Here is a 144,179-nt window from a genome sequence, read left to right as displayed (position 1 = left end):
ATATTAAGTTATTGTGTCAATTTTCAAGATGAAGATTCTGAGTCTCAGAAAAGGATCCACAGCTAATGAGTAGCAACACCTAGATATGGAAACAAAAGTTTGACTGTCACTCGCTGCCTCTCTACAGAAAATGGATGAAAAACATTTGGGGGGCTGGGCACAGTGGCTCACGCCTGTAATCCCAGCACTTTGGGAGGCCAAGGCAGGCAGATCACTGCAGGTCAGGAGTTCAAGACCAGCCTGGCCAACATGGTGAAACTTCGTCTCTGCTAAAAATACAAAAATTAGCCGGACATGGTGGTGCGTGCCTGTAATCCCAGCTACTCAGGAGCCTGAGACAGAAGAATCGCTTGAACCCAGGAGGCAGAGGTTGCAGTGAGCCAAGATCGTGCATCACTGCACTGCAGCCTGGGTGACAGAGAAAGACTCCGTCTCCGTCTAAAAAAGAAAGTTTGGAATGAGACTTTGTAAAAGTCAGCGTGGGAGGTGTTGGAATGCAAAACTGATGAGTTAGAGCTGTATTCAGAGATCAGGTAATTATTAAAAGAGCTTGAGCAAGATATTAAGACATGAAAAGCAGTACCTGAAGGCAATTAACCTGACCACAGGGTAGGCATATCTTTGAGACATTGCAGACCACCATGAAAAAGTAGTTATCTTAATAAAGGAAGTCACACAAAGTTTTTGATATCCCAGTGCATGTAAAAGTTATGTTTACACTATACTGTAGTCTTTCAGTGCACAATAACATAATATTTAAAACAATGTACATACCTTAATTTTAAAACGCTTTATTGCTAAAAAATGTTAACAAGTATCTGAGCTCTCAGTGAGTCATAATCTTTTTGCTGGCAGAGGGTCTGGCCTGGATGTTGGCGGCTGCTGACTAATCAGGTGGTGATTACAGAAAGTTGAGGCAGCTGTGGCAAGTTCTTAATATTAGACAACAATGAAATTTGCCATAAGGATTGCTCTGGAGCATGCAATGTGTTTTGATAGCATTTTATCCACAGTAGAACTTCTTTCATAGTTGCAGTTGATCCCCTCAAACCTTGCCACTGCTTTATCATCTAAATCCTTTGTTCTTTGTTTTTTGAGACAGAGTCTCTGTTGCCTAGTCTGGAGTGCAGTGGCGTGATCTTGGCTCACTGCAACCTCTGCCTGCCAGGTTCAAGTGATTATCCTGCCTCAGCCTCTCAAATAGCTGGGATTACAGGCATGTGCCACCATACCTGGCTAATTTGTGTTTTAGTAGAGATGGGGTTTCACCATGTTGGCCTGGCTGTTCTCCAACTCTTGACCTGTTAACCTCAACTGATCCGCCTGCATTGGCCTCCCGAAATGCTGGAATTACAGGCGTGAGCCACCACGCCCAGCCTAAATCATTTGTCCTAATTTCAACAACATTCACAGCATCTTCACCAAGAGTAGATTCCATTTTAAGAAGTCACTTTCGTTGCTCATCCCTAAGAAGCAACTCCTCATCCATTCAAGTTTCAGCATGAGATTGTAGCAATTCAGGCACATCTTCAGGCTAATTCTAATTCTAGTTCTCTAACTATTTTCACCACATTTCAGTTACTCCCTCCACTCAAGTGTTGAGACCCTCAGAGTCACCCATGAGGGTTGGAATCAACTTCTTCCAAACTCTTGACAATGTTCATATTTTGACCTCCTCCCACGAATCATAGATGTTCTTAATGGCATCTAGAATGGTGAATCCTTTCCAGAAGGTTTTCATTTTGCTTTGCCCGGATCCATCAGCGGAATCAGTACCTATGGCAACTATAGCCTTATGAAATGTATTTTTTAAATAGTAAGACTTGAAATTTGAAATTACTCCTTGATCCATGGGCTGAGGAATGCATGTTGTGTTAGCAGGCATAAAAACATTAATTTCTTTGTACAACTCCATTAGAGCTCCTGGGTGATCAGGTGCATTTTGTCAAAGAGCAGTAATATTTTGAAAGGAATGTGTGTGTGTGTGTGTGTGTGTGTGTGTGTGTGTGTGTGTGTATTTTAGCAGTAGGCCTCAACAGTGGGCTTAAAATACTCAGGAAACCATGCTGTAAATGGATATGCTGCTATCTAGGCTTTGTTGTTCCATGTAGAGAGCACAGACAGAGTAGATTCAGAATAATTCTTAAAGACTCTACGACTTTTGGAATGGTCAATGAACAGTAGCTTCAACTTAAACTCACCCACTATACTAGCCCCTAACAAGACAGTCAGCCTGTCCTTTGAAGCTCTGAAGCCAGGCACTGACTTCTCCTTTCAAGCTATGGAAGTTCCAGATGGCATCTTTTTCCAATATAAGGCTGTTTTGTCTACATTGAAAACCTGTTGTTTAGTGTAGCTGTCTTCACTAATTATCTTAGCTAGATCTTCAGGATAACTTGCTGTAGCTTCTACATCGGTACTTGCTGTTTCATCTTGTACTTTGATGTTATAAAGATGGCCTCTTTCCTTAAACCTCATAAACCAGTCTCTGTTGACTTCACACTTTTCTTCTGCATCTTCTTCACCTCTCTCAACCTTCACGGAAAGGAAGAGAGTTAGGGCCTTGTCTGGATTAGGCTTTGGTTTAACGGAATATTGTGGCTGGTTTGTCCTTTCTCCATGCCAACTAGAAGACTGTTTCACTTTGTTATCGTTTGTGCGTTCTCTGGAATAGCACTTTGAATTTTCTTCAAGAACATTTCCTTCGCATTCACAACTTGGCTAACTGGTAGAAGTGGCCTAGCTTTTGACCTATCTCCACTTTCAACATATCTTTCTCACTAAGTGTAATCATTTCCAACTTTTGATTTAAAGTGAGACATGAGACTCTTCCTTTCACTTGAACACTTAGAGGACATTTTAAGTTATTAAGTGGCCTAATTTCAATATTGTAGTGTCTCGGGGAATACTAAGGCCCAAGGAGAGAGAGATGGGGCAAAAACAGGTTGTCAGGAGCAGTCAGAACACACACAACATTTATCAATAAAGTTTCGGGTATGGTTCTTGGTGCCTCAAAACAATTATAGTAGAAACATCAAAGATCACTGATCACAGATCACCATAACAGATATATATTAGTAATTTTTAACATTTGAAATATTTCGAAAATTACCAAAATAGAAACACAAACTGAGCACTTGCTTATTGGAAAAATGGTACAGACTTGCTTGACACAGGATTGCCACAAACCTTCAATTTGCAAAACATTTAATATCTGCAAAGTGTGATAAAGTACAATAAAACGAAGTATGCCTGTACTGCATAAAAAATGGATTGGAAAAGGGAGGGAGTGGTGGCAAGGAAGTCCTAAGACTTGACTGAGACATTCCAAACACAAGGTAGGAAGGGCCCACCAGCTTTCATCCAGGAGCTACCAAGGAGCAACTGAATAAAAAACCGTTATTCAGCTTTTTTAAAATGTAGATCCCTGAGTCACACACAAGACCTCTGTTGAACCAGAATCTCTGGGTGTGGGGACCAAGTATTTATATTTTCATCATTCTCTCCAGGTAATTCTTAACTCATTAACTAATTTAAATAATTACAAACAGAAGAAAATAGGAGATCAACGAAGTCAGGGGTCAGCAAATTTTTTCTGTAAAGGGCCAGACAGTAAATATATTAGGTTTTATAGGTCTAAAGAATTTTAGGCTTTGCAGTCTCTGTCACCAGGACCAGTTATATAATTTGTAAGGCCCAATGCAAAATAAAAATGCAGAGTCCCCTTTTTAAAAATGATTAATATCTGCAAGATAGTTGCGGCTGAGCATTAAACCAAGCAGGAGATCATTCTAGAGGCTGGGGCTTTCTATGACCACACAGATCTCCCGCCTGTGAAGCCAGCCTGGTCTATTACAACTGTTTGCCCCTGGCATTGCAGTGCAGAAGAATCCATAGACAAGCAAATGAATGGGCAGGGGGCATCAGGATTTGGCTCAGGGCTGTTGTCTGCCAACCCCGGAAGTAGACCATCTTTTAGCATGTCAGCATGCTCATAATATTCACAAAGTTTATGAAATGCTAACATAAAAAACAGAAAATAGGCCAGGCACGGTGTCTCATATCTGTAATCCCAGGAATTTGGGAGGCTGAGGCAGGTAGATCACTCGAGGTCAGGAGTTTAAGACCAGCCCGGCCAACATGACGAAACCCCAGAGACCACCCTGGCCAACATGACGAAACCCATCACTACTAAAAAATACAAAAATTGGCCGGGGCGCAGTGGTATGCACCTGTAATCCCAGCTACTTGGGAGGCTGAAGCAGGAGAATTGCTTGAACCCAGGAGGTGAAGGTTGCAGTGGGCCAAGATTGTGCCACTGCACTCTAGCCTAGGCAATAGAGCTAGACTTCATAAAAAAGAAAGAAAGGAAGGAAGGAAGGAAGGAAGGAAGGAAGGAAGGAAGGAAGAAAGAAAGAAGAAAGAAAGAAAGAAAGAAAGAAAGAGAGAAAAGAAAAAAAAGGAAAGAAAGAAAATAAAAAATAATAAAAATAAAATTGTTTATTATTTACTGAATAAATAAAAAGTCATACAGGAGTTAATTTAGCTATGTAAATCTTCAAATGAATTTTATTTATATTGATATTTTTACTTAATGCAAAGAATGAAAAAGTTGCATTGCATGGAGAAAGAAACAGGAATGCTTAGATACCAAAAGGACATCGTGGTTCAGGATTTCTCTGATGCAAGCCTTGTTCTGGGTTTATCTCCCTCAGTTCAAATTCTTCAAAGAAATATATAATCTGTTCTTTCTACAAGATTATTCAAAAAGTAAAGACAGTTTTTGTGTTTCACTCAGAAATCAGATTATGGCAATAAGGAATTTTCTATCAGAGTAATCTAAGAATGATTTAGAATTCAATTGAAATTGGAAAAAAAAATAGCAACTTCCAACCAGCAATATCTAATCAGCTTTTTCCCTGATATAACATTCCAGCTATAACACTGTATGTTCTACTGTGTCTGACATGGTATTACTGTCTCCTACCAAAAGGCCTTAGCTGCTCTCTCCACTAATAAAATTAAACCATTAAAAAAAAAAAACCCCAAGATAGTATATTTAAATGTAATAACATTTATGAAAAGCAACTAGCTCAGACACATAGCAGGTGTGCAAAAAATATTTGCTTTACTCTCTTTAATGATAAAACCATACAAAACAAGAATTAAAAGAAAGACATTATCAGTTTATCAGAGGAAGAAAAAAATGCTTCCTGGCATTTTTTCCAGTCTTAATTGTTCTGGTGCCCATGGCCATGACTGTTTTAGAAAAACATATGCTGCACAGCTGCATATGCAAACCTGATTACCTCTAAATTAACAACATGTAGGCGGCAACACTTGTAGCTGTGGAGAGAACCCCAGTGCAGCACAATCTCCCTAACATTTGTAACTGTTTATTGTAAATGACTTTAAATAATCAAAAATCCCTAAAAAGAGATGAAACACAAAAAAAGCAATAAAACTCACCATTGCCACTTCTTTGTTCTTGACCAGCCACTTGGGGTCATTATCATCTGAGGCCAAGTTGTTTTTCTTTGTTGATCCTCTGGCACTGAAGACATGGTATCTATCAGCAGCTGCAAGAATCACAAGGGAGAGACTGCAGAGTCTCTCCTTCAGCAGCCAGGGAGCTGGCATTTCCAGCCTATCCACCTCACGTCAAACACAGAAAGCCGGAGAAGAGAAATCACAGCTGGGTATTTCTGCTTAAGTTTCCTTTTTTGAGAGCCAACTAACACGCCATGTAATGAGAGGTCAGAAATCAGTCTGGGGGTGTGGGGGGTCATTTCCTCCAGAAATAGCATTTCTTTCGACATGCACCAAAAGGAAGAAAAAGAAAGAAGGCTGTAGGTGACTTAGGGTCTGAACCGTTTTTGGTTTGGCCTGAATGAAGACTAACACCTGAGTTGTGAAGAACAATTAGTAAATTCATCAATCAGAATTTTGCTGAGCTCAGCTGGGCACGGTGGTTCACACCTGTAATCCCAGCACTTTGGGAGGCCAAGGCAGGTGGATCACAAGGTCAAGAATTCAAGACCAGCCTGGCCAATATGGTGAAACCCCGTCTCTACTAAAAATACAAAAATTAGCTGGGCGTGGTGGCGGGCACCTGTAGTCCCAGCTACTCAGGAGGTTGAGGCAGGAGAATTGCTTGAACTTGGGAGGCAGAGGTTGCAGAGAGCCAAGATCGTGCCACTGCACTCCAGCCTGGGTGACAGAGCAGGACTCCGTCTCAAAAAAAACAAAAAAGGAATTTTGCTGAGCTCATGTTCAGTGAATCTCATGTATCAATGGTGTCCTCCATACCATGTAAGAATCTTCAAGAGACCCAAAAAACTACAGACATACACAGAATAACAGACATTTTGGTTAATGACAGAAAGATGATAATACCATGTTTTTATTATACCTTTTTGTTTGTTTGTTTAGAGACACCAGTACATACCATTGTGTTCCAATTGCCTGTACTATTCAGTGCAGTCACATGCGGTACAGGTTTGCAGCCTGGGAGCAATAGGCTATACCATCTAGCCTAAGTGTATAGTAGGCCATGCCATCTAGGTTTGTGTAAGTACATTCTGTGATGATTGCATGATGAAATCTCCCAATGGAGCATTTCTGAGAACATATCTCCATCGTTAAGTGATGCATAACTCTCTATATAAAGGCTCTATGCTTGACCTAGAAGCTTTAACTCTATTGTTGTTGAGGAGGTAGGACATATTCTTACGAAACCATGGAGGACTGAGTACTAACTGATTTGGTAAAGATTCTAAGTGCTATGGAATTGGAAGATAGAGGAGAGTAGCGGGCAAGTTATGACTGTAAGTAAATTCCTTAACCTCTCTGAGTTCAGATTCCTCATCCATAAGATGAGTATTATGATGCGCACCTCATAGATTGTTGTGAGGATTACGTGGGATTATGGAAGTGACTGGCACATAGTAGGCCTGCAAATTTTAGCTGACTCTGAATCTGAAGCAAATGTCTGGAGAATCCAGCAGGGGAAAACATGAGTCTGTGAACATGGCATTTTTATTTGGCAGCAAGGAGACTGGGCCAATAGGAGCAAAGGATTTGTGTTGGCCTGTACCATGAGGTCCAAGGGCAGCAGCAGTTGTACAGCCAGGTATAGTGATAGACTGTTGATCATGAAGGCAGGAGAACTTACTGCTGCTGTGTGACTTAATAAGGCAGAGGCTGCCAGCTTTTCTCCAAACTTCATGGTCTCGTCGTGTACCTGGGCATGGGTGGATCATGTGCTGAGACTTCCTTGCAGTTAAGCATGGTCATGTGATTGTGAACCAGGCAACAAACATGGGTAGAAATAATGTGCTCCAGCCAGGCACAGTGGCTCACGCCTGTAATCCCAGCAATTTGGGAGTCCAAGGTGGGCAGATCACCTGAGGTCAGGAGTTTGAGACCAGCCTGGCCAACATGGTGAGACCCCCCGTCTCTACTAAAAATACAAAATTAGCTGGTGTTGCTGGTGCATGCTGGTAATCCCAGCTACTCAGGAAGCTGAGGCAGGAGAATTGCTTGAACCCAGGAGACAGAGGTTGCAGTGAGCCAAGATCACGCCATTGTACTCCAGCCTGGGCAAAAAGAGTGAGCCTTCATCTCAAAAGAAAAAAAAAAAAAAGAGAAAGAAAGAAAAGAAAAGAAATAATGTGTTCTGCTTCAGGACTAAGCCCATAATAGCCTCTTCTACAGGTTCTCCCTCCCTCTTTTCCTCTTCCAGCTGACATAGACAGAACTTCCAGCAGGACCTCGAATGTTAACATGTTACAGATGCCAGAACCTCTGTCTACCTAAGACCCTCAGTGACTTTGTGAATCAGAGTCTCACCTCCAACCTGGAAGCATCCTGAACTGTTACATGAACAGGAAATAAACTTCGTTGTGCTGCTACTTGTAGTAGTCTTATTATTACTGCGATGTAACATAACAATTCTAGCTGATGGAGCCAGGGATCTGCATGACGGAAACAGTGCTTTAACAAAATGGCATACCTGGGATTAAAGAAGGAATAATAAAATCACTGGCATTTATCGAGTGCCTATTGAATGTTTTAAATAATAATAACTTACGTAATTCTTACTATGTGCCAGCAACTGTTGCATGCACTTTATGAATATTAACTTATGTTCTCTGAACTCTATTAGGTGGGTACTATCGTTGTTCACATTTCACAGATGGATAAAGAGAGGTATAAAGTGTTGAAATAACTTGCCCAAGATCACATAGCTATATATAAAACCTCGTTTGGTTCTTCCAATAACTAATCCTATGAAGTAGAAGTTACCATCCCTATTCTGAAGATGAGAAAACCAAGACTAAGAAGCCTTGAGTACACTTAAGGACATACCGCAAAGAAGTTGCAGCCACTGTCCTTGGGTCCCAGGAACTCCAGAGCCTGTGTCCTCTCACCCTGCCACGCTCCCTCAGGGTCTGCAGGTCAGGAGCTCAACCTGGAGGCTTCTTGGGAACTAAAGAGGCAGAGGGAAAATGTTATTTACCCTTTATTGGCAGAGCTAATTATTCAGCGGGTTAATCTACCTCCCCATCTTTCATCAGATTTATTGCCGCTTTCCAGCAGAATAAATAACAGGTTTGAATTTCACCAATCTGTGAGAACATCTTACGTTTCCTGGGGGGATTCAAGGCTTTTTTTCAGCGTTCTCCTATGAGAGTGGCTCAAACCAAGACAGGGGGCCTCCGAAGGCATCGAATTAATAGAGTGATGGGTTCATTAACAAATCTTTTAGAAGCTACTTTATAATAAATTGCCTTTTCTTCTATTTTAAAGAAAATCAGCAGCAATAACACAAAAAGACACTGCAGGCAGGCCCCCAACAGCTGTCCTTTGTTGAGGGTAGAAGAGCGGTTACTGGGTGCAGCTGGCGGGCTTGTCTTCTGTTCTGGCCTCGTCTCCACACCTGTGCCTCCTCCCCGGCAGCTGTCACTCTCCACCTGGTCCCCGTCTCTGGTCCCATCCAAATCAGGATGGATTTAAATAAGTAATTTTCAGCCACACTGTTTGATTATACAGTAACATGAATGCATTTTAATCCATTACTTCAACAGTATTTGTATTTTAAGGCTTTTATCTATGTCTGATTTGGGGGCAAAATCCATAATTCCCTATAACTGAGATTTATGTAGTCCCCTGACAGGTAGAGAGCTAACTATCTGAAAAGCCTCTACTAGACCCGTCAAATCACATTGATTGATTGATTGATTTGCTGGTAATTTTATTCAGAGCAGAGATTGTATCTTACTCAAGTTTTATCATAGACTTTATCAAAGTTCCTGGCAAGGAAATATGCAGTAAATGTTTATCAAAGGAAATTAATAAAGGAGTGAGTGATGATGAACTAGAACGACACAACAATGGTTTTCTGCCCCTCAAATACGCTCACACACACATGCACACACACACAAGTACGTGCACATACAGGCATTACACACACATACATATCACACACAACACACACACGAACACACAAGTGCATACTACACACAGATACCATACACATCACACCATTGACATACAAGTGCATGCATATACAGCCACCACACATACACACATACACATCACAAATACACAAGTCCATATATACAGCCACCACACATACACACATACACATCACAAATACACAAGTCCATATATACAGGCACCACACATACACATTACAAACACACATGTGCATACATGCAGGCACCACACACACAAACACACCTGCACACACATGTGAACACACATACAAGTACATGCATACACAAAGACATTTACATACACATCACACAGACATCACACACATACCATAAATGTATACTACACACAGACGCCATATACATCACATACACATATACAGAACACACACATCACCAAGACACACATATGCCCACACACAAGTGCATGCATACAGAGACATCACACACACATGCATATCACTCACACATATACACACATGCACACACCACACACACATGGTTTTCTAAGGACTGGCTCAGGAACAGCTGCAAGGGACCCCTGCTTGGAATAGGAGGTAACAAACAATGCTAGCCCTTGTCACAAAATTCCTTCAGAATAGGAATCCTCCACTCTCTTCCCCTTCACGGGCAGGAGTACCGCAGGGCTCCTTCCTACATCTCCCCGAACAACAGGTCAGTCCAACCCTCCTGTTGCTCAAGACACTCAGGTATGTATTTGGTGCTTCTACAGCATGTAAATTCCTTCCAGTCAGTACGGAGTGTTTTGCTAGCCCTTACTCTGTCATTCTCAGTTAAATACTGTTACCACTTCTCTTATCTTCACCTCTAGTAATGGAGTCTCTAACAAGATGTTGTGAAAAATCACTGTGTAATTAACAGAGGCATTATGATATCCTTGACCATAAATCTAGCGATGTACCAGGTAAATAAAAGTAGAATAGCAGCAGCTGATATATTTTAAGCCTTTACTATGCCAGTACGCTACCCTCACTTCCTTGTTTAATCCTCCCAACAATTCATTAAGGTATGTGTTATTATTGTTGTTCTTCTTTATAGATGAGTCTTGGAGGCATTAAATTGCCCACACTCACACAATGGGCAAGCTGGAACTAAAATTCATAAAACCTGACAACAAAGTAAATGTTCTTACTACCAGTATACCAGCAATTCGGAATATACCAGTTATTATCTAGTACAGCGGAGACAATATTGGCTTGGAGTCCAAAGATCATGGTTTAAATCCTGATTTTGCCACAGGCTATTTTGGGCAAGTTCCTTAACCTCTTTATTTCCTCATCTATAGAGTTCAGATAACAATAATTAATTTATAGGTTTATTGTAGGAATTGCAAGAGGTAACACATGAGCTGGGTGTAGTGGCGTGCACCTATAGTCAGCTTCTTGGGAGGCTGAGGGGGGAAGATCACTTGACCCCAGGAGTTCAAGTCAAGCCTGGGTAACCCAGCAACACCCTGTCTCTTAAAACAAAACAAAACAAAAAAAGATTCAAGCACTTTGGGAGGCTGAGGTGGACGGATCACTTGAGGTTAGGAGTCCGAGTCCAGCCTGGTCAACATGGCAAAACCCTGTCTCTACCAAAAATACAAAAAATTAGCCAGGCATTGTGGCATATTACTATAATCCCAGCTGCTTGGGAGGCTGAGGCACAAGAATCACTTGAATCCGGGAGGCGGAGATTGCAGTGAGCCAAAATTGTGCCATTGCATTCTAGCCTGGGTAACAGAGTGAGGCTCTGTCTCAAAAAAACAAAAAACAAAAAACAAAAAAACAAAAAAACAAGAGGTAACATACACAAAGCATCTTATTACCATAGTGTCTGACAGCTGGAAGGGGGTAGTTACAGTTAAAGTCTCCTTCATTTTTCCCACCCCACTGTTTGTAGCTCTCATCCATTGACCAGATGTCAGAGAAAAATGTATTCAGTTCTCCGTGTCCCCAAAATACTAGATCACCTCAACCTGTTGACCAGGTTGAACCATTTTAAAACAAAAGCAATATTTCTATCTCACAGGAAACACAGGGCAGATAGTCTTCACCAGACACTGCAGGAAAGCAGGGATAGAGAGGTGGTATTTGTCCTGCACAGACCTACCCCTCCTTACTGGTTGGTGACACCTCATCTAGAGAATTTCATGCAGCCAGTCACTTTTCTTCTTCTCAATTAGATTTGAGGCACTCTTCATGAGAATCATCAAAGCTACTAATTCCTCCAGTTATTGGCACAAGATGTATTGAAAGCTAATGATTCTTGACTTCTTACAGATACAGTCGAGAACAGCAAATGTTTCCTTTCTGCTTATTAAGAGCAGAGAAATTTTGGATAAATGTAAAGCAGCATAAGAAAGTTGCATCTATACAGAAACAGAGTCAAGAATGATTGTATCATATGGTAAAATAATTAAAACAGTTGATACCTATACATGGGTTTCAATTACCTGAGTGTTTACTTAAAAGCAGGTTTTTCATCTAGCTGATAGAGCTAACTGTCCCAATTCTTAATATTCATTTAGAATTTAGACACAGTCAGGATTAACACCTGCTGAAATATGATATTGTATCTTGGCTCAAGAATAGATAGCTTGTGAAATATAATGACTGGATTTCAGGTAAGCAAATGCAAACAGAAATGTTGGTCTATTCAAACTTCCTTTCCCTGGCTTGAGATTTGTTAATTTAACTGATGTAAAGCAATACTCTGTTGTATTAAAAATCATGTTTTTACAAAAAACAAAATAGTTTTATAATAGAAGTAGAGACCATAAAATGTGTTTATGCACAGTATTTAAACCAATACCCAACATACGGTAAGCAGTCACTAGCCAGAAGCTATTTACAATACTTGCAGAAGTGCTAGAAATGATAATAGTTGTATCTATCACTTACGTGCCAGGCACTAAATATATTTATTTATACACATTTATAATTTCAAAACAAGACCTATCCACAGATCAAGATTATCATTACCATTTTACAAATGAGAAAACAGGTTCAATAAAATATTAAGTCCACTAAGCAGTAGAGCTGAGACGTGGAGTCTAGGACTAATTCCACAGCTCGCCTAGGCCTTGCTCTGCAACACCAGGCTGTGCTGAACAGGATTAACTGGTCAATGAGCAAGGTTGTCTCAGGACCTTACCCACTGGAAACCCACCCTGTTTGGACATCAAAGGAGACCCAGTACCCTGGCCATCTTGGCCTCTCCATCCCCTTTCCTCACGTCCCTGCCACCTCCCTTCTTTTCCACCCTGGGAATATCGGGCTGAGAGATGGAGAACACTGGGGCTGAGGAGAGGGGGCTTGGGAGGCTGGAGGTGGGTTCGGACATGGCTCTGGGTAAAAGCACATGTGTGTTTCTTGGTTAAAGTTAGAATGCTCTGGCAGAAGGGGTGCTGTGAGTTGCCAAAAGCCAGGAGGGCATTTTCCTCTTTGCTGAGTGGCTGATGCTTGTAGACAGATCGCTACTCTTTGAAGCTGGTCTGCTTTGTTTACAATTATGCCCTAGTCATTAGCCAACGGGGACTTTGGGAATAGCTTGTTCTGGGAATACTTCCTGTCAGGTTTTTCCCAGCCTGTCTTTGGAATGCCTCTTCAATCCACTTCATGACTCCAGGGTGGTCCAATGTGCCCAAAGGGACTCTGCCTTTGTGCTTAAAAGGATTCCCAGCACTCAACTTCAAAAATAGCTTGGGGCTTACTAAAACCTCATTGAAAGAGTCCCTGCTTTTGCTTAAAAACACAAGTCTGGCCTGGTCTCTACAAGTGACTCATAAAGAATTATTTTGCTACTTGCTTTTTAAATTATATGTCACTGTCGGGTACTAATCTGTATGCTTATTTTGGAAACCCTGAGAAATGGCTACTAGGGTTCCTCTGTCTGTGTGAGGAACCCTCAAGCTTCCAAGGAGAAACAGCAACGGGACTATGGTCTTGACAGTCAGACACCCAGGAGACTGGGCTTAGCACTCCTGAGCTAAGAGGAGACTCAAGGCTGCCCTGCTTTCCTGAAAGAGTAGAGGAGGAGGAAAGAAAGAAGACACATTGGTTATCAGGAACCACCCTGAGGGAAAGGCAGCCAAGGACAGGGCCTGTAGGGGGATCCAAACTGATGGACACTTGTGACTAAATATCACACATGATGGAGCCTCAAATGGCACCTGGCCCAGGCCCAGGGAAGCCTTTCTATATTCCTCAGGGGATGACACTGTAAACTGGAAAAGCCAGACTCACCTACGATGGAGGCCACAGCAGCAGCCACGGTTGATAGTAGCTTGTTACATTAAGGGTTAACACCAGGTATTCAATGAGCTTCCTAGACCCTGTGGGGAAGGAGATGAGGAGACAACACTGAGAGGGTGGGGAGATCAAACGAAATACTATTGTCACTGTTGCCCAAGCCACGGTGATTTCCATGGTCAGGGGCTGGGATCTGGGACATTCCAATTTCTTACTATGCTATCAGTGAGGACTAGGTCAGCTCCTTTCCCCTTCCTGCCACCTGTGCTTACCCCTACTGAGCTCTCCATGAGGCCTCCATCTTTTCTCAGCCGTGAGTCTGACTCTCCACTGAACTTCATTTTCATCTCCAAGTTCATTCCTTTGCCGGTGATGTGACATCACATGCTCCAACTGTATTTGCCACCAGGGAGACTGGAGCTGCCCCATTCCTGGAGTCCTAGTGCTCTTAAGCCCCAGGCATTCCATGAGAGAAGCCTCCTTCTGCGAAGTCCCATGAGCACCTCATGCTGGGTGGTCAGATGTGCACCAAGAGCTGATTGTGTGAAGTGGTGTGGGCGGGGGAGGCACAGACCCTGGGCAGGAATAAAAAATAAAGGTTCTATCCACATAACAGGCAGATTGTCCAGATGTCCCATGCAAGGGCCTCGAAGAGATGAGGTTGCAGGCAGACCAAGGAGAAGGTGGAGGAGGGGAGGGGAGGAAGTACTGAAACAGAGCTCTTAGAAAGATGCTCACTGCTAGGCAACAACCATCACCTCCTCTAGAAGGCATGGACAGAACCAAGTAAAAGTGTGAGAGCTTTGCCATTACCCTTCCTGGCGGTTTGCTTTTAGTGTCTTTGTAACACTTGGAGTTCACATCTTACTCAAAATCTCTCCCATGTCTGCTTCCCTGGCAAAGTCTGTCTTGCTTTTTGCATCTTTGCCCCCTCTGTAACTCCTACATCCCTTAGGAACCTGGTCTTCCTGGGAAAATGTCTTTCACACATACCCCCACCTCCACCTGCCATCTCACCCACTGCACACACTCAAAAATTCCCCAGCCCCCCAAACAGGGAGTAAGAGGAATCCCTTAGGACAAAAAGGTGCCTCACCTACCTGAAGAGCAACCTGGATTCTGCAGACTGACGGAGGCAGCTCTGCTTCAGGGCTCTGCAGTCCCTGAAGTAAGATGAGATGCAAAGCTGGGAGGAGAAGGGTCAGGGTCAGCTGCCCCTTCCACACTCCCACGCTGAGCCTCAGCATCTCTCCTGCCTGAGTGGTAGCCCTATCTGAATGCCTAGGGTCTGGGTCCTCGAGGATTAGGCCCAAACCCAATAATCACCAAGGAGCTGCAGAAAGCCGACTTGGTGAGTCTCCTGATGATATCATTGCAGCCAGAGAGCACACACAGGGTGCAAGCAGTCAGATGAGAGAGCCAGGACAGGAAGGGCTGCAGCACTTCTACAACACCACAAAGACCCTCACATGCTCATTTTGGCAGGGTGCAGAGGCTCACACATGTAATCCCAACACTTTGGGTGGCTGAGGTGGAGGATCACTTGAGCCCAGGAGTTTGAGACCAGCCTGGGCAACATAGTGAGACCCCATCTTTACAAAATATAAAGTTAAAAACATTCGCTGGGCATGGTGGCATGCTCCTGTAGTTCCAGCTACTTGAGAGGCTAAGATGGGAGAATCGTTTGAGCCCAGGAGTTTGAGGCTGCAGTGAGCTATGATCGCGCCACTGCACCACTCCAGTGAGCAACTGAGTGAGATCTTGTCTAATAACAAAGCAAAACAAAAAGCTCATTTTTTAATTGTTTTGCTTTCTGTTTTAAATAGAGATGAGTTGCCCATGCTGGCCTTGAACTCTTGAGTGTGAGTAATCCTCCTGCCTTGGCCTCTCAAAGTGCTCTCACATTACAGATGTGAGCCACCACACCCAGCCAGAAAGTTCTTTTTAGAAGGGGAGAAACAACAGCTCCAGAAGGGGCTTTGATCAATTATTTTATTTTAAAAAAACCAAATTAAAGCAAGGAACGTCAAGAGCTGGGTGAAAGCGAGCTGGATGAAGAGCTTGCGTGTCCATCCCCCTGCTGAGATGTGGTAAGCCTGCCCTCATCCCATCAGCTGGACAACTCTCCACTGAGCCTACCCGTTCTCCATGATTCTTGCTTTTCCTCAGCTAAGGCCCTGGGTGCAGGCCTAGCACTGTGGGGGGCCTCTGGGATGATGACATGTTCTCATTAATTCCTCAGGAAGCAGTGTTTGCAGTTGGGAGACATGACTTCCATCCCGCTCCTTATAAAGTCATATGTTTTACTTGAATACATGCTAAATCAAACTAGTCTTTCTGTTTTTTCCCCTCAATTCATAACTCCATCATTCCACAAATAAAATGATGCCTTCAAAGCCTACAGACTGTTTTGCAGGGTGGTCTGGGGGAGATGCTGCCTGAGCTGGCCTGTGGCTCCAAAGTCATCGCTGGAAAATCACAGCTGCCCTCTCCCCGGCCACTCTCTTCTCATGAGGAAAGGTAAGCCCCGCTGCCCTTCGTCTCCCCAAGGCCTGCTTACATTAAAGGGTTGGGAGTCAGCCTCCTGCTGTGAAAGGAATAGGGGTTCTGGAGTATCTCAGATCCGTATCAAATCACAGCTTTGCCGCATAATTGCCCTCTGCTCTTGGGAACTTTCTCAACTTCTGTAAGCTTCTGTTTTCTTATCAGTAAAAAGGAGATAACAATACCTATCTCGAGGCACTGTTATGATAAAAGACCTGTCATAAAATAAATGCTTAGAAAATGGGAACTATTATTGTTCAAGTTTTATTATATTTCCTCAATCGTTATTCTCTCCATTTACATAATTGTTTACATAGTTGAAGTAAAACACCGCTCATTACAGTGTGCAGGTAATAGAGGATTTGGCTTAAATAAATTTTCTGCCTAAATTAAGTCTTTTAGAACCACCCATTTTCACTTTCAGGTCATGCTGTAGAAAATAATTCTAGATCAAGTTAGAATACGTTCCGACATTAGCAAGCAACCATGTACTTTCATTATTTAGCATCCTTCATTATTCTAAGTAGTTCTTATTATGTAAGTGGGTTGAAGGCACACTGTGTGTCAAAAGAACCAAAACCAAAACAAAATCCTATAAAACAGCAGGTCTTACAGTTTCCTTCTTTTTCCTAAAGGAAGGGGAAAATCATAGAGTAAAACCAGATGTTTTTGTAAATTGAAGATGTTTGCTGCATGTGGCTCCAAGAGATTGAAATTAAAAGGGCAGGCTGGGTGCAGTGGCTCACGCCTGTAATCCCAGCACTTTGGGTGGCCGAGGCAGGTGGATCACAAGGTCAGTAGTTCAAGACCAGCCTGGCCAATATGGTAAAACCCCATCTCTACTAAAAATATTTTTTAAAAAAATTAGCCGGGTATGGTGGCAAGCGCCTGTAATCCCAGTTACTTGGGAGGCTGAAGCAGAGAATTGCTTGAACCCGGGAGGCAGAGGTTGCAGTGAGCTGAGATTGCGCCATTGCACTCCAGCCTGGGTGACAGAACGAGACTCCGTCTCAAAACAAAACAAAACAAAACAAACAAAACAAAAACAAAAACAAAAAACAAAACAAAAAAAAAGAAAAAGAAATTAAAAGGTCAGGGTGAGGTGTCTTATGTCTGTAATCCCAGCTTTGGATAGCCGAAGCAAGATGATTACTTGAGTCCAAGAGTTTTGAGACCAGCCTAGGCAACATAGACCTCATCTCTACAAAACATTTAAACAATTAGCTGGGCATGTTAGTACATGCCTGTTATCCCAGCTACTAGGGAGGCTGAGGCAGGAGAATCACTTGAGCCCAGGAAGTTAAGGTTGCAGTGCGCCATGTTCGTGCCACTGTACCCCAGTAAGAACCTGAAGAAAGAAGAAAGAGAGAGAGAGAGAGAGAGAAAGAAAGAAAAAGAAAGAAAGAAAGAAGGAAGGAAGGAAGGAAGGAAGGAAGGAAGGAAGGAAGGAAGGAAGAAAGAAAGAAAGAAAGAAAGAAAGAAAGAAAGAAAGAAAGAAAGAAAGAAAGAAAAGAAAGGGAAAAGGAAGGAAGGAAGGAAGGAAGAAAGAAAAGAAAGGGAAAAGGAAGGAAGGAAGGAAGGAAGAAAGGAAGGAAGGGTGGGTCATGAAATGCAGATGCTCTTTAGAGACAGTGGAGACAAGCATTTTCTAGATGTTTTGCCTGAATGGAGACAAGCAAAAGCTTCCCAGAAGGGAAAGAGGTCTTTAGTGCTGTCTCTAAACTCACTAGATGAACTGAAGAGACTGTTTTTTGATTTATGGGTAAAAGTTACTATTGTAAACCCATTCCTTTCTCATCTCTCCCAATGCAGAGTGAGATTACAAAAACAAAACAAACCAACAAAAAAACAAAACAAAACAAAAATCTCTTATTTGGGTATAAAGTAGATACTAAGCATTAAATACTAAGAACATGCTAGAATGGGTTAATAGCATATTTATTGATCACCTATACTATACAAAGTGCTGTCACATCTCATTATTTATTTTAATCCTCACACTAGCTCTATGAGACAGGATTTATTATTCCTGTTTTACAGGTAAGAAAACTAAGATTCAAAAATGTTAGGTGACTTGTGCAAAGTTACACAGCTTATGAGAGTAAGCACTAAGATTCACATCCAGGTCCTTCAAATTCAAAGTCATAGTCTTTCCAAAGAAAGGCAAATGAGTGCACAAATAACTAATTGTAAACTATTACAGTTGAAATGGGGCAAGTGAAGAATATCTTTACTCTAAAGACAAAGAAACTAAAGTCCAGAGACGCAAAATAATGTGCTTAGGGTCACACAACTTGTTAATGGCAAAGCCAAGTCTAGAATCTAGGATTCTTTCTACTACTCTTTGTTGACCCTTGCGGAATCTCCGGGGACAGTGTAAAAGCATGCTCGTCTTGTTGAGCATGAATGAAAACACTGGGTTTCTTCTCCTGTTTTCTTGACTTTAATCTTGTGATAGAGTCTGTGACTGGTGCTGGACATGAGGTCTCTAAGGGAGCTAGCTTCTCTAAAACCAGCAAGCACCACTGATGGTATATTTGGCTGTATTGCTCCAGTTTCCGCTAAGAACCTTCGATCTTTCTTATATCTTTTTTTTTTTTTTTTTTTTTTTTGAGACGGAGTCTCGCTCTGCCGCCAAGGCTGGAGTGCAGTGGCCGAATCTCAGCTCACTGCAAACTCCGCCTCCCGAGTTTTACGACATTCTCCTGCCTCAGCCTCCCAAGTAGTTGGGACTACAGGCACCCGCCACATCGCCCGGCTAGTTTTTTGTATTTTTTTTATTAGAGACGGGGTTTCACTGTGTTAGCCAGGATGGTCTCGATCTCCTGACCTCGTGATCCGCCCGCCTCGGCCTCCCAAAGTGCTGGGATTACAGGCTTGAGCCACCGCGCCCGGCTCTTATATCTTTACCATGTCAATATGACTCTGACAGGAAGGCACTGAAAACAACTACGTATTTCTGTTTTGAAATTTAGTTTTGTTCTATTTAAATTGTTCAGATGTAACAAAGGACCAACTGAAAATCATTACAACAGTACCATATTAGAAAGGAACGTGTAAACCTTAGTTAAGAATTATAAGAATACCTAAAACAGCCGGGCGTGGTAGCTCATGCCTGTAATCCCAGCACTTTGGGAGGCCGAGGTGAGCGGATCACGAGGTCAGGAGATGGAGACCATCCTGGCTAACATGGTGAAACCCCGTCTATACTAAAAATCCAAAAAAAAAAAAAAAAACCAGGCATGGTGGCGGGCACCTGGAGTCCCAGCTACTCGGGAGGCTGAGGCAGGAGAATGGCGTGAACCCGGGAGGCGGAGCTTGCAGTGAGCGGAGATCGCGCCACTGCCACTGCACTCCATCCTCGGCAACTGAGGAAGACTCCGTCTCAAAAAAATAAAATAAAATAAAAAAGAATGCCTAAACTAGTCTAAATTAATGTCTTTAAGAGCATTCCCATCTCTGAGAGAGGTCTGCATAGTATTTTAGTGCTAGCACACAGCCACAGTTTGCATAGCTTTTAAGCAGAAGAGCAGTGGAGTTAAATGCCCAGATAACAATTCTCATCCTGCCGTTTATTTGGCAAGTTTCTTCAGTTCTGCAATCCTCAATTTCTTATCTATTAAGTAGAGGCTAATAAGAACTATAATAGAGGCTGCTAGTTTCCTTTCCAATAACCATTCTCCCCTCCTTCTTTGCTAAGAGAACCCTAATTTTATTTGGGATGGCAATTTGTCCAGTACATTTCTAACCCTCCCTTGCAACTCTGGATAGCAAATGAGGTGTTAAGTGGAAGTCGCCATATTGGGATTCCAAAATTTTTCTAGGCTGGATGTGGTGGCTCAAACCTGTGAAAAAACCTCCCAGCACTATGGGAGGCCAAGTTGAGAGAATCACTTAAGTCTATGAGTTCAAGACAAGTCTGGGCAACATAGGGAGACCCTGTCTCTACAAATAATTTAAAAATTAGTTGAGTGTGGTGGTGAGTGCCTGTGATCCCAACTACTCAGGAGGCTGAGGAAGGGGGATCACCTGAGCCCAGGAGGTTGAGGCTGCCGTGAGCTGCTGTTTCCCTAATTTTCTTTCTTCCTGTCTAGAACTGGAATATGGTAGCTGAAACTCCAGTGGCCTTCTTGAATCATGAGGCTAGAAGTCCTGTACCGAGGGTGGTAGAAGAGAAAAGAAAGAAGGTCGGATCTGTGACAAACTGAAGTCACCGTACCTGCCCTGGGCCACCCACATCTAGATTTCTTTTACATAAAAGAGAAGTAAATCTTTATCTTAATACACTTATTTTGATTCATCTGTAACAACAGGTTTTTTTGGTTTGTTTTTGTTTGTTTGTTTGTTTGTTTGTTTGTTTTTGAGACAGAGTTTCACTCTAGTTGCCCAGGCTAGAGTGCAATGGCGTGATCTCGGCTCACTGCAATCTCCGCCTCCTGGGTTCAAGCAATTCTCCTGCCTCAGCCGCCCTAGTAGCTGGGATTACAGGCACCCGCCACCACGCCTGGCTAATTTTTTGTATTTTTAGTAGAGAAGGAGTTTCACCATGTTGGTCAGGCTGGTCTTGAACTCCTCACTTCAGGTGATCCGCCCGCCTTGGCCTCCCAAAATGCTGGGATTACAGGCATGAGCCACTGCTCCTGGCCCTCCCTGTGGTCCTATTTCACACAGTCATTTGGTTCAACTGAATATCAATTTTTAAAGCCACATTGAAATCAAAGTGTTTTCCCAGGCTCTTAGAGTGCCCGGGTCAAGAATGCTGACAATCTGCTGTCAGAGAGAGAGGCTGTCCGCGTTACCCCCTATCAGCCCTCCCAGTCATCACTTGCATAAGAACCAGCAGGCACTCCGCTGCCTTGTGACAAGCACTGTGACTCCGGGAGGGAGCCAAGTGCTATGAATGAAACCCCGTAAAAGGTCACTTTATATAAGAGGAAATGTTGGCGTCACCCAGAGCCATACACAATTTTGAATTAAAAGCCGGATTGCTGGATGCAGAAGTACATCTACTTATTAGAGATCCCACTCTTTTTTCTCCCCATCCTTTCATTAAAAGTTATTACAAGTTCTGAAATCTTCTCCAAGTTAAATCCTTAAGTAAAAGAAGCACAAAAGAAAACATTGTGTGGTTTGAAGTTCTTAATACCTTAGATAGGTCAAAAACTGTTATTTATGGTTTAATCTGGAGCTCTGTGAATTGCATTCACCTAGTTCCCCAGAAGGGCAGCAGCAAATTTTATCACCCCATGTATTAGGATCTCACCGGTGCCTGTAGATCCACTACCCTCAACAAACCTTTTTCAGAAAATATTTCTCCCAGCACCTACACAGGCTACAAAAGCTAGGCAGCTACCTCCTCAAGTAACTGTATAAACATTCAGATCACTTCAACATTTTTCAACTCCACAGATAATTTCAGTACCTGAGGGTGACTAGCAACAGGAAACATTCCATGAATATTTTAGGAGTCATAAGATAAAATCAATTCCAAATGGCTTTTTTAAAAGAATATATTCTAATAATCACATTTTAAAATAAGTCCATTTCAAAATATACTTCTGGAGGAGAAGGAGGAAGAAGAGGAAAAAGAAAAGAAAAAAGAAAATGTGTGTGTCTATATATATGTACACACACACACACACATACTCTGGTTTCTGTTGTGAATGTGCCTATTTCCTGAAGTTTTTTTAATCCATGTGGATTCTATTTGAAAAGGCTAAAAGGCCGGGCGCGGTGGCTCAAGCCTGTAATCCCAGCACTTTGGGAGGCCGAGACGGGTGGATCACGAGGTCAGGAGATCGAGACCATCCTGGCTAACACGGTGAAACCCCGTCTCTATTAAAAAAAAAAAATACAAAAAACTAGCCGGGCGAGGTGGCGGGCGCCTGTGGTCCCAGCTACTCGGGAGGCTGAGGCAGGAGAATGGCGTAAACCCGGGAGGCGGAGCTTGCAGTGAGCTGAGATCCGGCCACTGCACTCCAGCCTGGGCGACTAAGCGAGACTCTGTCTCAAAAAAAAAAAAAAAAAAAAAAAAAAAAAAAAAAAAGAAAAGGCTAAAACATGATTAACTTTTTTTTTTTTTTTTCTGAGACAAGGTCTCACTCTGTTTTCTAGGCTGGAGTGTAGTGGTGCAATCAGAGCTCACTGTGTCCTCAAACTCCTGGACTCAAGCGATCCTCCTGCTCCCAGCCTCCTAGGTATGTGCCATCACATCAGACTACGTTTTTTATATTTTGTAGAGACGGGTTCTCACTTTGTTGCCCAGGCTGGTCTTGAACTCCTGACCTCAAGTGATCCTCCTACCTCTGTCTCCCAAAGGGCTGATATTACAGGCATGAGCCATTGAGCCTGGCCATGATTCCTTTTTTAAAACTATAGAATTAAACAGTTTACTTTCAATCTCATTTATACTAATTTTCAATCTCATTTCAATCTAATTTTTCTGGGGAAAAGATGTGATGAATCTTTTCATCTAAATGCTGAAAAGACTATAAATGATGTCCGAATGCTTCGAGGGATTATTTGCAAGAATAACAACACCTTGGATTTATGTAAACTGTCTTTCAGGCTTTACAAAGCAGTGGTACAGTATTGAAAGAGCATTAATTAAGAATCATGGAAACTGGAATTGGGTTCTAATCATGTCTTTAACTGCCTGTGTGACCTTGGGTGGCTAACTGACACCTCCTCACTTCATTTTTTTTCACTGTAAAATGGGGAAGAATGGATGCTACATCATCTAAACTTCCAAAATGCCATGATCAACTCTGATTTCAAACTCAGCATTTCTGCAGGTAGGAGAGAGATGATTGCCTAACATTTTTTAGAACACAAACTCAAACCAGGGTCCACCAGCTGTTAAGACAGCCATGAAGCTCAGGTCTTCCAGCAGCTACCTGGCACTACTTACAGGCATCAAGGATTTCGTTTGACCCTCTGGCAATAATTACAATTATTCCGTAGTGAGCCAGCACATCGTGGCAAGGATTACATGCTTTCTCACGCCTGCAAATGCAACCCATATACAAATGCAATCCACCTGAGGAGTCTCCTTTTCTGTCAGAAACTTAAAAAGTAAGTCACTGAATTGTTCTCCCACTGAGACCAGAGTCATCCCCTCCAGCGGTGGTGTTGAAATTAGCAACAGGAAATTACAAAGGGACCTGGCACTATCACAGACCACTGCTTTGTCATAGGTGTTCAGGCAGGACAGGCCTCACCCTCAAAGCAGGGCGCTCAAAGCTCTAAGGAAGCCACTCTGCCCAGGGCTGCTTCAAACTCTTAGAGATCAGGTTCCGCACCAAAAAACTGAAAAGCCCGCCTTCACATGCCATGAAAAGTTACCAGCAAGAAGAGTAAAAACAGTAATTATAATACACACACATACACACACACACACAGTGTATATATTTGGGGGTTCCTTGGAAGGATCATTAAAGGCAGGTGTTTACCAACTACAGCCAACCAACTGCAGCCAAGCTTTGTAGAAATGAACATTTCTTTAACAGCTAAAAACCAAAAAAAAAAAAAAAAAAAAAGAGAATATGCCTAAAACTGCTACAAGTTTGGCTTCTTTGGCTGTGATTAGTCACAAAGCTGGTCTGCAGTTTTGAGGTCATGAGTCAGCCCTGACGGGGTAAGCCACACTACTGGTTAGAATTTGCTACGGCAAAGTTCAAAATACTTGCAAAATAAGTCAACTGTATGAACTATCAGCTTCTGGAGAAAGCCAGTTGAGGATAGTAACATAATTAAAACTTTGAAACTCCCCAAGGGTCATTTCCTGTTTCTTTCTCTCTCATACTTGAATACTCATTTATCAGTCGCTTTGGAAGCACAGGATGTCTGGTCTTAAAAGACTGCAGTATGTGTTTGCTCACTCCATTATAAACGACTTTGGCAGGCCTTAGAGTATACAACATAACCGCATTGACTATTTTTTCAAGTTTTCATTTCCGGAGCCTAACTAAATATCAAATACTTCAGGTGAATGCTCTGGCAAAAAGCAAGCCATTCTCACATCGACTGTATCTCCGAAGCAGCTAATGCTGACTCTGTGTCTAGGAGTAACAAAGTGGACCTCTTTATCCTCAGATCCTTCAAGATAAAATCAGAATCTGAACAATCCTCAAACCACTTAGATTTGCCCACAGCAACAGTCTATCCCATATCATCTAAATTTCCAGTGTTCTGGCCCCCACTGCTGCCATCTTTGATAAACAGACTTACTTTGGTAGGCAAGTAAGGCTAGAGCTCTGGAACACTCGCATCATGACATCTGATTATGGCCTTTCTATGTAGCTGGTGAGGGCTTCCCACTAGGTCTTTGAGAGAAAAGCAAGTAAGAATATTTTGCTGAATAGATTCATATGGTCAGTGAGTTCATTATTCACGTTTTCCTCTGTCAATAAGTTGACATGATTCCTTCCACTTTACCATAAATATAAATTTGGGTCAAATTCTATAAAAAACTAGGAATTACTTGATACTATTTTTTTAGTTACAGTAACATCCTGTTTCCTTTTCTTTTTAAAATTTTTATTTCTCTTTTTTTTAATGGTTTGCATTTTTTAATAACCCTTTGTCAGAATCTTAAAAAAGAAAATTAGAGATGGGGTTCTTGCTATGCTGCCCAGGCTGGTCTTGAACTCCTGGCCTCAAATGATCCTCTTGCCTTGGCCTCCCAAAGTGCTGGGATTACAGTCATGAGCCACCATGCCCAGCCCATCCTATTTCTTAAAACCAGATTATTTGGATTGAATATACATATGTATATGAATATATAATATCTAATTCCTCTTAAAATGGAATCCAGATAATAATGTTTGCATTTTTCATGATGCTTTACTGTAAGTAAAGTGGCTAAGTGGTGCCTCTGGGACTTGAACTCATGCAGATTTTACTGCCACTTCATAGTATCTTCATAATAGCTTCTCTCAGGCAGGGCTATTATTCCCACTTACAAATGAGCAGACTAAGGCTCATAAGAGATTTAATGAGCTGCTAATGTCAGAAGACTAAGAGTCAGAACTAGAATCCCAGTTCATGCTTTTTATTCAATATAATGTATGCATGATGATGTTTATTGCAGCTGTATTGTTAACAGCATAACAACAGAAAATCACCAGATGGCAATAGGCAAATAAGTGAAATAATACACCAACTAAATGGCATATTATGCTGTCATTAACATTATGACTTTAAACAATAATAATAAGGATGATAGCTACCACTTACTGAATGCTTACTTTGCGACAGGAACGGCCACAGTCCTTTATGTGAACTAACTAATTTTGGTTTCACAACTCCATGAGACAGGTACTATCATTTTCTGCATTACACACGCTGAAAACGGAGGCTACAATAAATTAAATTACTTGCCCAAAGCAACTCAGCTAATAAGAATGAGACTATCTGATTCCAAAGCAGGGTTTCTCAACCTTGGTATGGTTGACATTTTGGGCGGGGTAATTCTTTGTTGTAGGTGGGACTCTCCTGTGCATAGTAGGATATTTAGCAGCATCCTTGGCCTCTGCTCACCGCTTGTGATAACCAAAAATCACTCCAAACGTTGCTAAATGTCTTCTGGGGGACAAAATTGCTCTAGGTTGAGAGCCACTACCCTAAAGCCTATGCTTCACCATTATGCTGTTTACTCCCCTCCCAACACCACTAGCCTTCCTATAGAACCTGGTGGTGGGAACATACATATATTCACATACAGAAACAGACATGGTCATAGACAGGATTCCCTGAGATGCAGGTTCTGAGACTCTGAGATTTGATGGCAGGAGGTTAAGGGAGAGCGAGTGTTTCCACCCCAAGTAGTGTTTTTGGGAACCTCACCTGTGAGGAAGCAAGGGAAACAGAATTGAGCAGAGTGAGAGTTGGACTACAATGCACACTGGTTGTGATAGGCCTCTGCCAATTCCACAGGCAGCTCTGCAGCTGGGATGATCCTTTACAGTTGGCCTGACCTTCATTCACTCCCCATAGACCCATCCCTGGATGTGGGCTACCCCCAAGGAGGGGGTATGTTCTAGGACAAAGTGGGTCCCCAGGGAACATGGTAGTCACCAACACTTCCACATATGGTGACTGAATGCCCTCTCTGTCCTGAAGTGGCAATCTGGGCAGAGCACCACAGCTACATATATGACTTTTTTGATAGACTAATTTATAAGTAACCTAAAATACATGAGCATGTGGACCAAGACTGGAAAGTAATAAGCATATGAAAAATATCATTAAAATGGTAGTGTGTGCAGGCATAGTGGCTGATGCCTGTAATCCTGGGACTTTGGGAGGTTGAGGTGGGAGGATGCTTGAGCCCAGGAGTTCCAGGCTGCAGTGAGCTATGATCACACCACTGAACTCCAGTCTGGGCAATAGAGCAAGATCATGTCTCTAAATAATAATAAAAATTGGCCAGGTGCGGTGGTTCACATTTGTAAAACCAGCACTTTGGGAGGCTGAGGCAGGCGGATCACCTGAGGTCAGGAGTTCAAGATCAGCCTGGCCAATATGGTGAAACCCCGTCTCTACTAAAAATACAAAAATTAGCCAGGCATAGTGGTGCATGCTTGGAATCCCAACTACTCAGGAGGCTGAGGCAGGAGAACAGCTTGCACCCGGGAGGCGGAGGTTGCAGTGAGTTGAGATTGTGCCACTGCATCTCAGAGTCTGGGCGACAGACAGAAACTCCGTTTCCAAATAAACATTAATAATAATAATAATAACAAAATTTTAAATAGTATTTCTATAATGTATTTTTCTCTTTTTTCAAAGTTGAATACAAGGATGTAGTCAACCATACTGTTCTTACCGTTGAAAAAGAAGTGCTGAGGCCAGGCATCAGTGCTCACGCCTGTAATCCCAGCACTTTGGGATGCCAAGGCAGCTGGATCACTTGTGGTCAGGAGTTCAAGACCAGATTGGGCGACATGGTGAAACCCCATCTCTACTACAAATACAAAAATTAGCCATTGTGGTGGCACACGCCTGTAATCCCAGCTACTCAGGAGGCTGATGTGGGAGAATTGAACCCTGGAGGTGGAGATTGCAGTGAGCCAAGATGGCGCTACTGTACTCCAGCCTGGGCAACAAAGCAAGACTCTGTTTTAAATAAATAAATAAATAAGTGCTGCAATCTCAGAAAATACAATGCCTAGCTTCAGAATACCATATATTATATATTCATATGGCTATAATGATTCCCCACCTGTTTATCTGCCCTAGTGCAAGGAGCTTCCTTTCACAGTGATGCCAGGCACTGCTCTAAGTACTTTTATGTATCCTAACTTATTAAATCTCCTCAACTACCCTAAAATAAGTAGCTTTATAAACTTCATTTTACAGAAAAGGAAATTGAGTTTCCAAGAGTTTAAGTAATTCAAGATCTACACAGCTAATAATTGTGAGACTGGGACTTGAACCCGTGTACTATGACTCTCAAATCCTGGCTCTTACCAATCCTGGCTACCACCTACTATATATATTTATTTCGCACAGTGTCCCTGAAGTCCCCTTAGCATGACAGTGATTTGTCTTCTCACATTTTTTCTTTAAACAAACAAACAAACAAACAAAAAAACTAGAGTAGTAAAGCTGTCAATGCAAGACTATGCTAAGGGATAAAAAAAAAAAAAGACTTCAAGTTTCCTAATTTAAAGTCCTTTGAGATTTAAAGGCCTTTAGATGCCAGTGGAGATTGTAAGAATAAAGTTATGCTGTTTTTCTTTAAAGAATCAAGTCCGTCTTCTGCTTTCAACACAAAATAGGAAGGTTTATGAATACCTGTTTGAAGGATGACTCAGAGACAAAGCTTTACCCTCCCAAGAGACATAAGAGAACTAGACTACCTCTGGGACTCAAGAGGGAATTGCTGTTGAGCTGATTCACTAGGGACTGTTTCTGGTCCTCTGGGAAACTATGGAAAATTCCACTAAGGTTCATTAGCATTCTGAAAGCTAATTTTTTCACCAACAGACCTGAGTGAATTTTCATATTCCAAATTCCCAGTGAATTTTTTAAAAATTGAATTCCCAACCTCAAAAATGGTCTTTTTTTTCCCCAGAATGCCCAAGTAATTCAGAATCTCTGTTTCGCAAGAACACACAGTGCATGTGCCAGTTGAACAAGGCCTTCAAAAGTCCACAGGTCGGTTGTCTCAATAGATACTTTATTTGAAATGGAATGCATTTTGAAAATATGAAAAATAAATCACATCTCCCCAAAATCATCTAAGAGACATATTTACACAAGTTCTGACCATGCTAAAAAATTCACGAATGTGATGGTGTATAAACCATTTGGTACATGATGACACTTGCTTTCCAGAAGCTGGCATTTGTATACTATAAAACGTTACGAAGAAGGCTGACCTCGGAATGTAACAGAAAATAGTTTTATGTTTCTTCTCAGTATACAGTGACCTGGAAGGACTACCTGTTGTTAAAACCTGCTTCCCCACTGCTCAGCCTGCCATCAGCTGACCAGCTGCAGAGCAGTGGAGAGTAGGTCTCATCAGCTTTTGTGCAGATGCTTCTAATCCAGAGTCCTTCTGCTTCCTTCATTGGACAATATTGCCCTTTCTAAGAAAACCCTGTTCGATCCTGTACTCCATTTAGCAAATGCCCTGCCAGCAAAGTCACAGATCACTTTTTTACCCAATCTTAGGTAAATCTGGATTATCTGCCCAACCGTGCAAGTCAAAAAGCCACTCTTGAACACTGTGTCAAGAATTGAGGAAACAGGTCTTAAGAACCTATCCAACACATAATTCCATAACTAATACATCTTACGTTGTTTTAGGCAAATAGGTGTATCTCTTGAATCACTGATGGATTCAATACCAAGATCTATAATTTTCACATTTAAAATTTATTCTGTTGAGGACATTTTATTGCTAAAGCAAAAGCCAATTAGTTTGACACACAAAAAAAGAAAACAAATGCTCACAGTCCTAGCTTCATAGGATTCTGTGCTAGAAAATTGCTCCAGGTTCAAGTCTTAGACCACTCTTCTAAGCCTGCTACTAAATATAATATTAACACAGGAGCCAAGCTAAAACCACATGACTTTTCCCCTAGGGACAGAAAACAAGGGATGTATTTGAACTCATACGCTTGCAGCAAACTTTACTGTCAGATTTAAAATTAGGGCTTTCTCTTAAAGAGCTTCTTTAAGAGAAATACAGTGTTTGGTATATGAGAGAAAAAAATAGTTAAAACAAGACTTTCAACTTAATCCAGACTTCCTAACAGTGTTTACATGTGAGGGAAACTCACTTTAAGTAATGTGTGTTTTTTATTTTTACCGTCATTGGAGACAAAAACACAAAACCATAAACATTTGAAGTGAAATTATAAAGATGGTTTGATTTCTACATGATTAGAGAATCCCAGCTTGCTCAATGAGGAAAATGTTCATTTTAAAAGGGCCCCTTACAGACGTTTACTCTCTGACGCCAGCACTCCCCATAGAGCATACACAGATAGATCTAAATGGATTTCCACTAAGAAAGTCTGTTTAAGAAATTTTGTCATGATGTTTAGCCTGTCCCAGAATTCGTTGTTCTCAGGGAACGACATGAGAGCAAATAAAAGGAACACTCAGCGAGGCAAGAGACAGCATCTCCCAGATGCTGGGGAGTTACACATTTTGTCCTTCCTTCCTTTGTCCCAACAGACAGTTATTGAGCTCACTGTGTATGAGGCTTGGTGCCAACACAAGTTCAAGGATAAAAAGTTCAGTTTCCAGATGGAACAATGCTCCTAATTTTCCAACTTTTTACATTTTATGTTTATTTAAGAGTGGGTCTTCTATTGGATCTGCCCTTTCGGTCATCTTTTCCTTGGGTTGAAAAATGCATTTTTTACCTTTTTCCATGAAGTTGATTTGTCAGGCTTCAAAATACCTCAGGTGGTTTGTATCATTTTCTTACAGGTAGATAGAGCCACTGAGGCATTAAATGATGTACATTTATATTTTGTTTTGGTTAGTCTTATTGAGCATGTTTGCTTTTTTGCTCTGGAAAAATTATTAATAATAATTTCAAAGGTGTCAAAACAATAAAAGCCATTCTACTTCTCTCTGATTTCTTAGATTTCACATTAAATGCTAAGAGGGGTTCAGAATAGAAAGTGATAAAGGTCAACATAAATATCACAGCAGACTAAGGAACAAGGGCTATGGAAAGTCAAGAAACCGTTATTCTGGGGCCAGGCATGGTGGCTCACGCCTGTAATCCTAGCACTTTGGGAGGCCAAGGCAGGTGGATCACCTGAGGTCAGGAGTTCGAGACCAGCCTGACCAATATGGTGAAACCCCGTCTCTACTAAAAATATAAAAATTAGCCGGACGTAGTGGCATGCACCTGTAGTCCCAGCTATTCAGAAGGCTGAGACAGGAGAATTGCTTGAACCCAGGAGGCGGAGGTTGCAGTGAGCCGAGATCGTGTCACTGCACTCTAGCCTGTGCGACAGAGACTCCATCTCAAAAAAAAAAAAAAAAAAAAAAAAAAAGAAAAGAAACCATGATTCTGGCGGCCCTATTAAGAACCATGGCCACCACAGGGGGAAAAAAAGGAAATCCAGCCACCAAGAGGGAGCCTGGGCATACTTTTTTAAGCAATGAAATTACCTAGCCCCATATGTAAGCTAACAACATACAAATGCCCTTTTTAAAAGCTACATCAATCTTAATTTGTAAAGTATTTGGTACGGATTTTTTTATTTTTAGTACAAGAATTTAAAAGAAAAATCCTCCATTGGGAAAAAAATTGTGGTTCATTTGGAGTTATTATGATTTGCATGCATTAAAAGTATAGTACTATGAGGCATTCCTCAAAAAGTACAGTCGTACTTCTAAGGAAGCTGAACCAAACTTGATTTAAGAAATCTTTAGATCTGGCTCTCATTTCATATACATATATACACACATATACATATATACATATTAACATATGTGCATATGTGTGTACATACCTGTTCTCATATATGTATACGTACATGCATATTCATATATGTATATACATATATACATATGAAACAACTTGTTAAATGATGGCAGCATATTTTCACAACTGCAACCTAAATAACCACGGGAAGTGGGGGTCCACTTAAGTTTTGTTTGCCATTTGCTTAATAGGGGAAAACTATTTTAATTTTCCCTGCAACTTTTTGGGTAAGAGTTATCTCAAAATGTCATTTAACTTTTGCACTAAAAAGTACTTTGACCTTGTTACTCCTTTCTAGATGGAAGGAGAATAAAGACATCTGTAGCATGTAATTCTATTTTTATTTCTTGACTATATAACTTAGCAGTGGTCTGATACTGACCGTTTCAATTTAAATGCTGGAAAAATACTGACCAAGACTTTCTGTGAAAAAGATAATGGAAAACAGAATCTAGTTAGTAAAGCCATGCAGATAGGAAGTGATTTTCAGCCCCAAGAGGACTTTGTAGCATCTATGGCTCCATTTAAACTTAAGTAGCATCTGCCCTAGTGGATTTTGAACATCCTTTTGATTTAACACAGAAGAAGGTTTGTTCTACCTTTAAAAGCACATCCTCTTTTTTCCCCCCACAGACTCCTCAACAAGTGCCTTCTAAGACAAGACTGGGGTTGTTTCCTTACTGAAAATCCTGTGTTTATCCAGTCTTTTCCTTTTCAATTTCTGAGTTTAGCTAACCTAAAAACAAAACAGAATCCTCAAATTTCTCACAGAGCAATGAAAAGCAAAACAGTTGGTTTCTCTGATCAACATCATTTTCAGTATGAAAACAAAAAGTTATGACGCCTAGACCTTTGAAATATTTACAAATTGTACTTTAAACAACGAGATTTTTCAGTGTGCTTCTAAAATAAAGTAAAGGGATCAGAAAATGTGGTTCAAGTGTGCAAAGCTCTCGGAGAAAGGTCCTGCAGCCTGGACAGGAGCACAAATACTCTCTTATACAAGTTAAATATACTCTTTTCCTCCACAACATTTTTGAAATGAAACAGCAAATGCATTTATACTCATAAATCAGTCAAAAGGCCTCTTCTCCTTGTTAAGCCCTTTACACACAGATGATAAAAGGTTTTCCTACAGTAGATGTGGCCCTACCACATATTCAAGATACAATCATCCTACCATCATCAGTTAGGTTATGTTTTAAATATTTTGAAATCAGGTATCCCTACTACTGATTTCCTTTTAGAAACTATCTTGAGCATTAGATATTCATAATTACACCATTTTGAACTTTTAGCTTTTTTAAACTTCTAGACAAACTATATGCCTAAGCAAAAACAAAACCAAAAATCCTCAAAAAAAGTAGTATCGGAGTTTTAATTTCAACCACCTGGCATAACAATGAAAGTGTCATACCTTCTGAAAGTACTCCAGGAATAATGACTAGCTTCTTAATGTTTTCCCCTCCACCGCCCTTTTTTATTTTCCAACACTAGGACTTACTATGGAATAGGTTTTTGAAAATAAAGTTTCCTTTTTGGAAAATGGCCTACATTCAGAAATGTCTTAGAACAAACATTAAAAAAAAAAACTAATAAATAATCATAAATCAAAATACATTAAAATAAAATTACAGTACATCATCGCTCCTAGAAAATTCACCATACTAGACGATCCTTTCAAAGGTTCATAAATAACAGTCTTCCTGACTCGAAATCGTTTCCTGCATCGTGATGAAAAGTATGCAGAAAACTAAGACGAATCACAAGTTTTCAGTAGGGTGATGTCCAAACTACTTGATCTGGTGCGGGGCGGAGAGACTGTTTTGCTTTTGATCCAAGTGAAGACAATAGAAATGTGCTCGTCCCACTTCTTCAAGTCCTCAAAACCTGGAAAGAAATGACACCGAGTGAAGTAGGTGGCTAGGAACCCTCCCAGACCAGTTCTGTTCGGGCCAGTCCGGATGACAAAGCGGGCTCAGAAAGGCACCGCGGTGTTTCCCTCAAGTGCCCAAACACAGTCAAGTGGGGCTGGGGGGCGCACCACCGGACAAGGACGGTCGTGATGGGCGCGGGCGCGGTCTGCGAGGCCCCCTGCCTGGCCCAGGTCTCCCCAGCCTTCCCTCTCTGCCCAGGCCCTCCTGGCTCCAGTTTGTTTCTGTTCCTTCCATCGCCCCAGAAACTCGGAATGAGTTCTGATTTCTCCATACAGGAGCCGAACCTGTGAGCAAGCTTCCTACGCCTTCCAACACACTCCCGAGACCCACTCCTCCGGAGCGCGAGTGCCGGGACCTTACCTTGTCTGGCCCGGGAGCTGCCCCCTTCAGGCAGAGTTGGAGGTGCTGCGGAGAAGCCGGTGTCCGTGCGGCTGCGAGTGCGGCTGTGGGTGCGGGTGCGGTATTTGGTGAGGGTGAGGGTGCGGGTGAGGGTGTGGGTGCGAGTGCGGATGAGAGTGTGGATGTGGATGTGGATGTGGATGCGGATACGGGTGGAGCTGCTGGGGCTGAGGCTTGGGTTGGGGCTGAGGCTGGGGTTGTGATTGGGGCTGGGGTTGCGGCTGAGGCTGAGGCTGGGGTTGGGGTTGGGGTTGGGGTTGGGGCTGGAGCTGCGGCTGCGGCTGCGGCTGCGAGGGGGGCTGCTGCTGGACCAGGTGCTGCTGCTTCTGCCGCGTGGACTTGACCGCCAGGATGGCCTGACGATTCTTGTACTGCACCATCTGCAGCGTGATCTCGGCGTTCCAGCCCTGGTCTTGCGGGCACCGAAAGTCGATTTCCTTGCCCTCTGCCATCACCACAGTGAAGTACATGTACTTGCCCTTGCGCTCTACACAGTCCACGGTCTTCATGTTGGAGAAGTGCAGTTCCTTGAGCTTGACCGGCGGCTCTAGGCTGGCGACAGCGGGGCCACTGGGTAGGGACGGCTCGGCCGGCCCCTGCCCGGGCTGTTGTTGCTGTTGCTGCTGCTGCTGCTGCTGCTGCTGCTGCTGCTGCTGCTGGTGTTGCAGCTGCTTGGGGGGGATGAGCAGCAGCCCCTCCTCGGTGAGGATGCAGCACTTTTTCTTCCAGAGCTGCAACAACCCGTCGCTGCGCTTCTCCAGCACGCCCTCCTTCAGCGCTTTGCAGCCGCTGCTCTCCAACATCCTCCCAGCATAAGAGGGGCCGCCGCTTGGCTCGGCCTCTCCGTTTCCAGCCGCGCGGGCCGGGGGCAGCAGCAGCAGCCGCGCGCCGTCCTCGCCCCAGCGGCTCCCACGGCCGCCTGCCCGGAGCGCGCAGAGGAGGCTAACACGCAGGAGGCAGAGCGGCGGCGGCGGCTGTGGGTCCCGGCAGAGGGACAGCCGCGTCCTGATGCGCCACAAGGTCCCGGAGCCGCGAGCTGCCGGGCCTCTGCCGTCCTCTTGCGAGCGCTCACTGAAGGGCACTGGCCGGGCCCCCTCGCGGCGCTTTTGAATGGGCCATCTTCCCCACCCCCGAGTGACACCCAGCGGAAAAGGCGGCTCCTGGCGCCCGCACCACGGGGGAAAGCCCAGCTCGGAAAGGCGCTCGGCAGCCGGCGCACGCCTCATTAACTTGGGGCCTTTCCAAAGCCGGCTGCGTCCACGCCCCCCGCGTCCCTCGCCCCGCCTCTCACCGCCCACTTGCTGCCGCGCTTGTTCCCCTGGAAGGCGACCGGGACCCGAGCCCCGGAAACTCCTCTCCTCCACCCAGGGCGATCGCCCAAGGAGCCCTGGCTGCCTGGCGACTAATGCCGACGCTCACAGGGCGCTGCGAAGCCATCCCCCGCGTCCCGCCTCTCCCCGGCCCGCGGGGCTCTCTGCTAACAGCCTCAGAAAGTGAGGACGGGGGCGCAGAGGCGGGGGCAGCCTCCAGGCAGTGCTGTCTCTCCGTTCTTGGGAATTAGCCCTGGGGATTCGCTCTTGGGTCCGACAGCCCGCAGAACCAGCGTCGTGGCCTGGGTGAGCCGGGAGGCCGGGGCCGAGGCTCGCGAGTCCGGCAAGTGTGCCTCCCCCGGACGCCTAGGTAAACAAGTGAGCGCACAGAGGCCGAGAGGACATCGTGTCTTCCCAGGCATATTCGCTCACGGTCACTAAGTAGCTCTTCTTGGAAAGAGGGCGATTGTTAAAGCAATGGTGCGACTGTCGGGTTTGCCACGGGTGGAGAAAGGCGGACCCACGTCAGGTCGCATTTCGCCTGCCTTTTCTCTACCCGACCGGAGGCGCTAACCCGTCTTCGGCTTTCTTCTTGACCCGTCCTTACGGTGTGCATCGTCTCTTAAACAGTAACTCTCTACAAACCGGGGTAATATCCAGTACTGAGATCCCACACTGCAAGGCACAGTTCTAAGCGCCTGGTCGACCTCGCGGGTCCCTTTTTCCAAGCGCCTAGCCAGATGTTGGTTTTGGAATCTCATTTATCTGTGACATGGGGAATGCAATACCTACCCCCAGCTCCCTCCTAGTCCTTACATTTAAACAGTGCCTATAGAAGCCGCTTCCTGGGAATTAAAGCATAACGGAGACCTAGCCTCCCGGTAGGGAAATTCATCCGTTTAGTAAACAGCCCCAACTACGTGCGGACCCTCACGAGGATACGAAGAATTAAACCAGGGCTGGACAAGTCAGAGTGGGCCAAGGTAAGAGGAAGGGCTGCTACCGTGCGCACACTGGAACAGATAGATTAGCTCATCTGCTAGTTGTGTGGCAAGAGGAAAAAATTCAAGAGGGGAAGAGAAAGTGAGAGGAGCTTAGACAGCTATCTAAGCAAGAGTCGAATCCTTTGTGTGTCATGGTAAGAAATTCGAACTTAATACCAACGTAATCAGAACAAAGGATAACTTTTATACACGAGGGCGTCCTGAATCTTCATCTAAGAAACATGGTCTGATCAAACGGGACAATCCAGCCAGCAATCCTGAGTCCCACTAAATTATGCTTGGCCAGCTTTCTAGCCTTCACATTAACTGATTAGCCATCTTTTCAGGAGAAAGGCAATTATTAAAATTATGTGGACTTCTAGTAAAATTAATGTCTCAAAGATTTACAATTATGTATACCAATAACAAAAAAACTACAAACATGTTTTCTGCCCCCTGCCTTTGTAGGACAAGTGAGCATTCCAGAGAATTTCTACATGACCAGCTGTTCATTCTTTTAAGAGGATGACATTCTTCAGCTCATCTGGAAAGGATACTTCCTTTAAGTCTGTTATTCACAGTCTCCAAGGGCAGGTGTAGTTGGAAAAGACATTTCATATAGAAAAACAAACTTGATAGGGTAAAAAAAAAAATGAGATGTAATCTGGAGGCCCAAGTCATTTTCTAAGGAGAAACCCAAATGTATTTGGTGTTATCTAACCTTCTGCAGTTTATTGGTCTGAAACAAATGCGTTCTAGTCTCATTTGAAAATGTCTGAACAGCCTCCACGATTTTCAAAATCACCCATTTAATTATAACTGGAGACTTTAAAGCCCAGAATTTCCAGTTACATATCTCACAATGATTTAGTAATTTTGTGAGCAGCTCAGAGGTTAAGTCTACAAGGTCTGACTATGGGACATTATTGAAAATAACAGTAGTGTAAGGATCCTGGAGATTGGTGACAACTGTGCTCTTGTTATTTCAACAGTCATCACCAACAGTTGGTGACTTAACAAATTAAGAGCATAGTTGCCATATGCTAATATTTGGCAAATATGTCAAAATGGCCATATTTGCCAAATTTTTAAGACAATAAATTCACAGAAAATGCATTACAGGGGAAAAAAAAAAAAAAAAAAAAAAAGCTTTGGGCCAGGCATGGTGGCACATACCTGTAATACACACTCTAGGAGGCTGAGGCAAGAGGATCCCTTGAGCCTAGGAGTTTGAAACCAACCTGGGCTACATGGCAAGGCCTCCCTCTACAAAAGTAAACAAAAATTAGCCAGGTGTGGTGGCATGCGCCTGTAGTCCCAGCTACTTGGGAGGCTGAGGTGGAGGACTGTTTGAGCCCAGAAGTTCAAAGTTGCAGGAACTAGGATCGCACCACTATAACAAGCCTGGGTGACAGCAAGACCCTGTTTAAAAAAAAAAAAAAAAATCCAGCTGTATATGCAATGAAAACCTACAAGTCACTTAAAAGTTACTGAAGTTTAGAAAACTAGCCAACAAAATCATTGCTTTGGTAAACAAATTCGAAACGGCTAATTCAAAGTACATTTTACAGTTGGCAATATCAAGTTGTCTATCAGCAACATTGGACAGTTCATTTTCTTCTCTTGGATAAAGTTTATCACTTGGCTTCAAGGACATCACCGAGTTTTCCTTTACATCTCTGATGTCTCCTCTATGAGGTTCTTTCTCTTCTCTCCAACCTTTTAATGTTGGAATGCCCCAAGTCTTAGTCTTTGGCTGTCTTCTTTATCTATACTCATTCCCTTGTTGATATCCAGTCTCATCACTTTTAATAACATCCATATGCCAGAGTCCCAAATTTATACCCCCAACTTATATCCAACTGCTTACTGCTGAAGAATAAACCACTGAAGTTAAAAAATAATAAACATACCAGGCAAGGGAACACTTACTAGTAAAGCCATTTACTGAGTAGTTCACTAGAGGCTTAAGTCTGAGGGGATTTTAGGGCATAGGAAAAAAAAAACCCTGAAAAACACCACTCTGGATAGGTCAGAGGAATCTATAATTCATACACAATAGGTTATAACAAATTCCTACATGGAACTGCTCCAGTTTATAGGTTAGAATTAACTATAGTGAAAAACAGCCCTCGGTTTTTATATATTCTAGGCCAGTGAGTGCTACTGTAAGTTGAAAATTCTCCATTTACACTTCTCTACAGTACTGCTTGTGTAATCTAAGATAAAACATGTGAATGAGCTCCCAAACTATCTTCCTCACCCTAACCTATTCTACCTGCAGCCCCCTTTCTCAGTTGACAGCAATCCTCTGTACAGATGCTCAAACTAAAAACCCTAAGTCAGTACTGCCCTTACATCAGGCCAGGAAAGGCCCTTACCAAGACCCTGAGCTTTAGGATTGCGCGCTTTAGAGTCAAAATGACATGTCATCTAGAGGGCATACTCTTTCTGCACTACACTCTAGGTACTCAGGACCCCAAATACCCTGCCCAGAATAGCCCTGGCTGTTCCAGGAAATGCATTACATCATCATTGCATGCACTGATGTGTTAGGGGGATGGGATGGTTTGAATATACTTGTTATGGCATCCAAGTAAATATGCAGGAGGCCCCTTGCCATACAGTTCAGAGCCGGGGTAGGAAGAAAATGAAGGTGGGACATGGGCTGAGGGTCAGCTCTGTCCCCAAGTTATGTTCTGGCATAAATACAAACCTGGCTTCCCAGTTCTAATGAAAGTTTGTCAAGACAGGCACATTGGGCATATTTTCATTAAACAGAACTTTCAAATATTTAAACATATGGTATCTCCATTGTACTCTTGCTCCAGGCCTTCAAGGGCATAGAAGCATGCCTGCCTTCTGATTTTTTTCTCTCCCAATATTCAGTCTACACATTTAGTCAGGAAATCCCATTGGTTATGCCTTCAACTACATCTGGATTCTGTCCACTTCCTTAATTACCACCCTGATCCAAATCACCATCATATCCCCCCGCTGGATTACTACAATGGCCTCCTAACTTGTCTCCCTGATTCTATCCTTATTATCTATTTTCAGCATAGCACCCAGGGTCATCACTTTCTTCAAGTCTTGGCTCAAGAGGCCTATCCTGATCACTCTCAAATGGTAGCCACCCAATTCCCCTTAATTTTTCCCATAGCATATATTCTAACATGCTACCCAATAATTTATTGTACCTATTGCTTATTTCTGTTCCCCTTCCTACTAGAATAGTATGCAAGCTATTCAAGAGGGCAAGGACCATTATTTCTGATGTGTCCCAATCACCTAGAAAAAGTACTGATACAAAGTAGATGCTCAACATAGGTAGAAATCTTGACTTGAGTCAGAAGTCCATACCCATCATTAAAAGAATATCAATTTTTTCAAATGCTTCTGACGGATTTTTCATGATGCATCCTAAAATTTCAAATGTAAGGACTCGAAATGTGCCCTACAAATATATCTCTGCTATAATTTTTAAATGGATAACTACATGCTAGGCCTCTCTGAATCTTAAATGCTTTCATAGTCCAGACATCATCTAAAATAAATCCCACAAACCTTTTCCCAAGCAACATGCAATTTAATATTGAGATGTGTTTATATAAACTAGCATCCTACTGTTTTCTAGTAAGTATTTAGAAGCACGAGAAACACAGTAATGGAACTGAGTTGGTAAGTTTCTTACTTGGCAGTTACATAGTCAAACACTTGATTAAAAGTCCATTAATCAATACTAGCTTAAAAACATGTAACAGAACTTGGAAAGTTATTAAGTGTTTAATTCATAATGATTACAAAATTCTGATATGTAAACTAATTTGTAATATACAGTAAAAACTCCTGACAATGATCATTATTAAAGATTTGGATAGTCCAAAGTCAAACATCTTCCAAAAAAATAGTTAAAACCCAGTAAATTATGAACATGTCACATTGCCCTCATCAGTGTATAAAAGATAACCAAGGCTGGGCATGGTGGCTCACGCCTGCAATCCCAGCACTTTGGTAGGCTGAGGCAGGCAGATTCCCTGAGGTCAGGAGTTCGAGACAAGTCTAGCCAACATAGTGAAACCCCATCTCTACTAAAAATGCAAAAAAATGCGCCTGTAATCCCAGCTACTCGGGAGGCTGATGCAGGGGAATTGCTTAAAACAGGGAGGTGAAGGTTACAGTGAGCCAAGATCGTGCCACTGCACTCCAGCCTGGGCAACAGAGCGAGACTCTGTCTCAAAATAAATCATCAAATAGTCCCACATTGAGTGCAGTTTAGACTTCTTGGCCTTATTTAATCTTTGAAGTACTATTCAGAAGAAATATTCTAGTTTCCAAAAGTCCTTGAGTTGAAAAGGTTAAATATGGAACTATCCAGACTTCGTAAGTGGGTGTCCAGAGCTGCCTTCCTTTTCGCCTCACTAGTTGATGAACGGATGCCTCCTAGTGATCAATCTGTGTAACAGCAGTTCTTAGTGCTGTTTTTTTTTTTTTTTTTTTAACCGTAGTACAATCTACTTGTGGATCCAAGCAGCGTCCATCAGCTGTCTCCATCCTTTCTAGTTCTGCCAGCAACCTAATTCAGTTCTCATTTCTCATGTAAGCTTTTGGGTGGCCCAACCACCTGATCCATACTCTCATACACACGGTCTTCAGTTTTACTCCTAAAATATGAGAGAAAACTTCTATTCACCTCCCATTGTATATAACATTCCAATTCCTTACCCTTGCATGGCAAGTCCTCCACAGAATGGGTCCTGCTTGCTTTATTTTGACTCTCTTTCGGTTCAACCTTGAGTGAATGCCATGCATATATCTACTTGTCCTCACTGCCTCCAATTTACTTTCCCAAATCCTCTGTAACCTTTCATTCTTCAAAGGCCAATTCAAATCCTACCTCTTAGATTTCCTCTGGCTAATTCCTTTCTAATCACTTCAAACTCTGATGCGTAGTTACCAGATTTTCACATCTATTCTTTTTGAGACGCAGTCTCGCTCTGTCGCCCAGGCTGGAGTGCAGTGGTATCATCTTGGCTCACTGCAAGCTCCGCCTCCCGGGTTCACGCCATTCTCTGGCCTCAGCCTCCCGAGTAGCTGGGACTACAGGCACCCACCACTACACCCAGCTAATTTTTTTATTTTGACAGAAATTACAAAACGGGGTTTCACCATGCTAGCCAGGATGGTCTTGATCTCCTAACCTTGTGATCCACCCGCCTTGGCCTCCCAAAGCACGTCTACTTCCCTAAGTATCTAAGATCCTGGATGAGTGTTTTCACCATTGTACCTAACGGAGAGCTGATTGACAGCACTTATGAGGGGAAATGACTAATGTTTTGTCTGGAAACTCATTGTTACTATTCAAAACTGGCAAGCAGGCTATCTTATTATTATTAACAAGTAACCAGGGAGTCTGATGATTTGTAAACTTATGGTAATTAATTAGCTTTGAAATGACAAACGAAAATATGGAACTGGATGAAGTGGAGCAGAGAGGAAGGTAATCCAATGAAGGAGGCTGAGAGACCCAGTATTACATTGTCACAAAACTGCAATCACTCAAGTGTTGATATTCTGGCTCTGGGTCTTTGGGGTGACAAGATACCCCAGTAACTAACAGTGGAAGCATTGCTCTGGCTGAACAGCAATCCTCTGTCCCCTCTTAAGAGCCCAAGAACACCTATCACCTTTCCTAAGTCTGTTTCTACTCTGAAACCAGGTAAATGCACCCGTTGTTTGCAACTCAAATATCTAATTGACAGTCACTTGGGCAAATACCTCCACTTAAGGAACTAGATTCCAAGGATATTTCCCTCTTTTGCTGTCATTTTTCCATTGCCACAGAACACACAGCCTGAGGTCATAGGCTGTTCAATTTGATCACTATTATCTCTGTAAGAAAAAAAAATATCCAGTAATGGGCAAATACCTTTCTTAGGTGATAGAGGACATATACCAGTGTGCAGATAATTCTCCCAAAAAATATGAGAATAAAGAAAAAAGGTGGTAGTGGTGCTACCTTAGAAGAGGAACTCAGGCTTCAGAGAGGGTAGGTTTCATTACAGACAACGTAATCCAAGAGTAAAAGCGATAAAAGAATTCTGTGGGGTAGCCAGACTCAGAAAGATGGAATAACACTTTTAAAAAAGATAAAACCCAGGAAACGTTTATGGCAAGCTTGTACGTTGCCACTAAACCTACCAGAAAATGCAAATCCCATTAGAGACCCCTATCACAATTTATAACTATCTGATTTAAGTAAACCACTGTTGAGTAACAATGAGCACCCCTTAAACAGGTCAGAAACCAGAAAACACATAATGGTTTTTATTTCTAATGAGATTTCATTTACTATTAAGGCATTGTCTCAACCTCATTTGTGCATGCATGGTTCTGAGAAAGGTTATCATGCAAAATGAAATAAAAAGCCTTGGGCAAAGTAGGACTCCAATCATAATTAATCCTTTTGGGCTGTATTTAAAGAAAATTACTTTTCTCAGCCCTGTTCACTTATTTCTGAAATGCAGTCATTTGCCTTATGCTTCAGGATATCCTTGATCAAATAATCCTTCTCTAAATCAACTTATTTCAACATATGTGGCCAATGTGGCTGTCATCCTAACCTCTCCTGGTATTCACACCCAGCTCTCCTTTATTTACTACCATACTTTTGGCACTGTGAGCATAAACCATAGGTTCTTCTTTTTACAGGAGAGGTTGGATGCCAGTAGCCTTTAGCCTCCTTCAACCCATCTTGTACCTTGAACCTGGACAAGACGTATAGAGCCCCAGCAGTCACTTGATAATAAACCAACTTGCAACAAAAATAATGAAAGCCAGTCTGAGAACCATGAAGCTCCCATATCAGTCCCAGAGTCTATGTCTAAGCCTAAGAGAAAAACCTATATAAGCCACATTGTATTGGGGCTGTGTTATACATTATAATAAATACAAACTCTTCAGGGCAGGGGAGAGAACAAGGAAAAAATATCTGAATGTTGTTTAAATGTAGATTAACTCGGGTCTCTAAAATATTTCATATTCTGAAAGCTCTAGCCTAAAGAACATGCTTATTTAACCACTAGTTGTGTGACACAAATATCTACAAGGCAGTGCAAAGTGTAGGCCCATCCAAATGCTGGCTCCAACACAAATCAACTGTGTCCTTGTTAAAGTTACTTAACTTCTATCCTTACGCATAAAAAGGGAATATCCTCAATTAAGTATGATTAAGGCATTATTTTTATTATCTTAATGTTAAATGGACATTTAGTTCTCCCAAAATTGCTGATTAATACTGTCAACTGAAATCTCACTAGTTTAAAACTATACATGGATTAGCAATGAACTTTTTTTCTCGAAACTTCTCAGTCTAGTTATAATATACCCAACTTTTGTAAACACATGTGTACTTAATGGTCACCTTATATATACCACTTGAGGTTCCTTTACCAATAAAGCTTGACATTTTTGTCTGAGTTCACTATGTATTTATCTGGAAATCTCAATTGTCCAACTATAATTCAAGTAAAAGATTCCAAAATGATGGGAAAAAGTTTATGGTTTTTTCCCTAAAGGAGGCATACAATATGTAATCTATTACAATATAAGTTTTGGAGGTTGTTTTGTTATGCAGTAATTGCAACTATTGATATGCCTTCCCCTGAACAGCTGACTCTTGAATATCAAACTTGAACTAAGAGGGTCCACTTACACACAGGTTTACTTGTCTCTACCACACCTCAGACAGCAAGACCCCCCTCCTCAGCTACTCATGAAGGCAATGAGGATTGAGACCTTTATAATCCAGTTCCACCTGAGAGTAAATACATATACATACATACACACACACACACACACACACACACACACACACACACACACAGATACAGATTCTGTTGCCCAGGCTGGAGTACTGTGGCACCATCTCAGCTCACTGCAACCTCCACCTCCCAAGTTCAGTCAATTCTTGTGCCTCAGCCTCCCAAGTATCTCAGACTACAGGCGCGCACCACCACCACGTACAGCTAAGTTTTGTATTTTTAGTAGAGACAGGGTTTTGTCATGTTGGTCAGGCTGGTCTCAAACTCCTAACCTCAAGTGACTGGCACGCCTCAGCCTCCCTAAGTGTTGGGATTACAGGCATGAGCCACCGCACCTGGCCATGATAACATATTTTTGATTCCTTAACATTTTCTCTAGCTAACTTTTTACAGTATATAATACACATAACATACAAAGTGTGTGTTAAACGTCTTATTGGTAAGGTTTCCACAGTAGGCTATCAATCAAGTTTTTGGGGAAACAGTTTATATATAGATTCAATTGAGGGAAGCTGGGGCCCTTAGTCCCTGCATTATTAAAGGGCCAACTGTATACACAATCCAGCTTTGTTTCATTGGTTTTCTCAATCTGCACGAATGTAACAACTACAAAAGACTTTAGGAGACTGAACTACTGGGAATCAATCATTTGACTTGCTACACAGTCCCATACGGGATTATGGTTGGTACATCGAATAGGTCTAGATAAATCCTAACAGACCTATACAAAACTTTACTGTACACTTACCATGTTCCAAACCCAGTGCTGGAAATTAGGAAACTCATTAATGAGCAAGTATTTCTAGAGTACATTTTGAACTGGTATAGTACAGTTCAGACTTACAGAACCAGAGTAGGTACGAATGAAAAGGAGATTCTATGCTGAACTAGTAAAACACATGCACAAAAAAGTCCAGTGGCAGAAGTAAAAGAAAAGGTAGTCAAGCAGAGCTGAAACAGTATAAATGCAGGTTAAATACACTGGGCTGTTGATCTCCAAGTTGCTGTCGAACTTCTGGCACTCACATGTTTATCACACATTCCCAGTTCCTTTTTTTCGGCTTTAAGTTTAAAACATGTAAGAAACTGGCTGGGCATGGTGGCTCACGCTTATAATCCCAGCACTTTGAGAGGCTGAGGTGGGAAGATCACAGGAGGTCAGGAGTTCGAGACTAGCCTGGCCAAAGTGGTGAAACCCTATCTCTACTAAAAATACAAAAATCAGCTGGGCTCAGTGGCGCATGCCTGTAGTCCCAGCTACTCGGGAGGCTGAGGCAGGAGAATGGCGTGAACCTGGGAGGCAGCGGCTGCAGTGAGCTGAGATCATGCCACTGCACTGCAGCCTGGGCAACAGAGTGAGACTCTATCTCAAAAATAAAAATAAATAAAACATGTAAGAAGCTAAAAAGCAATGCTTTTATTTTATGCAATATTTTATCCTGAGTTTCAAAATAATAAAACTCAATTTGTTCTAGGACCCACAAAACTTAAAATGCCCAATTTCCCATACAAAAATTAAACAACCAGACTGACTTATTTCCCGCCAGCAATCGATTATTTCTAAATACCCCATTTATTCTTTTATTCAGACTGTTGAGGATGACGTGGTCAGGCCTCAATATACCCACTGTAAGTCAAAAATATCATAAGTCGAAGATGTGTTTAATATAAAGTTAAAGTCTTAAGTCAAACCATTATAAGTCAGGGACTATCTGTACTAAGATTTTAGTGAATAGCTTAATTTTTGTAAACTGGAAAACCTGACAATATGAGGTCAAAAGGAAGAAACACAAGATACAAAGCATACTGTATTTTTGAAAATGTAATACATCAATCAAAATTTCTTATGAATAAACACTTACCCTTGAGTAAAACAATTTCATATACCAACAAGGATGTTTCCATTTATGTAAAGTCATGTAAGCGATCCTCAATCAGTCCAAGAACTTTTTTATCCAGGTTATATTTTAATATCTGGAGTTTTAATCCAGCATACAAAAATCAGCAGTATACATCTATTAAGTTAATTGCAGTATTATTTCACCATCACCATTTACATTTACTTTTCAGGTATCAGAGACTTAGTGCTTTAAGTAGCAAATTACCTAAATTATGAACACTATTTCCAAAAACAAAATTGAGCTCGTAATTACCAAGTGTATATGTACAGTGCAGAAGATTTAAAAAAACTGAATTGGCATATATTTCTCTTTTCTAAAGCTCCTATGAAGAACTTACGCTCTTCTGTACTATCAATGTATTCTGTACATTTAAAATAACATTTGTTTTGATTTAAAGTCAAAAATATAAAGGCTTAAATTTTTATAAGACTAACCCATGAAAAACGAGGCAAATTTTAAACCAATCCCTGAAACCAAAGCATTCAACTATTTGAATATTAGTTCAATGTTTCTACATAGCACGATAAGATTTTCACAGTTACTCAAAGTTTTGTCTTTATTTTTAATAATGGGAATGGCCTACAATTACAATAAACAGTTAATTCAGTTATCTTAGGGGCCTTACCATATCATTAACCTATTCACACAACAAAAATATTTCTATGAAAGTTAATATATCCTTTCATGTTTAAGTGTGCTAAAACAGAAATAGAGGTAGAATCCCATTTTTCTTAAGTACCACTCTATTAGCCAATTCCACACAATTAAAGTATTTTTGCAACCTAAAATAGTGATGCTAATACTGTTTCAGTAAGCTAGATTTACTAATTTAAGAATCCTAAGAAATTATATATGTGGCTTTCATACATCCATGTTAAACTATCAAATGATCAATTTGTGGAATATGTGGAACACTTACCATATTTGAGTGACCATAAAGCAAACAACACTAAATTTTTTTCTAATCAGTGTTCTTTATAAGTGACTATATGATACTTCACCATTTCTAACAGGAAAAAAAAAATGAGACTTACTTGGCAGTCTGCATGGGCTGCTGGAAACTACAGAGTGTAAAGACAAATCTTCAAGTGTCTCAAAAATGTTTGTAGATAACTCAGAATAGTAACTCAGAATATAATCTATCGGGAACTATGGAATTCCATGTTAGTCTTCAAATAATAAACTCCACTTAGCAGGGATTGTGAGATTGCTCTTAAAATTATGGATTTACAGAACACAGTGGCCTCAGCACAAAACAGCTCACTCTAGACATCACTACTCTCCACTCTTCAAAAAAAAAAGTATATATATTCATTAAAAAACACCCAAAATATCACCAGTACATTTTATAAAATTAAATCCAAATTTTATTAAGGATTTCAAGTTACATACTTCAAATTTCTAGAATGGAATGAAATCATTTTGGAACTGGAAAAATGGCATAAACACTGACATCCCTTAAGAAAATTCTTCTGCAAACCACATCCCCATTATGTAACAAGACTAGGTATTATCTACACCTTCACTTTGGCAATAGCTATTTCCTAAAGAATGAAAAAGATGATTTTGCTACTTCAGTTCATTAAAAATGGGATTCTATCTTTAAAGTTCAGAAAAAGCTGCATTTCGATGAGCTATAGTTAAAAAAAAAAAAGCACATAGTGTCTAATCAAAGCAAAGGAAATCATTTTGAAAATAAAGAGAAAAAAGCTATTACAATTGGTTAAGGATTTCCAGTAGTAAGTTAAAATCTCAGGAGAGGAATGGATAGCACTACAAACAATGTGTTCACATTCCAAGACCTTAACACTAACATCTCAAAAAGGAAGTTTTCACTAATTCTAAAAATGAATTCAATGTAATTTTATTAAGAGCAGGAAATCTAGACCTTCCTCTAATGACAATCCAATAATCCACCCTTGCTGTCATCAAAAGTTCAACCCCCAAATTAACAGTAATTAGCCTGAGGTATTATAAATGTGGCTCTACAGTCTGAAATTTAATGGCATCTTTTGTCAAAAATAGTCTTATTTCCACTTTAAGTCTCATGACAATACTATAGTGCTATCCCTGTAGTATTTACTACAATACAGTCATCAAAAATATCTGAAAAAAAATCTTGGACCTTGTGAAATAGTGCATCCATCCACTTCTACAAAAATAGGAGCCACGCAAAGATCTAAAAGAGTGCTGACTGCCCAGATCCAGAACAGATGTACTTAACCTTTGTTTTCCAGTTTAGTTATCAAAGCGTGGTGTGAACAAAATGCTGAGTGTCACACTGGCGTTACAAATAGGCCCAAAATTTTGAGCTTTTAACAAGATTGAGAAACATTATATGAGATTTAACTCAATATGCCTTAACACATCCATGAGGTAGTTAGGTAAACAGTACTACCCATTTTAATACACAGTAAACAGAAGCATGGGTTTAAGTGACATATTCATACTTTAAGCAGTAAGAATTAGAAGAAACCACAGAAGCTTGGGGCCTTCTCTCTAGCTCTAACCCAAAGAAAATGAATTAAAAAAAAAAAAGCATCAAATCACTTAAGATTTTCTTTTTTCCACACTTGCTTATTAGTATAGTATCTCATGCCAAAGCTGGTACCCTTTTCTTCAACAATGTGGTAAAAACTGAGTATAACCCTTAATTCAAGGAAGGTCTCTGCTTCTACCTGAATTGGTACAAAATTAAGACATTATCTTGTAAAAACTAAAATTGTATTTGAAATTTTTATTTTAGGCTGCAAAAACAGAAACAACAAGCAAACAAACAACAAATAACTTGAAAATAGGCTTGTCAAATGATGTAAATTCATCCTTTCCAGGGAAGCAGAAGGTAGACCCTACCACAAAGAAAAGATGCTTAGTTAATGGAGGTTAAATTTAAAAGTATAGGTAAATTCAGGCTAACTTCTGAAAATCCCGTTTTATTCACCTCACTGTGGTACCAGTAACTACACTGAGTCAGGTTACTTTACAGTTAACTATGTCACCTAACACACAATAATCCACTAACAATCTAACACAGTTATTGGGTGTGGTCATACTGGAAATTCTTAACCATATCGTTGTCTTGCCAATTTTTTTTTTTAACAATACATTATCTTAGTATAAGTCACTGCATTTCTGTAACAAAGTAATGAAAGGCACAGCTAATCCAAGCGGACTTAACCCTATTCAACAACCAGCTGAAAAAATACTTTGGTTCTTCAAGGAAAAAAAATCACGAAAAAAAAAGATATTTCCTTTAACAGTTGTTAATTTTCATAGCTGTACTCCAAGAGCTACATAAAAATATTCCAGAAGAACCAAATTATGTAGCAATGAATGAACATGCGTGACAGAATTTGTGCATTCAACATATCTGGCAGAAAAACTAGCTAAAATGCTAGGTAGAACAAATTGGTCTTTAAAATATCAGTTTCCTGTCCTTTAAAAAAAAATTACCTAGTCTACCAAGAAAATACAAAAACATAAGGCTGTAAGTAAATAAGAGTTGTGTTTAGGCTATTACAGTGCAGGTTATCCTCAAGGCCACATACATCCTGCTTCACTGCTGCTTGCACTCTGCTGGGTTTTGATCCTTCTGTTAAAGGAAAACAAGAAGTCAATCTATCTTCTTCTACCTGCTTCAGTGAATTTCTCAATAGTAATTACTGCCTTAATTATAACAGTAGCTCACTGTTGTCAAAAGAAATGGTATAGGACAATGATGGTAAATTATTTTATTAGCAAGTCACTGAAATGCTAAAATCAAGCTCAAACTTTACACTGTAGAATTAACTCCATAAAATGACACACACTAAACCATAATCTTAAAAAATAAAGTTACCAAGCAATTTATGTTAGTTATATTACCAATCAGCTTTGCTTTTACTAATCCTAATATAACAAATTTTAAGGAATAATAGACTAGGACTCTCAGGGACTGAGTAAGAGTAGTTGGAAGGATCTAACAAACCGCACTGCTCCCCAGTTCCCAAACACTCCTACCACCAGATCTTTTAAAAACCTTTATTTTCTAATGCTTAAGAACTGTTATAATTTATCCCATTAAAATAGAATCCTAGGGATCACTGTACCTGAAACTATAAAAAGTACAAAGTCCAAACAAAAAACAACGTTTCTTAGAAAAAGGTCCACTGAAATTATGTGTACTGTTCAAAATGCCAGTGGGACTGAAAAAAGAAAGTTATCCAGTCAATAGGCTTTACTTATTAAAGACTTTAACGGACAGAAACTTGATATTCAGAAACACCAACTCTTACTTTAGCTGTCTTAAATTTAATAGAAAGCAGCACTAATTTTGCTCACCTTTGGGTCATAGTCTGGATCATTTTCCTCATCTCCTTCTTCTTCCCCTTCCTATATTAAAGTTCAAAATGCATCCATGAAGTATGTACATAGTAGGTAAATTGGCTCATAATGTAGGGAAAATTTAATACAAGTTACTCTACGGGTCAACAGATTTTCATGATTACAGAGTGTGACGATAATACACAATTTAATCTGAAAGCTTCTAATATGAAAAATTTCCCAACACAACTTGAGACATCCAGACAGCTTTTATTGAAAATAGTTACTGCAGCCAACGTTGGAAAAGTTTACTGCAGCTTTTGACTTCTTCAAAGAGCTGATAACCCTGCAGCAGAACAAAATTATTTGAAATAAAAAAATGTTGCTGAGTTTTGCAATTTATTTATTGAAACCTTATACATACATTGTTTGGCTGTAGAATTCTAAAATCATGTTTTCCAAAATGTTTTTATCCCAAATCACAGAATGATTATAGCAAAGGAATACATAAGTCATTCAATTTGCTTCTCAATGTGTTAACCACAGAGAATTATTTGCTCATTTGGTAAACATTACCTCATCCGCTTCTTCACCTTCTTCATCATACTGAAAAGGAAAAACAGCGTAAGTGTTGAGTGAATGTAACACACATTTCAGAGTAGCATTAGTAACATTCATCACTGTAAAACTAGTATCTTAAAAGAGAAAACCTACTTTTCTATCAAGGGGCTGATTATAAATTAACATATAGTGACTGCAATAATCACTCAGCTCACTGCCAATTTATAATAAAGAACAGAGTACAATCATGTGGATAAAATGGGTGATCAGACAAGTATTACTGTAAATATTACTCACCCACACTTAAGTGTGGAATGCACTGTACAAAAAGGACCTAAAGCCTACTCTAACAACTGCCGTTTAGCAATAAACATATCCAAAACATCTATATGCAGCCTAATCTTAACCTAATCATCACTCAATACTACCTTGAATAGAAATTCTATGCCTCCCAGTAAATGTTTTCTTGTGCACTAAGAAAAGTCCTAGTTCCGTGAAGTCAAGGCAAGGGCATAATAGATCTATAGCACTAACCAAACATAAAAAAGTTTCACAAACTCAGAACAATCTCATTAGCATAGAATTAAAAGCTAAATGAATCCAAAAATCCTAAGGAGACATACTTAAAACCCAGAAAAGCTATATACAGAACATCAGTAATTAGCCTAACTTTGAATTATATTATGTCCTGTTTCTTAAAAACTAAACTCATCTATTACCAATTCTGACCACTATACCCTCACCCAATTATTTCTTTGCAGGATTCAAATTCACTTACATCATCATCATCATCTTCAATAGCTTCTCCAGTAAAATATAACACTGATCTCGGGATTATACGCTCACGTAAAAAGTGACCAATTTCGAAGTCTGCAGCAAGGATAGCTTCAGCATCATCATCCTATTTTTAAAGGAAAACAAAAGCAGAAAATTTAGGAATAACTGTGTTACTTAACGTGGCAATGTAAGACTCTTAAAGAGGCTGGGTGTTATGGCTCACACCAGTAGTCCCAACACTTCAGGAGGCCAAAGCAGGAGAATCACTTGAGCCCAGAAGTTCGAGAGCAGCCTAGGCAACATAGTGAGACCCCCGCGTCTCTACAAAAAATAAACAATTAGCTGGGCAGGGTGGCACATGCCTGTAGTCTCAGCTACTTGAGAGGCTGAGGTGGGAAGATTGCTGGAGCCCAGCAGCTTGAGGCCGAAAAAAAAAAAAACCTCTTCAGTTTAAATTACATGACGAAGGGAGGAAATGCTCAACTTTACTTTTTACTTTCCATGATTTTTCTCACACCATGTTAACAAATGATTTGTCATTTTTAAATTTCCTTAATAACTTTTCCAAGTTTTTAACAAAAAGAAAATAAGCTAGCAGGCCAGTATGCATACTAAGAAATTGTGAAGAATAAAAATTAGAACTGTTTACTTAGTTTTTGCTGGTTTAAACAGAAATACATAAAAGCAATTGTTACATATGTCTGCAATTTTCCTTTGCCCCTAGCACTTTGCTTTTTCAGAGACAGGGTCTCACTGTGTTGCCCAGGCTGGTCTCAAGTGATCCTTCCACCTCTGCCACCGGAGCCGCTGGGACTACAGGTGCCTGAAGCTGTACCTGGCTTAGGACTTCTATTTAATGGCAAAGCACAGGGTAAAAGTGGGTCTGACATTATTTACAATTAAAATAATTCCACTTTGGCAGGGCGTGGTGGCTAGCGCCTGTAATCCTAGCACTTTGGGAGGCCAAGGCAGGCGGATTACCTGAGGTCAGGAGTTCAAGACCAGCCTGGCCAACACAGTGAAACCCCATCTCTACTAAAAATACAAAAAATTAGCAGGTTCAGTGGTGTGCGCCTGTAATCCCAGCTACTCAGGAGGCTGAGACAGGAGAACTGCCTGAACCCAGGAGACAGAGGTTCCGATGAGTGGAGACTGCGCCACTGCACTCCAGTCTGGACGACAGAGCAATATTTCATCTCAATAATAATAATGATAATAATAATAAAATAAATAATCCCACTTTAAGTTCTATGATACTAAACAATGAGCATGCCCTCTGTGAATTCCATGAATGTTTGAGTCAACAACATCATCTAATAAATAAAAAAGTCCAAAAAGGGGGTGGGGAGGAATTCAAACCACAGGTGGAGGTTTTCTATCCATAACTAGACTGTTTTGTCATCATCAATATTTAGTAACAAAAAAAAAAATAGAATTTGAACACAAACTCCAACACATCCACTGATACGAAAATAGTGTGATGCTCTATCTTACTACTTAAAGTAGTTTTTTCTCACCTGAAACTCAACACTGCTTTATGTTCTCTTTTTTTGTCCTGTAAGCCAAGCCAGAAATACTTACTTTTGCCTTTTACAGATTTGTTCTAAGCCTTAGCCAAGAGTATTCCAATTCAAAAGTATTCAGTTATGGTTAATTTCTAATTCCATATACGGACAAACTATTTAAACTATCTCAGTTAATTTAAATTCAAAATCATGCCCAGAAGAAAACCAAATTCAAAACATACCTGCCATACCTTGCGTGTATAGACTTTCTTTAAGGTTGTTCCTCAGTTCAGGCTATATGGCAGGAACATTTCATGGTTCTCTGCCATATGCCATATATATGAACATACATAGTCACAATATGAAATCATATTTACATTGGGGTAACAAATTCAGGAATGCATTCTAACCATAATGTAGTTAGGAATATAACAGTATAAATGACTTAATACATTCTGGTTTTACTAAGGAAGACAATAGTTTTGAAAAGTTAAATCTCGGCCAGGCGCGGTGACTCAAGCCTGTAGTCCCAGCACTTTGGGCCGCCGAGACGGGCGGATCACGAGATCAGGAGATTGAGACCATCTTGGCTAACACGGTGAAACCCCGTCTCTACTAAAAAATACAAAAATCTAGCGGGGCGAGGTGGCGGGCGCCTATAGTCCCAGCTACTCGGGAGGCTGAGGCAGGAGAATGGTGTAAACCTGGGAGGCGGAGCTTGCAGTGAGTTGAGATCCAGCCACTGCACTCCAGCCTGGGCGACAGAGCAAGACTACGTCTCAAAAAAAAAAAAAAAGAAAAGTTAAATCTCTCACAGCTTTGTAAGTTTCAAAAGAAAAGAAAACCTTAAGCTTTTTATCTCAGTGTTTCTCAGTAGAGGCACTGATATCATTCTGAATGGAATTATTTTTCAGATCCAAAATGTCTGCCCCATGCATTGTAGGCCTCAGAACTCAATGTAACAACCATCCCACTCTCCACTTGAAATTCGGTGCTTTAATTTCAAATATACTTAACAATTCAATAAATAAATAACAATTCAACTTACCAGATCTCCACTCTCAGGAACTGCAAAATTGAGAAAAGAAATTACAATGAATAAGAAGCTAGACAATGCTTATTATAAAATAACCACTAATACTCAAGCTAAAACATTATTTACCTTCAGGAGGGGCAAAAAAATTAAAGAAAGAGTCATTGGAAACTGTTTTAGTCACAGTACGAACTGTCCCACGTCCCTTGTGTTTCTGCTTCTTCTTAATGGTTTTCAAAGTGACATTCTTTCCTTTTTTCCAATCTATCTGGCACCTTGCAAAACAAAGAAGAAAAATCTATTACAATTGACAATCTTTCAACTGCTGAACTTTTAGAAGTAAATGTTCTATTTAGATTTCAAATTTTAGAAGGGTGAATTGCTTCAAATGTTTTCTATAGCAGTATAAAGGGAAAAATTTTATTTCTAATCAAATACTTAAAATAAACATATTTACAACTAGCATAAACACACAGTATAATTTAAAGAAGCATTCCTTTGCAGAAATATATGTGAGACAGTCATGGGCCCAAGGAGAATTACAGGAAAATTGATAAGAACTTTTCAGAAAACATAGTACCAAAATGTTCAGAGACAGACTATGTACATATATCAAACTGAAAATAACCGAGTATACAAATCAAGTATAACAAAAACAGAAAAAAAACATTTTGTTAAGGTAGTAAAATTAAACTCACCCTGTACAACCCATAATTTCTGGTCCATCAAAAGAAAAGGGATCAGAATCATCTGGTTCTGACCTCATCCTGTATGTCTTCGTCAGCACTTCATTTGTAAAATATTCATTGGGTTCAAAGTGAAATTCTAAGACAAAACTCTGGGGAGAGGAAGCATTAAAAATCAGTTAAATACCTACCTCATACATTTCAATACTTTAGTAAATACAGCTTAATCGGTGTTTTTTTATAAACATATATAATATTCTAAATGGTAATTTTTTTTCTACTCTGAAATACAATCTTTTTCTTTTTGAGACCGAGTCTTGCATTGTTGCCCAGGCGGGAGTGCAGTGGAACAATTTCAGCTCACTGCAACCTTTGCCTTCTAGATTAAAGTAATTCTTGTGCCCCATCCTCCCAATTATCTGGGATTACAGGTGTGTGCCACCACACCCAGTTAATTTTTGTTTAGTACAGACAGGGTTTCACCAGGTTGGACAGGCTGGTCTTGAACTCCTGACCTCAAGTGATCCACCCACCTTGGCCTCCCAAAGTGCTGGGATTACAGGCGTGAGCCACCACGCCCAGCCCTGAAATATTTAAGAATGGAACAGACTGTCAGATAAGCCCCAAATTATGCTAAAATCAAAAAAATTATGTTAAAATCAAAATGAGGTACAAATTGAACTGAATAAAGCTTAGTTTCAATTTACAACTACTAAATAATTAACATGTTTACACAACAGGCTAGGCACACCTGAATAAAGTGACCATGTTGTCTCCCTTACTCCCCAACTACCGGAGGAATCAGGCTTTTAAATAGCATACTAAACGTGAACTTGACACAGAAAAAGCCCAACCCTAAGCATCTACAGCCTATATTCTTAGTAGTTTTGCCCATAGTTGACATTAACACTGGTGGTTTGGTGGACAGGTTGTTTGCTGATCTGTCCTCTAACTAATCAGTTTCATGTAATTCCCAAGTTCATTAACGCAGAAAAAGTACTTATTCACGTTCCCTTGGCATTATTTTTATCCACTTATCCAAGAACAGGGATCGCCTGTGTTTCAAACACAGTTTATGTTCAGAAAGAGGAAAAGGAATAAATACTGCCTCACAATTAGCAGCATCCAAATATTTATTCACTACAACCAAGAGCACCAACCTTACCCTTGAATGTTATCTTTTTAAAAGTTTCTATTTATTTACCTGTAAGCATGTTACAAAATTATAAATATTTCAAAGTTCTCTTACCATAGGCTGGCCAGCATCTGAGAACTTCACTTTAATATCTTTCAAGTGTTTCAGAATAGGTTCATCATGTTCCTTCAAATTAAAAAAAAATAATAAAAATGAGTAACATGGCATTTGAGGATTGTGTTCTATTACTACACAGACACTAGCTGACTGAGACATAATATATTTTAAAGTAGTTTTGTACAGCAATTACGAACCTTCAGACTTACTCTCCAGGTTATGGCTTATACTAAAGCTAATTTATACTGTAGTTCTACTGCCACTGGTAGAGAAAAAGTGTCCAAATAGAACAACTAAATCATTATATAGGCTGAAAAATTAAAAATCAAGTCTAAATAAGGCATATCTGCTTCAAAAATGTTTCCTGATTATAACTGCTGCCTTTTCCAGCTGCTTGTCCCCTTCCTCCTGGTCGTTCCTTTTCCACTTTGCTAAAGTAGAATTGTGACAAGTAGTAATTATGTGGAAATCATTTCCTTTTCTCCATGTAACTTCCAACAATGACAAGACAGGGCAACATGTACTACTACAATGTAGACGGTAGGGGTAGGGGCTCACTCAAGAAATGCTTGAAGCAAAGTTTCCCAAAGGTGACAACTATTATGGTTTGCCAGAGAATGTAACCACTGTGAATGAGTTTAACATCTTTATAGCATTCTTTTAAAATGCAAATTTCTCCTGGAAGAGTTAAGGGAATTGTATAATTGCAGCTGTAAGAATAACTTTCCCATCATACTTCCATACTAAGTATGTAAAGACAGAAGGCACAGGGTAATGAGAAAACACCAGTCGACAATGAGCAATTATCAATGGGACCATTTCATTATCTCATTTTTTAAAATAAACTGTAATTTATTTGATTACATTAATAAAAGCTATAATTTCCCTTCTACAGATATTAACTGTTTAAAAAGTAAGCAATCATTCTAGAAAGATCAACACTGAAGAGAAGAGTCATCACAGCCATTTAAACTTCAAAAGTTTACCCTTCAAAGTAAACTGGTACGTTTATGAATAAAATTACCTGAACCATATCACTGAGCAAGTCAACATTCTTAAAAACAGTTAACCAAAATTCAGGAATTCCTTTGGGGTCTTCTTTTTCTTCATCCTTTTTCTCATCTTCGATCTTGGCCTTTTCTTTCAACTCCTCCTTGATAAGTGACAGCAAACATTATGTAATACATAGATTAGACCTCTTGATAAAGTAACAAAGGTATAAAAACAAAAACGCACAGTCACCAGATATTACCTTCAAAGTTCTAGTCTATCTGTGTAAACACTGCCATTGTCCATAACAAACCTCAATTAATCCCATCAAAATTACTGCTACCACACCCCTCCAAAGAGAGCCACTAAAGTGACCAAGATCTGTAGGAAAAACCATTTTAGTTTAAAAAAAAAAAAAAAAAATTTAAAAAACTAATTAAAAATGAAGACTTAAGCATAGTAAATAAGAAAAGCAACAGAAATACTAACTTGGTCCAATGCCTCACCCCATGGTGTTATTAATCAACACATTATATTCTCTTTACTAAACAACATAAAATAGCAACGCTAGAGAGTTGGATCACTTAACACAGCACTGAATGTGTGTCACAGCTCTGCCATTATTGATTGTGGGCAGGTCACTTAGAAGCCTCCATGTCTTCACTTGAAAATGGCAACAATCCTCAGCCTATCATGAAGTTCAAAAAAAAAGTATATAATGAATCTACAAACTAAAAACTGTTAGCCGGGCATGGTGGCTCACACCTGTAATCCCAGCACTCTGGGAGGCTGAGGCGTGTGGATCACTTAACGTTAGGAGTTGGAGACCAGTCTGGCCAACATGGCCAAACCCCACCTCTACCAAAAGTACAAAAAATTAGGCATGGTGGTGCATGCCTGTCATCCAGTTGCTGGCAGGAGGAGGCAGGAGAATTGCTTGAACCCAGGAGGTGGAGGTTACAATGAGCCGAGACTGCACTCCAGCCTGGGCAACAGAGTGAGACTCAAAAAAACTATAAAAATAGGCTGGGCACAGTGGCTCAATGGTTCACGCCCATAATCCCAACGGTTTGGGAGGCTAAGGTGCAAAGTTGCTTGAAGCCAGGAGTCCAAAACCAGCCTGGGCGAGAAGACTGCCTCTACAAAAAAACGTAGAGATTAAGCTGGGCATGGTAGCTTCAGATAGTCCTAGTAACTTGGCAACTCGGGAGGCTGAGGTGGGAGAATAGCTTGGGGGCCCAGAAGTGAGCTGCAGAGAGCCAAGATCACGCCAGTGCACTCCAGCCTGGGCAACACAGCAAGTCCCTGTCTCTTAAACAAAAAAAACTATAAAATGTGAAGGGAATAATGACTTTTTGAGTACAGAAGGTGGTGCCAGCATGAGTAATAGCTGATCTGCATTATCATTCTTACAAAAAGGAAAAATATTTCCTAGGTATAAAAATACAACTGATGCTCTAGGGCAGCCCTGACCAGGGAGACAGTTGCATTTGTCGGTTCAGCTGGCAATAGCAGCGGGAGTGGAGTGGGCAGGGCCTGTGAGACCACCTGGGTTTGTGAAATGGCTGCTGACATTTCTGAATCCAGCAGGGCTGATTGCAAAGGAGACCCAAGGAACAGTGCCAAGTTAGATGCCGATTACCCACTTCGAGTCTTTTATTGTGGAGTTTGTTCATTACCAACAGAGTACTATGAATATATGCCTGATGTTGCTAAATGTAGACAATGATTAGAGAAGAATTTTCCAAATGAATTTGCAAAACTTACTGTAGAAAATTCACCCAAACAAAAAGTTGGAATTAGTCAGGGTCAAGGAACAGCAGGGGAAGAAGAGGAGAAGAAAAAACAGAAGAGAGGTGGAAGGGGTCAAATAAAACAAAAAACAAAGACCACACCACAATACTATAGCCAAAATTCCCAGAGCAAAGAAATATGTGACAAGAGTGTGTGGCCTTGTAACTTCTGAAACTGATCTTAAAACACACAAAGATTTATTGCTCAAAAATTATCCTGTGGTGCCTCAGTAACAGGGGAGGATGAAATTATCATTCAAGGAGACTTTACAGATGACATAACTGATGTCATTCAGGAAAAATGGCCAGAAGTACATGATGACAGACAGCATCGAAGATCTTGGAGAACTGAATTTGAAAATTTGTCTGTAGTTAATGGACTGAACTTAGAGTTGAGAGTTGATATGGCCAAAGGGAGAGAGGCCTTTATAAACATATATATATATATTTTCTACAGTAAAACTGCAGATTGCCCTCATCCTTGGCATTTTCACTGTTCTGTACAAGGCTGCTTGTTTTTATTGCCAAAGTCAAATAAACAGGAGAGACTATCATGCTCATGCATGAATACAATTTAGTTAAATAAAAAATTTTGGTCATCTGGTATTGACTTTTTTTTTTTTTTTTGAGACAGAGTCTCGCACTGTTGCCTGAGCCGTAGTGCAGTGGCGTGATCTTGGCTCACTGCAACCTCTGCCTTCCGGGTTCAAGTGATTCTCCTGCCTCAGCCTCCTGAGTAGGTGGGATTATAGGCGCCTGCCTCCACGCCCAGCTAATAATTTATATTTTTAGTAGAGACAGGGTTTCACCGTGTTCGCCAGGCTGGTCTCAAACTCCTGACCTCATGATTGGCCCCCTCGGCCTCCCAAAGTGCTGGGATTACAGGCATGAGCCACTGTGCCTGGCCTTTCTCTTTCTCTCTTTTTATTTTTTGAAAAACCCAGCAGACTTTTTGTGGGGAGCATTTTTGTTGATTATTTTATTGACCTAAAGCTGAGTGATTTTTTAAAAGAAATTGAATTTGGCTCCCTCACAATAATACGTCTCCTTGCTTCTTTGATGTGATAGTTTTGAGATGGGTGAGAATCTAACAGATTTGTGGTTGAATCTGCTTCGTTGTTATGAAGTCCACCCTATGGGCACAATAACATACTGTTGGTAGGAGGTGTTCGAGCTATTCTGGAGATTATTTGGTAAAGTATACTAAAAGCCTTAAAACCATGTATGTGCACTGTTTGAACCAATAAGCTACTTCTTTGACATTAGAAGACATTAGAGGAAACAATAAGCCTTGCAATAAAACTTAGGGATGAAAGTATTCTTCACAATATGATTTATAATAAAAAATTGCAAATGTTATAAATGAACAATTGGAAAATGGTTAAGGAACTGATGGTGCACACTGTGTGGTATGTTTATGTTTAAAGATGTGGTTTGCATATATGTTTAAAGAATCATATTGTCTAAGATTATTTGGAAACATGTTTGGTAATGTCAAGTGGGGGCACACCAGATACATCTTAGACATTTATCGTCATCATTCTGAGTGGAAGGCCATTCAGAGATGCTAGAGGTTCTTATTCTGGCCATAAATTACATGAGTAAAATTCTGCTAACCAATTAAAAATAATGTACACCCATGCTCAATATACAGTCCTGGAAATAGCAATTGAAATATGTCTTCTCACAAGAGAAAATGACAAGTTTAATGATGCATTAGATGAATTTAAACTTTAAGTCAGGTGCTGCAAATTGGAAAGAAGACTTGTGGTGTTAATGCTGTGGACACTTTTAAGAAACTTAGAATCCGGCCGGGCGTGGTGGCTCACGCTTGTAATCCCGGCACTTTGGGAGGCCGAGGTGGGCGGATCACAAGGTCAGGAGACCGAGACCATCCTGGCTAAGACGGTGAAACCCCATCTCTACTAAAAATACAAAAAAAAAATTAGCCGGGTGTGGTGGCAGGCGCCTGTAGTCCCAGCTACTCAGGAGGCTGAGGCAGGAGAATGGCGTGAACCTGGGAGGCGGAGACTGCAGTGAGCCTAGATCATGCCACAGCACTCCAGCCTGGGCGACAGAGCGAAACTCCGCCTCAAAAAAAAAAAAAAAAAGAAACTTAGAATCCATGAAACCACTGCTTATTGCCATGCAAATTACAATCTTGAATGACTGTTTTTTTAATATAAAGTATTAGAAAAATATAAGATGTAAAATTAAAAAATGAAAAAAATACAACTAGTTATATAATATTGTACTCCACATTAAATGCTAACATTTCTGACAAGTCCTAAGATTTTACCATCTATAAAACATACTAAAATAAAGTTGGTACCAACCGAAATCTCATCTTCTTCATCTGGTTTCCATTCACATTCTTCTTCCGTAGGTTCATAAATTGCATTAATAATCTCAAATCGCTAAAATGATTAAAAAAAAAAAAAGGCTGTATAAAATCACTGGCATCCAAGGTAAAACCAGCGGTTTCTCACTAAGAAGTCTTACAAATTTAACAAATGCATACCACAACTTTATTATTGATAGTTCCTCCAAGTGCCTCTAATAACAATTTCAATGAGAGTTCTAAAGACTAACCTCTTCCAAGTCTGCTTATATTTCCAGACTTCATCTTCTAGAATGTTAAATTAAACAAAGTAGGAGAAAGCATTACCTTATCAAACAGAGGCTGATAGAGAACAGCATACTTCCTTTCAAGATCGTGAACTTCCTCATAGAATTTGGCTTCTATCTGTGCACATTTAACTTGCAGGTTTTTGAGAGCATTCACTCGTCTTTTAACTACCCTAGGCAGGCTGAAAGGTTAGAAATCAGTTACACAGCATCACACTAAAACGGAAGTCACACTTCTTTTGTCATATTGAAACTGAAGCATTGGAGTTAGTGAATGATAGGTTTTTTTATCTGAAGCAAAAGGTGGAGTCAAAGTAAATAAAAATCAAATAGATATAAATATATTGACCCACTGGCTATATTTCAAAAGTAGAAATGTAACTAGGTAAATTGATGAAGAAAATGTAAATCCTATTGTCAACCCTAAATCTTTACCCAAGTTAAGTGCTGGACTTGTCATTGCTGAAGTCATGGACTAACCATTTTAATTCTGAGAATAATGATTACTTGGATTTTTCTTTTACATATATCTCACCTATACTAGTTATTAGGAAAAGGAGAGGAGCATATGTATATCAGGAAAAAGGACAAGATTCCACACACCATTATTATATTTTAGTCTCCATATTTAATTAGGAATTAGTAATCACATTATTAAATAAGAGTGTAACATACTATAAAGAGGAGACATGTATTTTTAAAATAACAGCTTTAGGCCAGGTGCTATGGCTCACAACTGTAGTCCCAGCACCTTGGGAAGCCGAGGCGGGTGGACTGCTTGAGCCCAAAAGTTCAAGACCAGCCTGGGCAACACGGCAAAATCCTGTCTCTACAAAAAATACAAAAATTAGCTGGGTGTGGTGGTGCACGCCTGTGGTCCCAGCTACTTGGAAGGCTAAGATGAGAGGATCACCTGAGCCTGGGATGTCGAGGCCGAATTGAGTAAGATTGCACCACCACTGCACTCCAGCCTGGCTGACAGAATGAGACCCTCTCTCAAAAACAAATAACAGCTTTGATGAGATAAAATACATACACCATACAATGCACTGTGAAGCACTATTTTAATTTTTATTTTAGGTCAACCTAAAATATATGTGTATACCCTATATATATATATGTATACCCTAAAATATGGGGATATGTGAAGGTTTGCTGTACAGATTATTTTATCACCCAGGTATTAAGCCCAGTACCCAATACTTAATTTTCTGCTCCTCTCCCTCCTCCCACACTCCACCCTCAAGTAACCCCAGTGTCTGTTGTTTCCTTCTTTGCGTTCATGAGTTCCCATCATTTAGCTCCTACTTATAAGTAAGAACGTGTGGTATTTGGTTCTCTGTTCATGTGTTTGTTTGCTAAGGATAATAGCCTCTAGCTCCATCCATGTTCCCACAAAAGACATGATCTCGTTCTTTGTATGGCTGCATAGTATTACGTGATGTATACATTTTCTGTATCAGATCTGTCAATGATGGGCATTTAGGTTGATTCCATGTCTGCTACTGTGAATAGGGGGCACTGATTTTTAACAGGTTATACACACTAGGTTTTCAGTCTCCTTAAGAATGATTAAACCTCTCTAATAATAAATGTTCACACTTAAAATGTACCTAACTTTAGGGAATCTATGCAACAGATACAAAATCCAGGTTAGAATTTCCTGCCACAAACTTTTGTGAATCAAATAATGCACTTAGTCACTATTTAATATTATTAGAAATAAAAAACAAACCCTTGAAGATATCACCTTTCTATTTCTGTTAATTTTAAGTAAAAAGCACTACTCTGCCAAGGTGGTGAACCAGCATGGGCTTCTGGCTTTTCTTGCTCCCCCAAAAGGCTAATCCCAGAAACTTTAGAATAAGAATGAAGCAACTACTGAGGCACACACACACTGTAAGCAATTTCAGGTAAGACTGGAGGTTGTGTTTAACTGGTACAGGGTGACCAACAACTTAGGGAGAGAATGGCCACAGTAGGTAGCCATGCGGACAGGCTGGAAGATAGCAATTCCACAAGAAAGCTTTTTAAGTTCTGCTCCTGCCTTGCAACAATCATTGTCTGTCATCTTCACCCTTCACAAGAGCCCAATGCCAGGGTTGATGAAAGCTGCAGTGGTTCAAAGCCCTCAAACATGTATTTGCTCCAATCTAGGAATAATGAATTGACAACCAAAGACGATTAGTCCCCCACCCTTACAAAGCACACCATAAAAATTGCCTGGACTGGCAGCAAACTTTCAGTCTAAGGCAACTAGTGCTGTACTACCTAGGCTCACGCTGTGCCCTTCTCCTTGTCACAAACCTTCATTTCTCCCCAAATATTCATTATTAGGGTAACTGGTATTGCCTAATGTGCCAGAGCTCGAAGAATAACTAGACACTTCAAGGGTACAATTTCTATGAAAGAGTGAAATGATTATCATCTGAAGCAGCATAATTAGAGAATTTAAACAAGAATGTAAATATACTTAGAGATGAGGAAGATTAACAACATGCAACAAGACCAAGAAATCTACAACAGAGTGGGAATGTTAAGTATGAAAAATACAATAACTAAAATAGGCAACAAATAAGAGAAACAGGATAGATTCAACTGAAGATAAAGTCCATGATGTTGAAAAGTTCTACCAGAAGGCAGCATGAAAGACAGATGGAAAATAGAAAAGCTCTGAGATATGGATGACAAAAGTAGCAACAGCTGACAAACAGAGAAGGGGTACAAAATCTTAACATATGAGAATGATACATTTCTCAGAATTAAAGCAATATAAAAATCCTTACTCTGCTTCCTAGACATGTTAATGAGATTTATGAATATCAAAGACAAGAAAATTCTAAAGGCGTCCAGTGAAAAAGAATAACCTACAAAGAAAAAGGAATCAGACTAACAACAGGCATTAAAAGAAACGCTGAAATAAAGAAAAAATAAATTGTAGTTTTTAAGAACTCTGAATTTACTACTTTATAGCCAAACTATTATTCAGATATAAAAGCAAGACAAAAATTGTATCAGGTATACCAGGCTTCAGGTTTGCCACAGTTACTCACTATATATTACTAAAAGCAACTTTTGAGGAAATTAAAAAAAAATTCAGCAGATTCTATGTAAGGTATGGGTGCAGTCAAATATCTTGGTAAATTTCTTGCCTTGAAGGGAAAAATAGAGGGCCAGAGAAAGCACATTTATAAACAATATAAATATTGGTAAATTTAAGATATCAATAGGGGTAAATAAACTTAGATATTAGGTTATAAGCCACTACCACAGTAACAAAAATCAATGCATTAACTTTGGAACCAGCAGAAGATGACTTGATTTATCCAATGGCAAGCTGAAAAGAAGAAAGACCCAAAGTAAAATAAATTTAAAAAGAGAAAGATGGCAGCAATAAATCCAAAAACAATATAACTTTTAAGAAATGCAAAGTCAGCCTTACTAATAATAAAGAAGCAAACACTGAGGCTGAGTGTGGTGGCTCATGCCTGTAATCTCAGAACTCTGGGAAGCCCAGGTGGGTGAATTGCTTTAACTCAGAAGTTTGAGACCAGCTTGGGCAACAATGTGAAACCCCATCTCTACAAAAATAAAAAAAATTAGCCAGGCATGGTGGTGTGTGCCTATAGTCCCAGCTACTTGGGAGGCTGAGGCAGGAGAATCACTTGAGCCCAAGGCTAAGGCTGCAGTGAGCCGTCATTGTGCTATGGCACTCCAGCCTGGAGACAAGGCGAGACACTATATCCAAAAAATAAAAGAAGCAAACATTGATCTAGAGGAAGAAACAAAGACGAAAAGATGAAAAAAGACATACTAGGTTAAAAGTTTAAAAAAAAAAAAAAAAAGAGGCTGGGGTTGATGGCTTATGCCTGTATACCCAGGACTTTGGAAGACCAAAGTGAACCCAAGAGCTCGAGACCAGTCTGGGCAACACAGGGAGACCCCATTTCTACAAAAATAAAGCCAGGCACGATGGTATGTACCTGTGGGTCCCAGCTACTTGTGAGGTTGGGGTGGGAGGATCACAGTGAGCCATGAGTATGCCACTGCACTCCAGTGTGGATCACTGAGTGAGGCCTTGTCATAAAAGCTGGGGGTCGTTATTGTAATATCAGACAAATAAAAATTATGGTCCCCCCCCCAAAATTATAAAATACAAAGGAAGACACATATCAGTAAAATGAAACAAGAGAAGAAATGCTCATCACAAATATTATACACCTAATACGGCTTCAAAATATTTCAATCTACAAATGACAGAAAAAACTGTCAGGTCAAACAGACAACCAATAAGCAGAAATAAAGAGAAGCTGTGAACAATACAATAAGCTTGAGCTATTAATTTCAGCATACAGATCTTCACACTCAACATTTACAAAAGTAAGAGTATTAAGGCCATAAAAAACACAAATTAAAAAATAAAATCAAACGAATTACACATTCAATTTAAAAAACTGGAGAGTACCACAGAGCAAACCTAAAAAAGGAGTAACATTAATGCCAGAAATCAGACAGCCACAATAACAAAAGACAGTATGGAAAAGGAAAACCAAAAGCAAAATTAATATTCTAAAAAATTAATAAGATCAAGACAACTAGCAGAATTAAGATGCAAAATACAGAATATGAAAACCAGATTTTTAAAATTATTGTCAACTATGTACTAATCAATTTTAAACCTAAATGTGTACATGTTTAAAATATGAAACTCCAAAACTGATGAGAGAACTTGAATAAACTAGTATGTCAAAAAAAAAAAAAAATCTCCAAAACTCCCCAGGACCTCTACTTCCCAAACTCCAAAGGTACAAACTAAATTTTTAGAAGAGTTCTACCCTAAGAACAGCTAATTCCTATCTTACACAAGTTGTTTCAGGAAATAGGAAAAATAAAAAAAAAGCAGCCATTCATTAGATTAGGCAATTGAAATTTCACTCCAAAAACCAGTTAAGTATTACCACTTCCTGAAAGTTTCTTTATGCACATACATACATGAATGCACACAACACAAGCTCATTTCACTAACAAGTAAGAACTGTAAAATTCAATCACTCAACAATGTATCAATAACACATCATGATTCAATTTACTACAGGAATGCAAGGCTAGTTTGATATCCAAAATAAGTATTTCCAAAACATGTATTTACTATTTACTTAACATATTGAAGGAAAAAGCTCAATAGAGCATCTTAATTTATAGAAAAAAACAAAGGTCAGATTAAAAAACAGTAAACAGGCCTGAATTTAATAGAGATTTTATATTCATTTCCAATATGAACAGAAATAAGACAAAGATGTCCTTTTTTAATACTAATGTTTAACACAGTAGTGAAAGTCCTGGTTATGTTGTAAAGAAAAATATGTGGTATAATGTAATGTGGAAGAACAGAGGTAAAACTGCCATTATTTGCAGATAAAATCTTGTGACTAAGGGGGCAAAACAGAACACATTACTACAATAAATTTAGCAAAATTACCGGATACAAGAGCAACTTAAAAAAAAAACAACAGCAATCCTCTGTAAATCAAGAACAGCCAAACAGAAAATACAATAAAAAAGATGCTATTCACAACAGCCACACAAAATATACAGAAATTAACTTAACCAACAGACTCTATGAAGATAACTTTGAAACTAAAGACACAGAATGTGACCTGAATAATTAGATGTGGATGAGACAATATTAAAAGATATAATTTCTGTAAATCTATAAATGCAATACAATTCCTATCAGAGTTTTAATATTTTTTTTTGCTTGTTGACAACCCTGATAAACTTAACTGTCAAAAATGTGGATGATTGTGTTTGGGGGAGATGTGTGAAAGGATGCAACCTGCCCCACCAAATATTAAGACAACTATAAAGTCATAGTAATTAAGTGTTACAATGACAAGAGACAAAGACCAATAAAACAGAAGAGTGCTGCTCAAAGACAAACACAGGTGTTTACAACTTGATATGCAATGAAGGTAGGTGGTACACCTAAATGTGGGAAGAATGGATTGATTAGTGAATAGTGAAAAAAAAAACTAGCTCATGTCACTGGAGGAAGACCCAAAATAAATAAATAAATAAACCTTGCTCATTAAAAAATGAGGCAGAAAAAAAGGAACTGGAAGTTTACACACACCAAATAGAAAGGTAGACTCTAGAGGGATTTAAGACCTAAATGTAAAAGGTAAAACTATTCAATAGGAAATGTAGCAGAATCCAGGAGGGACTTCTTAAACAGTTTCAAAAGCACAAGCCCTAGGGCAAAATATTTTACTAAAATAAAACTTAACTGTTTACCAGAGGACTCCATGGATAAATTAGTAGAAATGACACATTATTTAGAATGTCTAAAAACTGATAAGGGAATAACATTTGGAATACAAAGACTTTTGCAGAGCATTAAAAAAAAATTGCAATCTCAACAGGAAAATGGAAAAAGGGTACCAATGGGCAACCAAAAAGGTTCAAGCATTATGAAGAAAAGCTAAAAACTCATTAGAAATCATAAAACACAAATAAGACAAAATGAGTCTGTACCTCTTAGACTGATTTAAAAATATAAACAAAAACACTACGAAGCTGGATGGTGCCAATTGTTGGCAGACATGAAGATGAATCCATCTTCTTGCACTGGGTACAGTATTTCTGGAAATCATGCTGGAAGCACAATGCTTAAAGGCTTGCATACTCTATGTAAGTGGCACTCCCACTGCTGAGTACACATCTCAAAGAAATTCTCACACAGTTCCTTTACAGGCCATGTAATTGAATTTGTGTTGATAAAGGAGTCCATTGTAGGAAAAGCAGATAATAAAACACAGAGAACACACACCACACAGAACTAGACAACATTTAGAAGCTACTAACTATAATTAACATATAGATAGTAACCTGAATGGATCTTAAAATCACAAAAAAGGTTTTTTAACGTGTAAGCTGCATAAGATATTCATGCTATTCGTAATGATTTATGTCACCAGTGAAATAAGAAATCTGTATTTCTTCTAATTCTGTGCATTTCTAACATACCTCTAAACAAATCTCTGAAATGCTTAAAATCAGTATACTTCCTATAAACTTGAACCAAAATAAACTTTAAAAGACCAATGTAAACAGGTGGTACTAAGCACAATTTTAAACTTCTAATAATCCTATACTGGATACTAGCAGACAACAGGTTTCCACTACTGCATACCTAAATCCTAGATGGTCTTAAAAACAGATACGCCTACAACGTTGATTGATTATAGAAAGATAAATAAGGACTACGGAAAAGGAGAACTTGTACCTTTCAATGTATCCTGTTGGTGTTTCTACCAGACCATCAAGTCTTTCTTGAAGGGCTGCAAGAATCTGAGGATTTTGCATCATCTGAACAGTTAGCTGACGTGCTTTAAAAAAAAAAAAAAGGGCATCGAAAGAAGGATTTTATGAAAATGTATTATGCTTTTTTAATTTAATAGGACAATCCAATCTCATGAAGTTTTCCTAACTGGCCCATAAATTGCTGGTGTATCTAATGAGTAGAGACGGGCAGGGCAAGCTAAAGAGAATACACTCTAGGAAAACCCAATGTTCAGGAATAATTCAGATTCCTAATCTATCCCTAGTCAAGGCATTTCTCAAGGTCATTGCCACAACTACTATGAACAGTATCCTTCCTCTTCCTGGTATCTTGTGTTTCACCCACCTTGCATTTTAGGAAGCTCAAAGCTTCATTCAGATGCCTATCTATGACTCTTGACAGTCCTTTGAATGCAGACAACACATATCAGAAAAACTGCAAATATATTGACAGTTTTAGGCCCAGGAGAAAGGTGAAGTGAATGATCTGAATGTTTATGTTTGATGCTTGTGTAATGTATTTCTATGTGTATGAATAAAGTTAATAGTTGACACAGTCAACAGTTGCAACTGAAGCCAAACAAAATGTGGTTATAAATGGCTTTTTAAAAACATAATCCAAATATACACTAGATTTTTACAAAACAAATTACGCTACTAATCTTCTCTTCATCATCAATACAGTTATTAAACAAAGTGCCATAAACTTAATTTTCCCAATTATGTTTTTGGAGGTCAATTTACTTCTGATAATAATTCAATTATTGGATGTGTACAGCCAGGATAACCAATATAGATTTTTAAATATCAGTATTGGTCACTGAGGATACAGTTCTGTATCCGTTAAGAAAATGTTACAAAATGAAAGCTGAAGCTATTAATACAAGTTCTGAAGTCTTTTCACAATTAACTTCCACCTGGCTTAAAAATGAAAAGCTGAGTCATCAGGTACCTTAATATTCTTGGCCCAGATCTACAGGACATACCCTAAGCAGTACAAGCCCCCACCACCACTCCTTTTAAAAAGTATCTGCTAAAATAAATTGTGAATATTATCTACATTTAATAAATGGCTTTTCTGCTTGAAGGAGTGGATTTTTAAGAAGACACACACTACATGTTCTCTATATAATTAAACACTAAACATACTGTTATAAGCACCACATCACGACCTGTAACATTTTTAAATTCAGACAGAACTCATGGGCAGCTGTTTGACATAGATACACCAAGTCGCTCCAACAGTGCAGGATGCAAACAATGACTTTTGAGTTGCTGTATCTTTACCTACCCTCTCCTTTCTCTCTCTCTCGAACAAATACACACACACACACACACACACACACACACACACACAGTTTCTAGAGGTATGGACCAGTAGATAAAACAGGACAATGAGAAGGGTCCAAAAAAACAGACTGGTACTTCTAACTACCCTCTAGTAGACATGTGCCAGCAATCATTGGCTCCTGAAGTAATTTAAAGTAATACCTTTGATTTTTGTTTCTTCACCAGTTTCCTCTTCTTCTACTTCTTCAACATCATCCAAATCTTGATCAAGTTCAGACTGTTCTTTGCTATAATATCATAGTATCACACCAAGGTTCAAATGTACCAATTACCAAAAAAAATTACAGAAAAACTTAAAATTCATTTTCAAAATTAGTATCTCTTTCAAAGACATGAAATAGGAAATTCAAAAGGTAATTCCGTTTTCTAACTTCACATGTAAACAAGTACAAACCGGAAGTGCTTAAACTTTCATTAAAAGCATCTGGTCAAATGTGAAGTTTATACTTTTCAAGCTTTATAAAGTTGGTTTTGTAGGTTTTTGGGGAATGTGATGTCAACAAGTATGTGCATTCAACCCAGTATCTACTGATTTTACTTTTTCTTCTTAGTAGCAACATCCTCATTTTATATGAGATGGCAACATACCAAGCTAAAAGTCTACATTTCCTAGCCTACCTTCAGCTAGACTATTTTGGCAGCAAGATAGAAAAACAGAAGTGCTGTTTTTCTTTGAGGAAGTATCCTTAACAGGAAAGTAGACAGCTGGGAAGCCTTTATCTTAATCCCTTCTCCCCGCTCCCACTTAGAATATTAATGTGATTGCTCCAGCTCCAGCAGCCACACTGGACCAGGAGGCATCCTAGCAAATGAAAGCCACCAGCTAAAGAAAAAGGAGTAAGGAAAAACAGAAGAATCCTGGATCCCTTATGGCTGTGGAGCAACTATACCAGCTTATACTATCTTTGGACTTTCCTTTTCTTTACTTCATAGTGGAGGTTAAGAAAGAATAAAGTGAAGACTTCTGAGTCTAGCTCTTGTTTAGAACAAAGCCAAGATGACAGCACCATTCAAAGAGAAAGTTAAAGAGCAGTAAGATAGCATCCTTCTCATTTCATCTTAAAAAAAAAAAAATCACCAAAAATTAAATTTTTGAAAATGAGATTACATCTAGCATTAGAAAGGAAAATAAGGATTCCAAAGTCAATATAAAAGGTCATTGTACAATTCCTGTGTGAATTTTTTTTTTAACATTTGGATTAGAAATGTAGTTGCTTTTGTTTAAATTAATTTTCCATAGGGACAAATGATGACTTAATTTTCATACAACTACAGAAAAAAATCATCTGTACTCTACCAGCATAATTTAAGTTCCTGTCAACTAAGGAAAAGAATTCAGTCTTCAGAAATGATACATATTATTTCTGAAAGCTTTTTTTTTCTTTTTTGAGACAGAGTCTCACTCCACCCAGGCTGGATGGAGTGCAGTGGCACAACCTCGGCTCACGGCAACCTCTGTCCCCCAAGCTCAAGCAATTCTTGTGCCTCAACCTCCTGAATAGCTGGGACTACAGGAGTGCGCCACTGCACATGGCTAATTTTTGTATTTTTAGTAGAGACAGGGTTACACCATGTTGGCTGGGCTGGCCTCAGGTGATCCTCCCATGTTGACCTTCCAAAATCCTGGGATTACAAGCATGAGCTACCACGCCCAGCCTATTTCTGGAAGAACTTTGATTTAGTATAAACTTTAAGTGTTTCATAAGTATACAGACTTAAGGGCCACTGGTTACAGATAATTGGAGCAACTCCTCCTCTAGTGTCTTTAATCATTTATTGAACATCTATATGTAAAGACTTTAAAACAGCTGTCCACAAACTATGTCCATGTGGCCAAATCCAGCCCACCCTACTATTGTAGATAAAATTTTATTGGAACACAGATGTACTACATGTATGTATTATCTGCTTTCACACTACATCAGCAGAGTTGAGTACAGTCATCCCTCAGATTCTATGGTGGACTGGTTCCAGGAAACTTCCCTACCAAAATGCTGGGATGTCCAAGTCCCTCATATAAAATGGCACAGTAACTGCAACTAATCTATGCACATCCTCCTGCATACTTTAAATCACCTCTAGATTACTTATAATAATACTATATACAATGTAAACGTTATGTAAATAGCTGTATTATGCTGGGCCAGACGAAGTGGCTCATGCCTACAATCCCAACATTCTGGGAGCCAAGGCAAGAGGATCACTGGAGGCCAGGAGTTCAAGACCAGCCTGAACAACACAGTGAGAATACTCTATTAAAAACAAAACAAACAATAGGTGTTATGTTCTACTGTTCATTTGCACTTATTATTGTGCTATCATATTTTATTGTTTTTTACCCTAATATTTTCTATCTGCAGTTGGTTGAATTCATAGATGCAAACTGAACCCACAGACACAGAGGGCCAACTGCAGTTAAGAGAATCATGTGGTCCAAAATGCTGAAAATGTTTACCACCAAGTCTTTTACAGAGGAAGGTTTACTGACTCTGGTTTTCAAGAACAAGAATCCCTTCTGACTTCCACCCTCCCAGGACTAACAGGCATCCAAAATTAAATAATAAGGAAGAGGGAAATCAAGCTGTCACAACCAATTTGCTCTTTTTAAAGTTTAAAATGAGAATTTCAAAGTTAAGATGGCAGATACCACAAACTCATCTGATCTTAATCCCTAAAATCTACACTAAAATTATGATAAAGGGTTTTTTTGTTTTGTTTTGTTAGCAGACTAACACTGAAATCAAAGAAACAAGGGCAGCAACATTTTGGAAGCTGGAAATCAGACAGGTGATAATTTCATTGAGAGAACTGAAATCTAAGATTAGCAGTGGGGAAAGCTGAGAAGCAGCCCAATCACAGTCTTCAAAAGGATAAGAACTGGTGGTACCAGGTACATTTCTAGAACTAGGGCAAGGGGTGGGGCAGGAGAGAAGGTGGCTAAAACAAGAAAGTAAAAACTGATAAGCAGTTAAATCATTACATCTTCTCTACACTAGCAGACATACTCAGTTTCCTCTCGGAAAGGGTAAAATTCAGAACTTGGACTGGAAGACAACAGACACAGTTAACAGTATCAAAGATACAGGACTATGTGCACATTAGAATGCTAAATGTAGAGCCTCCTCTACATTTAGAGAAACACCAGAGGCCAGATCTTTACCCAGACACTGTTCAATGATTAATCTGACTAGCCCAGAAAAAAAAAAAAAAAAATTCTAACACTGGGGTTTCTAACAAATGCCCACTCTGGTGATCCTACACTGAAATCCCAAATTAACGAGCCTCCCTCTTCAACACTCAAATTTTCCAATCAATTTTCTTTTTTAATCATCTCTGAATTGTCCCTGCACCCCACCCAACCCAATCTTAATGAGCAGCCAACCAAGTATTGATTTATATTTTAGGAAAGCGTCTTAGATTGAGACCAAATGAGGGAAAGAAAATGTAAGAGCAAATGGACTATAAAGATGGAAGAAATATCCAGACAAACGAGATTATCATCAGTGAAACAAGGACAGGATGCTAAAAAAAAAAAAAAAAAAAAAAAAAAAACAGGAAGAATAAAGCAGGTCTTGGAAACTAAAACAACAGAAATCTTAAAACTCAACACGAGCTGAAAGTCTTCAGTTCTGCCTAGAAAGAAGAGCAAAGAGACAAAGATGGAAAATAGGACAGAAGATCATGAGATGACCAATTCAACACAGAACACCTAATAGTAGCTCCAGAAAGAGACAAAATAAATGAAGCAATCACAAAGTTAAATCAAGAATATCCCTGAAACTAAAAGCCCCTGAATTGCTGCACTAAAAGGGTCCACCACTGAACATGTAACGTTAAAAGAAAAAAACAATAATGTGAAAATTTCAGAACTCTGAAGCCATAGTAGCATCCAGAAAGAAACGTATATAAACTGTAACTGTATTTATTTCTTAATTATCATACACAAATAGTTAATTACAATGACTCTGAACTTCAACACAGCAACACTGGAAGCAAGGTGACAATGGAGCAATGCCTTCAAAATTCTGAAGAAAAATGATTCCCATCTTACTATCCTACACCCAAACTATCCGGCATAAAGGTAGAATAGTCGTTTTGTGTCATGACATGTCTTAAAATAATTTACCTCCCTTGTACTATTCCAAGAAGGTACTAACACACCAAGAAAGCAATGGGAGATTTGGCAAACAACAAACCCAAGAGGAGAAACAAGGTGAAAACTCAGGAAGATAGTAAAATAGATCCAATGACAGCCATGTCACCAAGGTTAAGCAATCCAAATTAGAAGTGTGACACAGGAGACGATCATTTTGAGAACTATAATCACTAAAAATGCTGTTTCCACTCTTCTGGTTTTTTTAATGCTGAAGACAGAATGCATAAGCCACTCATCTGGTTTTTTTAATGCTGAAGACAGAATGTGTAAGAATGGCCCAAATTCTTATTAGTACTTCTATGTGTTGATCTTGTACTGAAGTTTCCAGCCCTCCCACTATCATTCGCTGATGCCTACAACAGTTATGGAAAATCATTTAGCATCCCCTCACTCCCAAGTGCTCTATTTTAACACAGGCTACTGTAAAATTACATGCAACAAATCCTGTGCACCTCATCCCATTCTTCCTGACCCTGTTTCTGTAAAACATCCATCCACATTAGAATCCTGCCACATGCCAACTTGATTAAACCTATGCTTCCCAGGACACATGACCTTGCCCAATACTTCTCCATAAGTCTTTATAAAGCCTCAGAAAACTTGAGGCCAGACTATGACCCAGATAGTCTTTTTTCCTTGTTATCCTGATCTTAGAGCCTTTATTCAGATTTTCAAAATTAAACACTGGTTGAGAATTTATCGGTGGTAAAGCTCTAAAGGAAAGCAAAAAAAGGAATTAGCAAAAGCCAGGATAGCACTTATATGTCTGCGAGGGAAAGGTGCAAATGAGAAGGGGCACACAAGGCTTCTGATAGTAATGTTCTATTTTTAATTTGTCTTAATATTCCTTAAGCTCTACATATAAATACATTTTATACATATTTTGGGTGTTTGGTACATTACAATGCAAGCAGTAAAATCTCTGGGAAATATATACAATAAAAATGAATTCTGCAAGTATTTATAATCCATTATCATGCCCCGCACTTTCTTAAAAACAGTGACAAATGGTTTAGTATATATGATGGTTTTGAATATATGATCATAAATATACTAATGATCATATATTGTATATTTTATCTTGAATACACTGCACTAGCCTTTTGTAAAAGTAGGTACTAAGCATTAGTAACTACATTTTCATAATATATAATTCATACTACTTGCTGTTAAGAACAGAGTACAAAGTGATGCCAAATCTTGGAAAAAGAACCAACTCTCTGCCACTTACTTGTCAATGTCTGCCATGTTGTAAGAACTCCAAATATCTATGGAGAGAAACATCAATGTTAAAAAAAAGTATATGATTTATTAAAAAAAAGAAACCAAAACCCTTTAAATCAATACCATGCTGAAAACTATCCCAAGAAATGTCTATTTCCTTTAAAATACCATCAGTGTTAAGAATAAAAACTCATGGAACATGCAAATTCTTCCTTACTAGTAACAAAAGTAATTTTTCAAAGGATATTACTTAAAACAAGGAAAGTTACCACTAAGCTTTTAGAATCTGTTGTATATAGACTATGATAATAGCACCATTGGTTAAAAAAAAAACTAACATTTGCTAGAATCATAGGAAAGGAACAGTACAAAAGGATCTTCATTCAAATTCAACAACCAAGAAAGGTCAATTTCTGCTTAAATTTTTAGACTACTTAGCATCTTAAACAAATCCATTTCGTATTTAGCAATATTCATTTTTATGTAATTCATGTTTAAGAAAACCAAAACCTGACGGCTACTGTACTCACTATGCCCCCTACATCTCTTTTTAAAGAAGATTTAATCCTTGGATCAAACAGCCATTTAGACTATTTCAAAAGCTGTGGGTTCCAATCTTAATGGCAGGTAAGCCTTCCCTCTCTCTCCAAATGTACATGTACCTCATGTTAGATAACTGATAACCACCAACCTCCAGCTTCCCCTAGATATGCTGGGGACATTGTCAAGACTTGTGGTTACCAGACCTGAGTAAGTTTACTGTTAAGACTGACCAGAGGACATCCTAAGTTCCTTCTCACTAAAAGATTAGTATGAACCTGGAGAATACTGCTTTTAGAAAAATCTTAAAAGTAGATGTGCTATATTCAGGCAGCAAACAATGGTAGAATGCCACAGGTAATCTACAGATTACAAAAAAAACTAAACCAAGTTTTGATAGAATCCACATTAAAATCAAGTTTATCTTCTTAGCCAGGCACAGTGGCACAAGCCTGTAGTCCCAGCAGCCCAAGAGGCAAGATCATTTGAGCACAGGAGTTCAAGGCCTGCCTGGGAAACACAGCAAGACCCTATCTCTAAAAAAGTAACAATAAATAAATAGAATCAAGCTATCTGGTAAAAAAAAAAAAAAAAAATCTTAGTACATATTTAATCCACAAAATCCTGCATGTGTTTACTTTCATAGCAACGTATTATGCCTATGAACAAAGAGTTGCAAATGGAAAAGATTCTGATTTTAGCAGTTAAGTGCTAATATTTGGGGGAAACAGCATTTTCCCTTAGTATCTTATAAAGAATTATATAGAGTAATTATAAAGAAAATTTTTCTTCCTAATATATTTAACTCTGTAAATATTTTGTATTTGTTGTAAATAATTCCTAATACTGATGAATTTTTCTAGTGATGCTGAGTAATGAGTCAGCACTTACAAAGTGTTTAGCAATTATGAATACTAATCAAAAATAAGAAAAATATTGAATCTCTGACATCAAAGAAATGCAAGTAGGATTCCAGTTTGTCTATCACATCATCAATAATTTCCTTTTAATACCGAGAAACTTGTGGTGCACATGCATCCTTATTTCTGGCTATTGTTCTTTCTGGAGAGCAATCTGACAATAGGAATATCAAAAGTCTTGAACATGTCCATCTCAGCCAGGCACCGTGGCTCACACCTGCAATCCCAGCACTTTGGGAGACCAAGGTAGAAGGACCGCTTGAGGACAGGAGTTCAAGACAAGCCTTGGCAACACAATGAGACGCTGTCTCTTAAAAAATAAAAATTAAAAAAAAATACGTCCATCTCCAGATTTATTCACTTATGAGATCTACCATAAAAAAATTACAAAGAATCTAATGCCTTTGCTTTCCATGTTCACCTAGAAGGTTCTTCCACAGCTCTAAACAAGTCTTGCACATCCTTTGACTCTCAGTTCAAAGTTTCACTCCCCAGAGATGCTTTCTCCAACCTGCAGATTCCGGTTAAGTAAGATTTCTTGGTTGTACACACACTCCTAAAAAGCCTTCTTTCCACCATAAGATGTCTCAGTCTGTAATTATAAATTAGGGTGACCTATGGTCTGTCTCTCCCAACTGACAAGATTCATGATTACAAGAATTAAATCTGATCTTGCCAATCACAGTGTCTCTTCTTTGGGGTAGCACACAAAGCTTATTATAAACTTAGTACTATAATGGAATGTGCATAAATGGAATGTTTGGCAGTCACAAATGAAACATATCTGAGTTGATATGAAGGAACACCAAAGCAAGGTAGAGAATGTATGCCAAAATCCCATTTGGATATGGGGGAAAAAAAAAAAAAAAAAAAATATATATATATATATAAAATCTCCACTCATATATGCACATGCTTTAATATAAATAAAACCTTTTTAAAAACATACACCAAAAATCTAACCAGAGTAACCTAATAAGAAAGACGGGACTGGGGGTAATGAGAACTAATTTCCCATTCACCATTATGGTCATGTGTGGATTATATGTTCTGAGAAATGTGTCTTTAAGTGATTTTATTGTTGTTCAAACATCAGAGTATACTTACACAAACCGAGATGGTATAGCCTACTACACACCTAGGCTATGATACAGACTATTGCTCCCAGGCTACAAACTTATACAGCATGTGACTGTACTGAACACAGTAGGCAACTTTAATGTAATGGCTAAGTATTTATGTGGTGCATGACTGCATTTGGTTTTCCAGTACACAGATTTATATAATAATTTCCAATACACAAATGTATTCTGAAATTTTCTGGGTTTAATATATAGTGCCTAGTAAACTCAGCAATTGTCAAAAATAGAAACAAAACCCAAAACTTCCAAATCTAATTTTTTATAACATTTTAATGTGTTCACAGAAGAATGGCTACATTGCTAACCTCAATGTCCATTTGCAGCATTATATTTATAGTTTAAATTCTTAAAATGAAACTTTATCTTTAGTAAAGAGGATCCAAGACAGAACATTTAAAGAACATTAACAGGAGGGATTTACTCCTCCAGAGAAGGCTGATCTAACCTGCCCATTCTGGCTACACTGTATTTCTTGGTTGTAAGATAGACCTAATTTTCTAGTCAGTTGTAGTCAGATCATTTGGGCTGACATCAACTTTGTAGCAATCCACAAACTAAGGCAAACAACCTCTGGCTCTATTTCATTATCTATATAAAGTAGAAAAATATCTGAGGGAGTGGGACCCAAAAATCTGCAGTCTAAACAAAAAACTCAGCTTCTGAGAGGTGGTTCTCAGGTAGACCACATTGACAAACACAAGTTTAGGTTGATACCTGTGTTAATTTTTTTCTGTAGTTGACATTAAATAAAATCAGTGAGAATCTTATTTGTTAAGACATTAAATTGCATTCCAAGATCTCTGTGAAAAACTTTCATTCCTGAAAGCAACAAACTAGATTATGCAGATCAATTCTACCAATGAAAAATACGGCTGGACACAGTGGCTCATACCTGTAATCCTAGCACTTTGAAAGGCCAAGGCAGGCGAATTGCCTGAGCTTAGGAGTTCAAGACCAGCCTGGGCAACATGGTGAAACCCAGTCTCTACTAAAACACAAAAAATTAGCCGGGCGTGATTGCGCACACCTGTAATCCCAGCTACTTGGGAGGCTGAGGCAGGAGAATTGCTTGAACCCAGGAGGAGGAGGCTTCAGTGAGCCGAGATCACATCATTGCACCCCAGCCTGGGTGAGAGCGAGACCCTGTCTCAAATAAAAAAAAAAAAAAAAGAAAGAAAAATAATTAAAAATACAGACTTTTTTAACAAAAACATTTTGTTAAAAATCTTAAAAGTACCGAAATATTAACAAGATAGTAAGGAATTACCAGTCCAAAACTGAAGGCAATACAGGAAGTAGAAGGAAGGCACTTGCGCACTAAGGTCAACTGCCAATTATCAGCAATGTGAACTCTGGTTTTAACCAAAGTTAAAATTCTGGGCCTGTCCAAGATGGGTATCTTTATGGCAACTCTCCCAAATTAAGCAGGAACCCCAAAATGCTATATCCTCAAGAATAAATTCATTCTCCTGGACAAACAGCCCCAATTTACCTCATCTATATTGCCCTCCAAACCCCAACCTATGTACTTAAAATGATCTGTCCCTGGTATATTTAGACACCTGCACATCCAAATATAAATGAAAGCTTCCTTCTAGACCTTAAAAAATTCATACAAGTAATTTTTACAGCCAACAGGAGAAACAGAAAATAAAACAGAAATCAATCCTACACAAAGACTTAAATACTGTCATACAGACTACAAACAAATATATACCTATAGGCATAGTAAGCCTGGTTGTCTTTGATCTAAGTTTAAAAAAACATTGTCTGCAAGGAAGTCATCTATTAAAGGTGATGTTAACAAAATTTGTAAAACTAGAACTTCCAGAAATAAAAATAACTGGAATCAAACTAAATGGGCTGGCTTAAGAGTAAGATAAACAGCTGAAGAATTAAGTGACCTGAAATGAAGCTTAGAAGAAAACTTTCAAAATATCGCAGAGCCACAGAATCCGAAGGACTGAAAATACTGAAATGAAAAGACATTTTAGGATCCAAAAAAGCCTAATGAAGACTTCATACAAGTTCCAAGAGCAGGAGGATGCAATATTTGAAGAAGTTAATATGCAAGAATTTTCCATTTCCTTAAGTGATGAAAGACACCAATCCACAGATTCAGGTAACCCTACAAGTTAAAACCATGAAATAAAGAACCCATATATATATATGGTTTATTTATCCAACTCGGGATATATCAGTAAAAAGGCAAGATAGCAAAAACAAATTCATCTCAAAAGCACACACAGAAAAGGTAGATTAACTTCAAAGCCACAAAAAGACTGACAGCTGTCTTCTCTTCAGTAAGACACCAAAAGACAACAGAATCTTCTATATGTTCTAATATGTTCTATATGTTCTATATGTTCTAATCTTCTATATTCTAAGGCTCTTAGAATACTATCCCCAACCAAAACATCTTTTAAGAATGAAGGTGAGGCTGTGTGCAGTAGCTCACATCTATAGTCTCAGCACTTTGGAAGGCTGGGTCAGGAGGATCACTTGAGGCCAGGAGTTCAAGGCCAGCCTGGGCAATATAGATCATCTCTACAAAAAATTTAAATGCCTGTTGTAGTCCTAGCTACTTGGAAGACTGAGGCAGGAAGATCACTTGAACCCAGGAGTTTGAGGTTACGGTGAGCTATGATCATGCCACTGCACTTCAACATATCTCCTTAAAAAAAAAAAAAGTAAAAGTTTCAGAATAAAACACTAACCAAGGTAGCACGTATTGTCAGGAAAAAATAGACTTCAAGGAAAAACATTAAGAGATAAAAAGGTCACTTTATAATAAAAAATTCATACATATATGGTGTATATAAGATCTCAAAAGACATAACTGACCCTAAAAACATGCTTGAAGGCATTTTTTCTTTTTTTTTTGGAGACAAGGCCTTGCTCTGTTGCCTAGGCGTGATACAGCTCACTGCAGCCTAGACCTCACAGGCTCAAGTGATCCTCTCACCCTCCCACCTCAGCCTCCTGAGTAGCTGGGACTACAGGTATGCATGCACCACCACACTCAGCTAATTTTTAAAAATTTTTTTGTGAAGACAGAGTGTCTCACTATATTGCCTAGACTGGTCTGGAAATCCTGTGCTCCCGCCTTGGCCTCCCAAAGTGCTGTGATTACAGGTGTGAGCCACCACGCCTGGCCTCCTGAAAGCAAATCTTCCTTCCTAAACTGAACTAAAAACAAAGAAAATCTTCCACGGAAGCGGGGAGGCAACTGACTGAACTATCTGGATACATAGAGCTGACATAAGGCTAAGAAACCATTACCCAACTGCAGTCACATAACATTTTAGTCAACCCAGGACTGCATATACAAAAGGTGGTCCCCTAAGATTATAATGGAGCTGATTCATATAAAAGTATGGCACTTACAATTATGTACAGTACATAATACTTGATAAGGGCAATAAATGACTTATTGGTTTATGTATTTACTATGCTTTTTGTGGTTAGAGTACACTCCAACTTATTTTTTAAAAAGTTAAAACTGCCTACAGTATTCAACACAGCAACATGCTATACAGGTTTGTAGCCTAGGAACAACAAACAGGCTATACCATATAGCCTAGGTGTGTAGTAGGCTGTACCATCTAGGTTTGTGTAAATACATTCTATGACATTCACAAAAGGATGAAACGGCCTAATGAAGCATTTCTCCAGAACATATCCCCATTATTAACCATGCATGACTGTATATGTAAACAAATTGTATGTCAGAAGACTTAATGCCCATAACTGCTATACAGCTTTTCCCTAGAGCACAGTGAGATACAAAGTGGAGTGCTTTTGAATTCCATACTGCTATGGTTTGAGTATTTGTCCCCTCTAAAACTCCTGTTGAAATTTAATCCCCTATGTGGCAGCACTGAGAGGTGGGGTCTTTAAGAAGTGATTGGATCATGAGGGTTCCACCCTCACAAATGAATTAATCCATTAGTGGATTAATGGGGACTGGAGATCCGAGTTACTCAGTTAGCACACTCAGCCCCCTCCCCATGTGATACCCTGCACTGCCTTGGGAACCTTCAGAGTCCCCACAAGTAAGGTGCTCACCACATGGGGCCCCTCAATCTTGGATTTCTCAGCCTCTATAACTTCAAGAAATAAATTCTTTATTCATGCTGATTTACAGTAGAACAGTGTAAGTCAACATTCTTTCAAAGCCAGGACAAAAATTATCTCATCATAAGTTATCATTGCTCACGTACATAACCATGGACGGGTTATTTAACCACTCCATACCTATTTCCTTGTTAAAATGTTGATGCTACCTATCTCTAAGTGCATTAAATGAGCTAATAATACACACAGAATTTAAAACAATGCCTGAATAAGCAATCAGTAAGTGTTGCCTACCACATTATTTACCCCTGTTATGCTCTTCTGCACCCTCTTCAGGAAGTAATTCCAAGACCAAAATTATAACTCTAGACAGGTGTGGTGGCTCACACCTGTAAACTCAGCACTTTGGGAGGCCAAGACAAGATCACTTGACTTGAGGCATTTAAGACCAGTCAGGGTAACGCAGCAAGAGCCTGTCTCCACAAGGAAAAAATATATATAACCGTTTCCCAATAAAAATCAAAATGTACAAAACTTCTGAAGTAAAAATGTATACAAATATGCAGGAAGTAAAAGGCAGAGTTGGTAACCAAAGGTATAGAAGCCAATTTCTATGGTAAGCCCAGTAATGTACTCTAATGTTCCGCAGTCATTGAGCTAAACAACTTACATATGGATAGGTGTAAAGTAACAAGTCTCCTTCTAACCCCTATACTGCCCAAAAACTTATTTAGATGAAACCAGTTTGAAATGGAACTTAAAATCATCAATTATAACAGGTTCCTTTGTGCAAACGTTGTATTACTCTATGCCCCCTTTACTTTTTTCTTCCTTCACAGCTCTCATCACAATTTAACATTTCACATCTAAGCAACCAATTTGCCTCTTTTGCTCATAAGATACATGTCCATACAGGTGCCAGATAGTTACCCAAAGAATAAACTGAGAACACAAGTAATTACAGGTTTGATTAAACTTGAAGATCTGAATACATTGATCATTAATATTTTGATATTGATGAGGTTTCATTCTAATCCTTCGTTTCAAATTTACAACCAAGAAGTAAACAAATAAAATACTGTATTTTGACATCTTCAGACCTTTTAAGTCCAACAGATACTGCTTCTGTAGCCCCTTCTACAAAAAGACCCTTAGTTTTTAACATATTTTCAGCAACTTAGAATGAACTCAGTTACCAGGAGCCAACAGGAGCAAGCTGAATAAAAAGAGATGGCACTTTGGATTACATTCGTCATGGTACAAGTATTCTTTTCAAAAATCTCATTAAAGGCCAAGTGCAGTAATTTACCATATTCGGTATTAGCTTTATAATTCTGCAAATCAATGGGCCTAATATAAAAATAGGTACTTTCTAGCAGATAAAATTTAGAAAGATATTCAAATCAGTATACTGAAAACTTTTAAATTTCTATTTATTAACATAATGTTGACTTGGAAAGAGAATCTATGAAAGCCAGGTTTTATGATAGAAGATGTCCAAGTCCACCTACCAGGGTTTAGTTCCACATATTCTCCAAAGGATAGTATTCTTAGAACTAAACTATAGATATAGGCCATTTATTTAAACTTGGGCAATTCAAACAAGCTTGAAAACACAAGAGTGCCTTGCAAATAACTGTAAATGTCATTTATTTCCCTTCGATTTTCAAATGGTACCCCATACGTAGAAGGTTTTTCCCTTATTCAATCACAGGTCATGTGTATTACTTCCAAAGTAAATATTAATTTAAGTGAGTTAATTTCATTAACTCCAAAGTGAGTGTTAATTTAAGCTGACCAAAAAAAGAGGACCCAGATACCCGTTTCCAAAGATGTTTTGAATCCACCTATTTTCAAAAGGCCAAATTTCATTTTACAGCTCTTCTGAAACCAGGGAAGCAGTGTAAATTTTTAAATGCAGCAGTGAGATATCTTAAAATGTTAGCAGCGATATTTTAAAAATGTAATTGTTTCAGAACTGATCAGTGACCGTCTAAAATAGGGGCTCCTTGAGGACATCCTGTGCCTGGTTCATCCTTTTGGTACTCTCAAAGTCTAGCCTTCCAAGATAGGACCTCAGTCCCAACCTCCCTACACTGCCATCCCCAAGATCTTTAGGGGAGTGGGGTTCATTGACAACGTTGCAGGCTATAAACTTGGCTAAGTTTATACTAATACCTCATTCCATCCCACCTCCCATCTTAAAAAGGAAACAGTTAAGTATCTTATTCTAGTGATTTCAATAAACGAACTAATTTATAAGAAAGCCAAGAACAATTAAAGTCACAAAGGGTCAAACTTTTTATTTTCATCTAAGAACCGTTTGCAGGGGTGGTCCGATCTTTTGGCTTCCCTGTGCCACATTAGAACTGTCTTGGGCCACACGTAAAATACATTAACTAGTTGACGAGCTTTTTCAAAATAATAATAATAATAAAGCTTATGAATTTGTGTTGGGCCACATTTAAAGCCGTCCTGGGCCGCGGGTTGGACAAGCTTGGTTTAGGGGTTTAGATCGATTAGGGTCAATACTCCCCAAATAAAAAATCCTGATCAAGACACCCATCTAACTGTACCTGGGAAACACAACAACAACCTTTTGCTAATAACAGTTAACATAAGCGCTAGATACGCCTTAACTTTTTAAAATACTAGCAGTGGAGGCCCTTCCTCATCATCAGCTAACATCCACAATCTCCGGTACCAATAAAAAGATTAAGACCCAAGAGAAGCAGGGAAGAGTTTTGAAACCCAGGGACAGGGCTTACTAGCTTACTCTCCCTTTTCACGTTCCACCGTCTCTACAACTTTCAAAGTAAGGATAGCCCGAGGGCAAGGGTCTCCACCCAGGCCCAGCCGGCGGCCACCAAGCCCATTACCACGTGCGGAGGGAAGCCGCCGGGGGGTTTCCCATCCCCGCGCGGCCGCCCCCCAATGGGCGGAGAGCCCGGGAGCGTCGCAGTCTCCCCCGCCCCCTCCCCGCATCGGGGCCTCGTCCCTCCACAGCCCCTCCCTCCCGTCGGAATTCGCAGCCTCCGCCGTTCTTTCATCTCCCAGCGGCCTCCCTCCTGGTATTATTTTTGAGGGAAAAGCAGGGGGGTGTCGAAGAGGCGGCCGGCTCTGCACTCGGCCCGGCCCGTACGCCTGGGGCCTCCCGGTCCCCGCGGCGCAGCCGACTCGCAGGGCACCCGGGCGTCACCGCGGCCTCGCTCCGGTCCACGCGGAGAAGACGGTGGTGCTCAGAGAACCTCACGCCACCAGGCCGCGCCAACCCCTACGTCGCCTCAGCCGTCCCAGATAAAAGCGCTGGTCGGCCCCAGGGCCCCTCTCAGGCTCCGGGGTCCGGACTCCGCGGTCCTGTCCGACCTCACAGGACGACCCCGGAGGCCCCGGGCGGCCAGTGGCCCCGACTCCCGGCTCCCAGTCCTTCTATCCCTCCGGCCCTCCCATCTGCGCAGGCCGCCCAGCCAAAACTGCGTTCCCCCTTCCCTTCCAGGCCCCCATCCGTTACCGGCGGCTAGTATGGGGAGCCAGGCGGCCGGAGCTGCGCAGGCAGTGACTCAGGGCGGCAGCGGCGGCGGGAGGAGCAGGAGGCGGCGCCGCGAGCAGATGGCGCTAAAAAAGACCCAAGAGCCCGCCGCTCGCGCTCATATACAATTAGCGTCAGCACGTAGGGCCCTCTCGCCGCGCTCCCCCCGGCCTTGTCGTCTCCCAGCAACGCGAGCGAGAGGCGGGTCCAGGCCGGGTTGCCTAGCAACTGAACCGTCCTTCTTACCCTGCGACCTGCATACCCCAGCCGAGGACTCCTGCAGCCCCGAGGCCCAGGCGCCTCGCTTGGGCTCCTCCGGTTCCCGCCGGTGTCTAACCTTCTCTGTTAAGCACCCCACCATCTCTTTTCTCCCCGCTGAGCCGGAAAGGAAATCTCAACCCCATCAGCTGTGGGGAAGGCCTGGCCCGCATGCCGGGCGCCCGGCCCGCTCCGCCCCCTTCGGCGTTGTGCTGGGAATGCTGAGGGCGGGCGCTAGTCGCCTGGTCCCTCTCTCGCCGCAGCCTAGACGGCGGGCGCTGCCTGTCAGGGCCTAATTCCTGCAACTCGCCGGCCCCCGGTAACCATTTTCCCTCCCCGCCTGAGAAAAACAGTTTTTTCCTCTAGACCACTTCGGCGGCCTCTTCTGGCTGTTTTGCTTCTCCTATGCCAGCGGGTCTCCGCACCTTTAGGGGGTGCTCGTCATCCTTAGCCCCCCATCCCCCCGCCACATACTTGTACCTGATGTACAGTCCCTCAGTTCGGCTTCAGTTCTTTTGACGGATGAAAATGGCATATTTGTGCATTCTCTGGATGCGTTATAATGGGGACATTCAGTATGTCCGTTGTTTCATCTTTCTGAAAAAGTACATCGCATTAAATCCTCAGGCTTGTAAAACCTCATAACTAATTTTCAAGTGATGATGAATTGACTAATATTAACTCAAAAAGTTGTTCTCAGAATATGGTATGAGGGTCCCCAGACGCTTTCAAGAGGAAGTCAAAACTATTTCCATATTAATGTCAAGACTGCCTTTGCATTCTCATTCTCTCACATGTGTACAGTGGGGTTTTCTGGAGGCTATGTGACATGTGATAAGGAAACAGACTGAAAATAGAAGCAGATAGGAGAATCCAGTCATCTGCGGTTAAACCAGACGTTAAAGAGATTTGCAAAAACTCGATTTGGGGGCAAGAGGGAGTATTTTTCTTTTTTTTTCTTTTTTTTTTTTTAAGAGGGAGTCTCGCTCTGTAGCCCAGGCTGGAGTGCAGTGGCGCGATCACAGCTCGCTGCAAGCTCCGCCTCCCGGGTTCAAGCCGTTCTCCTGCCTCAGCCTCCCGAGTAGCTGGGACTACAGGCGCCCACCACCATGCCCGGCTAATTTTTCGTATTTTTAGTAGAGACGGGGTTTCACCGTGTTAGCCAGGATGGTCTCGATCTCCTGACCTCGTGATCCGCCCACCTCGGCCTCCCAAAGTGCTGAGATTACAGGCGTGAGCCACCGCACTGGGCCTGTTTTTCATATAAAAAATTATTTTTGTTAATATTTGATTGCTTTATTGTTTTTAAATGAAATACTCTTAATATTTCTCACTTTTAATTTCTGACATAAGTATCAGTGTCAATAATGCACATAAAAGTTCTTTTGGGTCCTCAACTTTTAAAGGAGTGTAAAGGAATCCTAAGACTACAAAGTTTGAGAACCTGTTCTCTAAATCTTGCGTTTCTTGAAACTTCAAACTGTCTAGAATCCCCTATTGTAATCCACACATTTAGCAACTGTATCTTCCATTTGAGGGGATACGATGTTTTCCTTGGCGCTCCAGAACCTCATTGAAATTAATTGCCTTTCCCACTCTACACTGCAGATGCCTCTGTTTATTCATTCATTTTTGTTTTTCATATACAATGCCTTTGTTGTTCTCATAGCCTGTAACTATACACCCTTCTCAACACTGATGTAATGCTAACAAGGAGCGTAATAGCATCAATAATGGATCTTCAGGAAGAATCCACTATACATAAACAAGGTAGATCAGTGCTCAGTTTGAACATAAATTTGACACGTTAATTTCAATGAGAACTTCAGGAATGTTGCATTTTAATCAAAGCTTTGCACAATGCAAGGTAATTAGCATATTAAAATGAACTAAATAAACTTTCTTTCCATAAATCTTTATGGTAGCAGAATTTCTGAGACAAAATTGAGAAGTTAGCTTTTGTGATGGTTTTTATCCTACACCAGAGAGCCTCACCAATTTTTGGCACTTCACCCATGAAGGCTCTTGATTTTTTAGGTTGACACCACCTGCCAACCTCTGTAACTTAGGTGTTATCATTACCAGTGGATATGCTCTTTCCCCCTTTTCTCCAGCGTCCTCTTCTTTTTTCAGTGTATCCTAGCCAATCTAAGAAACTAAAACAATAAAAAATTTCTAATAATGCATGCCTTTTTAATATAGTCTTTTGAATTAAAGTCCAGGGAAGGGCAGACATTTATGCATTCATTCGACAAATATTTATGTCAGGCACAACTTCAGAATGTGGAAATACAGCATTTAGTAAGAAAGACAAGGTTCTTGATTTTATTGAAGTTATGGTCTAGTGAGGTGAGGCAAACGATTAGCAATGAAATAATTTTACTAATAAAATATTTTATTAGTAATAAAACAATTTCACTTAATAATAAACAATTGATAAGTGAAAACTATAAAGAAAATATAATGAGAAAAGGGCTAGAAGGTGACTGACCTGAAGATACCTTTGAGCTTTTTTTGTTTTTTTTAGACAGAGTCTCTTTCTGTTGCCCAGGCTAGAGTGCAGTGGCACCGATCTCGGCTCACTGCAACCTCTGCCTCCGGGTTTCAAGCGATTGTCCTGCCTCAGCCTCCTGATTAGCTGTGACTACAGGCATGCGCAACCACGCCCAGCTAATTTTTTTGTATTTTTAGTAGAAATGGGGTTTCACCATGTTGGTCAGGCTAGTTTCGAGCTCCTGACCTCAAATGATCCGCCTGCCTCAGCCTCCCAAAGTGCTGGGATTACAGGTGTGAGCCACTGCACCTGGCCACCTTTGAGCTTTTTACATTGGCCCCTCTTATACCCCCAAATCACACAATGTAGTTAACTCATCTAATTTAATTGCAATAAAGGGTGACCCTGGTCACTAATCTGGGGCAATGCCAAATTTTCTGTTACGGTTCCTTTTCTCATGCTCTCTTTGGCAGCATATATACTAAAATAAAGTTTCTTTTTTCTCTATCTCCCATGATTTTCATTTGGTAGATTTTTTTTTTTTTTTTTTTTTTTTTTTTGAGACAGAGTCCCGCTCTGTCGCCCAGGCTGGAGTGCAGTGGCCAGATCTCAGCTCACTGCAAGCTCCGCCTCCCGGGTTTACGCCATTCGCCTGCCTCAGCCTCCGGAGTAGCTGGGACTACAGGCGCCCGCCACCTCGCCCGGCTAGATTTTTGTATTTTTTAGTAGAGACGGGGTTTCACCGTGTTAGCCAGGATGGTCTCGATCTCCTGACCTCGTGATCTGCCCGTCTCGGCCTCCCAAAGTGCTGGGATTACAGGCTTGAGCCACCGCGCCCGGCTCATTTGGTAGATTTTTATAGCATTGTAGCCTAGAGGCTTAGAGGTGTGGCTTTGGAGTCAAACAGCCTGTTTTGTCCCTATTTTTCTACCACTTAATAGCTGTGTAACGTTGGATAAGTCACTTAGCCATCCCAGGTTTCACTTTCCACATCCGTAAAATGAGGAAAATAAGCATGCATTTCTCACAGGGCTGTTGTGAAACTTATTTTAAAAAAAAATTATTTTTTTTAATCAAGAGTGGTCTTGGTGTACTACCCAGGCTGGTCTTGAACTCCTAAACTCAAGAGATCCTCCCACTTCAGCCTCCCAAAGTGCTGAGATTATAGGCCTGAGCCACCTTGCCCAGTTGTGAAACTTCTGGAGTCTCACTGTGTCACCCAGGCTGAGGTGCAGTGGCACAATCTTGGTTTACTGCAACCTCTGCCTCCCATATTCAAGCAATTCTTGTGCCTTAGCCTCCCAAGTAGCTGAGACTGCAGGTGTGCGCCACCACATCCTGCTAATTTTTTGTATTTTAGTAGAGACGGGCTTTCACAATGCCCAGGCCGGTCTCAGACTCCTGAGCTCAGACAATCCACCTGCCTCAGCCTCCCAAAGTGCTAGGATTACAGGTGTGAGCCACTGTGCCTGGCTTAGCTGTGAAACTTTAAATAACACATTTAAGTTGCTTAACATAATGCCTGACATGTATAGTTAATGCTCAATAAAAGGTAACCATTTTTAACCTCTTACCAAAGTTTTGTTTTTATTTTTGTTTTATTTAAAGGTTTAAGGAAGTACCCCGAAGTCTTCTGATAGTATCTGACACTTTTTGTGAAATATTTTATTAAAAGGTATCTAGTCGTAACTTTCAAAAGACATTTTCCTGAGCTGCAATAATCCACACCAATTACCATAAAAATATTATAGTCGACTTTTCTCAATATTGGATAAGAACTGTAGAGATCAACAAGAAAGCTGATGACAAAGATGGTTTCACCTGTGCTTGTGTCTGTATTTCTGCCCCCATGTGGTAGAAAAAAAGCATAGGCCTTAACATCAGCCAGGTAGAGGCTCCCTCCAACACTTTGTGACCTTGCAAAAGTACTTACCCACTCTGATCTTCAAACTTCCCTATCTGAAAAATGCATTAATCATTATAATAAAACCTGTCTCTTTATTAGCATAAAATAGAGAAATGTCTGTAAGTTCCCAGAGCAATGACTTGCCCTTTAAGTACTCAATATTTATTTTCTTCCCTCTGAATTAATCTGTAGGTAAAACATCCAAAGGAACTAATAATAATTATCATCTAAAAACTGCACAAGATATATTTAAATAACAGTTACCTTAGTTAGATCTGGATTGTTTTATTTTTTCCTACTTTTCCCCAAATTAATTTATAGCTGCAATGTCATCAAATTCCAAGTGGAAAATTAGGAACAAGATGCCTTAAATTTTTCTCTCTACATCCAAAAAAACAAAACAAAACAAAAAAGGATTAATAGTTTTTTTATTTAAAAAAATCTTTTTTTTTTTCTTTGAGACATAGTTTTGCTCTTGCTGCCCAGGCTGGAGTGCAATGGCACGATCTCGGCTCACCGCAACCTCCACCTCCTGGGTTCAAGCAATTCTCCTGCCTCAGCCTCCCAAATAGCTGGGATTACAGACATGCACCACCACGCCTGGCTAATTTTGTATTTTTAGTAGAGACGGGATTTCTCCACGTTGGTCAGGCTAGTCGCAAACTCCTGACCTCAGGTGATCCTCCCTCCTCTGCCACCCAAAGTGCTGGGATTACAGGAGTGAGCCACGGCACCTGTATTTTGTTTTTAGTTTTTTTTTTTTTTTTTTTTGGAGACAAGGTCTCACTCTGTCACCCAGGCTGGCGTGCAGTGGTGCAACTACAGCTTGACCTCCCTGGCTCAAGTAATCCTCCCACTTCAGCCTCCCACGTAGCTGGGACTACAGATGTACACCACCATGCCTATTTTTTTTTAATTTGGGCCTCTCACTATGTTGCCCAGGCTGGTCTCCAACTCCTGTGCTCAAGCAGTCCTCCCACCTCAGCCTCCCAAAATGTTGGGATTACAGGCATGAGCCACTATGCCTGCCTTCTTTAAGAATATTTTTATTTTGCTGTCATTACTTAACTGAACTTTTTATTGAACATGAAGTTTTGAGAAATAACTACAGAGAGATCCATGACAACTTTCCCCAGTTTACCATAATGGTAACAATCCACGATCTTATTCAGATTTTCCCAGTTTCACTTATATCCATTTGTGTGTTTATGGATTTAGTTCTATACAATATTACCATTTGTGGGTTTGTGTATCTATCACCAAGAAGATACAGATCAGCTATATCACCCCAAGGATCCTTTATGTTGCCCTTTTATTCATTCATTTATTTTTAAATTTTAGTTCTTTTTTTCCTGGACAGGATTATTGCAGTGTACGTTGACCTTTTGTTACAGTCAGGATTTTTTGTTTTTTTGTTTTCTTATATGCCACACAATGTTCTGCATTCTTACATTTTATTTTGTTTCTCACACATAGACCACTTAGGTAGAAAATATGCCATTGTTAGGCTGGGCGCAGTGGCTCATGCCTATAATCCCAGCTCTTTGGGAGGCCGAGGCAGGGGGCGGGGATAACCTGTGGTCGGGAGTTCGAGACCAGCCTGACCAACATGGAGAAACCCTGTCTCTACTAAAACTACAGAAGTAGCTGGGCGTGGTGGCACATGCCTGTAATCCCAGCTACTTGAGAAGCTGAGGCAGGAGAATTGCTTGAACCTGGGAGGCGGAGATTGCAGTGAGTCAAGATCGCGCCATTGCACTCCAGCCTGGGCAACAACAGCAAAACTCCATCTCAAAAAAAAAAGAAAATATGCCATTGTTTTGTGTGGGCCTTCAATATTTCTTACCTAAACCATTTGCAATAGCCTCACAGTTGGTCTCCCTAATACCAATCTCTTATTCCACTTCAATCTACCAAAGTTATTGCTCTAAAATGTAAGTCTAATCAAGTCAGAGAAGGTTCTCTGACTCTTCAAGACAAAGCTGGCTGCAAACCCTTCTGTTTGTGGACAACACTTGTATGTGGGTATTTATGTAGATATGTATTCATTCATTCATGAGCCCATGTTTCCTTCTCCCACAACACACACTACGCTAGACTGTTAACTGCTGCAGGGCAGTGTTATTGTTTTTTACATACCCTTGGTTTAAACAGTGACTGGCTGTGAAAGGCTTTCAGTAAATATTTATTTGCTTGAAAACATGAAATGGAAAGAAAGATTCAAGGAAGAAAGGAAAGGAAGGATGGAGAAAGGAAATAAAGAACCTATTGAAAACAATCAGGAAGTCACAATATTTTATGTAAATAATCCTTTTTTGAAGTCAATTGCATCAATTCTACATTTATCATAGAGTCTATATTAGACAAATTTGACAATCTAATCTGCACAAGAAGATTTTGGATAGGGTTTGGACATTGTTTGGGTTTTCCTTTGAATATTATTTGGGTATTTGTTACGATATTATTTTCCCTCATCCATTTGCTGGTAAAAAGAAAGTAAAGAAATGTTGATATATTTTAGATCATAATGAATAAATAAAACAAATTACATGGTATAATTTGGAGACGATAAGAGTCTATTACTGGGACAATTGAGAGTGAAATGTCGTATATGCACAACACGGAGTATTATGTAGCAGAATATTGAATGTAATATGGCAATATTGAATCTTTAAAATGTAGCAGATGCAAAATAAAGCCATAATGAGATACCCTTACACACCTATTATAATTGCTTAAATTTTAAAAAATATAACAGTACAAAATGCTGACAAAGACATAAAACCACAGGAACTCTTAACTCTTCTGGTGGGAATGCAAAATGGTTCAATCACTTCAGAAGACTGGCAGTTTCTTTAGTGGCTCACGCCTGTAATCCTAGCACTGTGGGAGGCTGAGGTGGGAGTTTTGCTTGAGCTTAGGAGTTTCAGAGCAGCCTGGGCAACGCAGCAACATCTTGTCCCTACAAAAAATTTAAAAATTAGCCAGGCATGGTCGGTGCATGCCGATAGTCCCAGCTACTCAGGAGACTGAGATGGGATGTTCACTTGAGCCAGGGGGAGGGGGTGTGTGTATGCGGGAGGGTTGAGGCTGCAGTGAGCAGTCGTGCCACTCTTCTACAGCCTGGGTGACAGAGCATGACCCTGTCTCAAAAAAACTTAAAAATAGGCTGGCAGGCACAGTGGCTCACGCCTGTAATCCCAGCACTTTGGGAGGCTAAGGCAGGTAAATTACCTGAGGTCAGGAGTTCCAGATCAGCTTGGCCAACATGGCAAAACCCCATCTCTGCTAAAAATAGAAAATTAGCCTGGCGTGGTGACCCGCACCTGTAATCCCAGCTACTCAGGAGGCTGAGAGGCAAGAGAATCACTTGAACCCGGGAGGTGGAAGTCACACTGAGCTGAGATGATGCAATTGCACTCCAACCTGGGTAACAGAGCGAGACTCCGTCTCAAAACAAAACAAAACAAAACAACAACAAAAATGAACAAAAAGTTTTAATAAATAATAAATGAAATAAAGTTGAATATACATTTACTATATGACACAGTAATCTTTCTACTGAGTAGTTATCCAAATGAATTGAAAATTTATGTACACACACAAACACACACACATATACAACTTTATTTCTAATTGGCAAAACCAGGAAACAGCCAAGATCTCCCTCTGCAGGTGAGTGGATAAGCAAACAGTGGCGCATTTATATGATGGAAATAAAAAGAAAAAAGCTACTGATTCTGAGGTAGGAGGCAGGACTTGGCTCCAGAAGTAGGGCTTGGACATCAGGATCAAATTGAGGACTAGCTAAAACTAGTCTAGGGTGGAAGCGCCTCTCCATAAGACATGCCCACCAGTGTGCTTGTCAGTTTACCATTGCCATGGCAACACCTGAAAGTTACCACCCCTTTCCGTGGCAATGACCTGGAAGTTACCACCCTCATTCTAGAAACTTCTGCATAACCACCTCTTAATTTACATATAATTAAAAGTGGGGATAAATAGGACTGTAGAAGTGCCTCTGTGCTGCTACTCTGGGCACACTGCCTATGGGGTAACTCTGCTCTGGCAGGAGGAGTACCTTTGCTGCTGCTGTGCACTGCCACTTCAATAAAAGTTGCTATTTAACACTGCCACTCACCCTTGAATTCTTTCCTGGGCAAAGCCAAGAACCCTCCAGGGCTAAGCCTCAATTTTGGAGCTCACCTGTCCTGCATCAATTCACTCAACAACATAGATGAAACTCAAATGCATTTTTGCTAAGTGAAAGAAGTGAGACTCAAAACTCTATATATTACAATTCCATTTCTACAGCATATGTAAAAGGCAAAACTATGAAGATAGAAAACATCAGTGATTGCCAGGGGTTGGGGGAGAGGTGTAGAGTTGACTCCAAAGGGGTTGTAGGGAGATTTTTTAAAGATAATGGAATTGTTCTATATTCTATAGGTAGTGGATATATGACTACATACATTGAGCAAAATCCATTTGCTATATTCAGTTTCTCAGAAAGTCATCCAGATGTTGGGCAAATACTAGGATAAAACGCAGACTGTGACAAATTAATCTAACTGAATTATAAACATATAATCTCATGAGGGGGTGAGTGAAAAAGGAGTTGACTTTTGAAAACAGTATTTTGACTGGACACTATAAGGCTAAAGGCAAAAAGAGCTACACATAAGCATTGCACTATAGTTGATAAATTTATTTATCAAAGGGATAATAAGCATTAGCAATTTGGAAACTAATTTCCCTGTATCCTAGGATATCTGTATTTGTTTGCTAGGGCTACCATAACAAACTGGGTGGCTTAAGCAATACGATGTATTTTCTCATAGTCCTGGAGGATGGAAATCTAAAATCAAGTTGTTGGCAGAGTTGGTCCCTTCTGAGGGCTGTGGAGGAAGGATCTGTTCCAGATCTCTCTCACTGGCTTGTAAATAGCTGTCCTCTCCCTGTGCCTCCCTCTATGTGTGTGTCTGTTTGAATTTTCCTTTTGTATAAGGACATCAGTCAGATTAGGGCCCATCCTAATTACCTCATTTTAACTTGATTATCTCTGTAAAGATGCTATCTCCAAATAAGGTCACATTATGAGGTACTGGGGGTTAGGATTTCAATGTATGAATTTTAGGATAATACAATTCAACTCCTAACACTAGGGTCTGGCAAATGACTAAATAATTGTAGATAATGGGAGCCAGGTCTCTTGCTACCAGGCAAAAAGTCACAAATAAGCAAGGAGAGAAGGAATGAACCATGTGGTGCTAGATTAGGGTCAGAGATAGAAGTGTGAATGAAGTCATGTTTATAGATAGATAGATGATAGATGGATGATAAATAGATGGACAATAAAGATGTACATATACATAGGCTAATATATTTCCGAGCTTTGCCCACTGAGGAAGCCTAGAAGCAGTGTGATATAGTTTGGATATTTGTCCCTGCTCAAATCTCATGTTGAAATATAATTCCCAGTGTTGGAGGCGGGGCCTGGTGGAAAATGTTTGGGTCATGGGATAGAATTCTTCGTGGCTTGAGGCTGTCCTCACCATAGTGAGTGAAGAATGATTTCTCATGAGATCTGGTTGTTATAAAGTGTGGTACCTCCCCCACTCCACTCTGCCAAGGTTATGCTTCCTGTACAGCCTGCAGAACCATGTGACAATTAAACCTCTTTTCTTTATAAATTACCCAGCCTCAGGTAGTTTTTTTTTTTTTTTTTTTTTGAGATGGAGTGTCACTCTGTCGCCAAGCTGGAGTGCAGTGACATGATCTCAGCTCACTGCAACCTCCGCCTCTGGGGTTCAAGTGATTCTCCTGCCTCAGCCTCCCGAGTAGCCGGGACTATAGCATGCACCACCCATGCCTGGCTAATTTTTGTATGTTTGGATTTTTAGTAGAGATAGGGTTTCACCACGTTGGCTGGGATGATCTTGATCTCTTGACCTCATGATCTGCCTGCTTCGGCCTCCCAAAGTGCTGGTATTACAGGCATGAGACACAGCACCTGGCCAGGTTTTTCTTTATAGCAATACAAGAACAGCTATTGTTCAGCGTTGTTCTAAATTGCCTGTATGCTTTATCTCATTTAACTCTCATAACAACCCTGTGAAGTAACTACTACAGTAATCCCCCCTTGTCTGCGGGGGAAATCTTCCAAGACCTTCAGTGAATGCCTAACCCCAGTGAATACTACCAAACCCTATATATACTGTTTTTTCCTATGTGTACATACCTCTGGTAAATTGATTTATACATTAGAGTAAGGGATTAACAATAATAACAGCTGGGCACGGTGGCTCACACCTGTAATCCCAGCACTTTGGGAGACCAAGGTGGGCGGATCACAAGGTCAGGAGTTCGAGATCAGCCTGACCAACATGATGAAACCTCGTCTCAACTAAAAATACAAAAATCAGCCAGTCGTGTTGGTGCGCACCTATAATCCCAGCTACTCAGGAGTCTGCGGCAGGAGAATGGCTGGAACCCAGGAGGCAGAGGTTGCAATGAGCCGAGACAGCGCCACTGCACTCCAGCCTGGGCAACAGAGCGAGACTGTCTAAAAAACAAACAAATAAACAAACAAAAAACTATGCATTACTTATAGTAAATGGCTAAATGTCACTTGCTTCAAGGGATCCCATGCTGGAGTCTTTGTACAGCCTCAAAACTTTCTGGCACAACATGTTTTCTATTCATGTTTTCAACCCCATACATTTAATGCCTTCTCCATCTTCACTAAGCAGTTATGCATTGTGATAAACTTTTGTAGTTTGAGGTGCGACAGCAAAACAAGCACAAATTCTTTTTCTTCAGAATTTCACGTTTAGATTCATTCTTACCATAACAAACATTTTTTTTAACATATGATTCTTTTACTCATTAATTTGAAAACTTTCACCTTTTCATTTTACAACTTCTCTTTGGCATATCTGAATTGCATCACTGTTCTTGCACTTTGGGGCCATATTTAAGTCAAATAGGGATACTAGAACAAAAAGCACTGCAATACCGCAACAATCTACTACAATTAAGCTACAGCCTAGTGGGGAGGGTAGACTCCACAGTGGGGATATGCTGGACAAAGGGATGATTTACATCTTGGATGGGACAGGGTGGGGAAGCATGAGATTTCGTCATCCTATTCAGAATGATGCACAATTTAAAATTTATGAGTTGTTTCTTTCTGGAATTTTCTTTTCTTTTTTTCTTTTTTTTTTGAGACTGAGTCTCGCTCTGTTGCCCAGGTGTAGTCGTGGCTCACTGCAACTTCAGCCTCCTGGGTTCAAGCTATTCTCCTGCCTCAGCCTCCTTAGTAGCTGGGATTACAGGCGCATGCCAACCATGCTGGCTAATTTTGTATTTTTAGTAGAGACAGGGTTTCATCACATTGGTCAGGCTGGTCTTGAGCTCCTGACCTCGTGATCTGCCCACCTTGGACTCCCAAAGTGCTGGGATTATAGGCCTGAGCCACCGCACCCAGTCAGGAATTTTCTATTTAGTATTTTCTGACTGCAGTTGACCACAAGTAACTGAAATCACAGATAAAAAGAGACTACTGCATTGTTCTATTTTATAGATGAGGCAACTGAGGTACAGAGAGGTTGAGTAACTTACACAAAGTTTCAATCAGTTTAGTAACTGCCGGATCCAGGGTTCAATGACATCAGGTAATTCCAGTTTTCTTTTCTGTGTTCTTTGATACAGGGTGTCACCCAGGGTGGAGGGCAGTGGTGCAATCTCAGCTCACTGCAACCTCTGCCTCCTGAGTTCATGCGATTCTCCTGCCTCAGCCTCCCCAGTAGCTGGAAAACAGGCACCTACCACTGTGCCTGGCTAATTTTGTATTTTTAGTAGAGATAGGGTTTCACCATATTAGCCAGGCTGGTCCTCAAACTCCTGACCTCAGGTGATCTGCCGGCCTTGGCCTCCCAAAATGTTGGGATTACAGGCGTGAGCCACTGCGCCTGGCCAAATTCCAGCTTTCACAGAAAAGATGCTATTTGTACTTTAATTAATTTATTAATTCAACAGATGGTCTAGTATGGCCTAGATCGGTGATTACAGACGCAAATACCTATAGGGGCTATTCCAGAAACGTATCGTGTGAAGTCAGCCAAGTGTAAGACAGTGGGGAGCAATAAGAATTATGAATAACAGGAGACCACAGGCTTTGTTTAAAGAGGGAAGCTGGGCAGGGTACAGTGGTGGACGCCTGTAATCCCAGCTATGATCTCACCACTGTACTCTAGCCTGAGAGAGCAAGACCCTGGCTCTAAAAAAATAATAAATGAATGAATGAATGAATAAATAAATAAATAAATAAATAAATAAAGGGGGCAGCTACCAACCTCAGTTGTTGTTACATGGGGACAGTATTCTCACATTTTCCAATTTTTCAAGAGATACTGGAAAAACATATTTTTATATAAAATCTTCCAATTTGGGAGAAAGAGTGTATAAAATGAGCTCTGTTCTGGACATGCTACATTTTCGCTAGCTGTGGAATGTGCAGCAGTTAGAAATTTGACTGTATGGTTCAGGAAAATTACTTGTGGGGCAAGCACAGATTCAGAAATCTTCAGTGTGCATGCAGAAAGGAGAGCTATTCATGGAAAAGGTGTAAATTAAGAAGAAAATAAGAGGGCTGGGTGCGGTGGTTCACGCCTGTAATCCTAGCACTTTGGGAGGCCGAGGCAGACGGATCACCTGAGGTTGGGAGTTCAAGACCAGCCTGGCCAACATGGTGAAACCCCGTCTCTACTAAAAATACAGAGAAATTAGCCAGGTGTGTGGCAGGTGCCTGTAGACCCAGCTACTCAGAGACTGAGGCAGGAGCATCACTTGTGGAGGTTGCAGTGAGCAGAGGTCACACCATTGCCCTCCAGCCTGGGCTACAGAGCAAGACTTTGTCTCAAAAGCAAACAAGCAAAAAGAAGTGTTTTAATTCCATTTTTCCAACTTCAGTGGTATTTTATTACCATTATAATTATTATGTTATCTCTTCAGGTGTACTTTTTTGGTATTGTTTGCTCTTAGGATGTTTTGAAACTTCTGAGATAGTTAACAAATTTCATCAGAATCACCAATAACAAAAACTATATTTTTTGTGGAAAAGCAATACCTATTTAGGTTCATAATTATATACAAAGCAGAATTCTTCATATCTACAAGTTAAAACTTGGTTCACATATCAAAAATGATTTAGGTGGCATGTGCCTATAGTCCCAGCTTCTCAGGAGGTTGAGGCATGAGGATCCCTTAAGCCCAAGAGTTAAAAGAGCAGCCACGCAACATAGTCAGACCTCATCTCAAATAATAATAATAATTTATAGCTTAGCTCAGACACAATTTGTTTTTCTTTTTTCTTTTCTTTTTCTTTTTTTTTTTTTTTTTTTGATACCAAGCCTCACTGTCACCCAGGCTGTAGTGCAGTGGCACAATCTCAGCTCACTGCAACCTCTGCCTCCTGGATTCAAGCATTTCTCCTGCCTCAGCTTCCCAAGTAGCTGGGATTATAGGGACCTGCCACCATGCCCAGCTAATTTTTGTATTTTTGCTAGAGATGGGGTTTCACCATGTTGGCCAGGCTGGTCTTGGACCTCAGGTGATCCACCCGCCTCGGCCTCCCAAAGTGCTGGGATTACAGGTGTGAGCCACTGCCTGCCTCAGCCTTGTTTTTCTTTTTTTGAGCAGAGTCTCACTCTGTAACCTAGGCTTCAGTGCAATGGCATGATCAGGGCTCACTGCATCCAGGACCCCCAGGATCAAGCGATCCTTCCACTTCAGCCTCCCAAGTAGCTGGGACTACAGGCTTGAGCCACCAAGCCTGGCTAATATTTTAAATTTTTTGTAGAGATGGATTTTGCCATGTTGCTCACGCTAGTCTCAAACTCCCAGCCTCAAGCGACCCTTACACGTCAGCTTCCCAAAATGATGGGATTGTTGGATGAGCCACCTCACCTGGTTCAGACACACTTTTACAATGAGTGTAGGATACTTTCATGAGCAAGGAAGGTGAAGGATTCTATCTACTTGTTGGGTTCCAGGGAACTGGTAAATAAAGCCTATTTTTCCTGCCTGAGTTTGAAACCAATTGGAGAAGAGATTCAGGGGACAGACATATGGAAATCAAAATATCACCTCTCTTACAGATAAGAAAGGTTGGAGAACTTGTCTTTGTATTTGCAGTGAACTTCATCTCTGACTAACAAAGCCCTCCTGGGCGAGCACATGCCTCTCCCTCCCCTACAGCAAATCAGAATGCAGACCTGGACAGGCAAGTTTGAAGAAAAGGGAATCCAAGAAGGGACTGGGCTTTCTTGCCCATTTTTTCCCCCAAACTCCCCAAGCAGATACATCATTCCTTCTGCCCTAGGGATAAAGCCCAGTCAGTCCGGGAAGGAGAATACCCCTTGGCAGAGACTATTATTTACCCACCAAAATTCATTCCCTTCTCCTTCCTGGGCATATGGCTGCCTTCCTGCAATACGGTCCCCAGTCTTCTGAACATTGAGCTGTGGCTGTATTACTAAGCTCTTGCCAACAGAGCATGAGTAGAAATGATGTGTATGCTCCTAAGCTTGGGTTTTAACAGTTGATAATGCCTTCTCCATGTCCTCACTGCTTTTCCCACTATATAGCCTGGCTTTGTGGCTAATAGTCTTCAAAAGTGCCGATGAGGACATGCCCCAGGGAGTGATGTAATCCCAGCACTTTAGGAGATGGAGGAGGGAGGATTACCTGAGCTCAGGAGTCCAAGACCAGCCTAGGCAACATGATGAGACCCCATGTATTTTTAAAAACAAGAAAAAGAAAAAGAATTTTTAAAAAAGAAAAAATATATATATTCAATTAGGTTGTGTAATAATAAGTGGTTCCTTTGCTATTGGCTGATGTTTTTGATCCTGTCTTCCTGTACTCCTGTGTGTGACATCTGGATCTGCAGAAGGAATGGAATAATGAAGACTAGTCCTCCATGAAAATGAAATGTTACTTTAGATTTGCCAAAAGATTCCAACTTTCTGAAATTCTCCCCTCCACTAATGGTCTACTGTGATAGGCTATTCCATTTCTGATGGGTCTGAGACCTGCCCCTCACCCCACCGCCATTCGAATTATTCTGAGAGGCCAGGCACGGTGGCTCAAGCCTGTAATCCCAGCACTCCGGGAGGCCAAGGCGGAAGGATCATTTGAGGTCAGGAGTTTGAGACCAGCCAGGCCAACATGGTGAAACCCCATCTCCACTAAAAATACAAAAACTAGCCAGGCATGGTGGTGGGCACCTGTAATCCCAGCTACTCAGGAGGCTGAAGCAGAAGAATCGCTTGAACCCAGGAGGCAGAGGTTGTAGTGAGCTGAGATCGTGCCACTGCACTCCAGACTGGGCGATACAGCAAGACTCAGTCTCAGAAAGAAAAAAAAAGAATTATTCTGAGAGTGGGACAATATAATTGACGCTAGAAGTTCTCTGCTACAATACATCTAAGGAGAAGGGAAGAAGACGGCCTGGATATTTATTCTGTTGGGTATATTTAGGGGTTTTTTGGTGGCTGTTTTCCTGCTATCGGAACTTGATATGTTTTCCATTTCTAGTTAAACGGCTAAGAGCTCTGTTCCCTGAGGCTTGGGCTATTGTTATTGTCCGTGTATGTGGAGTGTGTGTGTGTGTGTGTGCGCGTGTATGAGGTCATCACGGCTAGAATGGTGCACTAGCATAGTTTGCTTTAACATTTTTTTTTCTAGGGATAAAATGCAAGGTCCTAAGTGGTAAAGGGGTGCCCAGCTTTGATCATCTGTTTTCTGCCCCAGTTCATCTCCAGAGACACAAGTTCCCAACATTTATGAATTGCCTATGTCGCAGGGGCCAGTGGAAAAGGATCTCTGAGCAACTGCTGAGAATCAGAATTGCAAAATTGGTGACCGATAAGTAAGGTATGCATTTGACAGCAGCCTTCACTTGGCCCCTTATCTGATAATATTCTCTCCATCCAAAGTGCCCAATCTTCTGTCCTTCTTATGCACTGTCAAAAAAAAAAAAAGATTCCATGAAGATAGATGCTCTCTTCAACGTCTGATAAATCTCCTGAGCTCTGAGGATTTTCTATCATACTCAGACTTCACCAATAAGTTTCCCCTTCTGTGATACATCAGTAGATTGGCTGATGCCAGTCTTGTCAACCTTTTGGGAATAGAGATGAGGGTAGGCCTGGTCAGCCACTATCTTTGTTTCATATCTTTGAAAACAAATAGAATTTTCCAGACCAAGTTACAATTAGCAATTGAGACTACCAAAAGCTATTTTGTTAATCTATTTTTAAAACACTGAATGAGATCAAAATAGCAAACATTGATTGAGCTCTTACCATGTGCCAGGCACGGTTCCAAATGTTACATATATGCCTCACTTCAGTTTTACAACAACCCCTTGAGGTAGCCGCTATTGTTATCATTCCCGTTTCAGAGATGAGGAAGCTGAGATTAAATTGTTTGCCCAAGGTAGCACAACTAAGTACTAGCTCAAGATATATAAAAGTGGCTCACGTGTTGCAAGCACTATTATTATTATTTTCTCTAGTGGAAAGACTGTAGAGTATGGTGAATGGTATGCAGGGCTTTGGAATTAGACATAACAGGGTTTAAATACCTATTATCCCCAGACCAGCCAAATGGTTTGAAACAAATTATTTCATCACTGTGAATGTTACTTTCCTAATCTACATTTTGAAAATAATAATGACTCTCTCATGGAACTATTGTATAGATTTAATAAGACAACCTATAAAATACTTCACAGAGGGTCTGGTAATACAGCACTATTTGTTGATTGATTGATTGAAACAAGTTCTTGCTGTGTTGCCCAGGCTGGTCTTGAATTCCCGAGCTCAAGTGATGCTCCCACCTCAGGCTCCCAGAGAGCTGGGACTACAGGATTATAGGTGTAAGCCATTATGCCTGGCCTTTGTTTTTTAATGCAGTGATACTGTCACAGCTTACTGCAGCGCTTGACTTCCCGGGCTCAAGTGATCCTCCTGCCTCAGCCTCTCAAGTAGCTGGGACTACAGGCAAGCACCACTACATCTGGTTATTTATTTTTTTTCTTTTAGTATAAGAGATGAGATTTCACTATGCTGCACAGGCTGGTCTCAAACTTCTGAGCTCAAGCAATCCTCCCGCCCCCTCCCACAGTGCTAGGATTACAGGTGTAAGTCACCGTCCAAGCCTCTGTGGTTTCTTATAACAAATGTTGTCCTAAGAAACAATCAGACCCATTGAGGAGTTGCTGACAAATGTCTTACTGGTCATTACTCCCAAACTTGAAGAGTTGTACTCTGTAGGTAGTTTACAACATTTTTTTTTTTTCCTGAGACAGGGTTTCGCTCCTGTTGCCCATGCTGGAGTGCAGTGGCACAATCTCAGCTCACTGTAGCCTCCGCCTCCTAGGTTCAGGCGATTCTCCTGCCTCAGCCTCTTGGGTAGCTGGGACTATAGGTGCGCACCACCATGCCTGGCTAATTTTGTACTTTTAGTAGAGATGGGGTTTCACCATGTTGGCCAGGTTGGTCTCAAACTCCTGACCTCAGGTGATTCGTCCACCTCAGCCTCCCAAAGTGCTGGGATTACCATGCATGCCTGGCCTTTTTTTTTTTTTTTTTTTTTTTTTTTGAGATGGAGTTTTGCTCTTGTTGCCCAGGCTAGAGTGCAATGGAGTGATCTTGACTCACCGCAACCTCCATCTCCAGGGTTCAAGTGATTCTCCTGCCTCAGCCTCCCAAATAGCTGGGATTACAGACACGCCCCATCATGCCCAATGTTGTATTTTAGTAGAGACAGGGTTTCACCATGTTGGTCAGGCTGGTCTTGAACTCCTGACTTCAGGTGATTCACCCACCTTGGCCTCCTGAAGTGCTGGGATTACAGGCATGAACCACTGTATCTAGCCAAGTTTGCAACATTTTAACAGAGCCCTTAAGCAGATCTAAAAGGCATCTCAATTTATTCACTACCTTGGGAGATGCATTTTTTTTATTTGACTCATCTGGCAGTCCATCAGGATGACATAGTTTTCATAGTTTTCTGCTGTTCTTTTTTGTTAGGTGGCAATCGGAACGTCAATTGAGTACTTATTTAAGGTTTTTTTTTCTTTTTTTTCTGAGATAGAGTCTTGCTCTGTTGCCCAGGCTAGAGTGCAATGGCGAGATCTCAGCTATTGCAACCTCTGCCTCCCAGGTTCAAACAGTTCTGCCTCAGCATCCCAAGTAGCTGGGATTACAGGTGCGCACCACCACGCCCAGCTAATTTTTGTAATTTTAGTAGAGATGGGGTTTCACCGTGTTGGCCAGGCTCATCTCAAACTGGCTGGTCTTGAATTGGCGGCTCCTCACCTCGTGATCCAACTACCTCAGCCTCCCAAAGTGCTGGGATTACAGGCGTAAGCAACTGCTCCCAGCCTTGTTTAAGTTTTGATAAAAGAGTTTGATTATATCCCCAAGCACTCTTGCTGCCTATACTTCTGATTGAATGAAAATCCTGTTTGGATCAAAAGATAAGTCTGGATATTTTTCTTTCCTAGTAGAACAAATTTGCTCCCTACTACATGGTATCTAAAACATACTCTCTCCTTAGCTATCAACATAAAATTTCTTCATTTCCCATACTGACCAGAAAAATTTAGTTAAGAATTGACTGAGATAATGCTTATTTATCACATAATGCTTATTTAAGGACTTGAGATTGGGAAAAAACTGATTTATCATTATGGTTATTATTGATTCTTTCAAATTCCTCTAGTTTTGTTTCCATATTGCTGGCGAATAATACTTGAGCATTTACTTATTGTTAGAAGGATAACATAAATTATCTCATTAATTCATACATTTATGATTAGCGATTAGTGTCACAGTTGACAGACATGAAAACAGGCTCAGAGGGAGTAAGTAAATTGCCCATATCACACAGCTTCTAAATGGTATAGCCAGGATGCAAACCCAGATCTTTCTGACTCAAAGCTTAAGCAATTAAACACTAAATGGTCTTGGTTAACTGCTATCAATGCACCTGGGCCATATAATTTGTTATCTGCGACAACATTCTTATTAGTTAAATGTAACAAACTTTTACAGAGGGTCTATAAAATAATTCATTTGAATAGCCATTTGGTTGTCCTGCGAAACCACAGATGTGGTCATTTCTGTTACTCAATGTCTTCGAGTTTAGTTCAAGAAAAACTGTCTCTACGCACATGCTGTTTTTAGTTAGAAGAAAAGTTACATAGACCAATATGTTTTTCCTTAATCCTTAACTGCCTAGAAACCTTGCCAAATTCATTGTTCAGCTATCGCAATGAACTTATCTCAGGTGCTTAGTGATATCATTTGTTTACTCAACATACGATTATTATATTTATGAGGTCTATTTTATGCCAGGGGTATAAACACTCTGGGGATATAGAATATGGTGAACATAACAGAAATCTCCTCAGGTAGCCCACAGTCTAACAGGGGAGAGAAAAAGTACATAAATAACAACAGAAATGATTGAGCATAATGTGACAAGAGCCACAAATGGTACCTAAATGTTAGCATGATCTGTGCAGGCAATAGGCTTGGTTTAATGAACTGGTTAATAAAAAGAACCTCTGGAAGCAAACTTTGTGATTCAGTCAGCAATTCTTTTTTATGCTTATATCTCATTGTATATAATTTCATAGTAAGTATATTAGAAAAAAATTAAAATAAATAAGAGGCATAAATATCCCTTTTACTTATAAGGGAGCACCTAATAAGTATTCTTGCTCTCATTTTTTTCTTTCAATATGACTATAATTTTAAAAATTCATCTCTTAAATATATAAAGTAGTTTTGCTATAATAAAAATGAAAATTGAGTTAAAAAGATGTCTTTTCTTTTGGCATCTACATTATTAATTTGGAAAAGATAAAGATTCTATTAAGAATCTTAACCTGTGTAGAAGTTAAGATTGACAAGCAAAGATTTGTGAAATAATTAATTCTTACATCAGAAAGTTATACTCAAAAGATGAAGATAAACTAGCAGTTCCTGCCTTTGAAAGCTTTAGTCCATTGTCATCATTAAAAGCTGATATAAAAAAATACCATCAGGGACTAAGAATTTGTTGAAATTAATTTTAAGACTTTCTTTTCTGGCCAGGCATGGTGGCTCGCACCTGTAATCCCAGCACTTTGGGAGGCGGAGGCCGGTGCATCACTTGAGGCCAGGAGTTTGAGACCAGCTTAGCCAACATGGTGAAACTAAAAATAAAAAATTAGCTGGGCATGGTGGCGCATGCCTGTCGTCCCAGCTGCTCAGGAGGTTGAGGCAGGAGAATCGCTTGAACCCAGGAGGCAGAGGTTGCTGTGAGCCGACATTACACCATTGTAACCATTGTACTCCAGCCTGGGCGACAGAGTGAGATCCTATCTCAAAAAAAAAAAAAAAAAAGACTTTATTTTCCCATAGGTCCCCTGAAATGGGGTAAATGTGAATTAATTTTCATATGGGTCAGTCAGTAATCAGCAGATACAGGTGTCAGCACATTAACAACAAGAATAAGAAACTGGTCACAAAGATGACTCCATCTCCTTCACAACACTGTCTTCGCTGCCCCTGCCTTGCTGTGTTCTACAGAATTTAAGAGAAGCTGAGGGTGCTAATTTACCTTTGCTGGTACTTTCCCCCTGTGCTTCCTTTATGTTTAAAGCGGAGAAGGGAAGAAGCTATAAAAATAGAAATGGCTCTGAGGTGTGGCCTCCAAGGACTGACTGGTTTTTTGTACAGATGAGGTCTTGCTCTGTCACCCAGGCTGGCATGCAGTGGTGCAATCATAGCTCACTGCAGCCTGGACCTTCCAGGCTCAAGCGATCCTCCCGCCTCAGCCTTCTGAGTAGCTGGAATTACAGGTGCATGTCATCACACCTGGCCAGGACTGACTGTTAAGAAGGATCAACCCTTCCACCCAGTAACCAGGACCCCCTTGCCAGTCCTTCACTGCCAGATGCATCTGCCTGAATGCCACCAGAAATGCATTTGATGCTGGGTGCAGTGGCTCTTGCCTATAATCCCAATACTCTGGGAGGCTGACGTGGGAGGATTGCTTGAGGTCAGGAGTTCAAAATCAACCTGGGCAACATAGCGAGATCCCGTCTCTACAAAAAATTTTAAAAACAAAATTTAGCTGGGCATAGTGGCACATGCTTGTAGCTCCAGCTACTTGGGAGGCTGAGGTGAGAATATTGCTTGAGCTTAGGAGTTCAAGGCTATAGTGAGCTGTGATTGTGTCACTGCACTGTGCTACAGAGTGAGACCCTGTCTCAAAAAGGAAAAAAAAAAAAGAAATGCATTTGATATCTGAGGTATCCTCTTTAAAAATAAAAGCATCTCAGCTGGGAACAGTGCCTGATGCCTGTAATCGCAGCACTTTGGAAGGCCGAGGCAAGGAGATCACCTGAGGTCAGGAGCTCAAGACCAGCCTGACCAACATGGTGAAACCCCATCTCTACCAAAAAAAATTACAAGAAAATTAGCCAGGCACGGTGGCGGGTGCCTGGAATCCCAGCTACTCCAGAGGTTGAGGCAAGAGAATCACTTGAACCCCAGAGGCAGAGGTTGCAGTGAGCCGAGATCGTGCCATTGCACTCCAGCCTGGGCGACAGAGTGAGACTCCATCTCCAAATGCATACATACATACATACATACATACATCTCTGGAAAGTTTCTTCCTGGCACCTGAGATTAGTTACACTGAGGAAATGGGGATTTTGATGAGTAGAGGTTGGAGAATAGGACATTGAGAGCATGGAACACTTTGGTGGGTAGAACTGGCCAGGGCAAGAGGCAGACGGAGTGCCCAGGTCCACAGGTGTGCCCTGTACCTTAGAGAGAGGCTCTCAAAGAGTAGAAAAGGGGTACAGAAGGAAGACAAATGACAACACAAACCAAAACATATGCTTAATATGTTTAAACAGCTGCTTATATAAAGCATTTAAAATAGCACATAGACCCAAATAAGTATTTACTAATCATTGGTCCTAGGGCTAGTAAGTTGCCACAACAGGGAGAGAAAGTTCTATTCTTTCTCCTTCTTCTCCCTCCTTTCTTATCACATGGTCTGCTATTTCCAAGACTCAAAGATATTACTTGCCACCGAGGGTGGGAGGCAGAGTTGTCATGGGTGTTGGTGGTAGTGTGGTAGGAGCTCATACCTGTATTCCCAGCTACTCTGGAGGCTGAGGTAGGAGGACTACTTGAGCCCTGGAGGTTAATGCTGCAGTTAACTGTGATAGCACCACTGCATTCCGGACTGGGTGACAGAGCAAGACCTTGCTTCAATAAAATAAAATAAAATAAAATAAAAAATATGACTTGCACAATTTGTGGTATAGTTTGATTCCATGTTAGGTAAAACAGCTTTAATGAGCTGGCCCTGGAACCCAAATAATACTCATTCTATTGTTTTGATGGAAAAAGTGACTAGCACACATTAGGCTCTCAATAAATCTTTGTTTAAAGAAAAACGTGTTTAGCATTCTAAACAACCAATGTATACTTGGGAATGGATGCTATTTATAGTTTGAGTGCTCCTTATATATTGAAGGCATTTTTATTTAGCTCTTCAGAATTGAACAAGGAAGGTTTGTGAGCCCTTGCAAGTGATAATTGTGTTAAAGTTTGTGATTTTATCTGACTTAATATGTTCTATTGAAAGTTAAAGAATTGGACACCCTCACCTCGGACAGGCTGGAGAAAAATATCCCTTATATAAAAACTGAATTAGACGGACGTTTAGAGGCCTCACTGGGGTCCTGGAGCTGAATCTGGGAGCAGACTTGGAGACTTGAACGAGCTCAATGTTTCAGTGGAGGAAAATGAAAAGTACCTATAGGTTTTGTTGTTACTACTTTTGAGGAAGCAGAGAAGAGAGGGGGTGAATAGGAAAGTATGAGCTGAGCAATAAGACTTGACTTTAAACTATAAAAAGGCCCTAACACCTTTTTATGATCCACCTAGGCAGAAAACAGGTGGTGTCATGAAGACTTATGGTAATGAACAGGTTGAGCATGGTACGTGAGGTACAAATGACCAATACCTAGAGAGTCAGGGACAATTAAAAATCTCACTGGGCATGCCGGGCATGGTGGCTCATACCTGCAATCCCAGAACTTTGGGGGGCCAAGGCGGGCAGATCATGAGGTCAGGAGTTCGAGACCAGCCTAACCAACATGGTAAAACCCTGTCTCTACTAAAAATACAAAAATTAGCCAGGCGTGGTGGCCCATGCCTATAATCCCAGCCACTCAGGAGTTTGAGGCAGGAGAATCACTTGAATCTGGGAGGCAGAGGTTGCAGTTAGCTGAGATTGCACCACACTGCACTCCAGTCTGGGCGACAGAGGGAGACTCCATCTCAAAAAAAAATAAAAAAGATCTCACTGGGCATGGTGGCTTGTGCCTATAATCCCAGTACTTTGGGAGGCCAAAGCTGGCAGTTCACTTGAGGACTTGAGGCCAGGAGCTTAAGATCAGCCTGGGCAACGTGGCAAAACCCCATCTCTACAAAAAAAGAAAAAAGAAAAAAAAATACACAAAAGAGTTATTCAGGTGTGGTGGCATGTACATATAGTCCCTGTAGTCCCAGCTACTTGGGAGGCTGAGGTGGGAGGATCACTCAAGACTGGGAGGTTGAGTGTGCAGTGAGCTGTGTTTGTGCCGCTACACTCAGCCTGGGCAACACAGTGAGACCCTGTCTTAAAAGAAAAGAAAGGAAGGAAGGGAAAGAAGGTAAAGGAAGGGAAGGAAGGAAGGAAGGGAGGGAGGGAGGGAGGGTGGGAGGGAAGAAACAGAGAGAGAAAGAGAGAGAGGAGACAGAAAGAAAGAAAGAAAGGAAGGAAGGGAAAGAAGGTAAAGGAAGGGAAGGAAGGAAGGAAGGGAGGGAGGGAGGGAGGGTGGGAGGGAAGAAACAGAGAGAGAAAGAGAGAGAGGAGACAGAAAGAAAGAAAGGAAAGAAAGGAAAGAAAGAGAGAGAAAGAGAAAAGGAAAGGAGAAAAGAAAAGAGAGAGAGAAAGAGAAATCTCATAGATGGAACATGTTCTTGGCTTTGTAATTGGTCACTGAGCCAAGATCATCAGACTGTGGTGATAATTGAACATCAGAAACAAAGGTAAAATCAATCTCATCTAAGAAAAATTCAGGAATTCTAATAATCTAATAATCACTAATTGATTAAACTGGAGGAGAGTTAGATGCCTGGGAAGGTTAACCAGTGAGTGCTATTTTTTTGAGACGGAGTCTCACTCTGTCACCCAACCTGGAGTGCCGTGGCAGGATCTTGGTTCACTGCAGCCTCCGCCTCCCAGGTTCCAGTGATTCTCCCACCTCAGCCTCCCAGGTAGCTGAGATTACAGGCACGCAGCACCACACCCGGGTAATTTTTCACCAGGACAAGGTTTCGCCATGTTGGCCAGGCTGGTCTCAAACTCCTGACCGCAGGTGATCCACCCGCCTCGGCCTCCCAAAGTGCTGGGATTACAGGTGTGAACCACCGCGCCTGGCCGAGTGCTCCTGTAATCTAAAATTAAGTCAGAGAAATGTGTTTTCAAGAATACTAGAAGCAAAAGTATGGTACCAACTGTTAAAAACATTTTATTTATTTATTATTCTTTCATTTATTTATTTATTATTTTTATTTATTTATTTATTATTTATTCTTTCCTATTTTCAAGATAGCTAAAACTCTTTCATTAATCTGTGTTCTTGCTTTGCTTGCTTTGAAGCAAAAAGATTTCCAGCCATTATTTTCAAAGCACAGTCTGAATTAGTCACTGCTTTTCTCACAAGGTCAATTAATAACTTCTCACAGCATACCTATGGAGTGTTCACATTAAAGTAACTCCTGGCTGGGCACAGTGGCTCATGCCTGTAATCACAGCACTTTGGGAAGCTGAGGTGGGCAGATCACTTGAGCCCAGGAGTTCGAGACCAGCCTGGGCAACATAGGGAGATCCCATCTCTACAAAAATCATCTGGAAATGGTGATATGCACCTGTAGCCCCAGCTACTTGGGAGGTTGAGATAGGAGGATCACTTAAACCTGAGAAGTGGAGGTTACAATGAACTGAGATCGCACCACTGCACTTCAGTCTGGGTGATAGAGCAAGACTTTGTTTCCCAAAAAAAAAAAAAAGTCAAGTACTTCCTGTGCCATTTGAGCATTGTCTACCAGAACCACTTCTCAATAGTTTCTCTTCTGTCTTCTTGAGAGGTGAGTCTATCCAGTCGTTCCCATTGCACTTATTTGCACATTTGGTTTTGGCTCATGTCTTTGTTTTTCTCATCAGCAACTCCCCCAGCCCCTACCTCCCAAGCTGGTTAAAAGAAAATGCCCTCAAAATGTGTAAATTCTGCAAAGAGTAACCAACTATGGCAAAAAACATCCAAGGAGCCCTAGACTTGGATGATAGACTGTTAACAGTGATGAATATATTGGCATCACCTCAATGATAAAATTTATTGCTTACAATTGGTGTTTAATGTTTCTCTGTCTCTGAAATAATTCCTTCCTTATGCTTAGCCCAATAATTCAAGTCCTGCTCCTGCCAGAATTAGGGTTTTGTTCTCCTCTCTTCCTGGCTAAAAAATCATTTTATTTAATGCTAACAAGATTCCACATAAGAAAGAAAAAAGAAATGATGCAATGCAAAGAATGAACAATTTGGAAACTTGGCTGCCATGAATTGCAGGTTCCCACGAAACGCAATTAAACAACTCTTTTTTTTTTTTTTTTCTTTTTTGAGATGGAGTCTTCACCTGTAACCCAGGCTGGAGTACATTGGCACAATCTTGGCTCACTGCACTCCACCTCCTGGGTTCAAGGGGTTCTCCTGCCTCGGCCTCCTGATTAGCTGGGACTACGGGCGCCCGTCGCCACGCCAGGCTAATTTTTGTATTTTTAGTAGAGACGGGGTTTCACCACATTGGCCAGGCTGGTCTCGAACTTCTGACCTCAGGTGATCCACCCGCCTCAATCTCCCAAAGTGCTGGGATTACAGGCATGAGCCACCGCGTCTGGCCCAGACAATTCTTTAATAAGGGCACCAGCACTTAGACCAAGAATGAGAGACTTGCATGTCTAAATGGGAGCAGCTATATCCAGCGGTGAAAACATCACCACCTAAAAAGGTTTTCAGTCAGAGAATCAACACTTCGCAATTTATGTTCCCCCAAAAATTCATCATGGCTACAAAGAGTTTTTCCCTTCAGATTCTGAATGGAACCAAAGAGAAATGATGACTTTGCCCACAAAATAAAAGCCCAAGGCACCACCACTAAACCATTTGTGTTGGTGGTTACTAGTTTGGTTCATGACACAGTTGATTCAACTGCAGCAATTTCCTTCAACCCTAAAGAGAGCAGAAATGAAGAGATCAATCATGCCCTAGGCTAGTGTGCTAGCCACAGGACTCTAAAAATAAATGTGTCCCTGTGGACAGCCCTAGAAATGTTATCTGCTGAAAAGGATACATTAGCCTGTGTGTTTTTCCAAAGTCATTACTGAGTGACTAGGGCAATTCATGTATCTCAGAACTGAACTATTTGTATTTTGAGACCTCAGCGATATTTTGCTTTAGTATTTTTTCTTAGAAGGGAGGGATAGGGGTATGAGGTGGTGGCTCACTTTTGTAATCCCAACACTTTGGGAGGCTGAGACCGGAGGATCACTTGAGTGTAGGAGTTCAATACCAGCCTGAGCCATATAAGGAGACTCCGTCCCTGCAAAAAAATTTTCAACATATCCAGGTGTGGTACACACCTGTAATCCTAGTTACTCAGGAGACTAAGGTTGTGGGGAATCCCTTGAGCCTGGGAGTTCAAGGTTACAACGAGCTATCATAGGGACAGAATAAGATACTGTTTTTAAAACAATAAAATAAAATAAAAGAAGGGAGGGACAGGAAGCATCCTGTTTCAGAGTTTCCCAAAGCATGCATGCTTATCAGCTGTATGCAAGAGGATGAGTATTACATTCCTGGAAGTAGGGCAGGGAGGGCCTCAGGCTAAACTTGCAGAGTCTGTCCTTCAAACTTACTTGATAAGCAGACTTCAGTTCTTAAAAGGATCTGGGCAGAGGGGGAAATGGGAGTTGACCACCAGAGACACAAAGAAAAGCCATTTAAATATCACATGGGGGCTGGGCACAGTGGCTCATACCTGTAGTCCCAGCAGTTTGGGAGGCAGAGGTGAGAAGATCACTTGAGCCCTGACCTCAAGTGATCCGCCTGCCTTGGCCTCCCACAGTGCTGGGATTACAGGTGTGAGCCAATGCGCCTGGCCTTAATATTCTAATTTAAGGTTTATTATCTCTTTTTGTGCTCCACACATTAAATGTCAGTAAATGTTTTAAAAAGTGATTTAAAAAACAAATACAAGTGGCCAACAAATAAAGGAAAGCATGTCTAACCTCCCTAATGACAGTCAAACACAGGTGAAAAATCAAGACACCAATATTCACCTAAAAAAATGTTTTCTTAGCTGAGCATGGTGGTGCATGCCTATAGTGCCTGCTACCCGGGAAGGCTGAGGTGGGAGGATTTCAGATGCACAGGAGTTCCAGGTTACAGTGCACGATGATCGCACCATTGCACTCCAGTCTGGGTAACAGAGCAAGCCTTTTCACATACACACATGCACACACAAAAATGTTTCATCTAACAATGCCCACTGTTAAAATGGATGTGGGCAAACACTTCTACCCTCCTAGTGGGAGTGTAAATGGGCACAACCTTGTGGAGGATAAGGTGTAGTGCTATTAAAAACTTGAAAACTGTATTCTTTGACCCCCTCTGGAGTCTTTATTTTATTTTATTTTTATTATACTTTAAGTTCTAGGGTACATGTGCACAACGTGCAGGTTTGTTACATATGTATACATGTGCCATGTTGGTGTGCTGCACCCATTAATTCGTCATTTACATTAGGTATATCTCCTAATGCTATCCCTCCCCCCTCCCCCCACCCTCCAACAGGTCCTGGTGTGTGATGTTCCCCACCCTGTGTCCAAGTGTTCTCATTGTTCAATTCCCACCTACGAGTGAGAACATGAGGTGGTTGGTTTTCTGTACTTGCGATAGTTTGCTGAGAATGATGGTTTCCAGCTGCATCCATGTCCCTACAAAGGACATGAACTCATCTTTTTTTGTGGCTGCATAGTATTCCATGGTGTATATGTGCCACATTTTCTTAATCCAATCTATCACTGATGGACATTTGAGTTGGTTCCAAGTCTTTGCTATTGTGAATAGTGCCACAATAAACATACGTGTGCATGTGTTTTTATAGCAGCATGACTTATAATCCTTTGGATATATACCCAGTAATGGAATGGCTGGGTCAAATGGTATTTCTAGTTCTAGATCCTTGAGGAATCGCCACACTGTCTTCCACAATGGTTGAACTAGTTTACAGTCCCACCAACAGTGTAAAAGTGTTCCTATTTCTCCACATCCTCTCCAGCACCTGCTGTTTCCTGACTTTTTAACGATCACCATTCTAACTGGTGTGAGGTGGTATCTCATTGTGGTTTTGATTCGCATTTCTCTGATGGCCAGTGATGATGAGCATTTTTTCATGTGTCTGTTGCCTGCACAAATGTCTTGTTTTGCAAAGTGTTTGTTCATATCCTTTGCCCACTTTTTGATGGGGTTCTTGATTTTTTCTTGTAAATTTGTTTAAGCTCTTTGTAGATTCTGGATATTAACCCTTTGTCAGATGGCTAGATTGTAAAAATTTTCTCCCATTCTGTAGGTTGCCTGTTCACTCTGATGGTAGTTTCTTTTGCTGTGCAGAAGCTCTTTAGTTTAAGTTCTTAGTTAAGTTGAAAGTTTAAGAACTTCCAACACTATGTTGAATAGGAGTGGTGAGAGAGGGCATCCTTGTGCCAGTTTTCAAAGGGAATGCTTCCAGTTTTTGCCCATTCAGTATGATATTGGCTGTGGGTTTGTCATAAATAGCTCTTATTATTTTAAGATATGTCCCATTAATACCTAGGTTATTGAGAGTTTTTAGCATGACGGACTGTTGAATTTTGTTGAACGCCTTTTCTGCATCTATTGAGATAATCATGTGGTTTTTGTCTTTGGTTCTGTTTATATGATGGATTACTTTTATTGATTTGCATACATTGAACCAGCCTTGCATCCCAGGAATGAAGCCAACTTGATCATGGTGGATAAGCTTTTTGATGTGCTGTTAGATTCAGTTTGCCAGTATTTTATTGAGGATTTTTGCATCGATGTTCATTAGGGATATTGGTCTAAAATTCTCTTTTTGTGTGTGTGTGTCTCTGCCAGGCTTTGGTATCAGGATGATGCTGGCCTCAAAAAATGAGTTAGGGAGGATTCCCTCTTTTTCTATTGATTGGAATAATTTCAGAAGGAATGGTACCAGCTCCTCTTTGTACCTCTGGTAGAATTCAGCTATGAATCTGTCTGATCCTGGACTTTTTTTGGTTGGTAGGCTATTAATTATTGCCTTAATTTCAGAGCCTGTTATTTGTCTATTCAGGGATTCTACTTTTTCCTGGTTTAGTCTTGGGAGGGTGTACATGTCCAGGAATTTATCCATTTCTTCTATATTTTCTAGTTTATTTGTGTAGAGGTGTTTATAGTATTCTCTGATGGTAGTTTGTATTTCTGTGGGATTGGTGGTCATATCCCCTTTATCATTTTTTATTGCATCTATTTGATTCTTTTCTCTTTTCTTCTTTATTAGTCTTGCTAGCGGTCTGTCAATTTTGTTGATCTTTTAAAAAAACCAGCTCCTGGATTCATTGATTTTTTGAAGGGTTTTTTGTGTCCCTATCTCCTTCAGTTCTGCTCTGATCTTAGTTATTTCTTGCCTTCTGCTACCTTTTGAATGTGTTTGTTCTTGCTTCTCTAGTTCTTTTAATTGTGATGTGATGTTAGAGTGTCAATTTTAGATTATTCCTGCTTTCTCTTGTGGGCATTTAGTGCTGTAAATTTCACTCTACACACTTCTTTAAATGTGTCCCAGAGATTCTGGTATGTTGTGTCTTTGTTATCATTAGTTTCAAGAACATCTTTATTTCTGCCTTCATTTTGTTACGTACCCAGTAGTCATTCAGGAGCAGGTTGTTCAGTTTCCATGTAGTTGAGCAGTTTTGGGTAAGTTTCCTAATCCTGAGTTCTAGGTTGATTGCACTGTGGTCTGAGAGACAGTTTGTTATAATTTCTGTCCTTTTACATTTGCTGAGGAATGCTTTACTTCCAACTATGTGGTCAATTTTGGAATAAATGCAATGTAGTGTTGAGAAGAATGTATATTCTGTTGATTTGGGGTGGAGTATTCTGTAGATGTCTATTAAGTTCGCTTGGTGCAGAGCTGAGTTCAAGTCCTGGATATCCTTGTTAACTTTCTGTCTTGTTGATCTGGCTAATGTTGACAGTGGGGTGTTAAAGTCTTCCATTTATTATTGTGTGGGAGTCTAAGTCTCTTTGTAGGTCTCTAAGGGCTTGCTTTATGAATCTGGGCACTCCTGTATTGGGTGCATATATATTTAGGATAGTTAGCTCTTCTTATTGAATTAATCCCTTTACCACTATATAATGGCCTTCTTTGTCTCTTTTGATTTTTGTTGGTTTAAAGTCTGCTTTATCAGAGACTAGGATTGCAACTCCTGCTTTTTTTTTGTTTTCCATTTGCTTGGTAGATCTTCCTCCATCCCTTTATTTTGAGCCTATGTGTGTTTCTGCATGTAAGATGGGTCTCTTGAACACAGCACACTGATGGGTCTTGACTCTTTATCCAATTTGCCAGTCTGTGTCTTTTAATTGGAGCATTTAGCCCATTTACATTTAAGGTTAATATTGTTATGTGTGAATTTGATCCTGTCATTATGATGTTAGCTGGTTATTTTGCTTGTTAGTTGCAGTTTCTTCCTAGCATCGATGGTCTTTACAATTTGGTATGCTTTTGCAGTGGCTGGTACCGGTTGTTCCTTTCCATGTTTAGTGCTTCCTTCAGGAGCTCTTGTAAGGCAGGCCTGGTGATGACAAAATCTCTCAGCCTTTGTTTGTCTGTAAAGGATTTTATTTCTCCTTCGCTTATGAAGCTTAGTTTATCTGGATATTAAATTCCGGGTTGAAACTTCTTTTAAGAATGTTGAATATCAGGAAATACAGAGAATGCCACAAAGATACTCCTCCAGAAGAGCAACTCCAAGACACATAATTGTCAGATTCACCAAAGTTGAAATGAAGGAAAAAATCTTAAGGGCAGCCAGAGAGAAAGGTCGGGTTACCCACAAAGGGAAGCCCATCAGACTAACAGCAGATCTCTCGGCAGAAACTCTACAAGCCAGAAGAGAGTGGGGGCCAATATTCAACGTTCTTAAAGAAAAGAATTTTCAACCCAGAATTTCATATCCAGCCAAACTAAGTTTCATCAGTGAAGGAGAAATAAAATCCTTTACAGATAAGCAAATGCTTAGAGATTTTGTCACCACCAGGCCTGCCTTACAAGAGACCCTGAAGGAAGCCCTAAACATGGAAAGGAACAACCGGTACCAGCCATTGCAAAAACATGCCAAAATGTAAAGACCATCGAGGCTAGGAAGAAACTGCATCAACTAACGAGCAAAATACCAGTTAATATCATAATGACAGGATCAAGTTCACACATAACAATATTAACCTTAACGTCAATGGACTAAATGCTCCAATTAAAAGACACAGACTGGCAAACTGGATAAAGAGTCAAGACCCATCAGTCTGCTGTATTCAGAAGACCCATCTCACATGCAGAGACATACATAGGCTCAAAATAAAGGGATGGAGGAAGATCTACCAAGCAAATGCAGAACAAAAAAAAGCAGGGGTTGCAATCCTAGTCTCTGATAAAACAGACTTTAAACCATCAAAGATCAAAAGAGACAAGAAGGCCATTACATAATGGTAAAGGGATCAATTCAACAGGAAGAGCTAACTCTCCTAAATATCTATGCACCCAATACAGGAGCACCCAGATTCATAAAGCAAGTCCTTAGAGACCTACAAAGAACTTAGACTCCCATACAATAATAATGGGAGACTTCAACACTCCACTGTCAACATTAGACAGATCAACGAGACAGAAAGTTAACAAGGATATCCAGGAATTGAACTCATCTCTGCACCAAGCGGACCTAATAGACATCTAGAGAACTCTCCACCCCAAATCAACAGAATATACATTCTTCTCAGCACCACATCACACTTATTCCCAAATTGACCACATAATTGGAAGTAAAGCACTCCTCAGCAAATGTACAAGAACAGAAATTATAACAAACTGTCTCTCAGACCACAGTGCAATCAACCTAGAACTCAGGATTAAGAAACTCAATCAAAACGCTCAACTACATGGAAACTGAACAACCTGCTCCTGAATGACTACTGGGTACATAACGAAATGAAAGCAGAAATAAAGATGTTCTTTGAAACCAATGAGAACAAAGATACAACATACCAGAATCTCTGGGACACATTTAAAGCAGTGTGTAGAGGGAAATTTATAGCACTAAATGCCCACAAGAGAAAGCAGGAAAGATCTAAAATTGACACTCTAACATCAGAATAAAAGAACTAGAGAGGCAAGAGCAAACACATTCAAAAGCTAGCAGAAGGCAAGAAATAACTAAGATCAGAGCAGAACTGAAGGAGATAGAGACACAAAAAACCCTCCAAAAAATCAATGAATCCAGGAGTTGGTTTTTTGAAAAGATCAACAAAATTGACAGACCGCTAGCAAGACTAATAAAGAGAAAAAGAGAGGAATCAAATAGACGCAATAAAAAATGATAAAGGGGATATCACCACCAATCCCACAGAAATACAAACAACCATCAGAGAATACTATAACACCTCTACGCAAATCAACTAGAAAATCTAGAAGAAATGGATAATTTCCTGGACACTTACACTCTCCCAAGACTAAACCAGGAAGAAGTTGAATCCCTGAATAGACCAATAGCAGGCTCTGAAATTGAGGCAACAATTAATAGCCTACCCACCAAAAAAGTCCAGGACCAGATGGATCACAGCTGAATTCTACCAGAGGTACAAAGAGGAGCTGGTACCATTCCTTCTGAAACTATTCCAATCAATAGAAAAGGAGGGAATCCTCCCTAACTCATTTTATGAGGCCAACATCATCCTGATACCAAAGCCTGGCAGAGACACACAAAAAAAGAGAATTTTAGACCAATATCCCTGATGAACATCGATGCAAAAATTCTCAATAAAATACTGGCAAACCGGATTCAGCAGCACATCAAAAAGCTTATCCACCATGATCAAGTGGGCTTCATCCCTGGGATGCAAGGCTGGTTCAACATTCGCAAATTAATAAACGTAATCCAGCATATAAACAGAACCAAAGACAAGAACCACATGATTATCTCAATAGATGCAGAAAAGCCTTTTGATTAAATTCAACAGCCCTTTATGCTAAAAACGCTCAATAAATTTGGTATTGATGGAACGTACCTCAAAATAATAAGAGCTATTTATGACAAACCCACAGCTAATATCATACTGAATGGGCAAAAACTGGAAAAGTTCCCTTTGAAAACTGGCACAAGACAGGGATGCCCTCTCTCACTACTCCTATTCAACATAGTGTTGGAAGTTCTGGCTAGGGCAATCAGGCAAGAGAAAGAAATCAAGGGTATCCAGTTAGGAAAAGAAGAAGTCAAATTGTCCCTGTTTGCAGATGACATGATTGTATATTTAGAAACCCCATTGTCTCAGCCCAAAATCTCCTTAAGCTGATATGCAACTTCAGCAAAGTCTCAGGATACAAAATTAATGTGCAAAAATCACAAGCATTCTTATACACCAGTAACAGACAAGCAGAGAGCCAAATCAGGAATGAACTTCCATTCACAATGCTTCAAAGAGAATAAAATACCTAGGAATCCAGCTTACAAGGGATGTAAAGGACCTCTTCAAGGAGAACTACAAACCACTGCTCAGTGAAATCAAAGAGGACACAAACAAATGGAAGAACATACCATGCTCATGGATAGGAAGAATCAATATCGTGAAAATGGCCATACTGCCCAAGGTTATTTATAGATTCAATGCCATCCCCATCAAGCTACCAATGACTTTCTTCACAGAATTGGAAAAAACGGCTTTAAAGTTCATATGGAACCAAAAAAGAGCCCGCATTGCCAAGACAATCCTAAGTCAAAAGGACAAAGCTGGAGGCGTCACGCTACCTGACTTCAAACTATACTACAAGGCTACAGTAACCAAAACAGCATGGTACTGGTACCAAAACAGAGATATAGACCAATGGAACAGAACAGAGTCCTCAGAAATAATACCACACATCTACAGCCATCTGATCTTTGACAACCTGAGAGAAACAAGAAATGGGAAAGGATTCCATTTAATAAATGGTGCTGGGAAAATTGGCTAGCCATAAGTAGAAAGCTGAAACTGGATCCTTTCCTTACCCCTTATACGAAAATTAATTCAAGATGGATTAGAGACTTAAATGTTAGACCTAATACCATCAAAACCCTAGAAGAAAATCTAGGTAGTACCATTCAGGACATAGGCATGGGCAAGGACTTCATGTCTAAAACACCAAAAGCAACGGCAGCAAAAGCCAAAATTCACAAATGGGATTTAATTAAACTAAAGAGCTTTTGCACAGCTAAAGAAACTACCATCAGAGCGATCAGGCAACCTACAGAATGGGAGAAAATTTTTGCAACCTACTCATCTGACAAAGGGCTAATATCCAGAATCTACAAAGAACTCAAACAAATATACAAGAAAAAAACAAACAACCCCATCAAAAAGTGGGGAAAGGATATGAGCAGACATTTCTCAAAAGAAGACATCCATACAGCCAACAGACACATGAAAAAATGCTCATCATCACTTGCCATCAGAGAAATGCAAATCAAAACCACAATGAGATATCATCTCACACCAGTTAGAATGGCAATCATTAAGAAGTCAGGAAACAACAGGTGTTGGAGAGGATGTGGAGAAATAGGAACACTTTTACACTGTTGGTGGATTGTAAACTAGTTCAACCATTATGGAAAACAGTATGGCATTCCTCAAGGATCTAGAACTAGATGTACCATATGACCCAGCCATCCCCTACTGGGTATATACCCAAGGATTATAAATTACTCTACTACAAAGACACATGCACACGTATGTTTATTGCGGCACTATTCACAATAGCACAGAGTTGGAATCAACCCAAATGTCCATCTGTGACAGACTGGATTAAGAAAATGTGGCACATATACACCATGGAATACTATGCAGCCATCAAAAAGGATGAGTTTGCGTCCTTTGTAGGGACATGGATGCAGCTGGAAACCATCATACTTAGCAAACTATCACAAAAGAGAAAACCAAACACCGCATGTTCTCACTCATAGGTGGGAACTGAACAATGAGATCACTTGGACTCGGGAAGGGGAACATCACACACTGGGGCCTATCATGGGGAGGGGGGAGGAGGGAGGGATTGCACTGGGGAGTTATACATGATATAAACGTTATGCACATGTACCCTAGAACTTAAAGTATAAAAAAAAAAAAAAAAAGAATGTTGAATATTGGCCCCCACTCTCTTCTGGCTTGTAGAGTTTCTGCCAAGAGATCCACTGTTAGTCTGTTGGGTTTCCCTTTGTGGGCAACCCGACCTTTCTCTCTGGCTGCCCTTACATTTTTTCCTTCATTTCAACTTTGGTGAATTTGACAATTATGTGTCTTGGAGTTGCTCTTCTCGAAGGGTATCTTTGTGGCGTTTTCTGTATTTCCTGAATTTGAATGTTGGCCTGCCTCACTAGGTTGGGGAAGTTCTCCTGGATAATATCCTAAAGAGTGTTTTCCAACTTGGTTCCATTCTCCCCGTCACTTTCAGGTACACCAATCAGATGTAGATTTGGTCTTTTCACATAGTCCCATATTTCTTGGAGTCTTTATTCATTTCTTTTTACTCTTTTTTCTCTAAACTTCTCTTCTTGCTTCATTTCATTCATCTGATCTTCAATCACTGATACCCTTTCTTCCACTTGGTCAAATCGGCCACTGAAGCTTGTGCATGTGTCACGTAGTTCTTGTGCCATGGTTTTCAACTTCATCAGGTCATTTAAGGTCTTCTCTATGCTGTTTATTCTAGTTAGGTGTTCGTCTAATATTTTTTCAAGGTTTTTAGCTTCTTTGCGATGGGTTCAAACATCCTCCTTTAGCTAGGAGAAGTTTGTTATTACCCTCTGAAGCCTTCTTCTCTCAACTCGTCAAAGTCATTCTCCATCCAGCTTTGTTCCATTGCTGGTGAGGAACTACATTTCTTTGGAGGAGAAGAGGTGCTCTGATCTTTAGAATTTTCAGCTTTTCTCCTCTGGTTTCTCCCCATCTTTGCGGTTTTATCTACCTTCAGTCTTTGATGATGGTGACGAACAGATGGTGTTTTGGTTTGGCTGTCCTTTCTGTTTGTTAGTTTTCCTTCTAACAGTCAGGACCCTCAGCTGCAAGTCTGTTGGAGTTTGCTGGAGGTCCACTCCAAACCCTGTTTGCCTGGGTATCACCAGTGGAGGCTGCAGAACAGCAAATATTGCAAAACGGCAAATGTTGCTGCCTGATCCTTCATCTGGAAGCTTCATCTCAGACGGGCACCCGGCTGTGTGAGGTGTCAGTTGGCCCCTACTGGGAGGGTGCTGGCCCCTGGTGCTTCCCGGGTGAGGCGATGCCCTGCCATGCTCTGTGGGCCCACCCACTATCCAACAAGCCCCAGTGAGATGAACCTGGTACCTCAATTGGAAATGCAGAAATCACCCATCTTCTGCATTGCTCACGCTGGGAGCTGTACACTGGAGCTGTTCCTATTTGGCCATCTTGGAACCTCCCTTGGAGTCTTTATATTAAGAAAATAATAGTTGTGCTCAAAACTGTATTAAGAAGGATGTTTACTGTATCATAATAAATGATAGCACAAAATAGCCTAAAAGTCCAAAAATAGCAAGATCATAAAATCAAATATGATAGAACCATGTGATAAAAAGTGCCCCACTGTTTAAAATGATTGTGTTGAAAGAGAGAAAAATAAAGTGGTTTCAAATGGAAGAGAAGAAATAAATATTTATAGAATGAATTTTCCCAAAAATAATTGAGCACAGTCACAATGGATTTCAGTCACATCCACACATAGCTCATAAGAGCAGTCCTTACCAGCCTGCCCACAAAACGAGGTCATTCTTGATTTTGCCACTATACGGTGGCCTGAGCCCTTCTCCAACCATCTGTTCTCCCTTCTCATTGAAACTGCCTTTGCAAAATTATGACAGTAAGAGAAGTCTGACATAGTTGACTCCATCTTGCTCCTGACCTTTAAGCTCTCCTTATTCCTGGGCATAGGTCAAGCTAACTTTAGTAGTAATTTATAGTTTAGTTTGAAAGCAAGGATAATAATCTCTCCCTAAAATTAACTCTTCTTGCTCAGGGACCAACACCCACCTTAGTTATACTAATGAAAGATCACAAGAATAGGATTAGGGGAGGGGCCTGAACTCTGCTAAAAAGTAGGTATAGTTTCCATAATCCGTTACTGCTCAGGAATCATGTGGCCAGATATCGCAAGATTTGTGACTTTCTCTATTGCTCTTATTGATAACATCATTAGTGTAAAACCTAAGATTGGTTTTTGAGATATTTTTCAGAGTGATCCCACCCAGACTCTTGACTCAACTGGTCCGGTGGCCTCACCCAGAGGTGGACTCAGTACACAGGGAGTGTTTTCCACATCACTGTGATTTCATCCCCAACTCATCAGCATCATCCATTCCCTAGCCCCCGCCCACCAAATTGTCTATAAAAACCCTAACCTTCGAGACTTGGAGGTGGGGGAGACTGACTTGAGTGATAACTCCAGTTCTCTTGGATGGGCCAGCCTCTTCTTCTCTACTGCAGTGCCTTGGTCTCAGTGAATTGATTTTCTCTGTGCAGTGGGAAGAACTTGTTAGGTGATTACACCACATCCCTGCCCACCTGACCCAACAAGAAAGCAGTCCCACTCAGACTGTCCCCGAGATATTTCTGGGGGTCCCAAAGGCAGGTGGGGGCTGTTGACTGTGGTCACAGCACAGTGCCTGCCCATTCGGCCCCTCCTCCTCTATCTCCCACTTGATGCCATGTGCAGAAGCCTCACCACTGGTCCTCCTGACAGTGTGTGTAGTGAGAAAGCCAAGGTCGGTGTCTGGTGTGGCCTCCACCAATTTGTTACAGGCAGTTAGGCAGGAGTGGGGCAGGAGAGGGCTCTCCCTGACTCACGAGGAATGTCAGGTGATGGTTTGGTAATTATCACATTGCCTCACTAAAAGTGATAAATTAGCAGCCAGTGCCAGGGAGAGGCCATTTCCTGATGGTCCACACCAGTTGCATTAAGTGTCAATTGAGGCTGGTGCGGTGGTTCACACCTGTAATCCCAACACTTTGGGAGGCCAACGCAGGTGGATCACCTGAAGTCAGGAGTTCAAGGCCAACATGAAGAAATTCCATCTCCACCAAAAATACAAAAATTAGCTGGGCATAGTAGTGGGTGTCTGTAATCCCAGCTACTCGAGAAGCCAAGGCAGGAGAATCACTTGAACCTGGGAGGAGGAGGTTGAAGTGAGCCAAGATCGTGCCACTGCACTCCAACCTGGGTGACAGAGTGAGATGCCATCTCAAAAATAAATAAATAAATAAATAAATAAGGTGTTAATTGAATGTAGGCACCAGGGAGAAGCAACTTCCTGTGCATGTGCATTGAGACAAAATGGCAGAGCATGAGCTTCTGGACTCACACCACTGGAAAAGGGAAGAACGCCTCAGATGGGCATGTGCACAACTTCCTAAACACACTGAGCGTGCTCACCTCCTAAGGGTAAGGAGGGCACTGCTCAGGTGGGCAGCCCACCCTAAGGGGAGAATCATGGGAAAGGGGCCTGCTTATAAAGTACTAGTTAGGTTAAACACCCCACTTGTTCTTCAAGTTGCCCACTTGGGTCTCTTCCAAGAGTACTCTCCTTTCTTTCCTGTTCTAAAGCCCTTTTAAATAAACTTCTACTTCTGCTTGGACACTTGCCCATGTCTCTTTTTTCTGCCTTATGTCCCTTAGTCAAATTCTGTCTTCTGAGCAGGCAAGAATTGAGGTGGCTGCAGACTGATAACAGATTTGCCACCAGTAACGTGGATATTTTCCAGCAGTAACATGTTTGGTGCCCTGAGACTCACATATTTGCCACCCCTAACATATTGTCTTGGCATCCAAGGAAAAAGCAAAGGGCTAGGCCCAGTGTGGTCCTCACTGGTCCTCCTGGTACTGGGGCAGTGGCCTACTAACTCAATGCTTTACTTTGCCACTAAGAACCAAGCAGCTCTGTTTAGGCCAAAATCCCAAAGTTTCAAGAAAGGTTAGTTCTATCAGTGTAGGCCCTCAGATCTTGCTGAGAATCTTACCAAATATCATGAAATCACTTTTATCAGCTTGTAGTTTTCTCTTCTTTTATCCCAACGACTCAAACACAGTTGAGAACAGATGTTAAGCCATCTCTGTTCATTGTCCTTCTGGTCTCTGAGCTAAAAATAAATAAACAAATAAATGCCCCAAACTCTCCAAAAGAAATCTAACCTATTCAGATGCAACTGTCATCCTTTTCTTCCTTCTCATCCCCAAATCTTCCCACTCACCTTCAATATTTTATATTATATATATATACATACACATTTTTTTTTTTTGAGACAAGTTCTTGCTATGTTGCCCAGGCTGGTCTTGAACTCTGGAGCTCAAGCAGTCCACTCACCCTTGCCTCCAAAAGTGCTGGGATTACAGGCATGAGCCACCATGCCTGGCCAGCCCTTCCATAATTTTAAAGCCAAAATTTTGGCAAATTTTATTCTTATTGTAGCCATTAACAATTTGCTTACAAAGGTATCTCTCCCAATCATGAGTCTAGGAAGAAAATAAGAATTTATAACCAAAAGTTATACTTTCTCCTCCATTCAGTTCCCAGAATCGTTACTTCTACTTTAATATATTCAAAAGACCATGATTTTAATCACACCTACTCTGGGATTAACCAAATGGCCTTAACAAACATTTGTCCTTTCAAAATAAAAAAAAAAATCATTAATTACGTATTTTTGCATAAAAATAATATCCATGGTGAGAACATACATTGATATAACTATTTTGGAGAACAATTTAGCAATATTAGCTATGAAAATAAAAAGAACGGTAACTTCAGAGTTGAAAGTTTCACTGATTTTTATTTTCTTATTTTTGCTTACTTTCTTTTCCTATGTTGAGTAGGTATTGCTTGTGTAACTAAAAATATTGCAAAAATGTTTTTAGAAATATAGAAAAGAAAAAGATATCTATCCAAAACTCCCAGCTAGGGGAGGTTAAAGTCTTTTAAGTTACTATATAAGGTTACTTAACTTGTGTGATTAGATTTGCTATTACAAAGTGTTCCTGAATTTACAACTCACCCTTCACAGTGCTGGAAATCACACTGTGAGAATGTTTTACCCACGCTGGGAACGGCATCAACCCGTTTCCCTCTTAATCTGTGACTTTGTTACAACTGTTTCTTTGAAACTCAAACCAAGTCTCTCTCATCCATAAATTCAGCTTCCAGATCCTCTCTGCTCTGAGCCTTAGCCACCTGCTCATATGTCACTTAGATGATACCACATCCATTGTTAACCATTTTTTTACCTGCCTGCTGTATCTTCCCCTGGATCTGAGCACTTACCTTGGACCTGGACTGCACCTCCTGTTTCTTTGCATCCTCAGTGAGGAACACAGTATAGCAGATGCTCAAACACTGTTTGAAGATAAAATAATCTCAGTTTTACTAATTTCTGTGTATTAATGCTGCACACTGTATTTAAGCTCTTATTATAAAAGGTTTTAAGATTCTCCATAGGGTAGATTTAAGGTGACTGCATGGAGGGATGAAATAATGCCTATGAATATGATGAAACTGATCAATAATAATAATAAAAATGCTTGGCTAGATGGTGGCATTTTAAGCTACTTAAAAGTTTGATGCTAAGCAATTTCCTTCTTAACATTTTTCTGACAGGATTCATTTCCCTGAACAATCAGTCATCTCTGAGAATTCCTTTTTCCTCTGTTTAACAAAACTACAATGACTGGAAACTATGCTGATGTTGGAAAGTCAGGATAAATATTTTTACAAAATATTTAAATCTGAACAGTGACTTTTTATTTTTAATTTGTGAATTTGTGTGTTTATTATTTATTTACTATCTGTGGCTATTTCCTTATAACTGATAACATTTTAGGGAGAAATAGTTACAAGGCAGGAGAATTGCTTGAATGCAGGAGAATCGCTTGAACACAGGAGGCAGAGATTGCAGTGGGCAGAGATTGTGCATTGCACCCCAGCCTGGGTTACAAGAGCAAAAAACTCCATCTAAAAAAAAAAAAGAAAGAAAGAAAGAAAGAAAATACACATCCCAGCACTTTGGGAGGCCGAGTCGGGTGGATCACGAGGTCAGGAGATCGAGACCATCCTGGCTAACACGGTGAAACCCCGTCTCTACTAAAAAATACAAAAAACTAGCAGGGCGAGGTGGTGGGCGCCTGTCGTCCCAGCTGCTCGGGAGGCTGAGGCAGGAGAATGGCGTGAACCCGGGAGGCGGAGCTTGCAGTGAGCCGAGATCCGGCCACAGCACTCCAGCCTGGGTGACAGAGCGAGACTCCGTCTCAAAAAAAAAAAAAAAAAAAAAAAAAAAAAAAGAAAATACACATAAATTAACATTTTAAATCATGAAATTTCGCCATTCAGAAATAGCCAGTATTGACCAGGCGTGCTGGCTCACGTCTGTAATCCCAGCACTTTGGGAGGCTGAGGCGGGCGGATCACGAGGTCAGGAGATTGAGACCATCCTGGCGAACATGGTGAAACCCCGCCTCTACTAAAAATACAAAACCAAAATTAGCCAGGCGTGATGGTGTGTGCCTGTAGTCCCAGCTACTCGGGAGATTGAGGCGGGAGAATGGCGTGAACCTGGGAGGCGGAGCTTGCAGTGAGCTGAGATCGCGCCACTGCACTCCTGCATGTGCAGCAGAGTGAGACTCCGTCTCAAAAAAAAGAAAGAAAAAGAAAAAGAAAAAAGAAATAGCCAGTATTTTTAGTATTTTGGCGTATGGTCTTCCAAAGTCTTAGATACAGAGATCAATATATATATTTAAATGTTTATCAATATATATATTTAAATAAAAATAAGGCCATGCTGTATTGTCTTTGCTAATAACTATTTACAAGACAATTATTCTGAACATCTTTTATGGCCATAGCTATATTTATAAAAGATAATTTGTAAGGAATTGATGTAGACATTCAGATAACATACAGAAAAGTTTGTAAAAATACAAAAACAAAAACAAGGAATAGTCAGAAAACTATTCTTTCCAGTTTTGGATCTGTCATCTTTTAGACGTGTGACATTGTTTCACTCTGTTCCTCTTTACCCTGTCCAGCAAAATTAGAAAATAGTACTGTTCAAATCTACCTCACATATTTGTCATAATTGGAAACAACTTTATAGGTTTCAAGTGCTATTCAAAGGCAAGACCTTATGATCTCTAGACAAATTTATAGCCAGCATATGACATCTGCAGGGCCTAAATAATATCTTCTTGAAGGTAATAACCTTTGTTCATCATGTATGCCTGCAGTCATGCACTGGAAAAAGACTTACTGAGCATCTCCTATATGTCAACGTGAGCAATTGAAATCAAGTTCCTGTCCTTGTTAATCAAAAGCCAGATGTTAATCAAATAGTCAATTCTAAAATATTATATTATTTTTTATTTAGTTTATTATTCCAACTTCTAAAAATCAAGATTTTTCTTTTTTCTTTTTCTTTTTTTTTTTTTTTTGAGATGGAGTCTTGCTCTGTCACCCAGGCTAGAGTACAATGGCGATCTTGGCTCACTGCAACCCTGCAACCTCCGCCTCCAGGGTTCAAGCAATTCTCCTGCCTCAGCCTCCTGAGTAGCTGGGATTACAGGCACCCACCACCATGCCCAGCTATTTTTTCTGTTATTTTTAGTAGAGATGGGGTTTCACCATGTTGGCCAGGCTGGTTTCAAACTCCTGACCTCAAGTGATCCAACTGCCTTGGCCTCCCAAAGTGGTAGGTGCTAGGATTACAGGTGAGAGCCACTGCGCCTGCCCCCCCCTTCTTTTTTTTGGTAGAGAAGGGGGGGGTCTTGTTATGTTGCTCATGTTGGTTTTGAACTCTTGGCCTCAAGTGATACTCCTGCCTTGGCCTCCCAAAATACTGGGATTACAGTTGTGAGTCACCATTTGAGGCCATGATTCTTAACTGTTTTTCAAATGCATTATGCTTACGAGCTATATCTCTGTTTTTAAAAATACAATGTAATGATTCTTTTAACTCGGAATTAATAAGAAAACAAAAAGCTTACTCTGGATCAGGGAAGCTACAAATTCACATGTGTATCTCATTTGATGCTGGCAATAATGATTATAGATTCTGATATTCTCACTTTACATATTGAGGTTTAGAGAGGGTTCAGTATTTACAGGTCACACAGGTAATATATACATAAACCTTGTATTCCCAAACCATCTTCTTACCTCTACTCTTCAGTTTCTGCCCTTTCTCATGTCTACCTACCTGCTTTATTTATTTATTTATTTGAAACAGAGTCTTGCTCTGTCGCCCAGGCTGGAGTGCAGTGGGGCAATCTCAGCTCACTGCAACCTTTGACTCCTGGGCTCGAGCACTTCTCCTGTCTCAGCCTCCCAAGTAGCTGGGTTTACATGCCCGGCTAATTTTTGTATTTTCAGTAGAGATGAGGTTTCACCATGTTGGCCAGGCTGGTCTTGAACTCCTGACCTCAGGTGATCCACCTGCCCAGGCCTCCCAAAGTGTTAGGATTACAAGCATGAACCACGACACCCAACCACCTTTAAAAATTGTAATTTGTGTTAGATGCAGTGGCGGTGTGCCTGTAGTCCCAGCTATTCAGAAGGTTGAGGTGGGAAGATGACTTCAGCCCAGGAATTCAAGACATCAGTGTACTATGATTGTGCCTGTGTATAGCCACTGTACTCCAGCCAGGGCAACATAGTGAGACCCCATGTCGAAAGAAAAAAATTGTAATTTGTTATCAATGTTGGGATGAATGTTGTTGTTTTGTTGTGTTTGTCTAAACAAAGTATTGTGACTATAAATTACAAAAAAAAAGACCATTGAAACAACTCAAATACATAGGAAAACTATGGGTGAAACAAAACAGTAAAGGATGTCAAAGTGAGCTATGTGACCAAAACAGTCCACTGTCTTCAAAGAGTCAGCATACAATGGAAGGAAGATTTGGATGACCTATCCACGTTCAGCACTGGCTTCTATGCAAATTTCCAATGATTTACATTGGAATTGTAACTTTAGATTCTAATTTTTATTTTCTGAATAAAATTTTTGCTTTAAATTGCATATATTATATGTAGTTTTTTTGTTTAAATTATACAGGTTTGTTTCTTGCCTTTAGACTAATGTCCTTTTTTTAGATTGCACTTTGGAGCAAAGAAGGATCATATTGCTTCAGCATTCACTCATCCATTAAAGATGTATTATGCCAGACATTTTGCTGGGCAGTAGTATGAGGGACTAGTAATAGAGATGAGAATATAAAGATGAATAAGGCACTGACATTGTTTTTAAGAAGGTGACTATGATAATGCCATTGCTTTCACAGTTGCTGGGAAAGTCTCAGTCTAGGGAGAGACATATAGTTAAATACTGTACTGTAGAAGGAAAAAGATAGAAGCTGATCAACTAGGGGTCAAGAAGACTTTTTTTTTTTTTTTTTGGACGGAGTTTTACTCTTGTTGCCCAGGCTGGAGTGCAATGGCATGATCCTGGCTCACCGCGACCTCCACCTCCCGGGTTCAAGCGATTCTCCTGCCTCAGCCTCCCAAATAGCTGGAATTACAGGCACTCACCACCATACCCGGCTAATTTTTATATTTTTAGTAAAGACAGTGTTTCACCATGTTGGTCAGGCTGCTTCGAACTCCTGACCTCAGGTGATCCGCCCACCTTGGTCTCCCAAAGTGCTGGGATTACAGGCATGAGCCACCGTGCCTGGCCAAGAAGACTTCTTATAGATATTAAGATTTGAGCTAAGTCTTGAAGGATGAGAAATAGCTTATCACTCTGAGAAATAGAAAAGGATTTAGGGCAAAAGAAAAACCAGTGGACACATGACCAAACATCTTATGTTGGCATAAAAGAGGTTGAATAAGATGTACAAAGGAGAGTTATCAGGAGTGAAAATAGAGGATGGGCTGAGATCAGATCACCAAAGACTTTCCTGGAAGGTTTTCAAGTAGAATGTGATGCAATTATATTTGTGAACCAACTTTATTTGGTTCATGTGCCAACCTGAAATAATTCAAAGCATTAAAATTTAGTTTTAAAGAGTTTATTTAAGCTAAAAGCTGGTAATTGCCATCTGGAAAACACAGACTCAAGAGAAATGGGGTCAGTGTTCTGAAATCAAAAGTTAAGTTTTTGAGGCTGGGTGCAGTGGCTCATGTCTGTAATCCCAGTGCTTTGGGAAGCTGAGGCAGGAGGATTGCTTGAGCCCAGGAGTTCAAAACCAGCTTGGGCAACATAGCAGGACCCCATCTCTACAAAAAATAAATTTATAAAATTTATTTTTAAATTTAATATACATATAATTTCACTAAGTCATAAATAAGGCAATCTTTTTTAAAACTGTTATTGAAAATATGCTTGCCCTAGAGATTAAGAAGTTAAGGAAGGTACTTATACAATAGTAGCAGACTGAAATTAAAAATAATTCAAAAATTGATATTCTTCTTTTTTAGCCAAATTCTCACCTACAGCAAGTCTAACCTGATTCCTTTTTTGGTTTGTCTGATTCATGTTAATTTCTGTGGTTGGTTTAAATTTTTATAATACAGTAAATTTGGGTCATGATGGCAAGTTGCCATCTGTTTCCAAGAATAGTTTAATTTTTCTTTTTAAACACTTTTTCTTTCCAACTTTTAGGTTCAAGGGGTATGTGTGCAGATTTGTCATATGGGCAAATTGTGTGTTGCAGGGGTTTGGCATACAGATGATTTGGTCACCCAGGTAATCAGCATGATACCCAATAGGTAGTTTTTCAATCTTCACCCTCCTCTCACCCTCCACCCTCAAACAGGCCCCAGGGTCTATTCTTCCCTTCTTTGTGTCCATGTGGATTCAATGGTTAGCTCCCAGTTATGGTATGAGAACATGTGATATTTGGTTTTCTGTTTCCGCTTTAATTCGCTTAAGATAATGGCCTCCAGGTCCATCTATGTTTCTGCAAAGATCAGGAGTTCATTTTTTATAGCTATGTAGTATTCCATGGTGTATATGTACAACACATTTTCTTTAACCAGTCCACCACTGATGAGCATCAGGGTTGACTTCATGTCTGTGCCATTGTGAATAGTGTGGCAATGAACATACACGTGCATGCGTCTTTATGGTAGAACGATTTATATTCCTTTGGGTATATACCCAGTAGTGGAATTGCTGGGTTGAATAGTAGTACTCTTTTAAGTTCTTTGAGAAATCCCCAGACTGCTTTCCACAGTGGCTGAACTAATTTACATTCCCACCAGCAGCATATAAGCATTCTCTTTTCTCCCTGTAACCTTGCCAACATCTGTTATTTTTTGACTTTTTAATAATAGCCATCAAAAATAGTTTTCAGGCCGGGCGCGGTGGCTCAAGCCTGTAATCCCAGCACTTTGGGAGGCCGAGACGGGCGGATCACGAGGTCAGGAGATCGAGACCATCCTGGCTAACACGGTGAAACCCCGTCTCTACTAAAAATATACAAAAAAAAAAATTAGCCGGGCGAGATGGCGGGCGCCTGTAGTCCCAGCTACTCGGGAGGCTGAGGCGAGAGAATGGCGTAAACCCGGGAGGCGGAGCTTGCAGTGAGCTGAGATCCGGCCACGGCACTCCAGCCTGGGCGACAGAGCGAGACTCCGTCTCAAAAAAAAAAAAAAAAAAAAAAAAAATTGTTTTCAACTTAAAAAAACTAGCAATGTTCATTGTTTTCTTTGAAACATGGGGAACTTTCACTGGATATCGTTCATATTATTGTTTCTTCTCAGTTGAAAAATGCATTTTAGATGCTTCTGATTGATTCTGCCTTTCCAGGTTGGTTGGTGTTACAATGACTATGCAGATGTCAGTGAAAGTGTGGGTGGTCCACAAGACCTGGAACATGATAAGAAGTTATTACTTGTTTTTTGTGTTGTTGTGTTTGTTTGTTTGTTTGTTTTTGAGAGGGAGTCTCGCTCTGTTACCCAGGCTGGAGTGCAGTGACGCAATCTCGGCTCACTGCAATCTCTGCCTCCCAGGTTCAAGCCATTCTACTGCTTCAGACTCCCAAGTAGCTGGGACTATAGGCGCCTGCCACCATACCCAGCTAATTTTTGTATTTTTAGTAGAGACAGGGTTTCACCATGTTAGCCAGGCTGGTCTTGAACTCCTGACCACAGGTGATCCACCCACCTTGGCTTCCCAAAGTGCTAGAATTACAGGCCTGAGCCACCGCTCCTAGCCACATTACTTGTTTTTGATGCTTAGCTGTATTGCTTCCCATCTGGAAGGAAAACTCCTGTTTCCTCTGTACTTCACTCTCAACACTCAACCCACTTCACTGCTACTGTTGTTGTTGTCATTGTTTTCCCACACCAACTGATTCTCCAACTGTCTGGACACCAACTAGGTGTCCCACAATTCAAAAAAATCTTACACTACTCACTGAGCTTAGCCCAAACTCCTCAGAAGAAGGGCTCAGTCCTGCAAGACTGCCCCTACTTCATATGCCAATTCCAAGTCAGCTGTGCTTCTGACTGACCAGCTATTAATTGGAAGTTCCCACAACCCCCACACCTCTGCCAACTTCAGTTTTAATAATTTACTAGAACTGGCCGGGCACAGTGGCTCACGCCTGTAATCCTAGCACTTTGAAAAGCCAAGGTGGAGGATCACCTGAGGTCAGGAGTTCGAGAGCAGCCTGGCCAACATGGTGAAACTCTGTCTCTACTAAAAATATAAAAATCAGCCAGGCATGGTGGTGCTTACCTGTAATCCCAGCTACTTGGGAGGCTGAGGCATGAGAATTGCTTGAACCCAGGAAGCAGAGGTTGTAGTGAGCCAAGATCACACCACTGCACTCCAGCCTAGGTAATAGAGTGAGACTCTGTTTAAAAAAAAAAAAAAAATTGCTACAACAGCTCAAAGAACTCAGGAAAAAGTTTACTTACTGGATTACCAGTTTACCATAAAAGGATACAACTTAGTAACAGCCAGGTGGAAGAGACACATAGGACCACGTAGGGTGGATAGGATATGCAGTTTCCATTCCCTCTTCAAGCACACCACCCTCCCAACACCTCCCTGGGTTCCACAACCTGCAAGCTCTCTCTGAACCCTGTCATTTTGGGGTTTTACTGAGGTCTCATTCTGTAGGCATGATTGATTAAGTCATTGGCCATTGGTGGTTAAGTCAATCCTCAATCCCTTTCTCCTACTGGATGTAGGGGTTTGGGGGGCTAAAAGTTCAAACCCTCTAACCACATGGTTAGTCCCCCTGGCAACCAGCCCCCATCCTGAGGCTGTCCGGGAGCCCCCAGCTACCAGTCATTCATTAGCATACACAAAGACATTTATCACTTCAGTGATCCCAGTGGTTTTAGGATTATGGATTTCTGTATTAGTTCGTTCTTGCATTGCTATAAAGAAATACCTGAGTCTTGGCAATTTATAAAGAAAAGAAATTTAGGCTGGGCTTGGTGGCTCATGCCTATAATCTGAGCACTTTAGGAGGCCAAGGTGGGTGGATTGCTGGAGCTCAGGAGTTTGAGATCAGCCTGCGCAGCATGGTGAAATCTCATCTCTACCAAAAATACAAAAATTAGATAAGCTTGGTGGCTCACATCTGTAGTCCCAGCTACTCAGGGGGCTGAGGTGTGAGGATTGCTTAAGCCTGGGAGGTTGAGGCTGCAGTGAGCTGTGATCACACTCCTGCATTCCCACCTGGGTGACAGAGTGAGACCCTGTCTCAAAAAAAAAAAAAAGAAAAGAAAAGAAGAAAAGACAAGACTTTTAATTGGCTCATGATTCCACATGCTGCATAGGAAGCATGATACTGGCGTCTGCTCAACTTCCAGGGAGACCTCAGAAAACTTACAACCATGGTGGAAGGAAAGCAGGAGCAGGCATGTCTTATAAGACAGGGGCAGGAGCAAAAGAGAAGGGGGAGGTACCATACACTTTTAAACAACCAGATCTTGTGAGAACTCACTCACTATCTTGAGAACAGTACCAAGCAAATGGTACTAAACCATTCATTCATGAGAAATTCGTCCCATGATCCAATCACCTCCCACCAGGCTCACCTCCAACATTGAGAATTACAATTCGACATGATATTTGGTGGGAACACGGATCCAGAGCATATCAAGCTGTGTGCCAAGGGAATGAAAGGAAAGTGACCAAATATATATTTTTTCTTATTATTTTTTTAAAAAAGTAGAGATGGGGTCTCATTATGTTACCCGGGCTGGTCTGGAACTGCTGGGCTCAAGCAATCAACCTGCTGTGGACTCCCAAAGTGCTAAAATTACAGGCATGAACCACCATGTCCCTCCTATTTCTTTTTATTTTACACCATCCCATACTCATTAGATTACAAGAGAAAGTCCAATATGAAAATAGTTAACAGTTTCTCCTCTCTCTTCCCAAGGAAAGTATCAAAACCACATTATTGCACAGGGAAATTCTACCAAATCTTTAAAATGCAGATAATTCCAGTTTCATTTAAATTATTCTGGAGCTAGTTTCCTAATTATTTTATGAAGGGAATATAAAATACATAACCAACATAGACTACAAAATTTACAAACGCTAAGGCCAGGTGTGGTGGTTCATGCCTGTTAGCACTTTGAGAGGCTGAGGTGGGAGGATCACTTGAGCCCAGGAGTTCAAGACCAGCCTAGGCAATCTAGTCATACCTTGTTTTGCAAAAAAGTTTTTTTAATTAGCCAGGCACAGTTTTGTGTGCCTGTAATCCCAGCTACTTGGAAGACTGAGGCAGGATGCTTACATGAGCCCAGGAGCTGGAGGTTGCCATGAGCTATGATCATGCTACTCTACTCCATCCTGGACAACATTGTGAGACTCTGTCGCAAAAAAACAAAAAAGATACAAAGCCATAGACTAGTCTTTCAATTAATATCAATACTAAATACATTATTAATAAGCAGAATCCAATGGCAAGTTATGACTATGAAAGTTATTTTTCTCCTATGCATATATGGATGGCTCAACTCTAGAAAAATCTAGTAATATTTATTGTCTATCACATGATCATCTCCATGGATGCTGAAAAGGAATGTGACAAAATTCAACAATGATCCTAGATAATAAAACAAAGAAATTTTCAATAAAAGAAGTGTTGACCATAAAGCCAAACTTCATAAAATATTTAAAGAAGCCAATATGAATGCCCATGGCTCAGGTTACAGTTTGGTTTTATACACTGGGGCATGGGGAATGCTTGAGTGAAGACAAGGTGTATTGTGGAAGCCAAGGTTCTTGTTTTGTCAACTTAGCTTCCAGGTAGCAGTCTTAGAGAGAATAGACGGTACATATCTCTTTTCAGAACATAACGGTGTCAGATTCTCATTTAATCTCTCCTAGATCTGGGAAAGACCTAGAAACAGAAGGAGATTCTTCACAGACACAAACTTCCCCACAAAAGACAGGTTTACAGGGCCATTTCAAAGTATGTTAAGAAAATATATTTTGGGGTAAAATATTTTTATTGCCTTCAGGATCTGCTATCTGCTATGTGATGCTATATCAGAGTTGGTTGGAATTTGCTATTTTATTGCCAAAGCATCTGTTTTATCAGTCTTATGCTCTGCATTTTAACAGTAATGCTGGTCAGTTAAATCTGAACTCCAAAAGAAAAGGGGGTATAATGAGGCATGTCCAACCTCCCTTCCCCTTCATAGCCTGAAATTTAGTTTAGTTTGTTGTTGTTTTGAGACAAGGTCTCATTCTGTCACCCAGGCTGGAGTGCAGTGGTGGTCGTGGCTCACTTCAGCCTTGAACTCCCAGGCTCTAGTGATCCTCCAGCCTCAGCCTCTGGAGCAGCTGGGACTACATGCATATGCCACCACACCCAGCTAATTTTTAAAATTTTTGTAGAGATGGAGTCTTGCTCTGTTGTCCAGCCTGGTCTCAAACTCCTGGCCTCAAGCTATCCTCCCACTTTGGCCTCCCAAAGTGTTGGGATTATAGGTGTGAGCTACCCTCCCCAGACAAATATCTAAATTATTTGACAAAAAATTTGATTACTATAAAACCACAAAAATTCTAGAAGATCTGAGGGCAGAATTTTTTTGTAACTTTGGAGAAACCAAAACTTTCCACTAAAAACTTATAGAACATTTAACTATATGATAGGGTAAATTTCCTGAAGACTATAAAATATCAAATTGATTCAAGAAGAACTAGAATCTTACTAGAGCAATAATCATTAAATAATTGAAAAGGCACTGAGCACTTATGGGGGCCAGCCTACAAGATGCTCTCAAATGAACTCTTGCCTCCTGTAGTCCCCTCTCTGAATCAGGGCTAAATCTGAGCTGGCCCAGTGATTAATAGAGTAAGAAAAAAAGTGACAGTGTGTGACTTCCGAGACTAGGTCATTCGAAGACATTGTGTCTTATCATGCTCTTTTTAACTGCTTACTCTAGGGCAAGCTTGTTCAATCTGCAGCCTATGGGCGCATATGGCCCAGAAAGGATTTGAATATGGCCAACACAAATTCATTAACTTTCTTAAAACATCATGAGTTTTTTTTGGTTGTTGTTTTTAGTCATCAGCTATCATTAGTGCTAGTGTATTTTATGTGTTGCCTAAGACAATTCTTCTTCCAATGTGGCCCAGGGAAGCCAAAAGATGACTTCCCTGCAGTCTAGAGGAAGCCAGGCACCATGCTGTGAGGACACTTAAGCAGTCCTGTGAAGAGATCCATGAGAAAAGGAACAGAGGTTCCTGGCCAATAGCCAGCACTGACTTGGCAGTCATGTTAGTGAGACATTTTGATCCACCAGCCCTAATAAAGCTTTCTGATCGCTGTGGCCCCAGCCAATATCTAACTGCAACCTCATGAGAAACTTTAAGCCAGAACCACACAACTGAGCTGCTCCCAACTTCCTGACTCACAGAATCAATGAGATAATGAATGGTTATTGTTGTTTTAGGCCACTGAATTTTGGGATAATTTCTAACACAGCAATAGATAAATAATAGAGAACTCTACCTCTAAAAAAGGCACTAAACCAATATAGTTTTAATAAACTTCTTTTGGACCTTCAAGAAATTGACCATATTTATGCTACTGAAACTCTTCTAGGGTAAAAAAAGAAAATTATTTCTAAGGCATTCTGTGAAATAAACGTAACTCTGACATCAAAACCAGACCAGGCATAGTATCCAGACACATAACCAAATAGAGAGATAGCCAGAAACTCAGAGACAAGCAATCAAACATTTAAGCTATCTCAGCTATGACCATAATGTACAGGTATGTTAATTAAAATATTTGTAAAGTTGATCCAGCAGTGTATTAAGATAACAAAACATTATAATTAGAGTTTGATTGAATTAGTTCATCACTCAAAAAAGGTATCATTGTAATTCACTACATTAGCATATCAATAAAGTTTATAATAATCTCAATAGACAGTAAAAAAAAATCACTTGGTAAAATTCAGCAGCAATTACATTGACCACATCTTAGTAAACTAAGATTAGAAATAAACCTGGAAAAGAGTGAAAGCAGAAACTTTCTTTCTTTTTTTTTTTTTTTTTTTTTGAGAGCGGAGTCTCGCTGTGTCGCCCAGGCTGGAGTGCAGTGGCGCGATCTTGGCTCACTGCAAGCTCCGCCTCCCGGGTTCCCGCCATTCTCCCGCCTCAGCCTCCGAGTAGCTGGGACTACAGGCGCCCGCCACCGCGCCCGGCTAGTTTTTTGTATTTTTAGTAGAGACGGGGTTTCACCGTGTTAGCCAGGAGGGTCTCGATCTCCTGACCTCGTGATCCACCCGCCTCGGCCTCCCAAAGTGCTGGGATTACAGAAAGCAGAAACTTTCAATAAGTCCAATGCATAATGTAAATCATTCCAAGAATTCCCATTTAAATTAGAAGAAAATCAAATATTTCCTCTAACAATACTATTATTGAAAAATTGTACTTGAAATTTTAGCCAATTTAATTAACTCAGAAAAAGGGAAATATTAAGATGGAAGAAACAAAACTGACTTTGAGAGTATAGAGTTGAAACTACAGAACTAGGTCTGTAGGTAAAATTAATCAAAAAAAGCAAATGAGAGAGAGGTTAAGGGAGTTTAATATGGTGTCTCAATAAAAGGTCAATGTACAAAAATTAAAGAAATAATAAATTTGGAAATAACATACAAAAAGTCTCATTTACAACAGCAGAAATGTATAAAACACTTAGGAATAGAGATGGAATATCGCTCTGTTGCCCTGGCTACAGTGCAATGGCACAAACTTGGCTCATTGCAACCTTCACCTCCCTGGTTCAAGTGATTCTCCTGCCTCAGCCTCCTGAATAGATGGGATTACAGGCACTTGCGACCATACTCGGCTAATTTTTATATTTTTAGTAGAGACAGTGTTTCACCATGTTGATCAGGTTGGTCTTGAACTCCCGACCTCAAGTGATCCACCGCCTCAGCCTCCCAAAGTGCTGGGATTACAGGCGTGATCCACCGTGCCTGGCCTATATTTTTATATCATAAAAACATTAATAATAACAGCACACTGATGTTTAAAGGGAAAAATAAATATAACTTAAAAGGTAAAGTCATTTCCATTACCTTTTTCTCCAAATTCCCTAAAACAGTGATTTCTCCCACATGACCAACTTCCTGTTTTGAGCAATGGAACCTTTCTTCAAACAAAAGTTTGTGCAGGATGTCTCTGTGAAATGCTGATGAGTGGCTGGGCTCGGTGGCTCACACCTGTAATCCCAGCCCTTTGGGAGGCCAAGGCAGGTGAATCATCTGAGGTCAGGAGTTTGAGACCAGCCTGGCCAACATGGGGAAACCCCATCTCTACTAAAAATGCAAAAATTAGCTGGGTGTGGTGGCATGCACCTGTAATCCTAGTTACTGGGGAGGCTGAGGCAGGAAAATTGCTTGGACCCACGAGGTCGAGTTTGTAGTGAACCAAGATCACACCATTGTACTCCAGCCTGGGCGACAGAGAGACACCATCTCAAAAAAAAAAAAAAAGGAATGCTGATGAGCGAGGAGCTGATCTGGTTGAAGCAGGAAACCTTCCTACCTTACTGCCTTGAAACTCCTACAACTCAGCTAAACGTTTTTGCTAACCCCCACCAGAGAATTCCCTTGGTTCTTTCAACTACTGACACCTGGACTTGTAACAGATTTTCATTCAAGTTTAATTTAGAGGAGAACACACAATAATCCACCATCTGTTAATGTCAAGGTATTGGTATACAGTTGACCCTTGAACAACGTGGGTTTGAGTTGCCCAGTTCCACTTAGATGCAGATTTTCTTCCCCACTGCCATCCCTGAGACAGCTAGACCAACCCTTTTTCTTCCTCCTCAGCCTACTCAAGGTGAAGACAACAAAGATGAAGAAGACCTTTATGATGATTCACTTCCATTTAATGAATAGTAAATGTATTTTCTCTTCCTTATGATTTTCTTAATAACATTTTCTCTAGTTTACTTTATTGTAAGAAAACAATACATAATCCATATAACATACAAAATATGTGTTAACTGTGTGTGTTATCAGTAAGGCTTCTGGTCAACAGTAGGCTATCAGTAGTTAAGTTTTGGGGGAGTTAAAAGTTATGTTTGCTTTTTTTCCTTTTGTTTTTTTTTTTTTTTTTGAGATGGAGTCTCATTGTGTTGCCCAGGCTGTAGTGCAGTGGCTTGATCTTGGCTCACTGCAACTTTTGCCTCCTAGGTGCAAGCGATTCTCCCACCTCAGTATCCCAAGAAGCTGGGGTTACAGGTGTGTGCCATCATGCCTGCCTAATTTTTGTATTTTTTTTTTTTTTTTTTTTTAGTAGAGATGGGGTTTCACCATGTTGGGCAAGCTGGTCTGGAACTCCTGGCCTCAAGTGATCAGCCCCTCACGGCCTCCCAAAGTGCTGGGATTACAGGTGTGAGCCACCGCACCCGGCTTAAAAGTTATATTTGAACTTTTGATTGTGTAGGGGGTTGGTGCCTACACAATCCCCTAGATACTTGATTGTGTACCATGTATCACAAGTATCTACTGTGTTTTATAGGTATCAAAGCAACAATGCAATTTATTTATTAATTTATCAAATACTTTGTGTCTTGTATAAACCAGGCTGTTACAAATACAATGGCAAACATAACTAGCAAGATCCCTGCTAATAAATAAATGAATAAACAAATTAGTAGCAACAAATACGGTAAGAAATAACAAGATAATTTCAAATCATAGGCTGGGTGCAGTGGAACATGCCTGTAATGCCAGCACTTTGGGAGACAATGGTGGGAGGGTCATTTGAGACCAGGAGTTCGAGACCAGCCTGGGCAATATAATGAGACCCCCCCCCCGTGTCTCAACTTTGTATTAAAAAAATTAAAAATAAAATAATAGTAAGTGCAATTAAAGAAATAAAGTCATATAATATTAGAGGTGTCCATGAAAAAAATGAAATAAAGTAAGCAATTAAAATAGGAAAGTAAGAAAATGACACTTGAAAAAAATAAACCATTAATTTATAAAAGTATATATATGGGCAAAAAGTATGAACACACAATAAAGAAGAAATACAAAAGAACAGTATGAAGAGATTCTCCACTTCACCAGTGGCAGGGAAATGCAAACTAAAATATTACAAACTATTGCATGCTTACTTTAGAAGAAGCACAGAACAATTCAGAAGGCTGCTCTTGTTTCTGACACTAATTGCATTCTGACCCAAAACAATAATGGCCACGGTTTGGTTCACCTGGGTAGCACCTGCTACTCACAGAAGGATTTCTATCAATCACCCCTGCTGTCACTGTTTCAGTTTGTGAGGCATGTTGCGACCAGGGCCAGCTCTTTGGACAATCTGTTCCACACAATCATAGCAAATTCAGGGGCACTGGGCAATCAGAGACATGGGCTGAGATTTAATTCTCACTGGTATTCAGGTGAGCTGGGACCTGCCCTGTTCAACTCTGCACTCTTTGTTCTTCAAACACAGAACAATACTGGTAGGAGAGTAGTAGGCGAAGCTCATTAGGATGTGTCACAAAACCTGAAGTATTGCCCTTTATCTTAAACTGGAAAACGTTTTCTGGTCACAAGGCCAGCAATTAATGTCAATCTGCAGAAACAGACAAAAACAAAAACAACAACATAACAACAAACAGAAACCAACAAAAAACAGAGGCAGAGAAACTGATAATTACACCTTCCCAAATTAATGTTGTCTATGTGCTCAATTTTTTCAGCCAAATTTATCCTCTAATTCAAATTGACAAGTAAAAGGTAAATCATTAACCATTCTGCTGGTATACTCTGTTTAGTGTAGCACATTGTAATTCAAATACTATCCACAAACCAATGTTTAAAGAAAAAAAATGATCTTTTATTTATTTATTTTAATTTTTATTTTTTCTTGAGACAGAGTTTCGCTCTGTCACCCAGGCTGGAGCGCAGTGGTGTGATCTCAGCTCACTGCAACCTCCGCCTCCTGGGTTCAAGCAATTCTCCTGCTTCAGCCTCCCAAGTAGCAGGGATTAAAGTGCACGCTGCCACACCTGGCTAATATTTGGTTATGTTTTAAAGCTCTCTTGAGAAGTGAGGAAACATATACTACTGAATCTTTTTTTTTTTTTTCAGAATGAAGGAAACAGGCTAAATGCATGACAGGATTCTATTTCTAGACTCTCCCATGTCCCTGCTCCCTTCTCCCAGAAATTCTTAAACATGCACGGAGGAGATACGTACAATGATGTTCACTAAAGCACTATTTGTAATAGTGAAAATGAGGAGATAACTGCCCATCAGAATGGAAAAAAGGTTTAATCATATAGATTATTATTTAGTAGTTTTTCGGAATCACACAATTAAAAAGGGCTTGCCATGTGCCCTGCCCTGATTTGAGAACCTTATGTATATTCAATCATTTTTTGTTATCCGAGTTAATGAACTCAAAAGTATCAAACGCTTAAAACTGTGCCTGGTCCATAGTAAGCACTTAGAAAATTTCAGCTGGCGGTTTTTACCTTGTTTTTAATGCACTATTTTTTTTTGTACAATAGCATCATTGTAATACCACCTGTATATTATTATCCCCATTGAGAGAAAAGACAAGTGGGACACAAACAGGTTAAGCTACTTGCCCAAAGCATTTGCTTTCTTGGGGTTCAAAAGCAGACAATAAGGCTCCAGCCCAGAAGCTTCCTGCAGAAAGCTACAGGCCAGAAGGCAGCACCTCCTCCAAAAGCTCAAGAAAGGTCAAAAAGCTGCAACCCAGAAAGCGCCTGCTCCAAAGTCACGTGGCAAAAAAGCATAAGAGGTGATTATAAAAGTAAATGAAGGTTCTTTCTGGCGTGCTGGCAAAAAAAGAAAGAAACAAACAACAAAAAGGTCATGATGGAAATCCTTGGCTCTGAGATTATCATTATCCTCTCCATGCATACTATCTCTTTACATTCTTCTTCCTTTCTTCAGCTTTCCCATGACCAATGATAAAGCACAGATTTTGGATACTAGTCAAATAAACTGGACTGAAAGTAATAAAGTTCTTTCTGCCATGGTCTCTCAGAAGAATGGAGAAGTGAGGAAAGCACAGTGAAACCTCATTATACAGCATCTTTCTACAG

General features: G+C 40.4%; 2 protein-coding genes and 1 pseudogene across 11 annotated transcripts; 1 reads left to right on the top strand and 2 right to left on the bottom strand.

Moving 5' to 3' along the window:
- Window positions 1-28,457: 28,457 nt before the first annotated feature.
- PHLDA1 (pleckstrin homology like domain family A member 1) lies at window positions 28,458-39,978 on the bottom strand. Its single transcript, XM_033221230.1, has 2 exons — window positions 33,554-39,978; window positions 28,458-33,146 (listed from the first exon to the last, which is right to left on the bottom strand). Exon 1 carries the CDS (start codon window positions 34,816-34,818, stop codon window positions 33,580-33,582), a length of 1,239 nt encoding a protein of 412 aa, XP_033077121.1. The 5' UTR covers window positions 34,819-39,978; the 3' UTR covers window positions 28,458-33,146; window positions 33,554-33,579.
- A 5,677-nt stretch (window positions 39,979-45,655) lies between these two features.
- Window positions 45,656-86,379, bottom strand: NAP1L1 (nucleosome assembly protein 1 like 1). Of its 10 annotated transcripts, none has more exons than XM_033221221.1 (16): window positions 86,154-86,374; window positions 75,215-75,251; window positions 69,969-70,054; window positions 68,422-68,524; window positions 61,177-61,318; window positions 60,845-60,925; window positions 56,750-56,878; window positions 55,723-55,794; window positions 54,486-54,625; window positions 53,917-54,062; window positions 53,803-53,822; window positions 51,251-51,373; window positions 50,488-50,517; window positions 49,930-49,980; window positions 49,158-49,201; window positions 45,656-48,458 (listed from the first exon to the last, which is right to left on the bottom strand). In XM_033221221.1, exons 1-15 carry the CDS (start codon window positions 86,206-86,208, stop codon window positions 49,166-49,168), a joined length of 1,251 nt encoding a protein of 416 aa, XP_033077112.1. In that variant the 5' UTR covers window positions 86,209-86,374; the 3' UTR covers window positions 45,656-48,458; window positions 49,158-49,165. The 10 variants fall into 10 exon arrangements, with proteins under 10 accessions (XP_033077112.1, XP_033077116.1, XP_033077113.1 ...); XM_033221225.1 differs by lacking the exon at window positions 86,154-86,374 and adding an exon at window positions 85,398-85,853; XM_033221222.1 differs by having other exon boundaries at window positions 46,950-48,458; window positions 49,130-49,201; window positions 56,750-56,875; window positions 86,154-86,379.
- On the top strand, window positions 58,183-58,880 carry LOC117090754 (annotated as a pseudogene).
- Window positions 86,380-144,179: the final 57,800 nt, after the last annotated feature.

The sequence above is a fragment of the Trachypithecus francoisi genome, unplaced genomic scaffold (genome assembly GCF_009764315.1).
Source record: "Trachypithecus francoisi isolate TF-2019V2 unplaced genomic scaffold, Tfra_2.0 Lachesis_group11, whole genome shotgun sequence".
NCBI classification, from domain to species: Eukaryota; Metazoa; Chordata; class Mammalia; order Primates; family Cercopithecidae; genus Trachypithecus; species Trachypithecus francoisi.
The sequence above is the reverse complement of the archived record's forward strand: the minus strand, read 5'-3'. Positions and strand labels throughout refer to the sequence as shown.

What these genes read in the sequence shown, in the direction of transcription:
- NAP1L1 (XM_033221221.1), bottom strand. Translation starts at nt 86,208, where the DNA reads ATGCCATTTTCATCCGTCAAAAGAACTGAAGCCGAACTGAGGGACTGT. An exon ending in AACATGGCAGACATTGACAA is followed by an intron (nt 70,055 to 75,214) that starts GTAAGTGGCAGA and finishes ATGATATTATAG; the next exon opens with CAAAGAACAGTCTGAACTTG. An exon ending in GAAATTATGGGTTGTACAGG is followed by an intron (nt 54,063 to 54,485) that starts GTGAGTTTAATT and finishes TTGTTTTGCAAG; the next exon opens with GTGCCAGATAGATTGGAAAA.
- PHLDA1 (XM_033221230.1), bottom strand. Translation starts at nt 34,818, where the DNA reads ATGAGGCGTGCGCCGGCTGCCGAGCGCCTTTCCGAGCTGGGCTTTCCC.